This window comes from Peromyscus eremicus, chromosome 19, assembly GCF_949786415.1.
Source record: "Peromyscus eremicus chromosome 19, PerEre_H2_v1, whole genome shotgun sequence".
Classification (NCBI taxonomy): Eukaryota; Metazoa; Chordata; class Mammalia; order Rodentia; family Cricetidae; genus Peromyscus; species Peromyscus eremicus.
Genome location: NC_081435.1, coordinates 2,877,442 through 3,021,620, shown reverse-complemented (window position 1 = coordinate 3,021,620; position 144,179 = coordinate 2,877,442). Strand labels below are relative to the sequence as shown.

At 45.5% G+C, this 144,179-nt stretch overlaps 3 protein-coding genes across 3 annotated transcripts in view; 2 read left to right on the top strand and 1 right to left on the bottom strand.

Annotated features, from left to right (window-relative positions):
• The window catches only part of LOC131896105 (laminin subunit alpha-3-like), a 161,313-nt gene extending 122,259 nt beyond the window's left edge, over positions 1–39,054 (bottom strand). The window contains exons 1-2 of the mRNA XM_059246694.1: positions 38,790–39,054; positions 14,567–14,719 (exon numbers count right to left, since the gene is read on the bottom strand). Coding sequence (XP_059102677.1) covers positions 14,567–14,719; positions 38,790–38,999 — 363 coding nt within the window. The 5' untranslated portion in view covers positions 39,000–39,054. The remainder of the gene's footprint in view (positions 1–14,566; positions 14,720–38,789) is intronic.
• A 33,312-nt stretch (positions 39,055–72,366) lies between these two features.
• Ankrd29 (ankyrin repeat domain 29) lies at positions 72,367–129,277 on the top strand. The gene is made up of 10 exons (XM_059246432.1): positions 72,367–72,466; positions 92,453–92,563; positions 97,773–97,871; positions 102,996–103,094; positions 105,625–105,723; positions 109,641–109,739; positions 120,707–120,805; positions 122,013–122,108; positions 123,710–123,808; positions 128,782–129,277. The coding sequence occupies exons 1-10, from the start codon at positions 72,455–72,457 to the stop codon at positions 128,887–128,889; spliced, it is 921 nt and encodes a 306-aa protein (XP_059102415.1). The 5' UTR covers positions 72,367–72,454; the 3' UTR covers positions 128,890–129,277.
• An 11,297-nt stretch (positions 129,278–140,574) lies between these two features.
• Positions 140,575–144,179, top strand: part of Npc1 (NPC intracellular cholesterol transporter 1) — a 33,141-nt gene continuing 29,536 nt past the window's right edge. Inside the window, exon 1 of the mRNA XM_059246692.1 lies at positions 140,575–140,705. Within this exon, the coding sequence (XP_059102675.1) occupies positions 140,646–140,705 (60 nt within the window). The 5' untranslated portion in view covers positions 140,575–140,645. The remainder of the gene's footprint in view (positions 140,706–144,179) is intronic.

Sequence of the window (144,179 nt, the reverse complement as noted above, 5' to 3'; positions counted from 1 at the left end):
GTGTCCATGGTTCCACATCTGCAGATTCAATCAGCCGTTATTAAATCTATCAGATCTGGGGGGAACACCGCCTCTTCACTGAGCATGTGCAGATAATGCAACCTTTACACTGCACTGGGTATCACAGAGATGGCTCCAGGAAGACCATGCACAGGTTATATGCAAACAGTTCTCCATTTTTGGAAGGGACTTGAGCATCCGTAGGTTTGGGTATCCATGAGGATGCTGAACCACTAGACACCTTTAAGCCCAGTTCTGCCCAGGCCCTGAGCTGAGAGACAGTCGGGCCTGGCAATGTGGGCTCATGCCTTCCTCTGTGACACAGGAGTTCACAAAACAGCTGTCTTCCCCGAGTCCCTGCCTTCTCCTCCCTCTATAGCAACAAGGCTGGGCTCTGTGCTAGGTGTACCTACTTCACCTCAGCCCGGCATTGAGCTCGGCTTCCCTGTGCCTCTGCTCACTGTCCCAGCTACCCTGTCTCTCTCACCTGCCTCACAGCCTTTGCTAAAACCACAGTCTAGATTTCAGCTGCCCAGGCCCCCCTGGGGCTGGCCATTTAGACGGATCCCGAAAGGGAGTCTCCCAGCTCTGGCTCCCCTTGCCTTCTCCCTCTCTGGGAGCTCCTGAGAAAAAAACGTGGTAGCAGCAGGTGATGAGAGGGTGGTGAGAACCTGCTCTGCAAGGAGGATTGTGGGAGGCCAGGGAGAGAAGTGACCGCTCCAGCTGGCTGCTTTGTGATGGATGCTGCAGGTCAGTGAGGAAGCTGTACGTCTCACTCAGGGTGCTCAGCACACGCGGCACAGAGTGTGTCAACGGGACACTCCATCTGGAATGCCTAAAGTCTGGAACATTTGGACTGGGGTAGCACGGGGGCTCACTCCTCAGAAGGAGAGAGGTGGAACAGAAAACATCCTGGTGGTAAGGACTATGGCTGCTCATACTGAGGAAGAAGCAGGGTGTTTGGCTTGTTTTTCCTGGAAGAGGAAAGTGTAAAAGTGAGTGGGAAGTGAGAACTCAAAGAGAAGGGAATGACAGATGGGGACACAGGGAGAGAGGACAGTCTGCTGGCAGAGGGGCCCCAGGGTCCCCGGGGGTCAGGAACAAAGGCTATGTGCATGAGAGCAGGACCCGCGGAACACAGCTGGTAGAGGAGATGCCAGGGCCCGGCTACTCCCCACACATCAGACTTGGCTCAGGCTTTCACTAGAACCATCGTGAAGAGCTCCTGAACTTTGCCCTTTCTTTATATACGCTTGTTGTGAATAATAAGAAAACAGCCATGATTTAAAGCCAAAATGTATTTGGAATCTTGAAAGTTTCACAGGGAAAATATAGAAGCTAGTTTTCAAGATTTGCTAAGGGATAAAAATGCGCTTTTAAAAAACTCAGTTTCCATTTTCTGGATATTTTCTGACTCTGTTGGCATTTAAAGATCCCAGAAGGCCAAGCTCTCTCAGAGATGAAAAAATCAGGTCACAGGGGATTACGGAGGGGCACCAGGACAGCTGCAAGGTGCTTTTCTATCCATCCTTCAAGTCCTACTAGGAATCACTGTTCCTTTGTCCCATTTTCTGTGTGTGTGTGTATGTGTGTGTGTGTGTGTGGTGTGTGTAGTGTGTGTAGTGTGTGTGTGTGTTTGTGTGTGTGTGTATGTTTGTGTGTCTGGTGTGTGTGTGTGGTGTGTGTAGTGTGTGTGTGGTGTGTGTGGTGTGGTGTGTTTGTCTGGTGTGTGTGTGTTTGTGTGTCTTATTTTTCTTTGTAATACCCATGGTTATATTCAGAGCTTGGCTACGACCCTATGGCATCATTAGAATGTCTGTGTGTGAATGATTTTTATTACACATCAAGATTCTTCTCCATTTTCTACAATTATAAACAAAGCTTGGATAAATATCCTGGATTAAACACTTTAGTGTTTATCTTATTAATTTCTGCATGTGAAATTCCTGAAAATAGTCCTTCTGTACTAAGCATGGTAAGTTTCTTAAAGTATAGATCTTTGGGAAGATGTTCTATCAGCCCTGAGTCCCCAGAATGTGGGGTGAATGTGTTTATAGATACTTCGCTCACTTGGAAGAGATAAGCTTCTAAGCTGGTGGTTCTCAACTTGTGGGTCATGATCCCTTTGGGATTTGAATGACCTTTTCACAAGAGTCACCTAAAACCATCGGAAAACACAGATATTTACATTACAATTCATAACAGTAGCAAAATTAGTTATGAAGTAGCAATAAAAATAGTTTTATGGTTGGGGTCACCACAACATGAGGAACTGTATTAAAGGGTCTCAGCATTAGGAAGGTTGAGAACCATTGCTCTAAGCTGAAGCCTGGTGGAAAGCCAGGGTGGGGAGGATGGACATCAGTCATCTTTCCCTCAAGGAATATTGTTAGTGCTTTACAGTGCTCCAATGAGCACAAGAGTCTAACCATAGACAGTGAGTCCCCTCTCCTGACTGGAAACATCACTAGCCCCAGCCTATGCCTTTGTCTCCTTCCAGGCCTGACCTCCTCTCACAACCAAAGGTGAGTGCAGTGGCCTTGATGCTTCCCAAGAACACGGTAAGTTTCCCTTGCTAACACCAGCACTGGCGAGGCTGAGGCAAAGAGGATTGGAGTTCAAGGCCAGCCTGAGCTACACTGTGGGTTCTAGGCCAGCCTAGATATGACCCCATCTCAAAAGGAGGAGAGACAAGCCAGAAAAATGACTCAGTGGGGACAGCACTTGGCTCCAGTCCTAACGACCTGAGTCTGATCTCCAGGATCCATGTGGTAGAAAGAAAGAACCGCTGGGAATGTCTTTCTGTACACTGTGAATATGTGTTGCTCCCATTGGCTAATAAATAAGCTGCTTTGGCCTATGGCAAGGCAGCTTGGAGGCAGGTGGGAAATCCAAGGAGAGAGACAGGGAGGAGAAAGGAGGAGTGGAGGAGATGCCAGTCTGGCACCCAAGGAGCAACAAGATGCCAGCAGACTAGTAATGCCACAGCCATGTGGCAACATAAAGATCAATAGAAATGGGTTCATTTAAGATGAAAGAGCGAGCTAGCAAGAGGCCTGAGCCACAGGCCATACAGTTTGTAATTAATATAAGCCTCTGTGTGTTTACTTGGGACTGAGCAGCTGGACCAGGTGGGACACGGGAAAACTTCCATTTACAAAGAACACATATGCCCACACAAATACACACAAAAAAGTAGAAATATAATTAAAAGTATTTTTAAAGAGGAGAAGTGGTAAGAGGAGGGAAGGAGAGAAAAGGGAGGAGGGGAGGGAGGGGAGGGGAGCGGAGCAGGCAGTAACTTCTTCATAGGTGAGGGGAAAGGCCACCCTACAGAAAAGCTAAACAGATGGAATGTAGGCAAAAGGTCATATGAGTCATGAAAGAGGATATAGAACTATTATTTTGCCAGTTTCAACTCCATCATAGTCTTTGTTTGTTTGTTTGTTTGTTTTTGTCGTGGCAGAAAAGTGAATAAAAATGTAATTACTAGTGAAAGTGTAAAACCTGTTAACTGACGTTTCGCAGCTCCAGCATGGCCATTGTAACTGTGTGGAAATTCACTGAGATTTGGAACTGGGCAAATGTTTAAGTAGCTTCCTGACACCTGCTTTGTGATGTTTTTATTTGTGAGCTGATTAGAATAGAGTGATTTCATTTGCAAATAAAAATAATCTACATTTCCTTCCTTCCTTGCCAGTTCCCCGGCTGCTCGTACATGTCTTCTCAATTGTATAGAAATAGAATTAACCTTTTTTTAAATACACAAAGATGTAGTTTCTGTTTAGCTTTCTCTTCTCAGCATGAACCATGATCCTAGGTATTTGCTGCCCTGTAAGAGCCTGCAAGACCTGGGCTGACTCAGCAGCCGGGAGCTTCCTTCCCGATGCCACCACATCCTGGCTCTCACCTCTCCTGGACAGAAAAACCCGCTGACTTTACCATGGCCTTGTCCTGCAAGGTGACCAAAGGCAGAGTCCTAGCTGTGGGTGAGCCAGGGCTTTCTGGTAAGTCACCAAGTGTATCCCAGTGGTCCCCACTGATCACATTAATTTCCCTATGTAGAGACAGAGAAAATTCCAGAAGGAAGTGCTTCATCCCCCAGTGTTGCTCCTTCCTAGTCCAGCTTTTATCCCTGCGCGTGTTTCTGAGGCATATGCTGTCTGCTCACAGTCCCTGTTTGGACAGAAAACATATTTAGTGTATTTTCTGTTTTATCTGTTGTATTTGTGGGGCAAGTTAGAAGGAAAAGAAAATAAAAATGTTCTAGAGACCTTTCCAATCAAATAATCTGCAATTGCAGAAAAACATGTCATCAAATGGGAAATCAGAAAAGAAGTGTTGGAGTTTACAGTGGCATGATTCAACGTTTGCTGGGAAAATGGCACACACAGCCCAGGACTTCTCAGTCCTATGGATTAAAAAGACCGTTGCTTGCACAGCCCCTGGCCTTGAGCTCGGGGTTCACGTGGCCTTTGTAACACAGCACTGGGTGGAGGACTGCAGCAGGAACAGTGTTGAGCAGCGACACTGGGTATCTTGGGAAGAAGGCAGCCAGACCAGGCAGGAAGGGAAGGTATTGTGAGGACTGTGAACTGTACCAGAAAATGGCTCAGAGGCAAGAGACAACACAGGATGCTCAAGGAGCATGGCTAAGCCTCCACTGACGTGGAACGGTCTGCAGGAGGGGGCTCCACCAAGAAGCTGGCAGACAGACATTGTGGCTACCTACGATGTAAGTGCTTAGGAGGCTGAGGCAGGAGGACTGCATGTTTGTGATCAACCTGAGCTGCACCATCTCTAAAAAAGTAAAACTGCAGGGGGAGGGGGTGGTGGAGAAGAGGAGTTGGTAAACGGCTAGGCTCTGAAGGGCTCAGAAGTCCTGTCAGGAAAATGGCCGTTATTCTGAAACTGGAGGAAAGAAAGTGACTAGACGATGCTAACCAAGTGTGCCTGACTGGCCTGCTCTGGTCTTTACTTCTCCTTGGAAGCCATGAGAAGATGGTAGGTGGACCCTTGAAATATGGCCGATTTCTCATCTCACCTGGAGGATTCTGACCTTCAGCCAACTGCAAAACAAGGTGAGGTGAGAGCGGAAGCTGGAAATAAGTGAAGACTGATGAACCCACTGTGAAAGGAGTTGTCAAGAGCTGAGTCAGGATAGCAGAGCGAGAGTGGAGAGAAGCCAGGATCCAGAGAGCTTCAGAAGCAAGACATGGGGGAGGACGCGGCTCTCTGGTAGAGTGCTTGCTTACCACACACGAAGCTCTGGGCTCAATCTCTGGTCTCAATCCCCACACCGTACCTGTAACCCCAGTACTTGGGAGGTGGAGGCAGCCGGATCAGATGTAGGGGACTAGCCCCCATACTTATTTACCCCAAAACTCTTGAGGAATGAGGGATAAGAGACTTAGAGAGTTAAGAAGCAGAGAGAAAACACAGGATAGACTCGGGAGGGCCTGGATCCTTATCCACCAGCCCAGAGATTTATTCCAAAGGGCTATATATAACAATGGCAAGAGGTGGAGCAAAAGACCTCCCCCTTGCTAGTTATACCCTCACAAACACTGGTACCCAGGCCTGTGGTCATATCAACCTCCCATGCAGTCCTGCTAGGTACAGCCACTAGAAACCTAGTGGACTCCAACAATCAGAAGTTCAAACTCATTCTCAGCTACATAAAAAGCCCAAGATCAGCCAGGAAGGAAGATACCAAGATGTACTAAATGTCAAGGAGTAGGTGGTGGAGCATTTGCCTAGCATGTATGAGGTCCTACATTCCATTCCCAGACCCACAAATGTAAGAACAGTAAAGTGGGGTAAGGAGAGGGAACTAGAGAGACGTGGAAGGCACTGACCCATTCGGGTAAACTGCTTTCAGATGAAGAGAGATGTGGAAGGCACGGACCCATGTATGGGTTAACCCACCCTCAGATGAAGAGAGATGTGGAAGGCACTGACCCGTGTGTGGGTAAACCCACCCTCAGATGAAGCATCTACTCAACTCTGTGCTAGAAACACCCCGTGGCTGATTTCATAGTATGTTTATTAATAGCAAGTTGTTCCAAACATAATCCATGTTTTCTAATTGTGTTACTGCTACCGAATAGTTAAAGTCTGTTGCCTATGACCTGGTGTCAGAGGTGGAACCCGTCCTCTAACTGCGGAGCTAAAACAGGCCTACTCCATGCAGAGATTCCGACTCACGGCAACCTGCTTCCTCTCATTGTTTCTGTTCCCTGACAAAGGACAACTGATCCAGGTTCACCCTCTGTTCACTCTACACAAACTGCAAAACCTTTACTGAGCATCTGCTGCAGGCCAAACACTGTACAAGACGTTAGGTGAGAAAGGAACATCACAGGCGAATAGAAGACGACACTCCCGGCTTCCTGAAGCCACAGTCTGGACAGTCGCTAAGGAACCCTTTTGATTATGATGAGGTGAAAACCAGGTATTGTCCACCTTCAGGATGGTGCTGCATCCATGCAGGGGTCCAGTCCTTCTGAGGGCAGGGACAGGGTTTATTTCATTCTGTTTTGTCTTCACATAGTAGCAACAGCTTACATAACAGCTACAGAAAAGCCTTACGAGTCTTCTTGAGGTGAATTCCTGGACAACAGGTACAGCTTGCTCCCTCTGGTTCCTAGACACTCTCTCCATCCTGATGGACAGCCAATTCTTCACAACATTCAAGCTCCCCTTATTTCAGGGAGCATGGAGGAACCCCCACATGTACTCTCTATGTATCCTTAGACCTCAGCCTGAGGGAGCAGGCAAATGGGTGACAGGACTTCATAGTAAGACTCACTTGCAGGAAGCCCATGTGTATAACACCAAGACGCCCTCCTATCTCCCACAGACATGGCCACCAGGGCACCTGGAAGACACAAATGTCCCTGAGCCTCCAAGACTCTGCTTGTAACAGCCAAACACCGCATTTCACTTTAAACGTAAAAACAAACTGATTATCACTGGTCAGATGACCTAATGTTTCCCGTAAGACACAGAGTTCTCGCTGGATTTATGGCCCGAAACTCATGAATAACACACAAGGAGATGAACTTGCAAAACCCCAGGAAACACCACGACTTCAGCAGATCACAGACCTGCCCTCCACCATTGACCTGAAGATACTAACTTAGGAAAAACACAGTGAAAAGTCACCAACCAGCGGGGACAGTGGGAGGGAGACTTGAGTTGGACATAGTATGTTCTATACGTATAAGAAACTGTCAAAAGAATTCAAAGTATTGTTTTAAAGAAAACGTGCACACATGGCGGGGAGAGGATGGGTCACCGGCTGGTTCCGGAGGCGGCAGAGCGGTCTACCCACCCCTGACAACATAGGCTGTCAAACTGACTCCAGCTCTTCACAGACAAACTTCACTTTCAGCAAGTTGAGAAAAGGTGATTTGGGTGAGACAAGTCAGTGATCCATTTTATTTCCCAATCATGCATCAAAATTCACACTTCCCTAATTCTAAGACATTAATATGACTTTTAAATGGTGAAATCTGGCCTCTTGATGACATTTTTATGGTTAAGAAAATAGATCATATCAATGAGGCATAAAATATGAATTGTACATGACAGCACATGCTTCTTGACATACCACACTGTGCCAACATAAAAGAGAGAGAAAATGTGTTCAGTCTGGTGTAATTTATATTACTTTTCCAGATCTTAAATGAAGAGCATTTTTAGTTTTCTAAAGGCACAAAAGTTATGAGTCTATTCTTTTTAATAATGTGTGCATTGAAATTCACTTCATTTTGTGTGGAGACCCACAGAGGCTTCCTAGTGAGAACTTACTCAGGGTCAGAGAATCTGGGCTTGCTCTACCCAGCAGGGCTGCATAATGGGATGAGTTGACCATGGGGATGGTTACCAGGTGTTTGAAGGGTCTACACTTGGCTGTATGGTGTGCTTTGATCTTGCAAGGGGAGGTCTTTTGCCTCTTCCCTTGGCATTGATATAAAAAGCCCTTTTGAATAAACGCCTAGTGCAGCTGGGTATTGACCAGGCCCTCCCGAAGCTATCTGTGTCTCTGTCTTTCTCCTCGTTGTCTAGGTCAGTCTATCTTTCTACCTAATATTTCTTCATTCTCTCTCTTCTACCCAAGAACCCTTCAATAGGTCAGAGCAGGTCGGAGCGGGACTCCAGCAGACTCCCACAATTTTGTTAAATAAAAAAATGAATATTACACTACCCCAAAGAGGTCTGGAAATGAAGCCATTAACTCACTAAACCTCAACAGTCCTGTAGTTGCCTGGGCTTATAAACGAGGGACCTGAAGCACAGAACAGCTAGCTCATGTGTTGTAAAGGGCCACACAGCAAGTCAGCAGGATGTAGGTACAGGCTGGGGCAGGCTGATTGTAGACCACACAGCCACCCACTGTACAAAGCTGCTGCTGGCCAGCCAAGAGGTGGGTGGACAGAGAGCCTTCATGAATATGCATGTTGTGACTGATGTCTGTCAGACACCAGCAAATTACTAACTTGTTCCTATGTTGGTGTTTTCTGAATTTACTGTCTTAATTAGGGGTTCTTTAGCACATCAAAGGGGTGCTTTGAAAAGCAAGTCTTTTAAAGATGGCCTTTAAAAAAGCTGTAAGTATAACTGGTATGGTTAAGTTTGGTGAGAATCATTTTGATGGGTTAAAATTCCCTGTTATAGAAAGCCTCAGGTAAAAAGTGACGTAATAAAGGTTAGGCATGCCCAGCATGGGTCAGGCCCTGAGTTCAATTCCCAGTGCCTGGAAAAAAAAAGTGACATGATTTGTACTGGTATATATGCCTGTAGTCCTAGCATTTGGGAGGCTAAGGCAAGAAGATACTGAGTCCTAGGCTGAATGGACTACATAACTAGACCTTTTCTCATTTAAAAAAAAAAGTGACAATAGGTAAATCTTGGTCATTACTATTAAAACCTGAATTAAGCTTCAGGTTAGCTCTTTGGGAAAGAAAACTAATTCACAACTGAATCAGCATTCTACAGCCTTTGACCCATGATGGATCTCTGTGAATTAAATCACAGGCAAATGGATGGGGAGATACTGCCAGGAGTGGCCTGCTCATCACAACAGACAGTAAGGAGGCTGAGGGGCCTTCTGTCATAAAACTAGGCCCACCCTGAATGAAAATGACATTCTAAGAAACCTCAGTATCTCTCGATTGTCAGGGAACAGCGAACGTCTTTATCCATTTCTTTCTAGCAGTATTTTGTAGGTGAGCTGTGCTCTGCACACAACAGTGACAAGAACAGCGTGTTCGTCAGAGCAGCGCTGGCGTGTGTTTTACGTGAGTGTTGACAACATCTGACGGAGCCGCACTGGCAGCTGTGGTTCTTCCTCTCACGCACGGTGCTCACTATGCAGGAGCTACTGCTAAACGATGCTTGTTCTCACTAACCACATTTCTATTTTAGACCTATTAGCAGCCATTCTCCAACTTTCTCCAGAAGCCCTAGCCCAGAAGCAGGCACCAAGGTAAGGTTTCTCTCTCTAGTTCTGCCTCTCCACATTTCACACAAGCTGGAGCACATGGCCTCTTAACTGGCTTCCTTTACACACCATGATGTTTTCAAGATTTGCTCATGAAGCTTTCATGGAGACTTTACAACTCATATTGTTGGATAACAACCCACTGTGTGGACATGATGCATCTGGTTTACTCGTTCACCAGTTGGCAGACCGTCAAGTGGCTTCCACTTTTAGCTGTTATGAACAGTGCTACAGGGACGGCTGACGAGTGGGGTTCCTGTGGGTACATGTGCTCATTTCTCTTGGGCACAAATTACAAGTGAGACCACTGAGTCATATGCTCACTCTGTGCTTAACTTGGTGAGGAATTACCAAAGGTTTCCAAAGCAGCTACACCATGTTGTATTTCTACCAGCAATGTGTTCCAGTTTCTTCACAGCCTCATCAACACTTGTGACTACTAAAATTTTTATTATAACAATCTAAATCAATATCAAGGAGTATCTTATTACAATGATAGTTATATTTTTAGATTTGCTTTATCTTTAATTATGTGGGAGGAGGTACTTGCATACGAACACAAGCGTCCATGGAGGCAGGAAAAAGGGCTTCAGATCCCCTAAACTGGAGTTACAGGTCGTTGTGAGTCGCCTGACATGGGTGCTGGGAACTTCTCTAGAGGAGCAGTCCTTGTTTGTAACCGACATCTCATCTCTCCTGCCCCCCATTATGTTTTGATTTGTATTTTCCTGGTGACTGATGATGCTAAGCCTGCTTTTGAGGGCTTGATCGCACGTACATCTTTTTTGGAGTACTGATTATACTCGGATCTTTTGCCTGTGTTTTTTATTGCACTCGTTGTAGTGTTGACTTGCAAACCTCCTCCTTTCCCCACTCTTTCTCATGTTTGACTTCCTCCAGCATTTGTTGACCCAGGCCAATCTTCCTGACTGATTCCTCCCTTCTCTCCGACTTCTCAGTGTTGGTGAGTCGCAGGACTCAGCCCTTGATCCTCTTCTTTTCTGACTTTCATCCAATTACCCAGTTTAATTCCATCTTTATGTTCTCAGTTTCTCACCAGCAATCTCAGGCAGTGGTCTGGGAGAAGCAGCCTCTGCCCCCAAATGCCCAGTGCCTTGTGTCCTCTACTAAATGGGTAAGAGAAACCCATTCTGCTCCTAAAGACTTGGGTACCGGGTGAACAACACAGACGAACCGTACTGCAAGAACTGAAAACTATGACTGAAACCACAGCTCACAAAGGCACCAGGACCTATACCACAGTAAAGACAGTTGGCTAAGACAGAAGACTTAGAGCCACTTAGAGCCTAGAGTGGCCTTTTAACATCATTTTCAAAAGAACTAGAATCCAGCTGGAAGTATTCATCACAACAGGAAAAATCACAACTTGAAAAGACAATGAGACAATTAATCATATGATAGAATATGAGAAATTCTTTAAGTCAACAATCATAAAATGCTCCAATAAATGATCATAAGTACTCTGAAACAAAAAGTCCTCCGTGAATAAATAAAACATACAACAAAGAGCAAGTAGAAAAGGGAGCTGAAAAGCACAGGAGGCAAAGTTCAAATTTTCTCTGTGGGCCTGAGAATGTAATCGGGGCAAAATACAAAATAATTGTGGACTTGAAGTCAGGACAATACAAATTGTCCCAACTGGAAGAAAAAGAAAAAAGGAAAAAAATCAACTGGAAAATAAAGACGAGGACAGCACCAGGGAACTGGAGAACAGTAACGAAAGAGCTAACATGTGGGGGCTGGGGAGGCAGCTGGGCGGTTAGGAGGGCTTGCTGCTCTTCTAGAGGACTCACGTTTAGTTCCCAGCACCCATGTCCAGTGGCTCACAGCAGCCTGTGACTCCAGCTCCTGAGGGCGAGGATCTGACCTCTGCAGACACCTGCACACATGTGGTAAACACTCGCACCAACACACATACACACACACACACACACACACACACACACACACACACTTTTTAAAGCTAACATTTGTTGTCAGAATCCCAGAGAAAAGTACTGAGAATTATTCAATGAAATAATGGCTTGAAATGTTCAAAGCGGATGGAAAGCTTAAATCAACAGACTCGAGAAGCTGCTGGGAGAAGCCAGCATGGGCGAGACTAAAGGAATCTACATTCAACTTCTACTTCTCCCCCCAGACAGCCCTCCAGACCCACAGCACCAGATGTGCAGTCTTCCCACAGATGTTTCTGTCAACAGTGGTGCTCAAGGGTCTAGGGAGTCATCCCTAAGTCCTCCCTTTCTCTAACTCCACTGCAATCCACTATGACATCGCGGCAGCTTTATCATCCAATCACTCGCCTCCACGGCTGCTACCAGCATCTTCCTCATGGGTCATGCTTATCTTCCTCCCACTCAGCTCCTTATACGCCGCTACAGAACTCCCAAAGAGATGACTTTAAGATACACAGCGAGAGTGTCCATCCTAGACTCAAAACCCTCAACTGACTCTCGCTTCATTTTCCAGTCACCTGTGGCTTGTTCCTCCTCATCCTCTTCTCCTGATGCCACCTCCTCCTTGCTCATTCTGGCCTCTGTGCTGCTCCTTCTGCTTTTCATATAAACTCTGTTTTAGGGGTTTGGGAGAGCTGTTCCCTTTGTCTGGGTGACACGCATCTGTGGCGATATTTTGTTTGTGCTTTAACAAATAAAGCTTGCCTGAAGACCAAAGGGCAGAGCTAGCCACTAGATAACCATAGAGGCCAAACAGTGGTGGCACATGCCTTTAATCCCAGCACTGGGGAGGCAGAGGCAGACAGATCTCTGTGAGTTCAAGGCCAGCCTGGTCTACACAAGATTGATCCAGTCTAAATGAGAAACAAACACACCTTTAAACCCAGCACTAGGGAGGTGGAGACAGGAAGTGATATGGCTGGGTAGAGAGAGGAATATAAGGCAGGAGGAGACAGGAGCTCATTTCCCTTTCAGGCTGAGGATTTCATAGAGGTAAGAACTAGTGGCTGACTGCTCTGCTTCTCTGATCTTTCAGCTTTCACCCTGATATTAATAAAAACCCGGAGTCAGATAAGACCAATTAAGATCCGTGCTACAGGCATCTATGTACACGACAAAGCCCTTCACATGCTTCAGAACTCTGCTTCAGCTTTACGTTCCCAGTAACCTCTGCTCTGAAGAGCCAACCAAAAAGCTGCAGCTACAACTGTCCCTGATAGGCAGCACCTTAGCCTGCTTGGCTTTTTCAGTCCTCCATTGCCCTTTTCAGTTTCAAACACACTACACGAGTTTACTATGCATACATTTAGGATCTGTGATATATCCCAGGTGCCTACTGCAGTGTCTGGCACATGGAAGAAATGTAGTAAATACATGTTAAAAGGAAGAGTCTGAACTTCTCAGGGAGAGTGAGTCGTATTCACTTTCTGCTTGGGCATAACAAAGTACCTTAAGCTTAATGTCTTGAAATAACACATTTATTATCTCAAAGTACTGGCTAGGAGTCAGGCACGGCTTGGCCAAGTTCTCTGCTCAAGATCAGAAGTGCAATCAAGCTGTCAGCTGAATGATGCTCTGTCGGCTGTTGGCTGGGGCCACCTTCAGCTTTGGGAACCTACTTTCAGATCTTTGCCCCATGGTTGTCTCCAGGGGAAGTACACAACCTGACAGTGTTTGCCTTTCAGGCTAGTAGGGGAGTCTCTCAAGGGTCAAATGTCTCCCTCAGAAGGTGCAATCCCATTGGAAACTACTCATTAGAGAAAACCTCCCCATCTGAATCAACTGGCTTACGGGACCATAAATGCGTTCACAAAAATTCCTCATGCTTGTCATACAATGCCACCTGAGTATGGGAGTCACATCTATGACAGTCACAAGGCTGCCTGTGCTCAAGGGCAAGGGGATGGACTGCATGTTATATGCACCAGGGGCATCCATCTTGGGACCCTCATACCCTACACAGGATAGACCTCAAGCTTGCCTCCCTGTGGACCAGTTGGCCAAATAAGGCTCCAAATTATGGTATTCATTGTCCAGTGATTCAGAATTTCCAGGAAGAAGAATGCAATAAAAACATAATCACCACACCCATGTATTTGATGGCACTATTCACAATAGCCCAAAGCTGGAAGTAACCCAAGTGTCCATCAATGGGGACACAAAGGTGGATAGAAATACATGGACTGCTATTCATTCAGCCGGGAGGAGGAAGAAAATGTTGGCACATGGTACAAAAGCTTGAAAGCTTGGGTTAGCCACAAAAGGCAAGTTTTATATTTCACTTATGTGACAGTCCTAGAGATATCAGTCCCCAGAAAGTGGCTGCCTGGATTACAGGAGGGAGGGAGGAAGGACCAGGTGGGGAGTTTCAGCTTTACAAGACAGAGAGGTGCAGACCGTGGACGGTGATGATGTTTGTCCAGCAATGTCAGGGTAGTAAACGCCACTGAACAGTACGCTTAAACGGTGAAAATGATAACTTTATGTTTGCATTGTGACACAATTAAAATAATAATAAAGAATATTTTTGTAATATTCACAACTATATATTTATGTGTATGCATGTAGGTATATGTGTGAGGGTATGTACACACATATGTGCTCTTGTGTGTGGAGGCCAGAGGTCAACACTGAGTCTCTTCCTCAATCATTCCCCATCTTCTTTTTTGAGGCAGGGTCTCTCACTGAACCCAGAGCTCACTGATTTGACTAGGCTGGCTGGTCAGCAAACCCCAGGATTTTCCTGTCTCCACCTCCCCAGCACTGGGTTACAGCTGCCACCATGCCTGGCTTTTGTGTTGATCCTGAGGGACTGAACTCAGGTCCTCATCTCTGTGCAGCAGGCACTTTACTAACTGAGCCATATCTCTGATCCCTACCACTGTGTTTTAAACTTAATAATAGACAAGGTGACTCATGCTGGTCTGGGTTTTAAAGGAAGCAAATATCAATGTCATGGATTGAAAACAATGAATGGATTAAAACTAATGTTTATTTTTGACAATAATTTTTTCATGTCAGAAATCATCACAGAAACAGTGATCCAAACCAATATCCCATTCCACTCAAAAGCAAAACTCACCTGACCCAGATCCAAGGTGAGGTTGACTTCATTGTACTGTATGCCTGAAGAGAGAGGGGGACTTTGCCACCAACGTTCAGATCCATCAATCGCATGGGTGGCCGGATGTGCCTTCCTGGAATCCTCAGAATTACAATAGTCACAGAACTGGCCCTGAGGAGGAGAAAAGGTCTTTTTAAACATTTCAAGGAATGTTTTTGCATCAGTTTACCAAAAGAAATGGTCACACCAAGACTGCCATCTACTAGCTTACAGATGCTGTAGAGCTGCATGGCAATATGCATCTCTGAAGACCGCAATCAGACAGGTATTTTCTTTTTCACTTGGTGTGAAACCATGTTACCTGTAGCTCAGGTTGTTTCCTTCTGTCCATCATAGCTCTGTGTACCTCGACCCACACAAGGCTCCACAAAAAGCTTTCTGTGTTGGACATGCAAACATTTTTCTCCTTAACAACCCCCCTGGACTCTAAATCCCCATCCTAGCAGCTCTTTGTGAGGCACTGGTGTGAAGAGAATTCCCTTCGCAATCCCAGCAGAGGCGCTAAATGTACAAACTATCCGGGGAAGCCTGGGATCCAGCAGGCGCCTCTGCACAGTACTGGATGCCGAGGTCTCAGGCGGAGCACAGTCCACTGTCTGGAGAGAGTGGAGAAGAGGTCTCTGGTAAATGGTCTTTAGCCTCAGACAAGAAAGTGTTCCAAGTTGAACAGCCAACATGAGCAAAGACGGGGGCCAGCCAGTCCCTACTGACCTAAGCACTGAAGGAGACTTCAGAGATCAATGGTGAGATGAGGTTGCCAGTGCCAGAGTGGGAAGCAGCTCATTCAGTTGGTAAAGTGGGGTGTTTTTACCTGGGGCGACGTCTGGTGCTAGAACAGCCAGCCCCTAAATGAGCTGCTCTCTTTGGCAGGCAGATGGTTTTGATTTCTGTTTTGTTCTACTCTGTGGTTTTCAATGTAGAAGTTTACAGCTGTTTACCAGCCAAAAAGCTGAGCCTTGGTCTTCCCTGTGTTTGGAACACACATACAAACACACACACACACACACACACACACACACACACACACACACACACACACGTTGGTTTTTTGAGATGAGGTTTCTCTGTGTAGTCCTGGCTGTGCTGGAACTCACTTTGTAGACCAGGCTGGCCTTGAAGTCACAGAGATCCACCTGCCTCTGCCTCCCGACATTGCTCAGCTCAAAGAGTCCTGCTTCCTCACCAGGGATGGACCTCAGAGACTGAACTATTCCACTCCAAACTAAGTTATCCCAGAGTATAAGCAGCATGAAAGAGAGGGAAGGCAAAGGAGCGAAGTTACGCTCACCCCTCCTCAGAAGTACGCTGTAGCAAATGGGTAACGCTTCTGGCATTTTCAGTAATTCTCAAATGTTCAGAGATAAGCTTGGCTCTGGTGTGGAGACAAATGTACTCGTGTACAAAATGTTTTTGTGTAGTGTACAACTGCTCCTTCCCGTGTGCTGAGCTGTCTGTGTAGATGTTTATCTTTTGATATTACATAAAGACATTTCTAGGACTCAGAAGCAGCACTTTGGAGATCTGAGGCCCTGGATCAGTTCATGAGGCCACAGGTTGTGCTGGCTTGCTCTGCGCCCTGGCCCTTCGGCCAAGATGTCACACAGTGTAGAAGGTCAGTGGAACAATGATTCCATCAGCAACTTCTCAGGGATTTTAAAGGTTTCTAAAAATTATTATTACTGCTATTAATCGTGTGTGTGCATGTGTGTGAGTGTGCGTGCGTGTGTGTGTGTGTGTGTGTGTGTGTGTGTGTGTGTGTGTGTAGGCCAGAGGACAGCCCTAGACTGTTCTCCTTTCACCTTTACGTAGATTCCAGGAATCAAACTCAGGTTGCCAGGCTTGAGCAGCAAGGACTGTCCTCAGGGGAGGAAGTGTTTGCTATTGATTTAGAGTGTTTTGTTATTATTATTATTGTTGTTGTTGTTAATAACAATATGTTGTTGTTGTTATTATACTCAGAAGAATCGTAATTGAACAGAGAACAGAATAGTCCTAAATCTCTAAAACATACACCAAATCCTTTCACAGCATCAAAAGAACTACAAACAGTTCAAAAACGGGCAAAAATAAAAACAGGCCTCTCACAGAGGAGGCAGTAACGACTGGAGAATGTATCTCCCATCATCACATTAACAGTTCTAGCAGACCCCATGCAATAGGATCTCACACACACTCAGGCTGCCCAGATTTAAAGTGCAGTGCAGTATCAGAGAGGGTGTGCTGCGGGTGTGAATTGGTATATAAACTTGAGAAGCTGCTTTGGCATCACTCCTACAGTAGATTCACACTTAGAACACAGGAATACAACTCCTCAGCTCAGAACTCAGAAAGAATGGCTTGCATGTTTTTGATGGTATCAGCTGCAAGAATATTTATTGCAGCCTGTTCACAAGAGCAAACCCCTGAGACTAACCCAACTGCCTGGCTACAGGAAAGCCGGTCATTCAAGAATGGCACTGCCACTCCGTAAGTGGCTGTGGACAGCAGTAAATAAGTGAAGAGATTCAGCAGGATCTTAAAAATACATTAGTGAAAACAGCATTAAAATTAAAAGCAACCCACAATGAAAGCCTTTATTCTTTAGAAAATATATGGACATAATAAAAACTCTATTTCAAAGACTATTCCCTGTACACACAGCAAGCAGACTGTCGCGGACACTCTGCACCAGAAGTTCCCAACACGCAAAGATGAACGGGACAAAAGATTCACTCTCAGTTGTGCTGAGGCTGCCGTCAGTCTAGGAATGTAGCAAGCAGAAAATGCAGTGGAGGGGCTGGAAAGGGAACAAGGGCTGGAGACACGGTTCAGCAATTAAGGGGACTTGCTGCTCAGTCACGAGGCTAGACTTCAGATCCCAGCACCCACATCAGGAAGTTCACAAAACCTATAACTTCAGATCCAAGAGATCCAACACCCTCTTCTAGCCTCTTTGGGCATCTGCACATCCATGTGCATATACACTCACCCAGACAGACAGATAGACACACACACACACACACACACACACACACACACACACACACACTACAATAAATTTTTAAAAGAAAGGAAGGAAGGGAGAGATGAAGGGAGGGAGGGAAGGAGGGAGGGAGGGACTGGGGACTCTTTAAATAAACAGCCAGCGTAAGACTCCAGCATTGGTAATCCACAGGAGATAAGCCAGCATCCATCCAGTAGCTCAGCAGCAGCATCTTCTTCATACGGATGGACAGATGGACGTCTCATCTCTGCTAGCTCCCCACACTCTTGACAACATCTTAGGCTAAACAGCCTCTGACACGCCGTACTCTGCACTGAATTCACAATGCAAACACTGTATGGTTCTAATTATGTAGGCACTGGTTCCAACAGTACCCCTGAAAGAACTGTTGGTTTTCTGTTTGAACAGATTCCTTTGCTCAATTTATCCAAATTGCTCACAACCTAGAACGTCAGAACTGGGCTGAAATCAGAGAAATAACACTAATCGTTGAATCTGCCCTTGAAGAAAGTTGCTAAGAGACCAGAAAAGTCATTTGACCCTCACATATTCCTAGAAAGTGCTAGACTAGGGATGGCATGGACATGTGGGAGGCTGGGAGCATGAAGCTACAGTACAGTACTTGCTTGGTATCTACAACACTCTGGGGCTTATAACAAAGCCCATGAAACCTGAAGGTGGAGAAATGAAGTAAAAAAGAGTTAAAGTGCCTTGCCTGAGGCCACACAGCTAGGACATGCTGGAACCAGGACTGCACAGAGGTCTAGAGATGCTACCTACAACCCAAGACTGTACGTACTCTTCCCTGGCTGATCCACTCTGCAAGTTACATCAAAGAGCCCTGTCTCTGATTTGGATGGAATGTGAGGCTGAATTGGAATAGCAATTATGCTATTTTCCAAGTACCTGCCACCACCAGATGTGCCCAGAGGCCCAGCTCAGAAAGGAGTCCTGCCTGGCAACAGTTTACATGTTTGCCCTCATATCAGGTGCAGAAATCCTGGCAAGAGGAACATCTAACCACACTCCTCCGTCAACAGCCCCATCACGTGCCATGCATGCACATTGTCAGTGGCTCCACTCCTGGCATCATTTTCTAAGGCTCTCGAGGCTATGGTATCTCCAGTGCTCAAACCTAAGCCAGCCCTAAAGTGGAGAATTTCCTGCAGTGAGCCAACTCCACACCTAAGGCTGCTTCTTTGCAAAGATCCTGCTCCCTTTGAGAGGCACCAAAACACACAGGTGTGGTTACAGTCGTTAAAGCAAGCACTCTGTCATGTTCCTGAAAGTTTGCATGGTGTGGTGTGAGTGGTGATTCCACAGCACACAGAGTACACAGTTCTGTGGCTCCTGCACGATTCACAGCTCAGAGGCTGGGGCATTACCTCCCTATGTGCCAGGCTTCTGGTTATAAGATTTGAATGGGAGAGAAAACAAGGGACTCAAGATTGGTTCTAAGAATTTAAGGAAAACTTTACAAAAAATAAACAAGTATATGCAAATGAGTAATTCACAAACTGTGCACCCCTGGTCCAAACTCCAGGCAGGGTGGGTGTGTGGATCTTTCTAGCTCATTCTAGAGGTGTATATTTTGGAGTAGAACAGATGTGTCCATGAGCTTTCCTGTAGCTATGACAAGACACTTGAGAAATTCTTCTAAAAGGAGGAAAAGTTGTGGCTCATTGTTTGGGGGTCTCAGTCCTTGGTCACCTGGTCCCATCACTTTGGTCCTGAGACAAGGCAGAGTGGAGCCTGTGGTAGGAAGAAAAGCTGGTCACCTCATGGTGACTAGGAAGCCAGGAAAGAGGCAAGGGAAGAGAAATGGCTGGGAACAAGATGAATCCCTGTGGTGGTGAATATGGATTTTCAACTTGATAGGATCTGGAAAGACCTGGGAGACAAACCTCTGGGCATGTCTGTGATGGACTTTCTAGACTGGATTAACTAGGGGAAGGGTTACCCGTGCTGGGGTGGCCTGTCTGTGATGGACTTCCTAGACTAGATTAACTAGGGGAAGGCTTACCCGTGCTGGGGTGGCCTGTCTGTGATAGACTTCCTAGACTGGATTAACTAGGGGAAGGATTACCCGTGCTGGGGTGGCCTGTCTGTGATAGACTTCCTAGACTGGATTAACTAGGGGAAGGCTTACCCGTGCTGGGGTGGCCTGTCTGTGATGGACTCCCTAGACTGGATTAACTAGGGGAAGGCTTACCCTTGCTGGGGTGGCCTTTCTGTGATGGACTTCCTACACTGGATTAATTGGGGTGGTATTTGTAGCTCCCAGGAAGGGTTACCCATGCTGGGGTGGGCCTCAATAGTGCAGCTGCCCTCAAGGAGTCCCCGATCATGTAAGTTACCCTTCACCCACACTCCCGTAACTCAGCGAGCTCACTGGCTCATCAAATTGAACTTTGGTGATATGACTGCTGTGGTCAGTTCCTATCTGAGATGAGTAGACATTTGTATCCCATCTCCTCAGAAAAAGGATCATAACAGTAACATGATCATATACTAGCACTGCCCATGAGCTGGAGTCTTATAACAGTAACATAACCATATACTCTAAGCGTGGATAGCACCGTCCATGAGCTGGAGTCTTATAACAGTAACAATCATATACTGTAAGCGTAGATAGCACCGTCCATGAGCTGGAGTCTTAGAGTGGATAAAAAGGAGAGGGGCAAGCTGAGCACCAGCATTCCACCTCTCTCTGCTTCCTGACTGCTGAGGCAATGTGACATCATCTCACTTTGATGATGCACCCCCAAACTGTAAAGTCAAAATTAACCCTTCCTTCCTTCCTTCCTTCCTTCCTTCCTTCCTTCCTTCCTTCCTTCCTTCCTTCCTTCCTTCAGGTTTTGTTTGTTGTTTGGTTAGGTATTTTGTAACAGCAACAAGAAAAGTCACTAGTACACTCAATCCCTAAGAGCACAACCCCAGGGCCCCCTCCTTCAGCTGAGTCCCCTCTCAAGAACATCTATCACCTCCCAAAAGCCCATCCTGATCTACCCATTTCCCCATAATCCATCAGCCGGCAGCCAAGCCACTACCTCATGGCCTTCAGGAGGGATTTCAGATCAAACCACAGCAGGTACAGGTTCCAATTCCAGCCCTCACGATTACAGCTGTGGAACATTAGTGGCATTACTTACCCCCAAAGCTTTGTTTTCTTTTTAAGTGTGTTAATCCTGCCAATTTTATGCTGTTCTCATGAGGGTTAAATGTGATGTTCCACATGAAGTGCCCTGCTCTGGTACATGAGCACATTGCCACTGGGACTGAGTGCTTATTGAAAACACAGACTCGAGGATCCTGCTCTGGCCTTACCGAATCAACATCCCTGGAGAGAGCTGGACCAGAATTCCTTAAAGGCACGTCCCCATCCCCCCAATGATTTTTCTGCTTATGAGTCTGGAGAGTAAGAGGTAACAGCACTGATACACACAGGTGCACCACAGAGACCCCTGATGGCCACGGTCACAGAGCCACTGTGTGGGCAACAATGGAGACAAAAGGAGGCATCATAAGCCAGGTTTCACACCTTGGCTTGTGTGTGTTTTGTTTTCTAGATAAATCCTAGAGGTAGAGACAATCACCGGGGAGTCAGAGGCACAACGAGAAGCAACAGTCTGTCCAAGGCGGAGAGGAGAAAGGAACCCAGGAAGGGCTGAGTCAAGCTGGGCACTGGAGCAGGGGAGGGGAGAGGAGACTGGATAAAGGCATCTGGGGTTGGGACCGCAGCAGTCTGTCCTTGGCTGGAGGACGTCTATTCTGTGACAAGGGCACCACCTACCTGACACTCTGACTCAGCCAGCTGCACAAAGATGTGTTTAGCCTTTGTCTGTGAACAGTGGTAGCTCTCTACACCAAGGCGCTTCCTGCCCATCTTCCCTCTCGGTCTCCTTGGAGTTACTGCTGCATACATGCTCCCTGCTCGTCAATGCTCTTCTTTCCCTACCTTCTTGTCAAAGCAGGAACCCACTTTACTTGCTTTGGTCCTGATCCACAACCTCCCTGTGACTGCTGAGCGCAGTATGCTCGGCTTCCCTCCTGTGGCTCTGGAGAAGCATCTGTGCTCCAGGCACCCAGATCATCTCTCTGGCCTATTCAAAAACTTCACATGAACAACTATACCTCCCTTACCCCTCTCTCCAACACTGATGCTATTTCTCCAGTGGCTATGGCTGCCTTGGGCCCTATGCATGTTGTTCTTTCTCCAAGGAACACACTGAACCCAACTGCAGACCCTTTTCAGAGGTCCCCCCAACAAGGAGTAGGTGAGCTACACTCTCTTACCTATTTATATCCTACCCAATCACTAACCATTTAGATTCATGATAATTCCTGAACTGTAAACACCCTCTGATACATTGTTCACAACCGTAAACCTAGGATTGGGTACCTGGCACAAGGCAGGTATTCAATAGTCATTGATATGATCAGTAAGTTAAGGTGACATGCACTAACTACAAGTTATCTGTGGCTTAGCGATAGTTTCCACGGGGACAGACTGGACATTACAGATGTGCTGTGTCACTAAGGTCACCGTACAAACCTGCCTGTTCTGCCGCTTGGGCCTCCCCAAGTCGGCTCTCCTCTCCTCACTTCTCCGCTGGCTGCTCAGGCCAGGAAGTGCCTCTCACACTCAGCCGGATCTCCCTGGTCCCCAAGACCTCTCAGAAACTGACATTGTCCCTTGCTTATTAAGACCAAATCAGAAAGGTATTGTAACCCTGGTTACAGTATGCTTCTTCTGTGTGATTCTTTTCTATTCAAAAGGGGTTTCCTAGGTTTGTGCACTCACTGCCCCAAACCAGTCCTTCCTCGGTAGAGCTCAGTTGGAGGCCTGGGCTGACCACAATGGGTCTGCCTAGTAGACTATTCATTTGAACACCAACCATTGGCCTGCTAAGAGCTAGACATGGTCCTCGTCCTGGGGGTGGGGTGGGGTGGGGACACAGTCAGACCCTGGCCTGACTCATTTCCTCAAATCAGACTCTCCCCCTCAATCTCTAATTACTACGTTAATCTTATAATTAAACCCTTTCTGATTTATGTTCCCATTGTCTCAAATCCCTCAACACTTCCATTCATCCAGCTTTAGTTTTATTACTTAAATTCTTTCAAAGACCAGAAAGAATACAAATGCACACAGAGCCAGGGTGAGATGGTTGGAAATCCTAGAGAAGTTACACAATCTCACTCAGGATAATATTCAAAATACATCACATCTGGGGACTGTGAGGTTTTCTGAGTTCCTAGAATACATAGGACATGTTCCCACTTCATGGTCCCACCTCAGCTGTTCCTCTACCTGTAACTCACTTTCCCTGCCTCACACTTGGAGGAAGCAGAGATCACCTCAAAAGACACTTCACCAGCCCTGTCCACTTTCAGGTGTTAAGCTCGTCAGTCAGAGTAAGGAAGGCAACCACCACGAACATTCATTTTCTGAGACCAGAGGCCAAGAAGAAAAGAGGGTGCCGGTGCCCTAAGGTTCCACTGTACCCCCTGCCATGGAATATTACCATGCAAAGGTCATGTGGCAGGAGGAGTTTCCCCACCCCTGAAGATGCCCCCAAAAGGCATCCTTCAGCCCAGGAGGGAAATGGAAGGAAGTAGGAGTAGAGAGTAAAAAGTCAATTAGGGAAAAAAGGGGGGCCTCGCCCGAGACACTGGTGAACTAAACTGGGTCCCAAAATTCATATGCTAAAGACCTACTCTTTAGTAGCTCAGAATGTGACTGTATTTGGAGAAAGAGACTTCAAGGAAATAATTAAGGTAAAGTGAGACCGTGTGGGCGTCCCTAAGGCCAGTGTCCTTAGTAGGTGAGATTAGGACACAGACTTGTCCAGAGGGAATAGTGTGTAAAGGCCGGGGAGACAACAGCCCCCTGCATCCATGGATTGAGACCCAAGAAGAACTCACTGGGACAACAGCTTGATCTTGGACTTTCGGCCTCTAGAGCCATCCGAGTCCTGTCAGTGGATTCCTTTTGGCAGAGTCAGCCAACTAATTGAATCCCACACAAAGGGAGTCTTGACAGAGATGTGTATGAGGTGCCTCAGCCAAAGCCCCCAGTACGAAAGTCTCCAAACAGATCGCCCAGGCCGGTACACAGGTGTTTATGTGAGCTGGTCCAAACGGGCCTGAACCCTTACTCTGTGCCAGTCTGGTGAGCACCTCACATATAAAGAGGACTCCTAAGTCAATATTCCCTGCCATCTGCTCAGCCTCATTCTGTCTAAAGTAGTCTGGTTCAAATATCTCAAAAAAAAAAAAAAGTGGCCTTCATCCCACCCCTAGGGCCTCATCTTCTGCTCTCCCTTAAAGACAGACCCCTCCCACCCTGGTCAAAAGTACTGTGGGTAACTGATCTGAAGCTGCAGTTGCTGTATAGAAAGCACTTGTAGGCTGACCAAGAACAGCAGTGGGTGGTCTCACTCCAGGGGCGAGAAGCCCAAACTCAAGGTGTCTACAGGGCTGTGCTCCTCCTGAAACCCATCAGAAAAAGCTCCTTCTGCACCCCTCCAGCTTCCGGAAGCCCAGTTCCAGACATCCCTCTTAACTGATGTATCAAGGCCACGCCTGAGACATTACTATCTTCATGAGCAGCTGTGAGGATTCAGGAGGTCAGGCCTGGTGATGTTCTCACGGAAGCAGAACCTCATGTCAGATTCCTGCCATCTTTCTGCACGTGGTCTTAGGGCTCATGACTTCAGAAGGTATGACAGAGTGTAGAGGTGGGGGACTAACTGACGGGAGGGATCCATCTCCGCAGCTATGGGAAGTCGTCAGCTCCGCTGGGGTGTCTTTTCAGTGGGGTGTCTGCTTGGGGGTCACCCACTTGTGCTCCATACGCAGACCCCTAAACTCACTGGCTCGCCCAGCTGAACTTGGTGGAGTCATTACTTTGGTCTCTCATTGGTGCCCTATCTGGAGTGAGCAGATGTTCATCCACACCTCTCCAGGGAAAGTTCACAAAACCCAGCTTGCTGACACTCGGGTACTTTCCTTTCCAAGGCTTCCACCAGGGCATTTGTTGTCCTGGCAGGAAACTCCTAGGCTGGCATTGCCCTTTGAACATTGCGCCTAAGACAAGCTGCCACAAGAGAGACTGTCACACGCAGGAAGAGGCAGTTCCACCCTCAGGGAACCGGTGAGCTAACACAGAAGGAGATTGGAACAGAAATAGCTCCGGAGTGGTGTGGAATCAGAGATGGTTCCAGCAAAGCTCAGCTGGAGCTCTGAGGAAGGCATGGTTACCTGCACAGTGGTACCACAGAAGCGTGGCACAGTGAGTAGAGTGCAGACTCCACCCTGCGACCAGGGTTTGAATCTTGCTTACCACACACTGTGGTCTTAGACATGTCACTTACCTTCTCGATGCTTCGGAATCCTTTTGGTAAGATGAGTATGTCCAACAAAGCTCCTTCACGGATTCCTAAGTCACTGTGATGACTAAGAGGTCACAGAGACAAGTGGGGTGGCTCACTAGATAAAGACGCTTGCAGTGCAAGTCTGACAGCCCAAGTTCAATCCCCCAGGACGCATGTACAGGTGGAAGGACCAGACTTTGTTCTACACTATTACATTACGTGTGTGTGTGTGTGTGTGTGTGTGTGTGTGTGTGTGTGTGTGTGTTTTGCTGGCTTGCATGAACAGTTGAATGCTGACCACACATGCACAGTGGCACACATACACACATATGCATGCACGCACACACACACACATGCACAGTGACACACATGCATACACATGTGCGTGTGTACACACACACACACACACACGCAAAGTGGTATACACACACACACACACACACACACACACACACACACACACAAATCATTTTTTAAAGCAAGGAGTCAACATATGTAAGGTACATCCAGACAGTGCCTGGCATCCCTGAGTACGACATGAGTGTGTGTTAAATTACTATCTCACATTAAGCAGCGGTCCCTGATGATCTGCCTGCTTCTCCTTCTCCCCATTCTGCCCTTTGCTTGGTGCCTTCCTATAAAGTTTGCGCTGCGGAATGACAGCATGAGAGTCACGGGGAACCGGCTTCCCTCCCGTCTCATGGTGAAGACAGTCACGGAAAGCCCGTACTTCTGACCTCCATGTGTTAATCCCACATGTGTTTTCTGACAGTGGTGGAACCAGTGAGAGCTTGTAACGCTTACAAGGCTGAACACTGGGAGGACATGTGGGACTCAATGAGCTGGCTTCCCCTGGCCAGGCCCACCTTGTTGGCGTGAGAATTCCAATCGGTGCCCTGGAAGGTCTTTCTTGCAAAGCAGGTGAAGGCCCCACACAGAGGCAGCCCTGTCAAGCAGATTTCCAACTCTCCTCAGCCTTTACCCAGGAGTTCACGCGGACACCACAGCCCAGGCAGGCCCTTTCATTTAGACCACTGGTTTCAACTACTTAGGGACCATTAATAAGTCCTTTTCTCAGTGGGCAAATGGACCCAGAAATAGCTAAATGACAACCAGAAACAATTTGTGATCTGGAAAAAATATATTATTGCTACATAAATTAGCTTTAAAAATTAACCCCCCCAAATGTCATTGTATCCCATGCATTCATTAGTGTCTAAACTAGTCATTAACATGTTCCAAAACAATGTTACACTGCTATAAATAGAAGGCTTCAGAAGTGTTTGCTGCTGAGAATGAGTCAGCACACCAGATCTATCCAGTTCATAACACAGTGTGCATTGCCACAGAAAAAGGATGCTGTGGGCCAGCAGGATGGCTCAGTGAGTAAGGGCGCTTGTCACCAAACTTGGCCATCTGAATTTGACGTTTGGTCCCCAGGACCGACATGGTAGAAGAAGAGATTCCCACAACTGATCCTTTATCTCCAGTATGAGTACATGCGTGTACACACACAGTAATAAAAATCTGAATTAAAAAAGTAAAAGAATTTTACATAAATTTTACATGACCACTGTGACAAAAACTTTTTGTAAGCTTACCACTTTAGAAGTCTTATCTGGGAATAATCTCATTTCATAAAAGCCTTAATATCTATGAACATTATAAAAAAAAAAGTCAAGCTGGAACTGGGAAGATGGCTCATAGCTCAGAGCACTTGCTACTTAGGCACGAGAACCTGAGTTCAAATCCCCAGAACCCACATACAAAGCTGTGCATAGTCAGGCATGGCTGTGACACCAGGCTGAGGGGAGAGGGGACCACTGAGCACAGCCTGCTGGCTGCCAGCCTAGCTGCAGGTTCAGTGAGAGACCCTGTCTCTTGGGAATAAGGAAGACAGTGACAGAGGAAGACAACAGAGTCACATCTGACCTCCTCGGACACCAGTACATACAGGTGTGCATTCACCACCACACACACACCACACACACACACACACACACACACACACACACACACATGAGCTACAGTTATTAGTGTTGTTTTGGGTGTAAGGAAAATGAAGTGACATCGTTTTCCAGCATCAGGAAGCTGAGGGAGTTAGAATAAGACTCAAGTCTAAATTACTGCTGTCAGGTGTTTCAGCCACGAGAAGAGCTTCTTCAGAGACACAGATGACGTTACAAGCCACCGAAGGAGCTTCCCCCACAGTTTTGAGGAAATTAGGCCTTGCAAGCACAGTCATCTATAGGTAACTTTGTATCTGGGTGCTCTTTGCATCCTCAGAATGTAGAATAGTAAGCATTTCATAATTGTGAATGGATGGGTGGATGAACTAAAGGCATAAGGATTGGTGCTGTGGGATGTTCTGTATGGCAAATGTGTTGCTGATTGGTCAGTAAATAAATCACTGATTGGCCAGTGGCTAGGCAGGAAGTATAGGCAGGACAAGGAGGAGAATAAAGCTGGGAAGTGGAAGGCTGAGTCAGAGAGACACTGCCAGCCGCCAAGATGACAAACAGCATGTGAAGATGCCGGTAAGCCACGAGCCATGTGGCAAGGTATAGATTTATAGAAATGGATTAATTTAAGCTGTAAGAACAGTTAGCAAGAAGCCTGCCACGGCCATACAGTTTGTAACCAATATAAGTCTCTGTGTTTACTTGGTTGGGTCTGAGTGGCTGTGGGACTGGTGGGTGAGAGAGATTTGTCCTGACTGTGGGCCAGGCAGGAAAACTCTAGCTACAGATTGGAAAGGATGAAAAAAATACATCCAAATATCACCAAAGAATAATATCAAAGAGTCTATTAAAAAAAAACTATAGCAAGGTCATGGATGTAAAATCAATAATTAAAAATCAACTACATCTCTAATGCAGATGTGTATAAATATAGAGGAGAGCCAGCTAATATATTTATTCCCAAACCCTGGCCACTAAGAGGGCCTGGAAGCGAGGCACACTGGTAGTGACAAGGGACGAGGACCCCTTGGTTTCCAGATGTCATACTCAATAAAGCCAGGCTCCTTGAAGAATTAACTCCAGGGCTGGCAGAAAAATAAAAATTACCCTCCCTGAAGCATGTTGTGATACCAAAAACTAATAAAGCCTTAAAAATTGTGGGGGGTCATTAAAAATGATGAAGTGGAGAACCCCAGGCCCTGTTCCCCACCCCCTCTGAATTAACAAATAGACAACAATCCTGAAGTCAGCTTCCTTGGACTCATATCTGTTCAAAACCCTACAACAACCTACACATAAATGGAACTTGAAGACAAGTTATTTACATGATCCTGCCTAAAGAACTGTAATAGATACATTTTATAGAATTTAAACTGTGGTCACTAAAACTGTGGGGAAAGACTCAGGTTTCAAAAACTGGGAAAAGATGAAGAAATGACGTGGTTTTCACCTGTGGAGTAAGGAGACGCAGTGGGGAGAGCTGACACCCTGAACACCACCGTACAGGGGCTGGAACGAGTGCATCTTGGGCCTCTCCTCCTCTGGCTGTAGGTTTCTTTCTCTCAGATGAACTGATCCCGACTCTCAATGACAACAGTAATTCAGAGCACAAAGAGTCTGCTTATTCAAGGATCAGACACCTGTAGCTTCAGCAGCCCCAGAGGAGCATTAGCTCCATGGGATTTGCTTAAGAGCAAGCTGAAGTGGCTGCTGGTCTGGTGTGTGGAACTGCTTCTTCACTGGTAAGCCAAGTTGACTCACCAAGGAAAACCACTCTGTGTGTCCTCTCCGTGTGTGCTTTATACACGGCCTTTCATTGCTGACCCTGGTTGAGATCCACAAGCACGGACAAATATTACAAATATTCCTTTTAAATAAAGAGGGGCTGGAGAGATGGCTCTGCAGTTAAGAGAGCTGGCTGCTCTTCCAGAGGACTGGGGTTCAATTCCTAGGATCCCCATGGTGGCTCACAACCATCTGTAACTCCAGGTCCAGGGAATCACACACCCTCTTTTGGCTTCTGTGGACACCAAGCATACACATGGTGCATATGCATGCAGGCAAAACACTCACATAAAGCCAGGCGGTGGCGGCGCATGCCTTTAATCCCAGCACTTGGGAGGCAGAGCCAGGTGGATCTCTGTGAGTTCGAGGCCAGCCTGGTCTACAGAGCGAGATCCAGGACAGGCACCAAAACAACACAGAGAAACCCTGTCTTAAAAAAAAAAAACCCATTCATATAAAATAAATAAAGGTATTAGTCACCCTTAAGTGTATAGGACATTTGTCTGAATTTTCAAGATAACTTTTACCATTAGTAATTGTTACAAGTATGTCAATGAACACAGTAACTGTCTTCAATCTCCCAGCCCTCACTCACGGATCTTACATGAATGAAAGGAAAGGCCCTGTTAACAAACGATTCTCTTTCACATAGTTCTATAAACAGAGCTTTGGTGTGACTCAGTTTCCTGTTTATGACCATTGGTCCCAAGTTATACAAGCACACAGCTGAAACTGTTGTGGCTTATAGGAAGTAGCAAACACTCTCACACTTGTCCATGTGTGTATGTGTGCATCAGTGTCATCCGAGTCAAACACACGCTCTTTACACAAACCACAGTGGAGTGCAGGGATGAACGGAGGGTGGGCGGGCTTGTCACCGTACAAATTCAAGATCTCTACTGGCAAATATGTGCATTTCATCCCTGATAACTGTAGTGTTTACGCCAGGCTAGTCCAAACTCTTAGGTTATATTTTCTTTTTTTTTTTTAATAAAGATTTTCCTTTTGTTATTTTTAATTATGTGGAGGGTGTGTGCCTGAATGTGGTTATATGCACATGCATGCAGGCAGTGGCATCATTCACCTGGAGCTGGAGTTACAAACATTTGTGAGCCACGTAACTTGGTTGCTGGGAACTGAACCCAGGTCCTCCACAAGAACATCAAGTGCGTTAACCACTGAGCTATCTCAGCCCCTGAACTTGATGCTGTGTTTTCAACATAGCTGTCCATCCGTTTCTGTGTTACCATTGCTTTTGTCCAGTGTCCTGATATGTAACATCTCCAGTCTCCACAGGCAAGAGGACATTCTAACCAGCACATGGGATGTGGCATCCTCTTTGCTCCTCCTTCACATCTACCCATCAGGTTAACTGCTTTACAGCCTTTAATGCCTGCCCATCCACCACCCCGCAGCCAATCTTCTCTAAACTCCTGCTGCATTGCAGGCTTCGTGATAAAGCTGAGGACAGGGACAGGACCCTTGGATCACGGAAGTCTCTCAAAACAAAAACTCAAAAATCTGAGTAATAGTGAGAATACAAAACCTTCTTAAAGGGATCTTTAGGGCCAGAAACACCAGTGAACAATGTCCACATGCAAACAAAACTCAGACTCATAAATCACCCTGCCTGCTGACACAAGCTTCCATTAAAATACGGGCATTGTTATAGATGCACCACCAAAAATAAACCACTACCCTGGAACCAGAGTCTATTTTAAGAAATGACTTTTATTCATTTTGTAACTTTAATTTTTCTAGATCCTTTTGGCATGAGATTCTAAATCCTGGCTGGTCTCACAAATTTATTTTTAGAAAGTTCGAGGAAACAGAACTGCTTTAGTTAACTCCTCCGCTGCCAAGCACCAGTGATACATAAGGGGAGTGAAGTCCAGCCTCACTCAGATACAAACAAGGGATTAGTCATACTCTCTCTGTCCTTCTCTGCCTGTGCCCAAGCACTTCTCACGGCTCTGAAAGACAAATGCGTACCAACTCCTGCCCACACTGGTGACAGTGGCCACGAGGCCAGCTTCCAGAGCTCAGCTTTTTCTTCCTTCTCCAAACATGCTTCTTGCCAGTAACTAGTCCATTTTCTCAAGCCCCTCAACTGTTGGAACAGAAAGCAACTTCGGTTCATTCTTCCTTTTGGAGGAAAATATCACCAGACTGAAGAGTTACGCAGCTCCACCCTGACCCAGAGACACAGTCTGCTGAGTGAACCTGAGAAGCCACTTCCCACTCTGTCGGGGAGAGAGGCAGCCCCTGTGCTCGGCCTGTCCTACAGACCCAACAAAAGCTGGAAAGGTGACATCAGGGCCAACCTACCAATCAGTAAAACTGCAACTTGGGGAGCATGAGGTGGCCCTCGGTTGGCAAACCTGGGGAAACCACAGATATGGATCTCCGTGAGGCCTTTTCTCACTTCATACCTGCTCTACCCATACCTGGGACAACTCTCGCCAACACTGGCTGAGGTAAGCAACCCAGGGCACCCAGAATTAAATATCCAAGCTACAACTGATAGTTAAATGGGAAAAAAATCAGTTTTGCTAATATTTAATATACAGATTATCACAGGGGGCCTTCATCTAGTCTCCAAGTCAGGTGATCACTTGAGTGTCTGAGAGAGAAGGTAGGCCACCAGCCTAGCATGTGACCGTGGCACATGGTCAAATAAAATATGGATTCTCTTCCCATAAACAGCAGAACAAATACAACCCAAACTGAAAATGAGAAGTGAGTGTGAAATTCTTTTGAGTGTGCAGTGCTTACTAGTCATCTCGTGCTGAAGTATTTAAAGTGACTTGCAAGGGGGGGAGACAAGCGGCAGGTTTAGGCCGGCAGCACCTTCCGATTCTCACCGGTTCTGAAACAGCCAGGAACCTGCTTCTCAGCAAAACTTGAGACTAAAAGGACGCACTGAGGTTTAAACAGAGGGCATTGTTGAGAGACCAGAGACTGGTTGTCAGAGGGTGAGAAAGGGCACAACCGTTCACAGACCAGATGGCCCGGCTGCTTGGGGGACGGGGAGTGGGGGGGAGGGCGGGGTTGGGTGGGTGGGGACGTACAGCCTCCGAAAGAGAAGGATGGGAAGGTGGCCTGGAGAACCAGTGCAGAAACGAACCAGAAAAGAAAGTCTGACCACAGCTGATTTAGAAATTGCCCAGCACTGACCCTGGAGAATCCCTCTACTCTTCTCAGTTTCTCGGTGTAAAAGCGGAATGCTGTGACTGGGAGCCATCTTGAAGCTGCTACTTTGGGAAGTGTTAGTTCCTGTGGTGGTTAGAGCTAAGTGTCAACTCAACATGATCTAGAAACATCTGGAAGACAGGCTCATGAGGGACTGTCCAGAACAAGTTGGCCTGTGGGCGTGTCTGTGATGGGTATCTCGACTACGGTAATTGAGGTGGGAAAACCAAGCCTACTGGGGACAACACCTCTCCCTAGGGTCCATCCTGGACTGTGTAAGAGTGAGGAAAGTGAGCTGAGTGGTAAGCGCTCATGAATTCACCCTTTCTCTGCTCCTGACTGTGGAATGTGACTAGCTGCTTCAAATTCCTGCCTTGACTTCCCCACAACTAAGAACTGTAATAAGAATTAGGAAAAAATGAAATAGCATAAAAACAACAAAATGACAGAAAATAGCACATACATTTCCACTCTCACTCTGATTAGAAATGGCCTTAATTGCCAGGCAGTGGTGGCACACGCCTTTAATCCCAGCACTCAGGAGGCAGAGGTAGGTGGATCTTTGTGAGTTCAAGGCCAGACTGGTCTACAGAGTTCCAGGGCAGCCAGGGATACACAGAGAAACACCATATTAAACAAAACAAAACAAAGAATATTCACTGCTGATTGTACAATATCTAAAGAAGAACTGACATTATAATCTTCACTTTACTCCATAGAGAAGGAGTTTTTCTAATGTCAGCCATAAAGCCATTGTAATGGGTAGCTGTTCTCGCCATGCCCTGAAGCATCGCCATGCCCTGGAGCATCGCCATGCCCTGAAGCACCACCATGCCCTGAAGCACCGCCCTGAGTGAGGCAGCAGGTAACTGTTACACTTGCCTATGACCTTAGAGTACATGCTCCTGGGGTGTGGCCGCTGGGGGTGGAGGGATCCTTAGGATCTGGGATGTACTCAGGCTCGCTTTGCTACCAGGGGATATCTCACCAGAGAACAGCGTTGGACCACGCCTCGTCCTTCCAGGATCCTTCGACAAATTCCTTTATTCTGTCTTGTGAGTTAACCCCCAAATAAATTCCTTTGCTCATTAAACAGACTCCATGGATTGCTAGTGATATAATCCCATTAAGCCACTATTACCCAGATACCTAAGTCAAGTAAGGATAACAATTGGCAAAAGACCAATGCTCTTGGTGAACATTAATGCAAAAAAAAAGAAGAAAATGTTCAACAAAATATTTGCAGACTAAATTCAACAAACACTAAAAAGATCATGCACCATGAAAATGTTGTATTCTAGGAATGCGAAGATGATTCAACAAACGCAAACTGGTCAATAAGACAGCCCCAAACAGAATCAATAACAAACTCACATGATCATCTCAACAGATGCAGGAGGTCATTTGACAAAAATCAACAGCCCTTCATGATAACTGGTCAGAAGAAACTACATGCAGAAGCACTGTGACTCAACATGACAGATGCTGTAGATCGCTCACTTGCAGGTGACATCAGACTGAAGGGGGAAAACTCAAGTCATCTCTAGAATTAGGAAGGAGCTAAGAATGTCTACTGTTGTTTTTATTCAACACAGTACTTAAGTTTTAGCTACAGCAGTAAGACAAATAAATAAGTAAATAAGGTGTCCAGACGGAAGAGGAAGATGTCAAATTATCCTTATTTGCAAATGATATGATCCTATACTTAGAAGGCCCTAAAGATCTACCAACAACCTTCTAGACCTGACAAACAAGTTTAGCAAAGTAACAGTATAAAAAAAATCAACATATAAAACTCAGTAGCTTTTTATATACCAATAATGATTCTTCTGAGAAAGCAATTAGGAAAATAATCTCATTCATAAAGGTCTAAAAAAGTCCTGGGGATCAAAAAAAAAAAAAAAAGAACGCCGGGCGGTGGTGGCGCACGCCTTTAATCCCAGCACTCGGGAGGCAGAGCCAGGCGGATCTCTGTGAGTTCGAGGCCAGCCTGGACTACCAAGTGAGTTCCAGGAAAGGCGCAAAGCTACACAGAGAAACCCTGTCTCGAAAAACCAAAAAAAAAAAAAAAAAAAAAAAGTCCTGGGGATAAACCTACCAAAGAGGTGAGAGACTGTTACAGTGAAAACTGTACAACACTGAACAAAGAACCTGAAGAAGCCCCTCAGAGACGTGTTGGTTTGCATTCAGTGCAATGGCTGCCCCCCAAGTCACTGCTGTCTTAACCGGCAACTGCAACTCCGCAGCTACCAGCGGCCATTGGTTAGGCAGCGCTGGCCCAGCCAGGCAGAGTTCTAGTCCCTCAGGCACCGGCTCTGTCACAGCCACTAAAGGAGACTTCATCTGAATCTCTATCCTTCTGTAGAACTCAGGATTCAAAGGTTGAGGAGGAATTCTGCTCCCTCAGGGAGGCTGAATAGCAAGTAGCTAACCTCTCATTGCTCGTGTCTCTCAGAAAAAGGGGGTTGTCTTTCTGTTCAGCCCCCACTAAAGAACCCTCCAGCCCCTACTAAAGAATCCTCCATGCATTTAGTTCCTCCCTACCACTTCCTGTGAGCTACTTGCTGACTCAGCCTCCTGACCCCAGCTTAATTTTATTCAGTCAAACAAATGTAACACATCTTTGCATCGTTAACAAAAGCAGCAGAAACAAATGTAACACACCTTTACACAGTTAAAATTGTGTTCCACAACAAAGACAGAAAGAACTCCGGTGCTAATGAGTAAGCAGAATAAATACAATTAAGATGTAGGCTGGGTGGTGGGGGAGGCAGAGGCAGGCGGCTCTCTGAGTTCAAGGCCAGCCTGGTCTCCAAAGCGAGTTCCAGGAAAGGCACAAAGCTACACAGAGAAACCCTGTCTCAACCCTGTCTCGAAAAAAAAAAACAAAAATGTCTGTGTTACCAAAAGCCATCTACTGCTTCAGTGTGTGTGATCCCTATCAAAATCCCAGTGACTTTTTCACAGAACTAATTGAACGCACAAAAACACCCTGAGCAGCTGTAGCAATCCTAATCAAAAAGAGCAACGTTGGAGACGTCACAGCACCTTACTTCAAACTATACTGCAGAGCTATGGTAACTAAAACCTCATGGAATTGTCACAAGAACAAAAAAGACTAAAGGAATAGAGAACCTCCCAAACACACCCATGCAGATGCAGCCATCTGATTTTCAACACACATACCAAAAACATATGTTGGAGAAACTAGAGCTAGCCACTTTAACAAATTGTGCTGGGAAAGCTGGACGGTGGCATGTAGACCACTAAAGTAGATTCCTGCCTGTCACCAGATCAAAATCAAAACAAGGTGATTCAAGACCTTAGTGTGAAACGGGAAACAGGGGGACCCATCAAGCTACAGGGATAAGCCATGACATTCTAAACGTCATTCACGGGACTCCAAGGGGCCAGACAACAATAGCAAGACATGATGATGGTAGTGTATACCATTAAAAAGCTTCTACACATCACAGGAAACAACTAACAGAGTGAAGGGACATACAGAATGGGAGGAAATCTTCACCAGCGATTCAACTAGCAGAGGATTAATATTCAGGATATACAGAGAATTCAAAAAACTAATCCCCGGAACAAATAGACAAACTGATGTGATACTTTCCAAAAGAAATAGCAAACAGCGGTAAATACATGAAGAAGTGTTTGATATCTTTAGTCTGGAAATGCAAATTAAAACTACATTGAGAGTGCATCTCATCCCAGTCAACATGGTACCATAAAGAGAACAAGATGTGCTAGTGAAATTCATAGAAAGAAGTCCTTACACAGTGCTCGTGGGGATATACATTAGTGCAACACTATGGCATTCGGAATGGAGGTTCCTTAAAACATGAATAAATAAAACTACTATATAGTGCAATTACACTTTAAGTCCTGGGGCATACCCAAAAGAGTCAAAGCTAGCTTACAATAGAAATACCTGCATGTCTGTGTTGATTTCCACACTGCCTACAATAGCCAGGATATGGAATAGCCTAGGTGTCCATCAACAGATGACTGGATGAAGAAAGTATGGTGAATATACACAGCAGAGCAGTGGTTCTTAACCTGTGGGTCCGGACCCTTCAGCTCAAACAACCCTTTCACAGGGGTGGCCTAAAACCACCAGGAAACACAGATATTTACATCATGATTTATAACAGTAGCAAAATTACAGTTATGAAGTGGCCAAGAAAATAATTTTATGGGTGGGGGTCATAAACAAAATGAGCCAGACTGAGAAAGAAAATGTCCTGCTTCTCCTTCTTTGTGCAGAATGTAAATTTTAAGGAAAGTAGAAGCTGAACTATTAGGAAAGGGGTGGGGGAGGGAGAGAAGGGAAGGGAGGGATGGTGGTCGATGCGTGGATGCGATCGCAGGTGTGAAAATTGAAGCCCATTGTCTTGTATAATTAATATACAACATTAAAACACTTTTTTAAAGGAAGAATTACATGGATTTTTTCCCCAAACATTCCAAATTTGCTGACTGTCTGGGGTGACAACTGGCTGCCAGCAGGAATCTGTTGGACAAGGACCTGATATTTGCAGACTAATAAAGACAGACCCTCTGTTTTAGCAAAGCAGGGGTCTTGTGCCAAAAATGTGTGGGAAAGTAAACACTTTTCTAAGAAAATACATGCCTCATGGAGGAAAAAGCATTTTGAAAGGCAGGTGTTTGGGAATGTGTGCCTGTCTTCTTGTGGCAAAGCCAGAAATTCATTAACTTTAAAAGCTTCATATTTTCATTTATTTAAACGGAGAAATAAATTTTTCTAATGTATTTTTTTTTCCAAAAGAAAATTGTCAGTGCTTTTTGAACGGGTTGTCTGAAACATTAAAGCACATGATTTTCCTTAGCAGAGAATGATGAATTAGCATGAAATGAGAGCAATGACTCACCAAGTTTCTGTGGGAAAAAAAACCTGAGTGAATTCTGCGTAAGTGCGCACAGCATGAAACCTGTCACCCAGCGCAACTTGGTGGCTCCTCTGTCTGTCACCATCCAAAATTCTTTGAAGTGAAAAGCATGTTCTTTTGGTCTGTACTACAGTACTATAATTCAGTGCTTCCAAACACAATAGTAATTGACCCAGGACACTGTTCACACAGCCTACACTACAAAGAAAGGAAGAATCCAAAGTTGGAAGGAAAAGGAAATCAGAGATAAAAGAGGACAGTGAGTGGACAACAAAAGTGACAGGGCCCTGACCTTCACCCCACCCCCCATCAACAAAAGTGACATGGCCCTGACCTTCACCCCACCCCCTAACACTGTACATTCTTGAGCAAGGCCAGGTCACCACCTCATGCCATCTGCCACTCTGACTTCTCAGTCTGTGTTCTAAGTGTGCTAGAAAAGAGCATGTCAGGGACATACTGGAAGTGGCTAATGAGCTACTCATGTATCCTGAAACTAGTTCCAGCATCATAAAAATTTTAATGATTTTTTTCCCACACAGGGTCCTACTATATAGCTCAGGCTGGTCTTGAACTTGTCATATAGGCTGGGTCAACCTCAAATTCTCAGTCCTCCTGCCCCAGGCTCTCTAGTGTTGAAATTATAGGTATGTACCACCATGCTTTGCAGCATACAATGCTGTTTTGGTTTTCTGTTTGTTTTTAGTACTGGGATCAAACCTGGGGCCTCCTACATGCCAGACAAGAACTCTACCACTGGGCTATGTCCTCAGCATGTGCCTCCACCTTTTCAGGGATCATTCAGATGTACAACCTGTGAGACCAACTTGGAACCGTTGAGCGAAAAGTGCCAAACTAAATGGGTCACAATTACATTTGTAGACATGTCTAATTATCCACAATAACAAATAATTAAAGCAAAAATAATTGGCATCTGTTGGAGAAAATTAAAAGTGTCTTCATCATCATTACCTTCTATTCCCCTTTTTGCATATTTACACTCTATGGTTAAAAAAAACTTTATCTTTTCAATTTTTTTCTTTCCATGTAGTGTGAGATATGTACACATGCATTAATTTATACACAAATTCGCATCTACCGCATGGCACGTTCAAGTACCTATCATTTATGGTGAAACCCGTCAAGACTGTCCAACACACTAACCCAGACACTCTAAGCTCCAGAATTACTCCCTCTTCTGGTAATACTTCCTCTCCTCAGCAGCACTCCCAGGAGCAAAGATCTGGACTTAGGGCTGGATTCAAGCGCTCACACCCATCCCAGGGCAAAAGGCTGTTTCTTAGCCTCCTCCTTTGAGCACCTCCTAGCCCAAGGTGAGGCCCGGGTGTGAGGGCCTGGCACATCACCAGGTACGATTAAGCCGCACCGACCACAGGCATCCTCATCTCCACCAGGTGCTTGCCAGAGTGTGGCGTCTGCTTCTGCCCACTGAAGGTCTCCTTGGTCCCTGGGACTGCGGGTTGGCGCATCAGATGAAATGCATCTTTGCTGACAGTGAAGTAGTACTAGGGATATAACCGGAAATGCTACCCAAGTCTCCTAGGCATAAGGGTGCAAAACCTGAAAGTTTGGCAGACAGCCGCCTCTGAAGCCCAGGTCAGTCCCGGGCTGGCCGGGCGCCATCTGGGTGATGGACATTTGCTAGGAAGCCTCGAGCTTCCTCTACAAGCTGGAACCTGACGACAGCTTTCACTCACTCTGGCTTTGCCCACCCCACCTAGGATGGCATGCGGCCAGGGCGGCGCTCCCACTGGTTTGTACCAAGAGCACTGTGCCCAGGCCACAGGGTCCCCAGGCAGCTGGCCTTGGGACAGCCCGGTCCCCGGCACTTGTGGTCATTAGTAAGGAAAAGAAGACCCATCCTTTGGCCACGGTGACAGGCCCATGTAGAAAGCCAGTCACAACTCTCGACCCAATCCTCGCTACCCGTGGGGACCGTACCTGGATGGTGTGGCCGCTGCCCTGTGTGGTGGGGCCGCCCACCAGTTTGCAGTAAAGCTCTGGCCGGGGCCTTGCGACCTCCGGACCCCGCTCTCCGCAGGTAGCGGTGGCCCAGATCCTTGCCGCCTGGGCCAGGTTGAAGTAAGGCGGGTGCAGGCTGAGCGCGGCCGCCGGAGGGTCCTGAGCCACCATGCACCAGCAGGGCGACATCCTCAGCAGCAGCAGCAGCAATAGCGTGAGCAGCGGCGGTGAGGATCGCGGTGCCCACCCAGGAGCCACCGCCATCCCGTGGCGCTGGGTCTCCTGCCTGTGCGTGGCGTGGCACTGCGGAGCAGGCGGCTGCCACTCCCCGCGCTCCTGGGCAGCCCCGGGATGTGGGCGGCGCCCCGGGCCGCGCCCCTAGGTCCACGCGCTGAGCCCGCCTAGGTTGCGGAACCTACAGCACCCGAGCGATCAGGAACCAGCAGGAGTGGACTTTGTGGGCTGCAAACTACCCCCCCCCCCCAAAGCCCGGAGCACCAGCGAGGGTCCTCCGACTGTCCTAACAGCCAGGTCAGAAATCAAAGCGGTCTTCTCTCCAAATATTCAGGGTCTCCAGCTTCTGGGAGGCTTGCAGGAAACCGCCTCTGCCTGTAGAACTTTGTCAAAGACGTTTCCCGTTCCCAGGCGAGGGATTAAAGGATCTCCCTGAATTAGCAGTGGTGGAAAGTACACATATAAACCACAAACCAGTGCTGCACGCTGAGGTTAGCCGGCCTGGAAAGGCACCTCGGGGAATCTTTTAGAGGTCCAGGTGCTACTCCCTCAAGGCAACACTGAGTCCACAATAGGCTCTCTATTAGAGCAGGTGCCATTGCTGGGGAAACCAGCATGCTCAAGGGCTTTGAGTGTCCCAGACGAACAGGACTAAAGCTTTGAAGACTAGGGAAGGGGGAAAGAGGCAAGATGTGAAAACACTGCTCCGCCAGGATACAGAGTTGGGGACAAAATGGCACAGGTCTGTGGTCTGAATATCCCTGCCCCTCCCGCACAAATTCCTAGGCTGAACCCCTGCAGTTCCACTTGTACGGGTTTATATCCAGGAACACTCAAGTAAATACATCGTGGGATTGGTACTGGTGAACGGGATCAGTGTCCTTACAAATGAGCCCCAAGCTAGACATGGTGGCCCACACGTGCAATCCAACACTAAGGAAGGCTGAGGCAGGTGGATCGGGTGTTGAAGGTCAGCCTGAGCTACATAACAAAACCCCATCACAAAACAAACAAGCAAACAAACAACAACAACAAACAAACAAACCAAAATGAACGAAAAACAAGAGACCAGAGTGTGCAGGCTAGCACTTGCTGCGTGAGGGCACAGTAAAAAGATTGTTGTGTATAAACCAGGACGCAATCACAACCACCCCAAGACGTCTGTTCGTGAGGTCACGGTGTACGGCGACTGTGTTACTCTGCTGTAAAAGCTCAGGTAGACTGAGATGAAGGATTGAGCCAGTGGTATATTTATAAAATGCTGGGGTAGTTATGCGACCTACTTAATCTTCTGTTTGTTCTTCGTGAATATGGAGGGAACAGAATTCACGAGACTACCTAATACAAAGGAGAAACCGTGAGAACGGACTCAAAACTTAAATGTCAGACAGCACCTTAACCAACAAGAAGTGGAAAGCAAGGGCAGGAGAGACTGTTCATACGTGATGTTTGCCTAATCCTTTAATAATGCCGCTTCTACAAAACAAACACAGAAAAGTTGAACATCAGGGCTACGAGAGCAAACAGGCAACGCACATAAAAAGAAAATTTAAAGCAGATAAACATCGCTGGTTTAGAATTTTAATCTTCCTGGGAATAAGATGCGAACAAGACACCAACCGATAAGCCTCATCTTTCACTTATCAAACTGATAAAATGAATTAACTATAAAATTGAGGATTGAACAGAATTCATGAAATCAGCACACTCTTGGTAAAAGTGCAGAACCCTTCCATTTGAGGGGAGGAATTTGCAGCTTAGCCAAAAACTCCAATATATGGTTTGTCCTGCAGTTTCTCTTGTAGAGATTTATAGCCCTGAAATAATCAGGGATGTTTATTAAGATTTGATCCAATGTTTCCTTGAAGTTGTTTAGTTTGTTCGTTTTAAGTTTATAAGACCCTAAATGTTATTGCAAGGCTATAAGAACAACTTTAAAGAAATATATCTTGACATGTTTGCAATATTTAACAAAAAGGAAATGATATAAAAATGCACAATTTATCAATTCTCTCTCTAGCACTAGCAAAATGAAATTAAGAAAAAAAGTCCATTTATAACAGCATCAAAAAGAATAAAATTCTTAGGAATAAAGTAAACTAAAAAGTTCAACCTTGTCCTGTAAAAACTGAACATCTTTCAAAGATGTTTCAGAAGAACTTGATACAGATGTACGTTGACTTACAATGAAGCAAAATCCTATAAGCTCATCATAAAGTGACAATATTATGTCAAAAGATGAATTTCGGACACCTAACCTACTGACGACGTAGCTTAGCAACATGGGGCTTTATAGAGTTTTGTGTTTTCACCTTCTTGGGTGTGTGGGGAACCTGGGTCTTTCTACTGCTGCCAATGCCCACCATCAAAAAATATCTCATTACATTAGCACATGGAAAGATTTCTTAATTCAAGACATGAAGTAAAGTTTGTATGTCTTCATACAGTCAATAAATTGGGGGGGGGGGCGAGGAAGCCAGGTGTTCTAGTCCACTTTTTTTGTTTGTTTGTTTGTTTGTTTTTTCGAAACAAGGTTTCTCTGTGTAATTTTGGTGCCTGTCCTGGAACTCACTCTGTAGACCAGGCTGGCCTCGAACTCACAGAGATCCACCTGCCTCTGCCTCCCAAGTGCTGGGATTAAAGGTGTGAGCTACCACTGCCCAGCTTCTAGTCCACTTTCTGTTGCTGGGATAAACACTGTGACCAAAAGCAACTTGGAGGGGAAGGGTTTATTTCATCTGACAGCTCACAACCCACCAGGTGAAGCAAGCCAGGAACCCAAAACCAGGAACTAAAGAGCAGACCCTGGGGGACACTTCTTACAGGCTCATCTCCAGCTACCCTTTGGTACATTCATGCCCACCTTCTAGGGATGATCCCGACCACAGTGTGCTGAGCCCACCTACATCAATTAGCAAGAAAATGCCCCCCCCCCACACACAGGCCAATATGCTTGAGGCAGTTCTTCAGTTGAGGGTCTCTCTTCCAAGGTATGTCTGGGTGACAACCAAAGTAAGCATCACAATACATCATTGATGCGGGGAATATCTGTAAATGTAAAGTGTTACATTTACAGGTTGGTGTATAAAATGTTAAAATGACAATAGTCCACACAGCCATCTACAGAGTGAACGCAATACCTATCAAAATGTCAGTTTTCTTTGATTTTTTTGTTTTTGTTTTTCTTGCCTTTTTTCAGAAACTGACATGAAGATCCTAAAATCCTTATGAAATGCAGGCGACCCAGAATGGTCATAATGATCCTGAAAAACAACTAAGTACAGGATTCACTTCTTGACTCCAGAATTTAAGACAAAGTGACAGTGACCGAGACAGTGTGGTGCTGTCTGGAGGATAAACACACAGATCAATTAATTGAGAGTCCATAAACAAACCTTTAAGTCGTGGTCACTTGACTTTCAACAGGATACCAAGACCCTTCCCCTAGAAAAGAGTCCTTATATAAAAGGTGCTTGCCTAATTGGATGTCTACATCAAAAAGAGCCAAGGTGATTCCTACCTCATACCATGTACAACTCAAATGATGTAACTATGAAACTCTGAAAGGAAATAAAATGAAAAGTTTCTTAAATATATCAAAGTGCAAAACATGAACCGTATTAGATTTTAAAACCTCTGCATTCACAGGGCACCTCTACCCAAAGAGTGGTACAAGACATTCCAGAATCACCTGTCTCACAATGCACCCATATCCAGAGTAAAGAACTCTTACCACTCAAACATTTTTAAAAAGCTGTAGGTTTTGTTTGTGTTTTTTTTCCAAGACAGGGTTTCTGTGTGTAGTCCTGGCTATCCTGGATCTCACTCTGTAGACCAGGCTGGCCTCAAACTAAGAGATCCACCTGCCTCTGCCTTCCGAGTGTTAGGATTAAAGGCGTGAGCCACCACTGCCCTGCGTGTTACATTCATTTATGCTGTGGAACATTTGTTTAATGATGCAAAGATGTGTTACATTCTTTTATGTTGGATTTGTTTAACTCTGTAAAGCTGTGTAAACAGCTGATTGGTCTAATAAAGAGTGAACGGCCAATAGCTAGGCAGGAGAGGCATGGTGGGGCTGCCAGGCAGGGAATAAATTGAAGAATGAGAAGGAAGAGAGAAAAAAGGAGAAAGGACATTCAGGGAGAGACCCTGTCTCAGTAAATTAAATAAAGGGTGATAAAGGGAGACACCCAAAGATAACCTATAGTTTCCACATGCACACACAAAAGAAAACACACATACACACACACACACACACACACACACACACACACACAAGACACACACACATATGCCACACAACAAAACAAAACACCTTGTCAGACTGGAGATGTAGTTCAGTTGGTAGGTGTTTGCCTGGGTTCCTCCCCAGCACTGCACAGAATGGGGTGTGGTGGCGCATTCCTGTAAAACTAACACTCAGGAGGTGGAGCAGGAGATCAGAGGTTCAAGGTCATCTTCAGATAAACAGCAAATTCCAAACCAGCCTGGAATACGAAAGAGCCTGTCTCAAATGAAAAACTTGTGATGTTAAAGTGTCGTGTTTTCCCGGGGATGGCAGCTTTAAAAACAACCAGATAAAGGCTATGTGTCTAAAGGTAGGGCCTGTTTCTAAGGCCGTCTCTCTAAAGGTGATGTATTACAAACAACATCTACCTTCTACAAGCCTAGACACTGGAGGTGTTAGTATGAGTCATGAAAACGAGGCTTTGCAGGGGAGAGAAAGGCTGTTTTCAAGTTTCAGTTAATTCTGAGCAGGTGCTTTTGAAGACCAAGGCAGCAAACACGGCCACCCTCCTGTGTCTGAGGCCAGATGAAGCTGCTGTGTTTAAACCCAGAGAGATGATACTTCAAAAAATTAAATGACTTGCCAACGAGTGTGTTTGTTGCAGGAGATTGTTCGTAAGGCCATTCCACTGTGCCAAGAAAGCCACCTTGAGTCAAAGGACAGAGCCAGTGATTGGCGACTGGGATTAGCTGTAGAATTGTTGGAGGACTGAGCAGGTTAGCTGGAGAGGGTCAGGAAGAGAGAAGAGAGACTTGGGGAGGGGGCAGGGATTTTCTGGGCTGATGGATTGGGAAAACCGTAGGGAGAAGGTCAGCCAGTGGACTTTGCTGCTCCTTGCTTTATCAGATCTCTATCTCAATTTCTGACTCCCAAGTTTTTATTATACTGGAAAAATTTAGGTAATCAATTCATTTGTTTCTCTGAGTTTTGTTTGTTTGTTTTTTGGTTTGGGGAACTTTATTGGTTTCATTTTGGATGGGATTTTTTTTTGTTCATATTTTTAATGGAAATAATAAGACAAACTCAGGATTTATTTCTCTTTCTTTTCCCTTCCTTCCTTCCTTCCTTCCTTCCTTCCTTCTTTCCTTCCTTTCTCTTTTTCTTCCTTCCTTCCTTTTTCTTTCTTATTTGTGACGATATCTCATTATGTTGCCAGAATGATTTTGAACGTGTGGATTGAAGCGATCCTCCTGCCTCAGCCTACCTAGTAACTAGACATACAGTTGCTTGTCACCACTGTCAGCTGGACTCAGAACTTGGAATTCCTAATTTGTGTTCCCAGGAGGATTCTGAAAGGATGAAAGGAAAAGATGCCCAGATGTGGGACAAAGACTACAGACAGAGACTACAGACAAAGACTACAGACAGAGACTACAGACAAAGACTACAGACAGAGACTGCAGACAAAGACTACAGACAGAGACTGCAGACAAAGACTACAGACAGAGACTGCAGACAAAGACTACAGACAGAGACTACTTGGGTCCTGAGGACACAAGGGGGGCTCCTGAGCTACTCCTAGAGGAGAAGGCGGAGCAAAACATGCACGGTTGATGTCAACAACACAGGTGAGCTTGGGGCTTGGCTGGTAGCCTAATGCTTCAGAGATGATTCAGGCCCTTCTGAGTCCTTCAGAACCTAAGATGGAAATGAATTGTGTGTGCTATTGTTTTCAAGCATTTCCCTGGGGTCAAGAACCTAGATGTGCAAAGAGATTGACTCCCTGTGTCTTGCAAGGATGAAATCAAATGTTAATAACCCTTGCATATTAGTGTTTGGGCAACAGTAAACTCATAGCAGACGCTCTTTTAAATCAAACCTTGGGTTTCCTCTCTGTCTTTTCCACACCCTCCCCAGTATGGCAGCTTTTCAGAGTCCTCCTAGGAATCCGAACTGGTTTGGCTTCACTGAAGGAACAGGTTGTAAAAGCTGCCCTCCTTCCCCCTTTCCTGTCACTCACAGAGAAAGCAATGAATCTGCTGCAGACCGATAGCAGTGTGGGGGTCATAAGCAGCAATGAGAAGAATATAAACAAAAGAGGAAAACGAAAGGCTTGTTGATACCACACACTTGTAGCCTCCAGAGGGCAAAGTAAACCATGAAAAGCATAGTGAGCACATTCTGCTGCCCAGTGGTTAGTTACATTGTAAACCTGAAGGTGGAAAGCCTCTTTCAGGACTTCTTAAAAAAAGAAAGTGTTACAGCCGAGCATGCTGTAGGCTCACACACAGTCCCAGCGCTTGGGAGGATCAGAAAGTGTTACAGCCAAGCATGCTGTAGGCTCACAGTCCCAGCACTTGGTAGTTCAAGATCAGCCTGGGCTACATATTGAGACTACAGGCAAGAAGGCAAGTGAAACAGAGCGGGGGACCCAGAAATAAGCCCACAGCTATAGCAACCCAATCTTTGACAGTAGTGTCAACATACATATTGGGTAAAAGACAACCTCTTCAACAAACGGTGCCCAGAAAACCGGATATCTACATGCAAAAGAATGAAACCAGATCCATCTCTTTCACCCTGCACAAAATCAATTCAAAATGGATCAGACCTAAAAAAAAAAAAAAAAAAAAAAAAAAAAAAAAAAAAAAAACTGAAATTCAGAAAGTGCTAGAGAAAAACAGGCAAAGCATATTGAGATACAGGCACAGCAAGGACTTTTCAAAACGGACTCTAATAGCAGGGGAAAGGCCCGAGAATGGACAAATGGGCTTGCACAAAATGCAGCACCTCTGTGCCTGGAGATGTAGTTCAGTGTTAAAATGTTTGCCTAGAATGCACAAGGCTCTGGGTTCCATCCCTGGCAGTGCAGTCCAGGCCCCCCGAAGAGAAAGATACTTCAAGATCAGCAAAAAAGCTTCTGCACAGTGCAGGAACCATATGGGGAAATCTTGTCAACTACACTTTCAATAGGGAACTGAAATCTAGAATCTATAAGGAACTCTAAAAACCAAACACCTGAAGAATGTATGGAGTTAATAAATGAACAAATGAGCTGAAAAAACGGCTCTCAAGGGAAGAAATGCAAATGGTAATAAACACTTGACAAGATTTTCAACATCTTTAGCTGCTAAGGAATGCAAATTGTAATGACTTTGATATTCCATCTCAGCTCAGCTACGATCAAGAAACCAGGGCTGAGGGGAAGGCTCAACCAGTGAGTGCTTGTGTTTGCAAGTGTGAGGACATGAGTTTGACCCTCCCAGGACCCCTGTAACACAAGCCAGGCATGATGGCATGCACTTGTAATTCCAGCACTGGTGGGCGGAAGCAGACCGGTCCCTGGGGCTTCCTGGCCAGGAAGCCTTGCTGAGTTAGTGCTCCCCAGATTGTCGAGAGTCCATGTCTGAAAAAATTGACGTGGATGATTCCTGAGGAATGGCACTGAAGTTCACTCTGACTTGAACATCCCCCTTCTCCCACTGCCCCCACACACAGAGAGACTCAAGCAACAGTGAATGTTGCTGAAAATGTGGAAGGAGAGGAAAGCTGACACACTGCCCGTGGAAATGTAAGCTGATGCAGACACGCTGGAAATCTATTGCCTGTGATCCAACCTCATACAGCATTCCTGGGATGTTCATCCAACATTCTAAGGAGTATACCACAAAGATGCCTGTACATCCACACTCATTGCTGCACCGTTCATAATAACCAGGATGTGAAACCAGTCTAGATGTCCATTAATAGATAAGAGACAAAGAACTGTGTACATTTACACAGTGGAATCTTATTTAGTTGTGAAAGTGAATGAAGTTATGGCATTCTCAGGAAACCAAGATGGACCTGGATATTATGTTTAAAACAATCCAAAATCAGAAAGACAAGTGTCATATTTTCTCTCAGGTGCGGAATCTACCTTTAAGCACGCACTCATGCACGCACACGCGCACGCACACACACACACACACACACACACACACACACGCACACACATATTTATTTATGAGGGTGTGAAAAGAGAAAGGAGAGTATGAAAGTGGAGGAAGAGGTCTGAATGGGGAATAGAGTCAGGGATAGGAGAGGGTAAAGGAGTAGGTGGAGTGAGGGGACCAGTAGGGGGACAATGATGACAAAGGAGCATTTGGAAAGCAGTGGGAAGGAGGAATATGAGAATATATAATGACACATATGTATGAAAAGTCACACTCCAATCAATTTCTCTGTACAAAAACCAAAATCTAACTTAAAAAAGAAAAGTAGGAAGTATTGCTCTTCTCCTATAACCTGCTTTGAGAGAATTCCACCAAGTGAATTTCTTAGCAAACACTTTTCCAAGTTATTGCAGATCTAGGTAACCACAAGTGCAAACTTTTCATTAGCATGAAATAATTGCCATGACCATGCTGAGCCAAAATCATTCCTGATCAAGCAGAGAAGGTGAATATCCCATGGCTTGTGTGGCCATACCCTAAACAAAAGCAACACTGTTACTGGCCATTTTGAAAACTGAGGACTTCCCTTAGGTACTGGACATCAGGAAACACAAATCCAGCATCGCTTTTTTTCTTTATAGATATAGATATGGAAGTGTAAGTCAAGTCCTCATTACCATAAAACAGTGCCCAGAATCCAGTCTCGGGCTGCCTCCCTCTGCTCCCTCTCCAGTGTGGGCTTTTCTGCTCCAGGGCTCTGATCTAAGTGTTCCTTATAAAGTAGAAACACACTCATTTGACCTGTGACTCTGAGGACCAGAGCCTTCCGAGCTCAGAATCCTCAGTGCTAACCACACAGTGGAATTCTTGGCCTGGTTGGACCCAGAGTTCCTACTCACCGCAGGCAGATCCCAGCTTTGGCTGGAACCTTGACAGTGGTGCCTGGCGCTAGGGCACTCCCTGGTAGTTCTGCCAAAAACCCCGTGAAGAATTCACATTCCAATCACATGAGTTTCCTTCCAGCCCTTGCTCCACACTCTCTGGTTCAGCCTTTGTTCAAACTATGTGCTTGGGCAGAACAGGTAATTCACAGGTTTGCTGTTAGAAGAGGCTCCGTTTCCACCCTTGATGTGTGTTACTGCAAGAGCAGTTCTAAGATAAAAGAGAGCTTACACCTAGGTAACAGCAGCTCTTCTACAGGACCGTCTTCCTAGCAGCCTAGAGCGACCCTGCTGGGCAAGTGGGTAGAAGCCATTCTTCTCATTATGCAGATGAGTGAGAACAAGACAGTGAGTAAGGATACATCTTGCTCAGGCCTACTGGAGATGTTAAGGAATGGAGCTGACTCCTCTTGACAAGATGTCGGTAGTTAATCTGGCAAAGATTTTAAGTGAAAATTAGCAAATAGCTTCAAAATAATCTTATTACAGTGTTTTCACTTCCCCCTATTTGGTGACCCCAGATTTAAGGATTTGATTCCTCCCTGAACCGCCAACAGGGTGAAAATACTCGCCATTTCATGCCCAGCAATGCTATGCTGGTTTCTGGGTCTAAAATACATCATTTCAGAAGCAGGAATTTTGGTAAGAATCTTTCAAGCAGGCCCAAATAAAGAAATCATGCTCCAGTTTGTATCTGAAGGGCCCCCAGCGACTCCCTGTGGAAAAGGTTTGACCCCTGAGCAAACATTTAACTAGTTAGTGAGATACTGGAGCCTTCCAGAGACAGGGCCAGTGAAAGGAATTTGGGGGGAGGGGTGGAAAGGATTGCACTGTTGGCCCCCACTGAGCAGTGCCTCAGAATTTATGTCCATGTGTTTCTAGGCTGGACTGTGGGGCTTCGTGCAGCTAATGAGACACGAGAAAGCTCAGTGCCAACAGAAGTTTAAGAATCCCCTGTCTTCTAGAAGCTCTCCCTTTTGGAACTCAGATCCCAAGGTGTAAGTCTAAACCCCACTAGAGAATGAGGGGGTGGGCCAAGAGAGGTCCTGGATATGTGAGGTCACATGAACCGTGATGGAGCACAACCCGGAGGAGAGACCTCGACCAAAGCACAGAATTCCCAACTCATCTCATCCCAGATCACTGAATTATGAACATTTAGGAGGGTTCTGGGGATCCTCACACTTGCAACATTTTAACTGCTAAACCATCTCCCCACCCATGAGAGCCACTGGTTCTGATGGGGATTTATATGCATCATAGATAACCCAGATGCATGAAATCTTTTCCTTTTCCTAACCACAGACATGAATTGACCAAAGGTATGCTGTCCTTGTAGTTTTTGTTCTTAAATATCTGAGTTCTAAAGTATCAGAAGTGGCAGAGCACTTTCTGGAAGATTTTACTTCCAGACTGTACTGGGAAACTGAAAATCTCAGAATCCAATGTTTACATTTATAACTTTTTGCATATAGTGCATGTGAGAAGATAAAATTAAGTTTCTCTGTCATTATTTCTCTTTCTGTCTCTGGCCTTTGTTTCTGGGTAAGTATCTAGGGAAAAGGAAAATTTGATCTCTTGAGTCCCATGCCCTGTGTTTTGCTTGTGTCTAAATGTTCCGTTAATTCCATTCCAAGTTTTTTTTTTTAATCGTCTTGGGGCGGTGCTTTCTGCCAAGCCATCAAGAGCAGTGCCAGAAAGGACAATTCTTCAGAAACAAACTTCTTTCGCTGCTTCTGAGCTTCTTCAGCATCCACAGCAATCGTTGAGACGCGTGGTTTACTCTTCCTTTGAAGGCCAGCCTCGATCACTTCTGGCTATGGACCTGTGTGGTTCTATTTCAGATTCTTTGGTGCTCTGTTAGTCTGTGAAGGAGGCACTTCTCTATTGCGTTTACACTGAGCATCGGAGGTGAGTCTGAATAAAAAAATCCACGCGCACAATAAGTAAGACATAGCAAACCAGAAGAGAATCCAGTTTTCCAGTTGTGGTGATACGTTCAGTGTAGCCGTACCTCGGTAAACCCGTACTGTCCTGGCCGTGGGAATTGGTTGACTGTAGGAATGGAACTGTCACAGTGAGGAAGGTAAGAGCCTCACTGTGAACATCTGGAGCAGTTTGACGTTGCCATGCCATCCAGCTGTGTGGTCACTTTTCTCAAAACCAGTTGTTTATTGTATGTCATAAAACATTGGCACCAGCAACTTGGACCTTATTTTATTGGTTTTTCTCCCTGAGGAGTTAAAGACACACTGATCCAAATGACCTCAGTAAATGACCTTCCAGTTTTAGGACCAAGGCAGTGTGGGAACAGCACGGGCAGTTACAACCATCTGTCAACGGTTGGGTAGCACTTGGTAAATAATATCTAATTTAAACTTTCCCTATTCACTCACCTGTAGATACAACAAATATTTAAAAACTGGAGTTTGGTGACCCTACTAAAAGTGTGAAACAGCCTGCCCAGTTTCCTTGGCTCAAGATGAGTAATTGAACCTGAGTCTAGACAACTCAAAAGAAATGACACATTTGTTCAAGTTAACTCTGTTTTACCCACTCCATCTTAGCAACTGATTCAGCTGTCTACACAGACATGATAGAAGGAGGTTTTGATACGAATTTGGTAGAACTAAGCCCATGACTCATTCACATGAAGAACAAATGCATCACTGGGCTATTTTAGGTGACGTCCACACCCTACGTTTACCACTACAAGCCATGCTCCTCAAAGCTGTGTGTCTACAGACTTACTTGCAGTTCAGTGGGAAAGCGCTTCCTAGCAGGACCAAGACCCTGAGTTCAGTCCTCGTCACTGAAATAAAATGTGCTCTAACCTAGAACATTTTGTGTAGCTCCATTTTACACTGAGGAGGTCTCGGGGTGGGGTGGGGGGATGTGAACCACAGCTGTGGGTGTCTTCCTCTCTTTAGCACATCAGCCTTGGGACCATCTTGTTTCTGAGTTTTCTCCATTGTGTGCCGTAGCCCCAAATACTGGCTTGTTGCCTCAGTCCTGTGTGGTTTTAGGCGGTCATCCAGGCCTGTGTGCTTCAGGTGTCTTGCTGAAGTAGAAAATGAGGACAAGGGTATTGTGCAGGTTAAATGACCTAGTGTTTGTGACCGCTGTCCTGTTCCCCCTTCACCTTGCCCTCCCCACACCCCCACACACACCCTTCCCGGGACCAAGCTTCCACCTTGCAGTGTAATAAATAATAAAGCCCACGGCTGTAGAGTTCCACGTGTGAATCACAGTGCAAGCTTCCCGTCTCCTAGCATCGTTCCCTGTAACTTAGGGAAACCATGTGTGCTCTTTAAGCTTCAGTCTCTTTGAACTAAGCACGTGTTCATGGGTGGATGAATAAAGAAGATGTAGTGCAGGTAAATGCAAACGCATATTCACATGATGGTTGATTATTCAGCAACTAAAAGAATTGAAATGACATGGATGAGCCTGAAAACATCATTTAAGTAAAATAAATAAGACACAGCCTCGACTGTGTAAGTGAAATCATTACAATGCCAAATACACAGAATTGGTGGTTGTCAAGAGTTGAGAGGCATAAGTATGGGAAGGCGTTGGTCCCTATACTCATGGCTTTTCTGTCTAGAAAAGTCTAGAAGTCTAGAAGGCGTTAGTAAAGTCCCATGAGCTTTGCTGATGTTGCTCATCTCTTGGGTTTCTCACCTCCCACTGTTTGTTTATGAATGCTACCTCAGCCACATTCTCACAAAAGACATTGAAGTCGGCTGTGTCTGAGTTTAGCTCAGCTAGTACTTCTCTGAGAAGGAAGAGCAAGCAGGGTGGGTGTCTTAAATGATGCTAAACTCTGTTCTTCTGCTTAAGAATTCCAGAGCCCATACTCATCTCCCTAACACACATACACACGTAACAAAGATGGAGTCATGGCCTCTTAGCAATTCCAGCCCCCTCTTCCTGTTCCACGGTGTTGACTACTGTTGAGAGCTGAAGGCAAAAGGCTCTGCCTCTTGGAAGCTATGATAGACAGGCAGGAGTGTCACGCAGAAATAAGATGATATTCATGCCAGGAGTGATGGTGCATGCTTTTAATCTCAGCACTCAGGAGGCAGAGGCAGGCAGATCTCTGAGTTCTGAGTTCAAGGCCATCCTGGCCTACAGAGCAAGTTCCAGGACAGCCAGGGCTACAGAGAGAAACTCTGTCTCAAAAACAAAAAAAAAAGGAAGGAAGAAAAGAAATAGAAGGATATTCTTCTTTGTCGTCCACCCAGTGACCTCACATATCAGTAGTCACATGACTTAGATTGCTAAAGGAGAGAAGAGCCTGAAAACTAGAGGCTGTAAATCTCATTAGAGAAAAGAGCAGCAAGAGCTTTGATTCCATAATTGAGAAATTTATGGATTCGTGGATAACATGTGGACATTTGTTAATTCATTCAAAAACACCCAGTGAGCATGTACTGGGGGCTGGATTTAACGTTGTAACAACAGAGAAAACGACTCTGTTGGCCAGGGTCTAATGCTCACACTTACCAAGGTTCCCATAGCCTCAAGCGGCCATCTTGCTGCTGCCAGCGGCCAGGTGTGTCCAGCCTCTTGACAATGCAGCACAGTTTTCTATCTATAATGTTCATACTGGAGGGCCATCGAGACGGCTCAGTGGGTAAGCTCCGTTTCACCATGCCTGATGCCCTGAGTTTGACCCCTGGGACCCATAAGATGGATCCTGAGAGAGTTGACTCTTGAAAACTGTTCTCTGATCTCCACGTGCGTGCCATGGTCCATGAGTGACACCCCAAACACATGACAAATAAACAAGTAATAAAGAGTGTTTTGTTCTGGGATGATGTTTTTCTACACTGTGAAGATGTGTCTTTGCCAAGGTGCCTTCTGACTGGCTTAATAAAGAGCTGAATGGCCAATAGCTAGGCAGGAGAGAATAGGCAGGATTTCCAGGAAAAAGAGGAGGAGCAGATGAATCTAGGCACACGGAGATGCCAGCAAGACGTGGACCAAGTCGGACATACAGAATGGAGGAGAGGTAAAAAGAAAAAGCCACATGGCAGAACACAGATTAGTAGGAGTAGGTTAATTTAAGTTATAAAGCTAGTTGGGGACAAGCCTAAGCTAAAGGCCAAGCTTTCATAATTAATAAGAAGTTTCCTTGTTATTTGGGGGCTGGCAGTCTAAAGATAGTCTGACAAAAAAACTTGCTACAGTGTTTAAGTTCACAAAAATTAAAGAACACACACGGTGTTTTAAGCAAGTGTACAATTTTGTTTACATATCCTCAGCCACATGTCCTTCGTTCAGTTCCTGGGTTGCAGTTCGATATGTCTGTCTATAGAAAGCCCACCAAGGGACCATCACTGACAGAATGACTCTCCTCTCCACTTGAGATTTACACTATCCTTAGGACATAGTTCAGTGTATTAATGTATAATTATCAAGCAAAGACCCCCAAAGTTAATATCAGTAAGAATGTTACACTCTGCATTCTTACCATAAGATGAGATCTATTTTTCCCACAAACAAAATTAAATTCTATTCTTGCTTCCATGTACAGTGAGAGAAATTCCATAGCACGGGAGTCCCCCAGTCCTTTGTCCCTCAGGACAGACCTCAGCCTTTTCAGCTTCTCTTAAATCATTTTTGTTCAACACAAGACTAAACAAAACAAGTACTAACTTCTCAAGTAACTTCAAACCAAGTCTGCTGTGCATGCCTGCTACAGTTTTGTCCCTTGTGAGTTTAGCAACATGGTAAAATCTAGGGGCTGAGCTTTTCTGTTGGAGAACACCCAGGGTTCCCACCACATTAGAAGACAATGCCATTCTGTGGATACTTTGAGGCCTCAGCAGGATGCTGAAGGCAGCTTCACTCAGGAGCACCTCTGGGCACATTCATAACAGATGCTTTCATTCCCAAGGGCCAGATTAGTGATAGGACACTTTCCAACTCTTAACCCAGATTCTGATTAAACAACACTTAGAAGACAGGCGAGCTGAGAGTTACACAGCAATGCCCAGCGTCCAGATGAAAATCAAACACTCCAGGCACAATCTAGATGTCTGACTGCGACCCAAGGCTCCTCTGGCAGGCACCACATCTCAGTCCACTGGGTCACAGATGGTTCTCTTAGATTCCTGCCGTGTGTAGCCCATGATTCATCACATTTTAAACCTCCAGGCATATGTCAGAGCAGGGAGTGTCATTCATCTCATCACTGAAGTTAAGGGAACTGAGCATTGTACTAAATCAAAATTAATAGGCTACTAAAAACCACTGGACTAGAACAACATGAAAAGAGGCTTGGGAAATGGTCGAGCCATTTATGAGGCCCTTCTATGGAAAGGTGCTTTTCTTTTTTCCTGGAGGGATTTTCAGACACAGTCAAGCCAGAAAGAACACTTCATAAACCCAAGAACCTTGTCTGGGAGTGACATTCTGACGTCCCACTCAAGGAACAGAAACTGTTCAACAAGCAACAAAGGGTTTATAAACCGTTAATAACTGATCTCGTCCAGTAGATTCTCAGCAGAAGCACATTCATTTTCAATAATATAGCAGGGTTGAGGAGATGGTTCAGGAAAGTGCCAGCCACACAAGTGTGAGGACCTGGGTTCAGATTCCCAGTACCCACATGAAAGCTGGATGTGACATTTGTAATCTCAGCACTGGTACATGGGGTAGGAACCAGGCAGCTCTCTGGAGTTCATTGGCTGGCCAGCCAACCAATAGACTCCGAGTTCAGTGAGAGACCCCATCTCAAAAATAATGTGGAGAGCAACTGAAGAAGACACCAACTCCAACCTCTGACCTCCACATCTGCATGTACACATCTACATGCATATGTGCACACATCCACACAAACACACAAGTGCACCCCACACACAAAACCTATCAAGGCTATGATAGAGAAGAAAAGATTATTCAAGGGCAAATCTATTAAGAGACTGATTTAGTATCACAGGAAGCACAGCTAACTCACAAGTGACATTTCCAATGCTCAAAGATTACAATGAAAAGACACTACAAAGTAGATACAGGACAGCAATAGTTTCCAGGTCATCCTTTAATACCATACTCCAGTTTTCAAAAATTATTTTCATCAGAGTAAGAATGGGCATTAATATTAAATTATTGTCCATTCATGTATGCACTGATCTATCTGACTGACATTGTTGACATAAGAATAACAGCAATAACAAATGCCACATGTCAGGTACAATATAAGTCATGTGCTTCATGTGCATTTTGCTAATCAACATCATAACAACCCAATCTGCAATATCATTATCTCCATTTTACAGAGAAGGAAACCAAACTTTCAAAGAGAATAAATATTGGCTTAAATCATGATGTTGCTTATCAATAGCCATTTCATATGATTTTGGCCTGGAAAATTGTCAGTTTCACATCACCCTAGCTAAAAGGTATGGGAGCCACAAAGGTTCCAACATGTGGTTTATTTCCATTTTGACTTAAGGTCAGAGAGTCAAGGTTTATATTGCTCTCTAAGGCTGCATAATACGATGTTTGGGCCAAAGGCATGGTTACCAAGTGTCTTATGCTTTAAGGCCTAATTACTTGTTTGTGTTGTTCTGTTTTGTTTGTTTGTGAATGACAGGCTGGACACCCTGGAAAGGGTCAATGTCTCAGTTCAAGTTCAGAAACTCCTGATGGCAGAATCCTCTGCTCTCCTGGAAAGGCCGAGCTCTTTCTGTTCAGATGCTTATTGATTGATGAAGCCCACCATTATGGAGGTTCATCAGCATTACTCAAAAGTCTACTTATTTAAATGTTAATCTTATCTAAGATAGAGTTTTACAGAAACATCTAGAATTTTGTTTGACCAAATAGCTGGATATCATTACTGAGCTAAGTTTGTGGAATATTCCTTTATACTGTGTGAATATATGTCATTGTGATTGGTTTAATAAAGAAGCTGACTGGCCAGTAGCTGAACAGGATAAGGTTAGGTGGGAGACCCCAAACTGAGAATGCTGGGATGAGGAAGAGCAGAGTTGGAGGAGTCACTAGCCAGACACAGAGGAAGCAGGACATGTATGAAATGAAATAACAAGCCATGAACCATGTGGTAGAATTTAGATAAGCAATATGGGTTAATTTAAGTTGTAAGAGCTAGTGAGTAATAAGCCTGAGCTATCAGCTGAGCATTTATAATTAATATTATGACTGGGGGTGGTAATTTGGAAGTGGGCTTGTGGGACAGGAAAACTCTGTCTACACAAGTTGACACATAAAATCCAGCACCATAGCCTACTAATTCAGATTTGCTATTTCCTGTGTCTGCCAAACCATAGTCTGCATTTATATCAGAAGCACTTACAGACAAGGAAGGGATGGCCCTACAGCCATACCTAGGAGTGACAATACACAGACGTTAGCTTCCTCTGCTCTGTGACACCTCTCAAAGAATGTAGATTTTACTTATTAAAGAAAATTAAAATTTCTAAATTATTTTAAGCATCTCATTAAGACAAGATATGCTCTAGAGTATAAAAGTTATTTTGTTTTAACATTAAAAACCCTATAGTCATTTCTGTTTGAAATAAAACTTAAAGTATGTGGGTCTAGTACATAGGACTACACTTGAGATATTTGTCAAGTTTCTGAAGGAAGCTCTGGCAGGCCAGGTTCCCTGGCAAGCAGAGTCCAGGTCATATTTTAACATTGAGTCATTTATTAGGGCTGATGTTTTCACTTTGAGCTGTAGACAGATAGGATTGGGCACAGAGAGAAGCTGAAAAACAATGTAAGCCCAGCAACAGCCTTATGTGACCCTAGAGGAATATCTGTGACCAGAACGACCTTTCAGAGTGGGCTGAATCGACATTGATGGCTAATCTTGTCAACCGGGGAAGAAGGAACCTCAGCTACAGAATCGCCTCCATCAGATTGACTGGTGGGCATGTCTGAAGGACATTTTCTTGGTTGCTAGTTGCTATGGAAGACCCAGCCCATTGTAGGTGGTACCATCCCTAGGCAGATAAGCTTGAGCTGAATAAGAAAGAAGCTGAGTGTGCGCCCGCCTGAGAACAAGCCAGTAAGCCCACATTCTTCCACAGTTTCTCCTTCAAGCTCCTGCCTTGAGATCCTGCCTTGGCTTCCCTCCCTGGCGAGCTATTGCCTGTAAGCTGAAATAAGCCCTTTCTTTCTCCAAGCTGCTTCGGTCATGGCATTTATCATAGTGACAGAAAGGCAAACTAGAGCAGACACAAAGGCTGGGTTCTTACACTCCTGTGTCAGTCATCATTAGAACTGGGCCCGGAGAGACATCATGGCCTGGGAAGAGGTGGTTCCTTGCAGCCCAGGAAATCCCAGAAGGGGCTGACTGGTGACAGTTACCTGCCAACAACCCTCCTGTGGCTAAGTGGCAGGTTCTTCTGAAGGAGGATGCAATCAAAGTGCATGGTGATGGCTGATCTTTAGTCTCAGCCTGAAGAGGAGCAGATCTCGTGTCTGGATGTGTCGTGTCCAGGGAAGCTTTGCCCACACCCCTGGCCTAGTCAGCAGTTTCATCCTTTTGTAGATTCAAGGTTTGACTAGACTCTTGAGAAGTGCTCTAACTGCAGAGGTGGAGCCTAGTTGAAGGATGTGCTGGCCGGGGGCATACCTTTGAAGGATCTGTTTTGGTGGTGACCTTTTCCTGTTAGCTCTCTCTGCTACCTGGTGACCGTGAGGTAAGCAACTTGACTCCATCATGCCTTACCTACCATGATGTTCTTCCTCACCCCAGTCCAGGAAAAATGGAGCCAGCCAGCCATGGACTTACAACTCTGAAACAATGAACTTCCTTCTAATTGTTTCAGTATTTGCTATAGCAACAGAGAGAGTGTGACTCACGCTCCACAGCACACCCTCTACATACTCAAAACCATCTCATACACTAGCCAGGAGCAACTCCTTCATGACTTGGACAGAGCCCACTCCCATGGGGAACTAAGAAGAGGGAAGTTGCTTGGACACATTACTTCCTGCTACAGCTGATGTAGGACTGAAACTGTCCACCATGTTGTTCCCCAACAACTCTTCCCATCCTCAAGGCTTACCGGGAAGGTGGCTAGGGCCCTGCTCCTGAACACTGTGAACCCTAGCCACCCAGACACTCCTTAAATGAAGCCGCTTCTTTTTATTTAATATTTTCATGTGTATGTGGAGGGCAGAGGTTGAATGTCTTCCTCAATCATTTTTCATCTAATTTCTTCAGTCTCTCATGGAGCCTGGAGTTCTCCACTTGAGCTAGACTCACTGGCCAGGAAGCCTGAGGGATCCTCCTGTTGGACCCCAAAGTTTAGGGTCTCAAGTGGGCACCCCAAGATCCCAGACTCCAGTCCAGTTGATGCAACAGCACGAGGATTTATTAAGCTTCTATATAGAAGGGCTCCTCTGCTCCCAAGAGCAAGAGTCGCATCTTACTGCAGCCCCATAAGGGCTTTTAAAGGAAAAACCCACAAAAGCCGTAAGATTACAATTCCCATACAATTTCATTTCACAAGATCATGGTTTGATCACAGAGTGGATACAGTCATGTCAGCATGTACATTCTTCCTGAAACCTCAAGGGGGGTATCAGGGCGGGAGTGGAGTTTACAAAGGTCACAGTGGTCCTTTCTGGAACACCTGCAACTATCCCAGTCACAGTTGAGCACATCTCTTAACAGAAATCTTTTTACATTGTTATATTGTTACAGGGGTGACTGAGTAGTGGCTGAGTCAGGTGGCCCTTGGAACTAGATTTGTAGTTTCTCATTTCCTGGTGCTTGAAGTTTCTCTCTTCCTGAGGCTTGGGGGTGTAAGCCTGAAGGTCTTTCACTCCTATCACCACCTCCCCAGTACTGGGACCACGAGAATGTGCCACCACATCCCTGGCTCTTGTGTGGGTGCTGAAGATGGACCTCAGGTCCTCACGCTTGGGCAGCAGCAGTTCACTGACTCCCAGCTCCTGGGATGTCATCTTCTGTTCACTTACCGTTGAGTATGGTTGAGAGGCGATCGGGAAGCAAGCAGAGCTTTTAGGAGGACACACTCCTCACTGACACCGGAGGGCAACTACAGCCTCCTTCAATGACCATGATCATCAAGGTCAACACGGGGACTCAACTGCACCAGCTCGTTTTCCATGAAATAAAGGAAGCAAACTAAGTTATAAGGAAAGGAGATTTTAGTTTTCAATCTGGGATCACGAAAGTCTGAACATCGAGGGCAGGCTCTAGCAAGGGCCTTCTCAGCTTTGTTACCTCATGGTGAGTGAAGCGGCACAAGTGTGTGTGTGTGTGTGTGTGTGTGTGTGTGTGTAAGAGAGAGTGTGTGCATGTATGCTTGTGTGTGTGAAAGAAAGTGTGTGTGTGTGTGTGTGTGTGAAAGAGAGTGTGTGTGTGTGAAAGAGAGAGACAGAGAGAGACAAACACACAGAGAAAGAGAGAAAGAGAGAAAGAGAGAGAGAGAGAGAGAGGTGTTTAGTCTCTTACTCCTCTTATAAGGCCACCAAGATCCAATCACAGTGATTGTACAATAATGACCTCATGTAATCCTAATCATATCTCCGGATTAAGTTTTCACCCTTTCAGTATCTCATAATGGAGAATAAACTTCAGCGTGACTTTGGGTGTGGCAGGGAGCCACATTCAAACCACCCTACTTTCTTACCAGCTACACTTGATCACAAAAAGGCCCAAAGTAAGCAGACAATAGCCATACAGAGAAATTATTGCTGTATCCAGGGAGAGATGTGCCTCCTTTGACAACCAAGACTTCTGAACGGGCAGCATGTAAGGTGCAGTGCCGGAAAACACAAGTGGGTGGCTGGTAGGAATGGTGGGGGCAGCACCCCTGCTTCCTGCCCTCGGTCTTCAGACACGTGGACTCTTCTCCTGCTGGTGCAGCACCCCTAAGATTTCTCTCATAAACTCTGTACTAGGTCCTGGGAGATGTTGTCCCACATCTGTAAAGAGTCATCTCCATAGGGAGGCTTTAGGTACAACTTGAACAGGCTGTTCTGACACTTAAGTGATTGTCAGCTTTGGTGATGAGCTATGACATGTGACCGGTGAATACCAGGGTCATGAGCACACTGAACTTCCTCTGTTATAAAGTATATCTCTTGTTGGGGGCGGGGCATATGTGTGTGGGCACACATGTACATGTGTGTAGCTGAGTGTAAAGACCCAAGGTCAACCTCTGGTGTTATTCCTCAGGTACCGTCCATCTTGATTTTTTAAGATTGTCTTTCCTTGGCCTAGAGCTCACTGATTCAGCCAGGCTGGCTTCTCAGAGAGCCCCAGAGATCCACCTTTGTCTGCTCTGGGATTACAAGCACATGCCTCCATGACCAGCTTTTTTACATGAATTCTGGGCATTGAACTCAGCTCACTGCTTCTACAGTGATGGCCTAACCAGTGGAGCCATTGCCTCAGCCCTGCAGTGGTTCTCTTGATCTGACGTAGCTCTGGGTTCTATGCTACTGGAGCAAACTCTCCATTAGCTCCTGGATAATAGTGTTGTCTGAGGCCCCACAGGCAGTAACAGCAAACCCATACAGGAATATGTATCTATTCCTGTCAAAATAAATCACCAGCCTACTACTTTCCAGGAAAGTATTTAATATAGTCAACTTGGCACCAGTGAACAGGTGATACCCTTGAGTGGAGGTATCATACTGGAGACTTGGTACTGGTACTGTTGTGCAGGTTAGATCTTTAGTGTCCATAGTACCTGTATCAAATTTGGTTAGTGGGACCATGCTATTGGACCAGTCATGACCCTCTCTTGCTGCTGTGGCCACATCACTCACGTCCATCAGAGCACTGGGATGTCCGTGATAGAAGTTGGTTGTGTCAAATGGTTAAGTCACTTTGTTTATGGTACTTTGGCTCATCTCTTGTGGTAAGTGGTTTTCACTAAGCATTAATGTACAAGACAAGATCTCTGCACTGTGTACCTACTCCCATAAAAGTTCACTCCCAGAGTTCACACACTCTGCGCTAGAGCTGTTCTCCCCAGTCTCCAGACTCTCTCTTTCTAGGAATATGACCACAACTCCAGCCACTATCCTCTCCCCACTAGTCATATATAGCCTGATCTTGGTCCATTTCTCTTTCTGTACAAAGTCAATGACCTTTAACCAAAGTTCTGCTTTTCAATCCACCACCACCACCTCAAGGAAGAATTACAATGTATCCACTATCCAGCCTCTGCTTACACTGGCATAACTACCTATAGTCTAATAGGTGATCTATGAGCCAGATTTTTCCATCTTGTCCTAAGGGATTCCCTATATAATGGGCGTGAGCTGGGGGAAATTGTGGGTGGAATTGTAGAGAGCAACATGCTTGTGCAAGCTGGCTTGTGCTCTCTGATCCTGCTCCAGCTTGATCCCCGACTGACCATTCTATCATGTGATGGCTTGTGCTAAGCCACATAACCCATGACAGAACCTGTTCATATGGATGAGTTCTGGCCACATGAACACTTAACGTCCTATAGTCAGGCAGGGCTCATTAGCATGTGCTGCTCCTTGACTAGGAGGGTAGTTCCCACTTAGCTAAAACCTCTAAATTTCCTTTAAGACAGGAGTATCAATTCCCATTTCCTTCTACTTCTGGTTTGTATAAGCCATGCAGTGTAACCACACAAGCCAAATGTAATGATTTGATTCCTTGAAGGGAACTATTCATACATTTTGGCTGCTTGAGCAAATTACTATAAACCAGGTAGTTTATAAAAATCAAACCTGTATTTAGATTGTGGAAAGTCCAGAGTTTAGGGGCCAACAAATGCAGCTTCCAGTGAAGGTTCAGTTTCCAGACATGGATGAAGCCTGGTTGCTGTGTTCTCTTCCACGAGAGTCCCAATCCCACTCAGGAGAACTCCACCCTGTGATCTAATCAGTGGCGGTGTGGTAGAAGACACAGCCCAGAACTGCCACCAGCAGCCTGAGGGGTACCTTTCCCTTTGGGGGCCTCCACAGAGCGTCCTTGACAACGCCAGGAAAAAGAATTTCAGAGTGAGTGAGAGCAAAGGAAAGTCGGTGAATTTATTAAGATTAAGAGGGAGGGCTGGAAAGAAGGCTCACAGCTCGGGCAGCTGCCTGCTCTTCCAGAGGACCCGAGTTCAGCGACAGCACCTACATCGAGTAATTCACAACCTGTAACTCAAGGTCCCTGAGATCTGAGGCCTCTTCTGGCCTTCAAGGGTGCCTCCACACGTGTTACACACACACACACACACACATACACACACACACACACACACACACACACACATACACACACATGAACAAAAATAAGCCTTAAAAATAAGAGTAAAGGAGAGTACATGCTTCAGATAAAAGTGTAGGTGTTAAAGAAAGACACGTCCATCTTCACAATGATGGGAGAGAGACAGACACACACATATAGACATATATATATAAAATATCACATATTTGATGCTGTGATATTTCAAATTATATTACTCAAAGGATGTAAAGCTTGAAGACGAAGAAAAGTTTAAATTTTAAGTAGTGTTTACCAATTAAATAAAACTGCATGAGTTAGTTGGCTTATTTTTTCCTACCTTTAATTTTCTTCAGTAAATGCAATTGTAAGGTGGTTTCATACGGTGAAGCTTTAGCCTCAGGGATGAGACAGGGGTGTTGCTGAAGTAAAACACGAGGTTACAAACATCCCAGCCTCAGGTAAGCGTGGTTCATTTGGTGTTTAACACCTGTTCTTGAGTTGTCTTGGGAAACATGCACTTCCTGGGAAGACGTTTGTGGCTTTACCAGTAGTGTTGAAACTTCTGTCGTTATGAACGGCAAAGCACATCCCTGGTGGGGGCTTCTCTCTCTCCTCACCCCTCCTTCACATCTGCCTTTCTATCTTACCTTAGTATCATCTTTTTATTTTTATGTATGTGCGTGTGATATGTGTGGGATGTATGCATACATGTGCCCATGTGTGCAGACACATGTGTCCATGTACACACATGTGGAGGCCAGAAGAGGATTCTGATATCACTCTCTACTGGATTCCCTTGAGACAGTCTCTCACGGAAGCTGGAGCTAGGGAGGCAAACAGAAAAGCCCAGCAGTTAGTTGTTCTGTCTCTGCCTCACAAAGCCTTGGGGTTGCACACATGTGTGGCCACACCTAGCTTTTTTGTATGTGGGTGCTAAGGATTCGAACTCAGGTCCTCATGCTGGTGCAGCAAGCTCCGTCCTCCCAATCCGGCTCCACCTTTAAAACAATTGCACTGGGAATCGATTGCAACATAGGAATGGCGGAGTAACACAAGCGTTCAGACCACAGCGGGAACAGTTGTATCTAAGAATCAGTGGTCCACTGGAACTCCTCTAGAGCAGTGTCCAGGCAGCCAGCTGTCTGCCATTCCCTGCATTTTTATTTATTTATTTATTTATTTATTTATTTATTTATTTATTTATTTATTTATTTTTTGGAAATTGCTTGCTTGTACTTCTTGCTTACTCAGATAACATTATTTTCCTTCTCAGGTCTTTGATGGGGTTGAAGACTAGATAGATACAGTTATAATCCTTGAGTATTTTAGCTAAGAGCATTTCAGGTACAAGATTTAGATTCTTCAGAATAGGACAGCTGTTAGAGTAATCTCTGTAACTTGCCAGTCGCCTTTGTCCTGGACATTTGGTATGTGTCTCTTGCTTGATGTTGTTCTTGTTGGCTGTAATTCCATGTTTGTTTATGCTATTACCTTCTCTTTCGTCTAGACGATACTTGATAATTGTTCATAATGTGTACAACTTTGTATTAGGTTTAGAATAGAACATTCTTATAGACAAAAAGGGGGAAGTATTGTGGGAATTCATTTCATTCAATCAATGATTTTGGGGGTATCTGACCCAATGGGTGTGGTCTTGTCTGCATACGTGACCACTTAAGAGGAGAGAGATGGGGCCGTGCTCTCTCTTGGGTAGCAAGGACCAGGTCAGCCTGCATGGAGCAGCTTGCAGTGGAGTCTCATCACTCTTGGGCTGAGTGGGGGACAACAGCTGCACGGCACTGGTGTTTATTCCGTCTGTGTCTGTGAGTGTACTACCCCCATTTTATATCTTAAAACACTCCTGAGATCCTTCAACAGACGCCTGTGGGTTCTCATAACAGAGCAGTGGTTCTTAACCTGGGGGTTGTGACCCCTTTGAAGTCAAAGGACCCTTCCACAGGGGGTCCACCTAAGACCATAAGAAAGCATAGATATTTACATTACCGTTCATAACAGTAGCAAAATTACAGTTATGAAATAATTTTATGATTGGGGGTCACCACATCATGAGGAACTATCTTAAAGGGTCACAGCATTTGGAAGGTTGAGAATCACTGCTCTAGAGGCTAGCTCAATAGATACTGTACCTCAACTGCACTATTTTGAGTTTTCCTAATATTCCTTTGAGGTTAGTCTCTTGGCTAATACAAAGAAATGTTCCAAAACCAAGTTTTGTGAAACTGATGTGTTTGCCGTAAAGAGATTATTGAGGTGGCCTTGCATTATCTGCAGCAGCTCCATTCTGTCTGCAGTGGCTGAACCCTTTGTATACCACTGGAGAATGTCTGGTGCTCCTTTGCCCTGGCTGCTGCTGTGGAGCTCAGAGTCACGCTGGGCCGCCTACCTCCACTTTCTGCTCTCCCTCACTCCCGGGCGAATATTATTAGTTTTTTTCTATTTTCAATTTCTCTTTATCCCATTTTCTCTACCTCTTACTTTGTTTTTACCGTTTTTTTTTTCCTATGTGTTTACATAAAAAGGCATTCAATACTGTCTGGCAAGGATTAAAAAGCAAATGTAAATAGAACACAATGCAAGATGTCACGGGAAGCACTCAGAAAAGTTCCAAGCAGCTTCTTAAGCAGAGGAAAGAGTGGGAACCCAGCACACTGTCTGTGCTCAGCTGGTTCTTTTCAGTTCTGTTGTTTCAAGTGATTACTTATGTCATTCTATTATTAAATAAAATTCAGGACTCAAACAACTGCTATAACTATAGAAATGACAAAGACAGCTGCCTGCCCGGAGAGTCATCCAAAGTTCCTCTGCAACATTGGGGCATCCATCTTCGGCCTACAGGCCTAGAATATGTGACAGACTATTTTGTGAAGCAGGATTTTGAAGGACTGTCCTACCTTGTCTTGACAAAGTTTGCAAGTCACCTTCTTTTGTGTCCTGCTTGTCCAATTTGGACTGCATACTGTCAGCAGTGGAGGCAAGGGCAGTTTCTTGCCCAGTGGCTAACTTTGCCACAATGAAAGCAAACTCCATGTGAAGGTTCTTCGATGCCCATCATCTTCTTTGAAGTAAATTGGTGCTGCCACAAGCAGACATGTCTCACTGTCATGAAAAGCCTTATGTTATTACAACATCTTAAATGGCATATTCTGTAGAACTCTGAAGTGTTTGAAGACCATCTGTCTATCTAAAATATATCTCTGTTTGACATTGAAAACATACCTAACATGGCCACAAATTTGATTGTTAGTATGCTAACTACTAACCTGTATTTCTTAATTATCCTAAATAGTTTGTAATAATAACTTTCAAGGACAAGAAATTTATATTACATTTTTAAATGAGCTGATGCAGCCACTTAAGAATGGGTATTGACTCAACCACATGACTATCATGTCCCCCTCAAAGGTGTGCCAGACCTACCACCAGGACACACGGCTGCCCTCAACTGTCAGATAACCTGGAACTCTATATCTCCTGTGTCGATTTGTCCACATCTTGCTACTTTGACTGGAACAATGTGACTGACTCTGAGGAACTTTGCCAATTACTTTCTCCATCGATCTTGTGAGGAGAGGGAACATGCTGAGAAACTGATTTAAGTTGGGTACCTTGTTAGGTGGCCAAATCTTCCTGCAGGATATCAAGAATCCAGACCAAAGCCAGGTGGTGGTGTGTGCCTTTAATTCCTTCACTCAGGAACCAGAGGCAGGTGTATCTTTGAGTTCAAGGCCAGCCTGGTCTACAGAGTGACTTCCAGGACAAAGAAACCCTGTCTCAAAAAACCAAACAAACAAAAAACAAAAACAAACAAACAAACAAAGAATCCAGTTGTGTGGGAAAGCATGCTGAAACGGAGTATGCCTCACACTTGGAAAAGAGTGTGAACCAGTCACTCCTGGAACTGCACAGAGGCCACTGACAAAAATGTCTGCACTGAGATGCCTTACCAAACAAGCAGGTGAAATCCATCAAAGAACACAGTGACCCTGTAACCATCTTGTTGAAGATGGGAGCTCCCAAATCTGCCTTGGTGGAATAGCTTTTTGACAAACACACCCTGGAACACATCCAAAGCATCTACTTGAGTTCTTTAGTCTGTACTATACCTTCAAATGGAAAAATTTGGTACAAATTAAAAAAAAAAAAAGGAGACTGGGCATCTTCCTGGAACTTTACCTCACGGAGAACAGGCTGTGCCTGACTATCACCTGTCACGGGACACCTGTCTGTTTCAGACTCTGCATGTACCCTTTTGCTATACTTAAGTTTGTGCATCATATGACACCTGGCCAGACCCCACTACTGTGTCTGTCCCTTGAGTGGAGGGGACAGGGTCCTGCTGCTCCAGCATAGAGGCTTGGGTACACACCACTTCCCCTGCATTGGCTGTCAGGAGTAGCCCACTGGCCATGGAGAACCAAGTCCTCCCGTGAGTCTATCCTACTTTGTCTCTGAGTAAAATGGCATTCTTATGCAGAGATTGACTACATGGCTTTCCTAAGATGAGGTGGTAGATATTCAGTGACCCAGATGACAGGCAGCAGGTGACTCTTGCTGACTGGGTTTTATCTACAGTCTTAAGATTGTCAAGTGGAGAGCAAGTGAGTCCCTTCTGACACTGAGCCAGCACCTGCATATGAACTGGTGAGTTAACACAGTGGGAGAGCAGGGCTTTGCTATCCTGGGTTCAAATCCCTGCTATGATCACAAATTTCTCACCCACCAAGGGTTTCCATTTTTTCACCAGTAATAACTTTTGCCTAGGATAAGAAGGACAATTAAAGTCTGAGGCACATTCAAAATGTCAGCACCTGGTGGATCTTGGTTAGTGTGGGTTAGTTCCTGATCCTTTGTTCCTGCTTTTCCAATCTCACCATCTATCAGGAATCTTCCAATGGAAACAAAGACAGAAACCACTGCAAGTGATTTAAACAAGAAATCCAGGGGCAAGAAAGTCATGATTGGATAATACATGGCCTTGGTGACACTATTGTCTGTTCTGTCACCAAGATTTTCTTCCCATATTGCAAAGTGGTTGCACCAATCTTGGGTCTCATATCCATGTAAGACCATCTCTTCCTGCACAGATCTCCCCACATAGGCCCACACCACTACCACGACCCAGAACAGCTTCCCTCCTGTCTCAGAACTCAGAATCTGACACATGTCCACAATTAAACCATGTGTAATTACAAGACCAGAAAAGGCTTTGGACAGAACAAGAGTCATAGACCTACCTGTCTTAGTTAAGGTTTTTATTGCTTTGAAGAGACACCATGACCACGGAAACTCTTATAAAGAAAACATTTAATTGAAGTGACTCGATTACAGTTTCAGAGGTTTAGTTCATTATCATCATGATGGGGAAACATGGCAGCATGCAGGCAGATCTGGTGCTGGAGTTGAGGATACTACATCTGGCAGGCAACAGGAAGTTGAATGAAACACCGGACGGTATCCTGAGCATAGGAGGCCTCAAAGCCCGCCCCTATAGTGACATACTTCCTCTAACAAGGCCACACCCACTCTAACAAAGCCACACCTCCTATAGTGCAATTCCCTATGAGATTATGGGGGCCAATTACATTCAAACCACCACATTCCATTCGCTGGCCCCCATAAGCTTATAACAATATCATAATGCCAACTGCATTTAGTTCAACTTCAGAAATCCCCATAGTCAGTAACAGTTCTAAACTTGTTTCAAAGTCCAAAGTCTCTTCTGAGACTCATGCAATCTCTTAACTGCAATCCCCTATAAAATCAAGATCAAAAAGCAGATCACATACTTCCAACATATAATTGCACAGGATATACATTACCATTTCAAATGTAGGGAAGGGAGCATAGTGAGGAAATACTGGACCAAAGCAAGACTGAAAACCAGCTGAGCAAACTCCAAACTTTGAGTCTCCGTGTCTGATGTCAAAATGCTCTTCAGATCTCCGACTCTGTTCAAGTTTGACTGAAAGAATACTTCTTTTCCTTGGGCTGGTTCCACTCCCTGTTAGCAGCTCTCCTCAGCAGGTGTCCCACAGCTCTGGCATCTCTGATAGCTTGCTTTCTCCAAGACAATCTAGGCTTCAACTTCACAGCTTCACACAATGGCCTCCCTACTAGGCTTCCATTCAAGGACACCCCTGACACATGCCTGGCCTCTATGACTGTCTTTAGGCATGGAGGCAAATTCCACAACCCATTTCTTCTATCCTTAACTCTAAAGCCAGAACCACATAACCAAAGCTGCCAAGTTCTGCTGCTTGCTGGGGCTGGAACATCATCCTCTTGTTCAATTACATCTTCACCAGCTTTCTGTCCTTCACTACCTGAGCTTGTCTGTCCTGAAACTTGCTCTGTAGACCAGGTTGGCCTCAAGCTTTGAGATCCACCAGCCTCTGCCTTCCCAATGCTGGGATTAAAGGCGTGCTAATTACATTCAAACTACCACACTGCCTTTGCCTATTTCCTGTTGCTATAACAAAATACCTAAGACTGCGTACTTTATAAAGAGCTGAGATTTATTTGGTTTACAGTCCTGGAGTCTGCAAAGTCCAAGAACATGGTGCCTCCATCAGCCCAAAGTCTTGTGGTAAGGACCTTCCTGCTTCATCAGATCATGGTAGAGGGTGTCTGTTGGGTAGCCTGCCCTCCACTCACGCGCCCACACCTCCCCCCATGATTTGAAACATTCCATCCTAGAGGTGAGTTCTATAGGTCATGAAATTTTAAAGCATTCTCTTCAAGAGGGAGGTGTGAAGTTCACGAGACTCAGTAAATAAATAAACCTCGGAAAAAAACTAAAACAAGACTCACAAGGCCTCTCCACAAAGTTCTAAAAATAGTAAATGGTTACTAGGGACAAGAAGGGAAGAGCCTCATATGGATAAGGAAGTGGGAGGGTATGGACTTCCTTCCATGTCAGGCTCAGTGTGGGTCACCGATAAATTTTGGGGTGAGCTATTTTAGAAAAATTTGTCTGATGGTGACCCTGACAGTTTTGTTTTCTCTGGGGACTGTTTTATGAAGATGAACTTAGCCAGGTGTGTGGGACGGTGCATTAAGCACCCACAGAGACCAAAAATAATCCCATTAGCCAGGTGCAGGATTGCTGTGTGAGTCCCATTTTTCCAGAGACAAGAAAGGATCAGCACCCTGGCCAGAGGCTGCCAGAAAGCACTTCCACGGGCAGCCTGTGGTGGTAGAAGTGAAAAGATATTTATAGTCAAACAGGATTAACTGCAGGTCTAGCCCTATCGGTTATTAGCAAGTCACTCTCAGGGCCTCAGTCTTCTCTGCGGAGTGGGATGAGACCCCTCTCCCAGGATTTTCACAAGGGAGCCGACTAGCTCTAAGTACAAATATTAAGTGACTGCTCTTCCCTTTCTCCATGTGCCCATCCAACCTGCAGGCAGGGCTCTGCTGCTTGCCTTATGTCACAGTAACCACAGCAACGTGAAAGTTTGTGTTGTCCATAGAGGGATCTAAGACAAGGGGGAAAGGTTGAGTCTTTTTTTATTTAAAAAAATATATTAAAAAGTTGTCAAAGCAAAATGGATCAAAGGCCTGAAACTTTGAAATTGCTAGGAGAAAAACATCAGATACAGGCTAGGACTTCCTAAAAAGGACTCCATTAGCCTAACAGCTAATAGCAAGAATTGACAAATAGAAATTCACAGAAGAGTTACATTTCCATTTTCAGGATTCGCTTGTATTTGTACTTGTATTTTTAACAACTTTACAATGAAATATTCATCATAAATGTGGTTGAGAAGAGGGAGGGAGACACGGACAGGGCGATGGGAGAATGGAGGAGAGAGGGAGGGAGACACGGACAGGGCGATGGGAGAATGGGTGAGAGAGGGAGGGAGATATGGACAGGGCGATGGGAGAATGGAGGAGAGAGGGAGGGAGATATGGACAGGGCGATGGGAGAATGGATGAGAGAGGGAGGGAGACATGGACAGGGCGATGGGAGAATGGGTGAGAGAGGGAGGGAGATATGGACAGGGCGATGGGAGAATGGAGGAGAGAGGGAGGGAGATATGGACAGGGCGATGGGAGAATGGAGGAGAGAGGGAGGGAGATACAGACAGGGCGATGGGAGAATAGAGGAGAGAGGGAGGGAGACACGGACAGGGTGATGAGAGAATGGAGGAGAGAGGGAGGGAGATATGGACAGGGTGATGAGAGAATGAATGAGAGAGGGAGGGAGACATGGACAGGGCGATGGGAGAATGGGTGAGGGAGGGAGACATGGACAGGGCGATGGGAGAATGGGTGAGAGAGGGAGGGAGACATGGACAGGGTGATGGGAGAATGGGTGAGAGAGGGAGGGAGACATGGACAGGGCGATGGGAGAATGGGTGAGAGAGGGAGGGAGACATGGACAGGGTGATGAGAGAATGAATGAATGAGGGAGACACGGACAGGGTGATGAGAGAATGAATGAATGGCTCCCACCGGGCTGGAGGGTAAGACATCCACCTTTTTACCTTTACATTGGAATCTTCTAATATTTTTACTTTTATACACTGAAAACAATATTTTTAATTTAAAAATGGCCCTTCCACTGCTAATTACCCCAAGCCCAGTCCAAGAGGCAGCGGTCTGTGTGAGGAGTGGACAGCTGTGCATCACACGGACACGAAAAGGGCATTACTACAGTAATAAAACAGAATAAGGAGGCATGTCTGCTCCAAAAGGAAACCCACTGCTCATGTGATCAAAAGGTTCCTTTCAAAAACTTTCCCGTCAACACTACTAGAAAGGAGGGGGGAGACACTCACAAATTCTTGGAAAAGAACAAAAGAGAAAAGGAATGGGAAAAACAAAATAAAAATAGCTATTTGAAAGAGTGCTGGGATGGTGGACCAATTCCTCCATAACTTCGTTTTAAAATACCATGATATTTGTTCTGTACTGAAGGCTGAGCATCAGCTAGTACAAACAAGGCTCCTCCTGGGTCTGCGGGCTTAAACGTGTGGGTGTGAGTGAGGGGAATGTGTGTGCGACACTAAGAGCACGGTGTGTATGGAATTTGGAAAGTGTGTGTGTGGAGCACTTTGGAAAGATGGATGTACGACCTGAGGTGTGTGGTGTACGCAGGACATCAGTGCAGGGGCGTCCGGGGTGCAGACTCTGTGTGGAGAGCCTATGTGAATGGTGTGTGCCATGACATGGAGGATCTCACTGGTACAGTGTGGAGACCTGTATATGGAAGCTGTGTGTGTGAAGCGTGATGTGAACATGAGAACTCTTGGAAACTTACGTGAAGTGTGACATAAGTGTGAAGGGTGTCCTGAGTGAGTGATCTCCGTGTGTGGAAGCTGTGTGGGTGGTGTAAGATATCAGTGTGGAGGGCGTCCTGGGTGGGTGTGATCACTGTGTGTGGAAGCTGTGTGTGTGGTGCAGGGTATCAGTGTGGAGGGCGTCCTGGGTGGGTGTGATCACTGTGTGTGGAAGCTGTGTGTGTGGTGCAGGATATCAGTGTGGAGGGCGTCCTGGGTGGGTGTGATCACTGTGTGTGGAAGCTGTGTGTGTGGTGCAGGATATCAGTGTGGAGGGCGTCCTGGGTGGGTGTGATCACTGTGTGTGGAAGCTGTGTGTGTGGTGCAGGATATCAGTGTGGAGGGCGTCCTGGGTGGGTGTGATCACTGTGAGTGGAAGCTGTGTGTGTGGTGCAGGATATCGTGTGGAGGGCGTCCTGGGTGGGTGTGATCACTGTGAGTGGAAGCTGTGTGTGTGGTGCAGGGTATCGTGTGGAGGGCGTCCTAGCGTGGAGTATGGAGAACTGTGTGTGTGGAAGCTGTGTGTGGAGCGTGACGTGAGTGTGGAGAGCTCAGAGTGCACGCGGAATTCGGGGCTGTGCGCGTGTGCCCGCGGGGTGAGGCGTGTCAGCGCGGCCGGAGCCCAGTGCACGCGCGATCCCGGCGCCGCGCTGTCACTCGGCGGGAGCGCGCGGGGCGGCCCCTCTGCGGCAGGCGGCGGCGGGCGGGGAAGGCGGGCGGAGAGCCGGGAAGGCGGGCGGAGAGCGGGGAAGGCGGGCGGCGGCCGCGGACACGTGCAGGATGTCCTTCAAGGTGAGCGGCGCGGGGCCGGGACGGGAGGACTGGGGCGGCTCCGCTGCGCTCCAGCTGGGCGCACTTTCCGCGGGGGTCTGGTGAGCCCGGCGGGCGGCGGGGACTGTCGCCATGGTAACAGGCCGCGGCCACGAAGAAGCCTGCGGAGGTCAGGGCTTCCCCGCAGCATCCAGCCAGGCCCTCCGGGTCCTCCCGCACCCGCCTCCTCCTCAGAGCACTTATCTGCAGAGCGGAAGTGCTTTTGATCGCCAGGCTTCTGCGTCCAAAGGACTCTTGTCTTTTTTGAAGAGTTCATTCATTAAAGTCGTTCCATTTAATCCCCACACTTGAGGGTGAAAGTGAGAGCCATTGATTTGTCCTGGCTGGAAGGTTTTAATAAAAACAAGTCAAATGGATCGGATATTTAAAATGTGCCTTGGTGAACCAGTCTTCGGGGGTGATGCTCTAGAGGGATGATGCTCTAATTGGCTATTCTCGTTTTCTTCTTTTTTCTTTCTTTTCTTTTCTTTCTTTCTTTCTTTCTTTCTTTCTTTCTTTCTTTCTTTCTTTCTTTCTTTCTTTCTTTCTTTCTTTCTTTCTTTCTTCTTTCTGTTTTGTTTTTGAGACGCTAAATAACCCTCCCAGATTCGCAACTATAAAGCTAATGGTGTTAACACCATTAGACTGAAATCTGGGTGCGTCAAACTCCAAAGCCCCTACCGCCATCTCTTGTGATAACTTATTTGAGCAGAGGAATAACAGGACGAGATTTGCATGTCAGAAAGACACTGGCTACCGCTGGAGACAGGCAGGGTAGGGGGACACACCATCAGAACGACGTTATGGTTAGCGTTCTGACAATATGTCTCCCTACCCTGCCTTGTTCGGGTGTGTGTGTGATGTGATCAAAATACATTTTATGAAATTCTTAAGAATTAATAAAAATATAATTTAAACTTCTTTAAATTAAAAGAAATGGATTTGGGCTGGAATGTAGGCAGGGAGAATGGAAGGAATTAGACAAATGACAAGATTCGTTTGAAGTGGCAGAGTTTGTTAACTGGTGTTACTCACGAGTTGGGAAGGCAGGAGAGACAAAAGTGAAATGTTGGTTTGGAATAGTTTGAGCGTGAATGGGAACCCACACGAAGGTGCTGGTTAGACAGATACCCAGAGTGGCAGCTTAGCAGATGGAGATGAGATTTTTGCAGGGAGCAGAAATATGTGCTAACTGAACCCAAGGGTATTGCTCTGTGAAGAAGACCGAGATTTAACATGGGGAACTGGGGACGTGGCTCCCGGGTAAGGACCGGTTCAATGGCTTGTTCAGGCTGTAACTTCAGTGTTCAGGATAGGGGGGCAAAGACAGGCAGAGTCCAGTGGCATGCTGGCCAGCCAGCCTGGTTTCACTGAGAGACCCTTTCTCAAACAATAAAGTGGAGAGCAATGGAGGAAGACATCTGACCTTGATCTTTGACCTCTGAAACACACAATATGCACACCTGTGTGAACACACATCTGTGTGTCCTGGGGATCAAACTTTTATCATCCGACTTGTCAGCAGACATGTCCCACACATACACACAAGCTCAAAAACAAAACAAAAAGATTTAGAATAACAGAATAAGAAGCCCAGTGAGAAAAACTGAGAAAGAACAACCGGATACGGATGGAAAACAAACAAACAAACAACAACAGAATCATGTGCCAAGGAGCTCTAGTCTTTCAGTAAAAATGAACAGGGCCTTAATGTTAGATTCCACAGGGAACTGAACTAAGAATGAAAAAGACCACTGGATTGCGTAACACAACAGCCCCTGGTGGCTGGCCAAGGGCAGTTTTGCAAAGGATTAGGTTCGGGAGCCAGATTACAATAGCGAGTGGAACTTGTGGAACCCACAGCATCGGGAACTCCTTCAAGAGATTCTGGAAACTTGTTTTTGTTGTGGTGGTTGTTCGTTTTGTCTCAGGCCATGGCTGCAGCTGGGATCCACAGTTGTCAAAGGTTTATTTGCTTTATGATGGTTGAACTTGAGCATCCTTAGATGATCACCAGCAAATCACTAAGACGCATGGGTGGGTTAGCACTGAGGAGATGTTCATCATTTACTATCAGGGACATGCAAATCAAAACCGCACTGAGATACTGCTCCACTCCCACGAGGATGACCAATTAGCAAGACAGTGGCAGGTGTGGTGGCAGAGATGTGCAGGAATGGAACCCCATACATTGCTGGGGGGATTGTAATAGGATATTGCTGTGGGATGTTCTGTATGGCAAATGTGTTGCTGATTAGTCAATAAATAAAACACTGATTGGCCATTGGCTAGGCAGGAAGTGTAGGCGGGACAAGGAGGAGAATAAAGCTGGGAAGTGGAAGGCTGAGTCAGAGAGACACTGCCAGCCGCCACTATGACAAACAGCATGTGAAGATGCCGGTAAGCCACAAGCCATGTGGCAAGGTATAGATTAATGGAAATGGATTAATTTAAGCTGTAAGAACAGTTAGAAAGAAGCCTGCCATGGCCATACAGTTTGTAACCAATATAAGTCTCTGTGTTTACTTGGTCGGGTCTGAGGCTGTGGGACTGGCAGGTGATAGAGATTTGTCCTGACTGTGGGCCAGGCAGGAAAACTCTAGCAACAGGATATGGTCATTTTTACTCAATTTGTCCATGTTTTGTTGGTGTGTACATGTATGTGTATGCTTGTTTGTCTGGGGAGGGCATGTGTATGGGTGTGAGTGCACATGTATGCTGGTGTACAGGTGTACATGGAAGCCTGAGGTCAATGTCAAAAATCATACTTGCTTGCACTTCCGCCCTAGCCAATGAGACAAAGCCTCCCTGAAAGAGCTAGTCTTACTAGCCAGCTCGCTCTGGGGACCCTCTCCAAGGCTGTAATTATGGATGGGCAGTCATTTCTCACACTTGCAGAGCGAGCACATTAACCTCTGAGGCATCCTGCCCAACACAGATGTGAGTTTTCAAAAGTCTGGTCTGTCTTCAAAACCTTTAAAACACAAAATTATCACATGACCCAGGGAATGTGCTCCTAGATATGCGCATGTCAGAAATGAAAATATGTCCATACAAAAGCATGTGTACCCATTCATAGCAATAGTGTTTAAAATAGGCAAAAAAATGGAACCACTCCAAATGTCCATCAGCTGATGACACAGTTTGCTTTGTAAATAACAGGCTGGGAGACTTAAACAGCAGATGCTGTTTTTCTGAAGTTCTAAAGACTAGGAAGTCTGAGGTCGGGTGCTGGGTGCTGGCCAACTTGTGTCCAGTGAGGCTCTTTCCTTGGCTTGCAGCTTGCTACTTGATACCTGATTCCTTGCAGAATGGAAAGGAAAACCTCTGACCTCTCTTCTCTCTTTGTATTTTAACATTTACTGGTTTTTGTGTTGTGGACACATGCATGCCCATGGTGTTCTTGAAGAGGTCAGAGGACAGCATGCAGTTGGAGTTCTCTCCTTCCACCTTGTGGGTCATGGGGATCAAGATCAAGTCATCAGACTTAGCGGCATCTTCATCTGCTGAGCCATCCAGCTGGCCTTCTTCCTGTTCTTAAAAGGTCAAAATAAATCCCCCCTTAAGTTGTTTCCATCAGGTATTTTGTAACAGTGACACAAAATGTAACTATATAATACAACTGTTCAATCAAAAGAAATGAACCCTTAATACATGCTGCAGTGTGGGAACCTTGGACATCCACACAGTAAGTGAAACAAGTAATGTCTAGAAAGGTGAATCCGTAGAGACAGAAAGTAGATTAGTGTTGTAAGGGTGACACTTAATGTAATGTCTAGAATAGGTGAATCCGTAGAGACAGAAAGTAGATTAGTGTTGTAAGGGCGAGGAGGGGAAGGAACATTAATATGTAAATGGGTATGTTTCTTTGTGGAGAGTGATGGAATGTTCTGGAATGAATAGTAGCGATGGTTGTGGAACCAAAAGCCATAAGATTGCATTTTTGAGAGGATTATGTAGCATGTGAATTGTGTTTCAATACAAATGTGTTTTAAAGTGGCAATGGGGCATGTCTTGAATGCTTGGGAATAGAAGGGAGAATTGCAAGCAGGTGATCTTTGCAGGAGGCAGAGGGGAAGCAACCTGAGCAGAGGGGCTTCCACTAGCTAGAGAGATGAACTAGAAAAGTGGGGGTGACTCTCCCGTGGGGCTTAAAGGACAGGAGGAGAAGTTGAGCCTCCACTGAGAGGAAGCTGAACATTACTTGGTGTTTTCTAAAGTAAGACCTGTGAGGAGTTCTGGACTTGGTGAAATGAATGATAAGCAGTGCTGGTGGCAGTGCTGGTTACCACGTGGAAAGGTCACGGTCACGACAGAACCCAGTGTTAGTTTCAGAGTTTTATTAGGAGGAAGGGGTGGGGGAGCTCGTGCAGAGAGCAGAGGGAAAGATAGTGGGGTGCGGGGGAGAGAGAGCAGAGCAGAGAGGGTGGGGTCCGCATCCGGCGTTTTAAGGGCTCCTGGTGAAGGGGCCTTATGGAGCTACACCACGCATGCGCTGATTGCGTGACCACACCACGCACATCGTCGCCTGCGCACGCTGATGACGTAAGACCCTTTGCTTAACTCCTGAACTGCGCATGTGCAGTCATGTAGCTGGAGTGAGGGCAGAGTTCTAACACTTGGGGTAAGCGGTAAGGAAGCTTCCGGGCTGAGACGGTGGCTCAGTTGTCTGGCAAACGTGAGGACCTGGGTTCTAGCCCCCGGCCAGGCATGTGGCACATGCTGGTGATCCGGCACTGAGGAGGTAGGGACAGGACAGGCAGATCCCCGAGGCTTGCCGGTCAGCCGGCCTAGTGTACTTGCAGAGCTCCAGAGCAATGAAAGGCTCTGTCTCAAAGAGAAAGATGGCCAGCACCTAAGGAATGACGGTGAGGATTGTCCTCTGATATATATCATGAGTTAATGAAAAAAGAGGCCATGAATTTGAAAAGGAGCAAGGAGGAAGGGGGGGTGTGGGGAAGGGTTTAGAGGGAGGAAAGGGAAGGAGGAAATGATGTAATTATGTTATAATCTCAAAAAAGAAAATAATTTTGTTGTTTTTAGTTTTTTGATATGAGGTTCCACTGTGTTGTCCAGGCTGGACTGAAACTCACTCTGCAGACCAGGCTGTCCTCGAACTCACAGAGATCCACCTGCCTCTGTCACCTGAGTGCTGGGATTAAAGGTGTGCGCCACCACCACCTGGCAGAAATAATTTTTAATACCATCTTTGTAAGTGGCTAGCTTGTCTTGAAGGAGCGGAGATCTGTACGTCTGACTGAAGGGCAGTGGTCTAGAATCCAGATCTTGTGCTGCAGTGTGAGAAGACCCTGCCTCCACCAGGAAGGGGAAGTGGGGAGGCTGAAGCAGAGAGAGAAGGAGAAGTCTGCGCTGGCAAAGAAGACTTAGCCAGGAGCAGAGTGGAATGGTGTTCGGGGAAAGGCCCCAAGTTCCAGCCAGTCGTGACTTACGTTAGCAAGGCTCTTCATCCGCCTCCCATCGGTTCAAGCGTATTGAAACACACTCAGCCCACAGTAATTGTGGAGACTTTACTGTAAACTTTCGGGGAATTTTTATGACATTTGTGTTCTAAACTATTTACTTAGGTATGAGTAATTTTCCTTTCAACTATGCCTTTTGTTCTACAGCTGCTGCCTGTACTCAGTAACTGTGGTGAAAACAGCCAGGCTTGCACACTGTTTTCTCCTGGGATCAACGTTATTCCAAATTCAACAATTAACTAAGTTGACAAGATGTTGGGTTCTTTAACAATTTCTTGAATATTTATTAACTTTAACATGGGAGCCAGGAGTTAACCTTTTTATTTTCAGCCCAAGTGTTGGGGTCTTCCAACCCCATGAACAAAAAGTCAGCATTGTTGATGCATCCATGAGAGTCTGCAAGGCATCATACATCACAGTTTCTGCCATTTGTGTGTTGAGTTGGAATCACTGCATGTGGGCAGTGTGACTCTGAACCACGTGGGCCCCTTCAAAGCTGTTACGGCTTTTTTTCTGTTGTTACCAGTCCCCTCATTTCACACCCAGGGCCTTGCACAGGGTAATCAGACTCTCTACCACTGAGTTCCACCCCAGCCCTGCTAGCTCCCACTTCCCTCAGGCACCAGCTTGCCCCCAGAAATCTACTTTCCTAATTGGCAATTCCTAATTTGTTCTGGCCAAGGAAATAGGCATATATACAGTGTGTGCTGGCTGGTTTTATGTCAACCATGTACGAGCTGGAGTCATTTGGGATGAGGAGACCTCAACTGAGACAATGTCCCCACCAGACTGGCCTGTAGTCAAGCCTGTGGGGTGTTTTCTTAACTGATTATTGAGGTGGAAGGGTGCAGTCCATTGGGGGGTGTAGCATACCTGGGCAAGCGGTCCTGGATGGTATAAGAAAGCACGCTGAGCAAGCCGGTAAGCAGCACTCCTCCATGGCCCCTGCTTCAGTTCCTGCCCTGACGTCCCTCAGTAATGGACTGTTAACTGGAAGTATAAGATTAAATAAACAGTTTCCTCCTGAAGTTGCTTTTAGTCATGATGTTTTATCACAACAGTAGAAAGCTAAGTAAGACACAGTGGAAACTGAGGGCTTTTGTTCTTTGGTTGGTGGTGGTGGTGGTGGTGGTGGTGATGGGGTGTGTGTGTGTGTGTGTGTGTGTGTGTGTATAGTAAGGTCCATGGATTTCAGTACATTGGCTTTTGACTTTGTAACTGCTGTTCCAACCACTCAAGTCTTGGTGTTCAGGACTGAGGCTGCCAAGAGCCCTACTCATTTGGGGATGGGGGAAGTTTATGATCACAGAAAACATGACTGCGAGCTAAACAAAAGTTTCTAGAACTTTCTTGACCAAGTCTTAGCCAGGAAGATGAAGTATCTCACTATGGAGTTTTGTGGTCATCGTTGAAGCCAGCTGTGCCTCAGCTAGACAAATACAAAAGTCCCGTGTTTCATCCAAGTCCCCAAACATAAATGACCTCATGATGAACTCCAGTTCACCACGTACCTTAAAGTACTTGGAGAAGCCACAGGAAAATAAATTAACAAAATGAGGATGTTTTAACCTGGCATATAATTCACCCGAGTATCATCTTATTATTTCCTTTATTTTTCACAGAGACTTATAATGTATGTGTAGTATGGTGGGAAGTCCAGGAGGAAAAGGAGGAAGGCAGAGGAAGTGGGGGAGGGAGGGCAGAGACAGAGCATTGTCTGCATTAAAGCCTGCAGGCCTTGCCCAGCCTTCTCCATACCTTTTATGGTTCTCTACATAATGCACGCAGGGGAGATTTGGAAGTTACCCAGGATTGTGATTCTTGTAGACTCCCCATGGAAAGGAAAGTTGGGGGAACTTTCTGTCTTGGCAAGAGAGGAGATTGGAAGGGCGGGTGGAAAGGTCACCGGAGGTCATGGCAGCCTTATTCCTTGCTGTCTACTGAAGAGTTTGTGAGTGGCAGAACAGTGTGGTGTTCCCAAAAGGGGCAACCTGTGACGGGTGCCTGGTGCCTGACTTGCTGTTTCTCTCTTACCTTGTCTGAAATGACAGAACCCATCTCTCTGAGCTGTGCTGAGGAGTAAATGATGTCTATGGAGACAGCATACCATGCAACATTGAGCTTGAACTTCAAAAGTGTTAGCTCAAGATGCCTGGCCGTGTGTAGTCACAGTGCCAGAGAACACACACCCATTTCTTTGCTAGATATTTCTACCAGGATGCTCCCCTAGGCAGTTGAAACATGTTCAAAGTTGAGATCATTGTGGTGGTACACACCTTTAGTCCCAGCAGCAGACGGGTTTCTGTGAGTTCGAAGCCAGACTAGTCTACAGAGTGAGTTCCAGGACAGCCAGTTGTAGATGTAACCAACCGTCTTATTAAATAAGAAACACAGAACCAATGCAAAGAAGAAAGCCAAGAGATCAGAGCTAAGAGCCTTACCCACCTGCTGCAGCTAGCCTCTTAAGCCAAGAGACCTCTCCGAAAGAGAGCTACTTCCTGTCTGTTTGTCTTTATATACACTTTCTGTTCTGCCTTCTCCTTGGTTGTAAACCCAACCATGTGACTGCCTCGTCACTGCCTGTCTGTACAGACCTCCAGACACACATTGGAGCGTGTGTCTCCAATGCTGGCTGTATCCTTGAACACACAGAGATCTACCTAGCTCTGCCTACCAAGTGTTGGAATTAAAGGCGTGCACCATGAACGCCCAGCTCTGCTATGGCTTGCTATTAGCTCTGACCCCCGGGCAACTTTATTTATTAACATACAATTAAAATCACATTTCAGTACAAATAAAATACTACCATATTTCCCCTTCTCTATTTTAATAAAAAGAAAAAAGGAAAAAGGTTATAACTAACATAAGAAAAACTATATACAAAGTACAATAACTATATACAATATATACAAGTGATAAATACCTAAACAATGTCTAGTCCATTTGTATTTGACAAATTCAGAGAAAATAATTCCATTATCTATCCTATTTTGGTAAGTCCAAAATGTACCTAATTCACTTTCTATCCTAACTAGTCTTCAACTATAACTAACTAATCTTCAACTCCCTCAGAGATCCAAGAAGGAAAATAATATTACCTAACAAAAATAAAAGCAGGAAGTGCATGCAAGCAACTTCCAAAAAATTTGTGAGTTGACAGAAACAGCCAGCTGCCTGGACAGTTACCTGAGGTTTCTCCGCAGTGTTGGGGTATCATCTTCAGCCTATAGGCTTAGCGTATTTGACAGACTCATTTGTGAAGTAGGATGTACACAAGGTCAATAGTTCGACCTTACATTGGGTGAGAGCAGTCCATGTACCAGAAACACCTGAATTCCACTAGTGTCATGCCATGATTCAGGATTTTAAATTCTGGAAATTGTTGATGTTTTTTTTTAATTCAGCTGTCCATTCTTCTTGGCTGTGTATATGTGGCTTCATCTCAGCATCCCATTCTTCTTCACATCCCTCTATTAAATGCCAGTCTACTATTGAGAGGCGTGAGCTTAGTTACTCTTCAAGAATAACTGTTTCAGCTGCTGTTCCATTGCACATCAGAAGCCATCGGCCCACTGCCTGTTAAGCTGCCTTCGAAGAAAAGGGCACTTCAGGGATGGTGCCATATTGTCCTGGCCTCAGAAGATGCCTTTTGATAAAGCCATAACCACACTTGTTTTGGGAAGAATCAGTAGTCCTTTGTTTCATGTCCTGTCTGTCCTGTTTGTCAACAGTTGATTCAAGGATACTTTGTTGTCCAGTGGCTAACTTTTGCCACAATGAAAGTTAACTCCATATGCAGTTTCTTCAATGCCCATATTTTCTCTGAAGTAGATTAGTACTGCCAGGAGCCGACATGTCTTATAGTCATAACAAAAAGAAAAATTTTCTAAGTTATTAAAACATTTTAAATGCCATATTCTGTAGATCTCTGAAGGGTTTGAAGATGACCTATCTATCTAAAATATATCTGCTCAATTTTGAAAACATGCCTAATATGACTACAAGTTCTATTGTAATGTCTAACTACTAACTTTCATTTCTTTATATCCTAATAGTTGGTAATAATAACATTCAAGGATCAGAAAATTGTATTACATTGTTAAATGAACGGTATAAGTACAATTAGAAATATACATATAGAATTTTCTAACAATATCAATTTCAATATATATAATTTGTATCCAATATAAAACAATCCAATCCAATGTAAAGTATTTAAAACTAGTAATTGTCTTTTTCTTTTCTTTTTTTTCTTTTTTTTAAACAAGAACCTTAAATCTAATCTCCTTTGCTTAGCCTTTTTCCTAACCCTTGACAACAACTTGTAACCAACCCCCCTAAACAATGAAAATTATTCCAGACCCAAAACCCATTAAAAAGACCAAAAAACCACCTACCCCACACCACCTCTTTGGGAATGTGGGCATTGTATCCTTAAAATTGCTTCCTGCTGGTTATGGGCAAAGTTATCTTTATCCTGAAAGAAAAATTTTAGGTTAATTGTCAAATTCTAGGAAAGGTAACTATATCCTTTATTATCCAGTCTATGTATAATGCCAAAGTTCAGAGTTTATCTCAAGTCCTTATTCAAGTAGTCTTTGAGATTGGATCATCTCAGCTGGCCATCTCAAAATTGCTCTGAGCACTTAGTAGTCCAAAAAGTGATCTGTAGATGATGTTTGTCAGCTTAATGATATTATTATTGTCTACGTGGAATTGTTGTTGTTGTGGGGCCCCATCTTCTTCCTGGAGACTTCAGTTGATGTTAGGTCTGGCCATGAATTCCTGCAGAAAACTGATAAGAGACTCGAACACAAAGACATATATATGCAGCTAATTGAAGCCTTTTTTCTAGAATTAAAATAGAAAAGGGGAAATATGGTAGTATTTTATTTGTACTGAAATGTGATTTTAATTGTATGTTAATAAATAAAGTTGCCCGGGGGTCAGAGCTAATAGCAAGCCATAGCAGAGCTGGGCGTTCATGGTGCACGCCTTTAATTCCAACACTTGGTAGGCAGAGCTAGGTAGATCTCTGTGTGTTCAAGGATACAGCCAGCATTGGAGACACACGCTCCAATGTGTGTCTGGAGGTCTGTACAGACAGGCAGTGACGAGGCAGTCACGTGCTTGGGTTTACAACCAAGGAGAAGGCAGAACAGAAAGTGTATATAAAGACAAACAGACAGGAAGTAGCTCTCTTTTGGAGAGGTCTCTTGGCTTAAGAGGCTAGCTGCAGCAGGTGGGTAAGGCTCTTAGCTCTGATCTCTTGGCTTTCTTCTTTGCATTGGTTCTGTGTTTCTTATTTAATAAGAAGGTTGGTTACATCTACATTTGGCGCCCAACGTGACAAGAATCCATTAAAAACTGCTTGGCTTGGCTTGGCGGCAGGTCCGGTTTCTGGCCTGAGTGGCCCGGCTCCCTAGCTTGGGCCCAGCTCGGGCCCAGGTTGGCTTGGCCTCAGGCCAGACTGACTGTAGCTCCAAGCGGTTGCACGCAGTTGGAGCTACTTGCTTAAAGCTGGAGCTACAAACAACTCAGGCCTGCCCTGCTGAACAGGACCCCTGCCTGTAAAGCCAATGCATGCGGTTAGAGCTTAAGGAAGCCAGAGACAAGGCTTGACTCTGCTCAAGCGGAACACATGGCTGGATTTAAGCTCTTAGCCAGAATTTGTGGCCTCTCTCTCTCTCTCTCTCTCTCTCTCTCTCTCTCTCTCTCTGGATTCACACCTCAGACACTAGGTGGCTGTTTTGAAATTCCCTCGGATTTCTACTGTTCTACGCAGACTTGGTAAGTCACTTAATATATCAGATATTTTAAAGGAAACTATTTAAAAGAGAAATTTTTTCCACATTAAAAAAAATGGGTTTTATGTGTACATTGGAAGAAAATTGGGCTTTGTTTGAAATTTTAGGCAGTCTGACAATGGAACAACTATATGAGAAGATTAATGTTGATTGAATTATGCAGTTTATTACTATGCTTATCTTCATTTTACTATTTAAAAGGATAGTCAATTTAAGTGCCAGGATAACAGTTTTAGAAAAACTTGTTAAACCTGTAAAAATGAATCACAGAGAAATTCAAATTCAGACAGAAGAAATTAATAGTGAAGCTGTTTCAAGATTGGATCATAGGGTTACAGAAAGAAAGCCTGTTTTCACACAGTCACCCTTAGTTTGTCCAGTAACCGTACAGCAGTCGCCTGATCAAATGACTACACAAAATATTTGGGCTCCAATTGAAATGTTAGATTTACGAAGGTTTAAGGAGGCAATAGTATCTTATGGCATGCATTCCCCATCTGTAAAGCAAATGTTAAACTCTTGGTCAACATATAATAGGATTATACCACAGGACTGGCGGGAGCTGGCACAAGCTGTTCTTGAACCCAGTCAAAGGCTCCAGTGGCAAATGTGGTTCAGAGATGAGGCTAAAAACATAGAAAAACAATGGAGGGATAAAGGAATACAAGTCTGCCAGGATCAGCTTATTGGAGAAGGCCAATATGCTTCAGTACAAACACAATGTTTATATGATGTCCAAACCCTAATTCTATGTCGAACGGCAGCCTTGAATGCAAGAGACAGAGTTGAGGAACCAGGAAAAAAACTGAGTCATTTACAAAGGTTATACAAGGCCCAAAAGAATCTTTCACAGATTTTTTACAAAGACTGGCTTCAGAAGTAAAGAGAATGGCCCCAGATTCAGAAGCTAGTCAGATAATAATTGAATCTTTGGCCTTTGAGAATGCAAATGCAGCATGCAAAAGAATAATCAGGCCGTTAAAGGCAAGATCTACACCTTTGGAAGATTGGATTAGAGACATGGTTAATGTTGAGGCTCATGACCATGATGATATGTGGGTAAGAGAAGCAATTTCAAAAGGTTTGAGGAATGTTAGATGTTTTGGATGTGGAAAGCAAGGACATTTGAAAAGGGATTGCAAACAGGTCATTCCTAGAAACAATGTTTCTTCAAGGAACAATGGCAACAGAATGCCCCATCCTTCTGGAGTATGCAGAAGGTGTGGTAAGGGAAAACACTGGACCAATGAATGTAGATCAACAAGGGACAGGCAAGATAATCCTTTGCCTCAGTCTTTGGGAAACTCCCAGAGGGGCCTCATGCAGGCCCCCACAGTAAATCCAGTTCAAACCTTTCCTGCAGTCATAGAGGAAACCCCTACTCAGAGCAATTAAATAACCAAATGCCTATTGGAATAAATCATGCTGGTCAGGATGATGAAACAGAGAATAGAAAATTCAGGAGAAAACATAAAGAAAATTTTTTGGCAAACTTCTATTAATGAACAAAGACCAAAATTAACGATAAAAATAAATGGTGTTTTGTTGTCTGGTCTGGTAGACACAGGTGCGGACGTTACCATAACTGCACCAGAATTTTGGCATCCACCTTGGCCTCTTCAGGAGGTAAACGTTAGGAATTGGGACATTATCTCAAGTGAAACAGAGTGCAAGATGGCTCGAATGTATAGGTCCAGAAGGACAGAGAGGAAAATTAAAACCATATGTGGCTAACATAGCTATGAACCTGTGGGGTCGAGACTTGTTGCAACAATGGAATACTCAGATTAACATCCCTCCAATCTCAGAAACAAATCATAAACTAGCACATGTTTCTGAGAGAAATATTAAAAGATATTATTCTAATGAGTGGTCACCAGCCATCCATATTATACAAGAACAGGGCACAACAACTGATGATCTTCCAAAGACTCCAACAGCTCTACCTTTAAAATGGTTAACAGACAAGCCTGTATGGGTTCAGCAATGGCCTTTAACAACAGAGAAACTCCAGGCTTTAGAAGAGCTGGTAGAAGAACAGTTAAATGCTCAGCATATTGAAGAATCAACCAGCCCTTGGAATTCTCCTGTATTTGTTATTAAAAAGAAATCTGGTAAATGTAGAATGGTAACAGACCTTAGAGCAATTAACAAAGTAATTCAACCAATGGGCTCTCTACAATCTGGAATTCCTTTGCCTACTCTATTACCAAAAGGATGGCCTCTCATAGTTATTGATTTAAAAGACTGTTTCTTTTCAATACCCTTACAAGAAAAAGACAGAGAAAGATTTGCTTTCACAGTGCCTACTTATAATAACTCTCAACCGGTTAAAAGATTTCAATGGAGGGTCCTCCCACAGGGAATGTTGAATAGCCCAACTCTGTGCCAATATTTTGTACAACAGCCATTGGAAGTGGTACATAAAAAATTTCCTAAATCTATAAAATATCATAAGGAATCTGAAGAACACTGGGCAAATGAGACAACTGAAGAAAAGGGACAAATCATCTCTCCCAGGAAACAGAGTGAAATGGCGTATGGGTATGTCATCAAAAAAATTTTATGTCTTCCTAAATGTTTGTTTCTGCTCTTCTTTAAAGATCTAACACTATTTGTCTTCTAATAGTCCCAGTTCAATTAAAATTTAAAGCTGACTTTGGAGTTGGAAAATGGCTCTCTCCTTCTTTAAATTCAAGCATGTTGTTAAAAGGAAAATGCAAACTCCCTGTATCATGCCAGAAGAAAAGAGCCATCTTCTGCTATGGGACAGGAGAAAAGCCAAATTAATTAAGGGACTATTCTATTACTAATCTCAACTCTTTGATTCTATTCTGATTCTTTAAACTTTTCTTAAAGTATTAATTTTATATCAAAATTTACAAGATTTATATATATGTAGATATATATATACATTTTAAACTTTGTTAAGATATGAATGGTCATATAGAGTACTAACTAATTCTAGAAAGAAAAAAGGTTTTCTCTGGCTGCTCAGGCCTGTTCTGTTTTTTAGGATTCTCTCAGGCCCTGCACATCACCTCCACTGCCTTATGGGAGTGGGGCCCTCTTTCTCCTCTGTTGTGGTTTTTTTTTTTTTTGGTTTTTCAAGACAGGGTTTCTGGAACTCACTCTGTAGTCCAGTTGGGCCTCAAATACACAGAGATCTACCTAGCTCTGCCTACCAAGTGTTGGGATAAAAGGCGTGCACCACGAACGCCCAGCTCTGCTATGGCTTGCTATTAGCTCTGACCCCCGGACAATTTTATTAACATACAATTAAAATCACATTTCAGTACAAATGAAATACCACCATAGCCAGTCTCTCCCGCTCCTGTTCCCACAGCAGTCTGTGGCTCCAGCACCCAGAGCTCTGGCCTTCCATACACAGTGTCATTCTAGCCCTGCATCTTCCTTTCCTCTGTTACACAGTCACTGGGACTTTTCTTGTGTGCAAAACTGGTATTTCTCACCTTCAAACACCCCCTTCACTCCCCAGGATAAAGTCCAAGTTCATGGATCTGCTCTGCCCTGGGTCTCTGGTCCAGAAAGAAATCTCATTCCTTTTTTATCCTTCATGTCTTACACTCTGTCCTTCCAAGAGTGATACTGAGGTAGGCCTTGGGCAACAGTGACCATGATCTGTTTCTTATTCTCACCATTAGCAGCCACACTTCTCCACTGACCTACAAAAGTCAGGCCTGTTGATGGGGGTTATTTTCCTATGAGACTATAAAGCCACTGTAGGCAGAGGTCAAAGTTAACCTGCATTCCTAACCCTAACCACTCCTTTTGCCCCAGCACATGCTAGTGACCATGTTTACATATTGCTTGGAGAACCATATCAAGCTCTGGCTGTGCATTTGTAGACAGGATTTCTTGAGCATGTAAAATGCATGTTTGTGTGTTGTCTCATTTACTCCTCCAGCACAGAACAGAGGTGCTGTATTATTATTTCCCCCCATCTTACTTGGCTCAGGAGAATGTAAGTGATTCACTTAGGATATACAGCTAGAAAGTGGTTCAGACTTAAACCTGACTCTCTCTTACCCCAGATCAACTGTTCTGTCCAACCTTCCTCGGCCTCTCAGAAAGCCAAGATCTGGAGGGAGAATGAAATATTTACAGCTTTTTACTAAACTCATTGTCTAGCATCTTGGAAACTGGTCTGCCCAGCCTAACTGCAGAGGAACTTCCAAAACCATCCTAAAGAAAGAAGATGCCCTGGCTCCAAAGCTTGTTCTAACAGTAGATGCTTGCTGTTTGCAGGTGTTTTTCCCAGGTGTTTGAAGTTCAATTGAAAGTTCAGTGAAGTCATGGGCATGGTGACGCACGTCTTTAGTCCCCATACTCAGGAAGCAGAGGCAGGTGGATCTCTGTGAGTTTGAGGCCAGCCTGGTCTATAGAGCAAGTTCTAGGACATCCAGAGCTGCACAAAGAAACCCTGTCTTGAAAAACAAGAAAGAAAGAGAGAGAGAGAGAGAGAGAGAGAGAGAGAGAGAGAGAGAGAAAGGAGAGAAAGCAAAATCATTGAATAAAATGTTATCCCACTCCTGTTAGGATGTCTTAGGGTTTCTATTGCTGTGAAGAGACACCACGACCATGGCAACTTTTATAAAGGAAAATGTTTAATTGGGCTGGCTTACAATTTCAGATTATGGTGGGACATGGCAGTGTGCAGGCAGACATGGTGCTGGAGAAGGAGCTGAGATCCTACATCTTGATCCACAGGCAACAGGAAGTAAACTGTTTCACTGGGTGTAGCTTGAGCATAGGAGACCTTAAAGCCCGCCTCTACAGTAACACACTTCCTCTAACAAGGAACAACTAATCCAACAAGGCTACGCTTCCTAATAGTGCCACTCCCGTTGGGGCCATTTTCTTTCAAACTACCACACCCCACCCCACTCTGTTCTCATTTTAGGGAGAGCCTGCAGAGACACTCCATGTTGACACTGAAGCAACCCCTAAGTTCATCCTCCTAGACTCCATCCTGGCCTCATGCAGTCTCTATTAGAGGGCATTGTCTCATGACCTATTATTCACACCAACCCCACTTGCCATGGCTTCTACTAGTACTGGGGTACTAGTAACTGTAGCAAGTTAGACACAGCCTGGGGCAGAGGTGGGAGGCTCTGGTGTGAGCACCTTGACACAGGTTAGCTTGAAAACTCAGGAGAGTCAAGTTTATGCTTTCAGGGAAGGTAACTGGTTAATGTGGATTTGTGGTGCCCCCCAGTGAGCCAGGAAGCTGTTCAAAGCATGTTTGTGATCTGTCTGTCACTCTCCACCTTGCCTGGCTCTCGGGTTTGCACAGCAGCACTAGCTTGCTTGTGCTGAAAGACTCTGAAATGAAACCCTGCGCCAGCAGATGCTTTCATCATCTGCCAGCACTGCACACTCGCGGTGCCTGGCTTTCTTGAGTAGCTGAGGTTAATGGTACTGTGGTTTTAACTCAGCGAAGCACTGTATTTAATACAATTCGGTGCTCATGCCTTTATTCAAGACCCACCCCCTCAGGAAGTAACCACAGGAATTTACAAACCCTTGTGCTCTGTTTTTCTATACATACATACTTATGATAGTTTCTAAACTAGACACAGTAAAGAATAATGACAAACATTAATAAGGCAGAACAATTATAATGGAATACTGTAATAAAGTCCCTGTGGTTTGTTTTTGCCCTTTGGGGGGCCTGACACCTAGCTCCCAAATAAATCACACACAGAGGTTTATTCTTAATTATAAATGCCCAGCCTTAGCTTGGCTTGTTTCTTGCCACCTTTTCTAAACTTTAAATTATCTCATCTACCTTTTGCCTCTGGGCTTTTTCCTTTTCTTACTTCTGTATATCTTACTTTCACTCTTACTCTGTGGCTGACTGTGTGATTGGGTGGCTGGCCCCTAGCATCCTCCTCTCCTTGTTTTCTTGTTCTTTCTTCCTTTCCTCCCAGATTTCTCCTCCTATTTATTCTCTCTGCCTGCCAGCCCCGCCCATCCTTTTTCCTACCTTGCTATTGGCCATTCAGTTCTTTATTAGACCATCAGGTGTTTTAGATAGGCACAGTATCGCAGCTTCACTGAGTTAAACAGACACAACACATCTTTGCATCATTAAAACAAATGTTTCACAGCATAAACAAATGTAACACATCTTAAAACAAAATTCTACAGCAAATTCCCACATCGCTACTTTGTTCTTTGGGGCTGTGACCAAGTAAAGAGTTAGCTGGACACAAGCACAGTTGGTATCATCACCTAGGTGGCTAAGTGAGCAGAGGGTGGGTGGCAAAAGCAGTGTAAATACACTGTACAAAGGAGTGAGTCCATTCCTCCTCACAGGGATGCAGGAAAGAGAGTGCAAGATTTCATCACATTACTCAAAACCGTATTCAGTTTAACACTTATGCATTGTTCATTTCTGGAATTTCCCATTGAATATTTTCATGCCATAATTGACTGTGGGTAACTATAACTACAGGAAGTCAAACCACAGTTAAGAGGGACTGCTACATGATCATCATCCTTCACTTAACAGTAGATGTTTTGAGCCCAGCGGTGGTGATGCACGCTTTTAATCCCAGCACTCAGGAGGCAGAGGCAGGTGGATCTCTATGAGTTCAAGGCCAGCCTGGCCTACAGAGTGAGTTCCAGGACATCCGGGGCTACACAGAGAAATCCTGTCTTGAAAAACAAACAAAAAACAGTAGGTGTCTTGAGAAATGGTCTTGGATGGTTTCATAAAATGAACAGGCATAGAGTGTTTGCAGGGCAGATAAAACCTAAGACAGCTAGTGTCATTGGTTAATGTAATTCTAGAAGACCATCATGGTATATTCAGCCTGTCATTGACTAAAATGTTATTGGGCATGTAACTCTATTTAAAAGATGTTTAAAAACAGGCCTTTGCAGTCATAGAGATGTTTTTACACATTCCCCAAATTCTTTTATTAGATAACTTGAGTGCCATCAAATGTCCTGGGAGCAGCAACATTCTGTAATAGTACTATAGTTGGAACTTAATTGTCCCTATTACTGTAACCTCATGAAGGAAAGCATTTGGAGTGGAAGAAATGAGCATTGATGGTGTGCTGGTGTCTCACGCCTTTCCTGCATATGCTCACCCCGCACTGACACTGAGGACAGACCAAATAAACAGTTTTACCCAAGTCTGGCTTAGCGAGTCAGTGAGTTATTGGGATTCCTTACAAGAGCATGAGTGACTGAAAGGCAGCTTCATCCTTGAAAAGCCCACCCTCGCATGGGTGATGACCCTGGAAAGCTGCCCACCCCCAGCTCCTGGCATGCCTGGCATGGGTTCCACTGGCTAGAGAGCTTTCTCTCTTCAGCATCTGTTACAGCTTATAGCCTTGGGGAAGAAGCCATGTGAATCTTACAAGTTTTAGGAGCTTCCTGAGTCCTTCAAGTTTTGTTTACTTCTTGAACCTTCTGAGTCTCCTTCCAAGAAGGAGTGTTCAAGTTCAGGAAAAAAAAGAAAAAGAACCTGTGTTTTAGGCAATCAGTCTATCCTCAGCATCTCTCTCTCCATCCCTCCCCCTCCCTCCCTCTCCCTCCCTCCCTCCCTCCCTCCCTTTCTCTGTCTCTTCCCCCCTCTCCCTCTCCCTCTCCCTCCCCCTCCCTCCCTCCCTGTCCCTCTCTCCTTTCCCCCTCTCTCTCTCTCTCTCTCTCTCTGTCTCTCTCTCCCTCCCTCCCTCCCTTTCTCTCTCTCTCTCTTCCTCCCTCTCCCTCTCCCTCCTTCCCTCTCTCCCTCTCTCGCCCCCCCCCCCGCAAACTTCAGGACAGACATTTTGATCTCTTTCTAAAGCAAAAGACAATGATTCCCATGGACCAAGGCATTTTTGTGTGGCAGTCTGAATCTCAGAGCTGTCTAGTCCCTAGCCATTCTTCTTCTCAAGGATTCTTCTCTACAAATCCATACCAGTTTGTCTTAGCACAGGAAATTAAACCAGCTTATTTCTGCTGTTCCTTTTAGAGGCTTTATTTCCGGTCCCCCCACCCTCCATAAGTATGGCCCAATTCTAATTTAGCCACTTCAGAATGCCCCAGCAATGGAGGAAGCAGGGGACAAAGGAGCATTCTCTGCCCAAAGTCCCCAGTTCTCACCCAAAGCTTCTGGCAAGTTCCAATTGAAGGGAGAGATATTGGGTGGAGGGGAAGTAAGCTGCCTACCCCAGTAGCTGGAATCGGCTAGAAAATGTTGAAGACACAGAAAAGGTACCACTAAACTCCTTTAAAAGGTCAGAAGAGAGAGATTTTGCTCCACTTGCAAGGAAAGGGTTATTTGGCATGCTTCAGAGAGGAAATGGCATCTGGGCAGAACCTTGTCCTTCTAGGATGGGGAAAATTCATTTCAAGTTAAAAGGAAACTGTGAACAAAGACCTCACACAGGCAGGAAGGCAAGGCTTTGGTGGGAGGTGAGGCATTGGTTCTGGTGTATCAGAGTATTGCTCTGCAGACAACCTTGGGCCCAGAGATTGTAAATAAAACTCTTCTCATAGCCTGGAATTCTACGATCTCATATATCGAGAGGAGGGCATTTTTGCAAATGATCATCCCTCATCTCGAAGTTCTTCCTTTAGAAAGGTGTTATATGTGTGCATACAAGCAGCCATGATCATTGACTTCTCTTTTAAGAGCCTGTTTGTTTCCACTCTTGCAGAAAGAAACTCCACTTGCCAACGCTGCATTCTGGGCAGCGAGGAGGGGAAACCTGGCCCTGCTGAAACTGCTGTTGAACAGTGGTCGAGTGGATGTGGACTGCAGAGACAGTGTATGGACGGACGTGGTATCTGCATGCCCAGAGCACGCCTTTGCACTCTGCAGGCGTGAGCACCCCGTGAACATGCTTCCTTCACATGCTTATGCACTTGTTCTTGTGTTTGCTTGCTCCATCCTTTCCAAGAATCCTGAGGTGTAGTGGTGGAAGGTCGGGAGGCAAATGGTTGAACACGGAGAGCAGAAGGCCTCAGCATAGTGAATGGGGGCTTTCCTGGGGAAGGAGACTGGCAAGTTCCAAGAAAAAAGGGCTTTTAGAAAACAACTGTTAGAAAGAACGGGAGGGAGGGAGGATAATTTAGAGCACGTGTGGGCAGCCATGATTGTTGTGATTTTCATATATGAATGCAAAAACTGAGAGACTGAAGCTTCCACCAGCACCCCCTCCCCGTCTTTTCACTTTGGGAAAGGGGGAGTCACCAAGTGACAAGCTAGAAGGAAATTAAAATAGGTGACAGAGCCACTGGGAGGTCCCACTCAGAGCAGCCTCCCTTCCCCAGCTAGAAGCCATCAATTCTCTGTGTTTCACAAGACTTCTCTGCATCCTTGGGGACAAGGAGGACCTCAAATAAGGGGACGGTTTTGTGGTTTGAAACAAGTGTTTTCAGAGGAGCCTCGCCCTTCCTTGAGACCGGGTGTGCCATTTCAGCTTTGGCAGGATTTTCTCTAGCTTATTCACTGGGTCACCAAGAACATCCAGATCCATTCTGTACCTTCTTCTGGCGGGCCCTGGGCCCAGAATCTGAATCATAAGAAATGCCCCAGAAGCCTCCCTCTCTCGGTACTTCCGTTTAATTTGGCCAATAAAAGCATCTGCTGGAAGCAGAAGGTGGAGGAGTCAGAGGCCAGTGGTGCCTCACACTGGTGCTCACACTGGTGCTCACACTGGGGCTCACACTGGTGCTCACACTGGTGCTCACACTGGGGCTCACACTGGGGCTCACACTGGGGCTCACACTGGTGCTCACACTGGGGCTCACACTGGGGCTTACACTGGGGCTCACACTGGTACAGGGGCCATCATGTTACTTTCATACCTTCCAGCCTGGCCAGTCACAGAGCCCTGCTCTCATTAAGTCCCAGAACTCCACTGCCAGACCACTTCTTTATGAATAGTCTCTTTATTAAATTTCCCTCCAATTATCCCAATTTGAACATACCATCTGTTCTTTGTCAGAACCCAGGCTTAAAGGGGACTCTGGGCATCTGTGAACGGCCACCCTGGTCTTCCTTGGGTCTCAGTAGATGAGTTCCTGCCCCACACCAACCAACAAGAAGGGGTAGGAACCAACTGCCACCTGTGGCCTTCCTCTCTGGCCACGCTGGTGCCTACTCTTCCTCTTTTTTTTTTTTAAAGTCATCCCTCTTTGAACACCCCTGTGACATCCTCTGAGTTCTAGCTTCTGAAGGTCACTGTGCGTACCTCACAGACCCATCTCTTCTGGTACCCTGAGTCATCTGTGCTACACCCTGCCCACAGGGCTTACACTGTTTGGACAAGATCTTTCTCCCGGGAATAGATGTTTGACTAATAAATACGTTTGTAAATTGCCCCTCTTGGATTACCCTCGGGTGAGATGGCTCAGCAGGGAAGAGCGCTGGCCACAACCTGGAGAACTTATGTAGAGGCTGAAGGAGAGAACCGACTCCACAAGGCTGTCATCGACCTCCACATGTGTGCTGTAGTATGTACGCCCCAACAATGCACATCATACACATAAAGTAATAGTAAATAAAATAAAATTTTAAAGTAATCTTAACACTTAATCAGGAGGTTTCTGGAAAAGCAATTTCTTAACTAGGAGCACATCTTGCTGTTTTGAAAGGGCAGTTAGTGATACGGAAGAACAAGGAGATGTGTGGAGATAGTGCAGGACCTCGCTCTTCTTGGAATATCCTGGCTGGGCATCTGTCCCTCCATGTGGCACCCAGGCATGGAATCTGGGTTCTAGGCTTGTTGCCTATTGTGATGACTGACGTGTAGGCTGCCACTACCGGGGTCTATGAACTGAGGCGCAGCATCACCTAAAAAATCCATGGAGAACTTTCAGATGCCAAGAGTGCCCCGAAGGGGCTTTCTTGGAAACGGTTCTCAATCCAAGCAGCCATTGTCAGACTTTTCCAACGGATTGTAAAGAACAAATATTGTGTCTCTAGACCACATGCTGCACGCTCAAAGCTTTGATTTGCTGACATTGTTCACCTGAGATTTCTAGATTTTGTTTTAATTCTCAGAGACAGAGCCTCAGCACTCAGAGCCCAAGCTGCCCTGACACTCGCTGTGCTGGCTGGCCTAGTCCCATCTCCTGCTTCAGTGGAACTGTGGGCTTGTACTCCCACGCCTGGGGAGAGCCACAATTAATCCCATCTTTGCCTTTCTTTCTTTTTCTTTCTTTCTTTCTTTCCTTCTTTCTTTCTTTCTTTCTTTCTTTCTTTCTTTCTTTCTTTTTTTGCTTTGCTTGTCTATTTAACCACATCGATGTGAATTACAAGATTCTTGCAACTTTTTTTTAGATTTATTAATGTATGTATTTCAATGTCTTTTTGTTTTGGGCCTCACTACCTTTATATACATTTAGATATGCTTTGTTCAAAACTAGTTTGTTTTGAAATATACTTTAAACTTCAGTCAATAAAATGGAGTACTCTTAATATTTCAGGAATCAAAAATCTGTCAAGCTAATGGGTTTTTAAGAAAATGGAGATTGTATGTTGTACTTTTTATGTTCTTTCCCTATTGAACCAATCTTTGTTTCAAGTGATCATAGTATAGAATTGAAACAATCAATCTATAAAGGTATATTTTTATTATTTATTTTATTCATCTTTTCTTTCAAATGAATCAGCCTAAGGTATTTTTTTCATCTGTGGAAGATTAATTTTATTTTTAAGGCTATTTCTTCTTTTAAAAATTTCTTAAATTTTATGTATAGATGTCTGTGTGCATTTATGTCACATGAATGCAAGTGCCCGTGGATGCACAAGAAAGGCATGTGTCAGATCTCCTGAAATGGGAGCTACAGGCAGTTGTGAGCTGTCCAGTGTGAGTGCAGGGAACACAGCCCTCCTGTAATAGTGAGCTGTCCACTGGGAACACGGCCCTTCTGTAATAGTGAGCTGTCCAGTGTGAGTGCTGGGAACACGGCCCTTCTGTGATAGTGAGCTGTCCTGTGTGAGTGCTGAGAACACGGCCCTTCTGTGATAGTGAGCTGTCCAGTGTGAGTGCTGAGAACACGGCCCTTCTGTGATAGTGAGCTGTCCAGTGTGAGTCCTGGGAGCACGGCCCTTCTGTGATAGTGAGCTGTCCAGTGTGAGTGCTGAGAACATGGCCCTTCTGTGATAGTGAGCTGTCCAGTGTGAGTGCTGAGAACACGGCCCTCCTGTGACAGCAGTGTGCTTTCCTAACCCCCGAGCCAACTCTCCAGCCTCTTTTTCTCTCTTAAATATCCAAATTAATACTCGGATACTTTCTTCTGCTCGTGATTGGTTCTTACTTTGAAAAAAGTGTGACCTGTGAGATAAATATTTTTCTTACATCTCATGTAAAAGGATGTATTTATAGCTTGTTTAAACAAGTTGTCTTTAAGCCAAGAGTCCACTTGAGGTGCTGTAGTAAAACGCTTTGGACTAGATAGTTAATAAACAGCAGAAATGTATTGCCCACTGTCATGTAGGCTGGGAAACGAAGACCCAGGTGCCTGCAGATTTGGTGTCCGCTAAGAGCCCTCTCTGTAGAACAGGGCAGGAGTCCCCGCCTCAAGTTATTTCCAAGAGCACTAATCCCACTTGGAAGGCAAGTCTGTCGTGTCTTAAACCCATCCCTGCAGGCCTGTCTCTTAACACCACTGCAATGGGAATTAGATTTCAGCAGGAATTTTGGAGGGACACATTCAGACCACAGCACCAAGGATTCTCCTATTTCTTGTCTAAATAAAAATTGTTCACATTCAGGAAGAAGTTAGTGATATAAGATCGCCACTCTAGTCATGAAGACTCCAGAGGAAAGGAGTTCAGCTGAGTAAATAAACAGAGAAACCAGAACTCAAAGACATCATACGTGAAAGGGACCTAACAGATAGTTACAAACACTAAAGAATATCCGTTCTACTCAGCAGCTCATGGAAGTTTCTCTAAAACAGACCACATTCAACAAAACAGCTCTTAAAAATGCAATAACCCCATATCTACTCTCTGACCACACAATGCAATAAAAGTTCAAGTCAACAGCAGAAGACTCTAGTAGCTACAGGAACTCGTGGGAATTGAACAACACATTACTGAAGAAGTCAAGAAAGACTTTAAGATAAACATTGGTTGACTCTCTTAAGAAGCCCATGTCCATAGTTGAGAGCGTTTCGTCCTTTTCCTGAGATTCTCTCTCCTTCCCTTAATTCCATGCTAAATCTGAGCTAAAACTTTTTCTAAATAAACTCTCACTCTTCTTAGAGAAATAAATAAATATTTTTTAGACACATACCTGTTATGTAGTCCATGGTGGCTTTGAACTCACGATCCCTCTGCTCAGCCTCCCCACCTGGCTTAAAATGAAAGAAAACAATTTAGAAGACTTTTAAGTTCAAATGGTCCTCGGAACATGACACAGTCACTGCATTCATGAACTCACTGCAGCTGTGCTCACTGCACACACCCGCACACACCCGCACACACCTGCACAAGATCGAACCAACAGTCAACATTGTAGCAGGTGGCACTGATTAAATTCAGCGTTACGGAGAGGAGACAGGAGAGGACTTGAAGGTATGAAGGGAGAGAGAGAAAGGTGGAGGGGAAATGATCAACTTATACTGTAAACGCATATATAAAACAAGAACAAAAACCTTCCAAATCCAAAAAAACAGTTAAAAACGTTCAACTCACTTCTAAATTAGTAGCAGTGTTATGGATCAGGAATCATTTCGTGTGTGTGTCATAAAATGAGAACATTGTATCATTGCTGGCTTAAAATGTAATCTCCATGTTTCACTTGGACTGTATCTGAAGGAGATGGCTATAAGTAAACTTGTAACCTTCAAATTCCAACCTTGATGATTTACCCGTTTGCTTGCTCCCATCCAGTTGACATCCTAGTTACTCACGAGCTGTTCATCTTGTGTGCCTCATCTGGGTGAAGCTAACGTCTCTAGAGTGTCCTCTAGGCTCTCTCTGCTGTGAGAGCATAACTGTTCATCTTTCTCCTCCTGCAGCATGGCACCACACTCCTCATGGTCGCCTCCTACGCTGGCCACATAGACTGTGTGAGGGAGCTGGTTCTACAGGGAGCGGACATCAACCTCCAGAGAGAGGTAAGTCGGGTTGTGCATGCGAACAAAAGTGACCGGGTGAAAAGACCTCTGGTCTTTATGGCAGTAAAGTGCTTAAGAGGACAGAGTTACCACCGCTTTGCTCCCACACCAAAGCCCGCTGCAGAGCTTACAGTGCCTAAAATCAGCGCTGGGAATGAACCATCATCAACTGTATTCATTTGTGCTACTATAACGGGATAACTGGTGCTGGGTATTTTATTTTAAAAATAGAAGTTTGTTTACTTCACAGTTTTAGGGACTGAAAACCTCAGATTCGAAACTACATCTGTCTGGCATCCGGTAAGGGATTCCTTGGATGCCTCACAACATGATGAGGTTGAAGAAAGGAAAACGAAATGACCATATACAGAAGAGACCACCAAGCACAGAGTGTCTGATTTTTTAACAACCCATGCTTGTGAGAACTAACCCACTCCAGGAGATCAGCACTGATCTTTACTATAGCTCCACCCACCGATGACCTCACTGTTGCCTCCATCTTAAAGGTCCCACTTCCTCAGGATCATCACTCAGACACTCAGCTCCTAGCACTGAGTCTTTAGAAGACACATTCAAACCATATCTGCTCCGTCCCAGGCACCACCCTGCCTTATCACATTCCTTAACAGTCACATTTTGTCTCAGACACGAATCAGTACTTCTTCCTCTCTTGGGATGAGATACCATGGAATTTATAGGAATTTCCCAGATGTTACTGTATTTTTTGTCTGCAGCCTATTCATTATGAAACTTGATCCTCACAAAACCACATTTACAAATCTCTTTTCTGCCTGGCAGTGTATTAAGTAAGCTCTCCAAAAGAGTCACGTGGGGGGACTGTGAAGTAACATGTGATCACACTTGATCAATGTTGGGGTGCTTGGCTTTATCAGAGGCTCCAACTGTGGTTCAATCTAGAGCAGCAGCAAGATGACTGTGGCATTTTAACACACTTTGGAGGTCGGGTCTGAGGAGACCCCATCTATATCTCCAAGCTGATGTAGGACCTGGTTAGACAAAGCTTTGTGGAGATGTGTGCTCTGGTCACTCTAGGTGTAAATTTGACCTCTCAGTTCACACAGACCCAGGTATGAGATGGGCATCCTGGGACAGCTCCTAGCCATAGTGGGCCCTTGATTTTCTTCATTTGGCCTGATTCTACGATCTGCCTTACCTCTGACAGTCCTTCATCTACTGCTAAATGTTAGAGGCCTTGTCTGTAGACCGTGAAAAAACCACCTTTGTGAGGCTGGTCTACAGAGCAGCAGTGTGGACAGTGCCGTCAATTCTATCCATCTTCTCTCACACAGGTTCTTCTGGGGCAATCTCCACAACGCTAGATCCTTGTTTCAGGCCGTTTTCACATCAGCTGCTGAAACAAAATTTCTCTCTGGGATAAAGATGTTTAAGCCCATTTAGAAATATATTTTTAAATTACCCTCATCTTTTTCTCTCTCTACTTTATAGTCTTTGTTTGTTATAACTTTAAAACACAAAGCAGATTTTCTCTAATAAAAACATTGCAGTCCAGAAATATCCTTATTCAAAAAGTTGATCCCAAAGGGCAGGTACACAGTGTACAAAAACCTCTCGAGAACCCCGAGAAGAGCAGAGGAAAGAGAAACAGGGACTTCTAGCCAGTGTGTGGCTTTGTGGTTTTGTTTATTCATTCATCTGGTCACAATGGTCAACTAAACTAGCAGATGGAAACCTCTGTGCCCTGAGGACTTCACTGACGCACACTCGGTCCAGAGGTAAATCGTGACCCAGGTGATGATGCTGTGGAAGTTTCCAGTAGTCCCTCTAATTCCCTGAGCCCATGGCAGCCTCAGGCAATACAAATACTAAACCAGGGGAAGGCCCCAAAGTGCTGACTCCATGAGGGATCTTTGGAGTGTATTTTTGCAGCAGGCCTAAACCATGCCCCACTGTTAGTCTGTTTGCAGCATCAGAGTGTGTCCTTAGAACTTCCCTAACCTGCTTTCCTAGGTCCGTAGAGCTTTCTAGACCAGCTGGAGACCAGCGGTCCTGAAGGGCAGTCGCTGGAGAGACCCAGCAGTGGTGACTGAAAGCAACAGGAATTGGCCTGGAGTCCTGGGCTTCAGGAGGAAAGAATGTGCACTGAAAACTTAATTCAACTTTCAGAATGAACTCTAAATCCTGTTGGCTAGGGATTACTGTATCCGAATACATGCCTGATTTTATATATAAAAATTACCTCAAGCTGCTATAATCATCATTTTAGTTTATTTATCAAAAAATTACTGAAAAATAAATATCTTCTCTTAATAAAGAAAACACCAGAAAGAATCCCGGATACTCTCTAAACTTTATTTCAGAAGCAAGTGTTTTCATCAAAACCTCTTTACAGACATTCTGGAACTTAGCATCCTTTGCTGTCAGAGAGCAAAGGACAGGTGCTGCAGGTTCACGTCTGTGGGAACTGTGGGAACCACTCATGGCACTCACGGCAAGCAGCCGGGCTCTGGGAATGGTCAGGTTGCCTTTCCCCTCGGGGCACAGCTGGACGCAGAGGATTAAATTCACAAAGGTGTTCGATGTTCTGCCTCGGTGTCCTGCCCCCTTAGGAATGAATTTTAGAGTGATGAGCACAGTCCACGCGACTTGATACCTCCCCCGGCCCCTCAGGACTGAGTCAGAATCAATACCCACAGGTTCCAGGTGAGCTGTGGAAAGAGGGGTTTTTCACGGAGGCTGGAGAAGTGAAGTACGTTGGTTTTACCAAAAGCGCAGACTGTGAATGTGATGGACATTTTTTCCTTTATTTTCTTTGCAATTCCTTGTACATGCACAGTGTGTTGTGATCATGTTCACTCCCATTACCCCCCCACCCCCTCCATCCCTGCTGCTGATCCCCCTCTTCCCAGATAGTCCCCCATGATGAGCATTTTCATAGAAATGATACACATTGGCCACTGCTGTGCTCTAGTGGTTTTGTTCATGGGACACTATGATTTGGGCACCAGTCTTTGAGTAGGCTTATGAAAGTGACTTCAAAGGAAACATGCTAAAAATACCATGTTTGGGTTGACTGAAAATGTGAATTTAGACTGTTAGTGGTTAATATGTCCAGTTTTGAAAAATATTTTAAGCCCGCTTCTGCTCTGACCTCCAGTTAAAGAATTTACAAGCAAATTATTTAGATTCTTCCCCCCACCCCCTTCTTTCTTTTTTCTTCGCATTGATTGTTTTCTGCTTTGGAGTACTAAACTGTGGCACCACAATTCTGCCACCAGAGTTCTTCCGAGTTTTAATTTATTCTCCTTTCCCCAGACACTACACCGAGTATATTTGTTGCCTCTTACAGCAGATCACCATGAACTGGGTGGCTTAAAACAACAGGAATTAATTATCTTGTAGATCTGGAGGCCAGAAATCTAAATCCAGGATGTGGGCTGGGCCTCATTCCCGCTCTAGGCATCCAACCCATGGCCTCCAGACCACATGCACTCCAGGATAATCATGAGTGGGGCCCAACACAAAACTTACTGAAAATACTAGGAGGCTTTTGGTGAATTATTTATGACTCATTTACACAGTTCCCAAACAGGAACTTGGAAGATGACAGCGTTGAGTTACGATATCAAGATTGGACATGCCTGCTAGAGGCCGCCGGGGGCCTCCGTTCTCTGCTGCCTCCAGAGCTGCTGTGACACCATCCGGTGCCTGTGGCTACCGCATCCCAGTCGCCGTGCCTGGGTCTCTTTGCGGCTCCTGTCAAACACCCCTCTTCATCCGTCTTCCTTTAATCACGTTTTTACTGTAGTACGTCTCCCTAAAGCTCACCATCTTACCCATTTTCACCTCAGCCGTTTCAGAATATGCGGTTATGGCACCATGGATACGTCCACAGTGCCGTGTAGCCACAGCTTCTCTGTGGCTCTTTCCCAGCGCTGTGCCCACCGGAAGATGGCTGCCCTTCCCCTCCTCCCTCCGCCGCACCATCTCCCTGATCTGTCCCCATGCGTTCTTCAGACACCACAGCAGAATCTGACGGAGTTTGTGCTTGTGGAACAGGCCTACTCCATGTGACAAATCTTTATGTTCCAACCCTGTTGTGCTGTCTGCCTTGATTTCCCTCCTTTTGAAGCTAAGTAATATTCTGCCATTGTGGGCCACGCCACGTGACTCCCCCATTTGTCCACAGATGCGCCGCTCCACTGCTTCCACGCCGTAGTTCCTGCAAACAAGATTTCTTCCTCACTCTTTTTTGTTTTCTGCTTTGTTTTCTTTCGTTTGGGATTGGTTTAAGTTTTTTGAGATAGGGTACACTATTGTAGCCCAGGCTGGCCTCAAACTTCCAGTCCTGCTGCCTCAGCCTTCTTACTGCTGGGATTACAGGCCTGTGACACTGTGAGCAGTTCACAGAGCTGAGCGAGTTCAGTTCTTTTTGCACTTACAAGGACACTCATCATTGTCCGGGCAACGCGGAATGAGCACCTCCTCTCCAGCTCCTCAGACGCATCCTTCACTATATAAAGTAATAGCACATCCTGGAATCAGGACGGAGTCTGGCCCTCCGGGGAGGACCACCCACTCTAGTACAAGAACGAAGTCTCCCTTTCATGATATTTCTCTCATCAAGAACTGGCCACAGGGGCTAGAGATGTTGCTCAGTGATAAGGGCACTGGCTGCTCTTCCAGAGGACCCAGGCTCAGTTCCCAGCACCCACGTGACAGCTCACAACTGTCTGTAACTCCAGTCTCAGAGGGTCCAGTGCACTCTTCTGGCCTCCACGGGCACTGCACACACATGTTGCACTGACATGTGTACAGACAAAACATCCCACATCAAAAAAGTAAAACTATAAAAAAGAAAATCACGCCGGGCGTTGGTGGCGCACGCCTTTAATCCCAGCACTCGGGAGGCAGAGCCAGGCAGATCTCTGTGAGTTCGAGGCCAGCCTAGGCTACCAAGTGAGTTCCAGGAAAAGGCGCAAAGCTACACAGAGAAACCCTGTCTTGAGAAAAAAAAAAAGACAATCACAATAAATCAAACATGGCCCTCTTGGAGCTAGGAAATCTGTGCAAAGATTCTGCTCTGCTTTATTTGCAAACTAATTTGGTTAACGTCTCTTTAAAGCCATCCCCTCTCTCTCCCAGTCAGGTACAACTGCCCTGTTCTTTGCTGCCCAGCAAGGCCACAATGATGTCGTGAGATTTCTCTTCGGATTTGGAGCATCCACTGAACATAGGACCAAAGTAAGAGAATTCAGGTCTTGATTTTTCACACCCTGCTGAAGACCTTCCACATCCCTGCATCCATTTTCTCCTTATCTGCAGCACAAATATGTGCTGCTCTTGCTGGAAGATTCTGTAGCCAAAGGAAGTGGGTTTCGGGAGGTTACAAGTGGTTCAGGGTTAGCCAGTCTTTGGGATTCCTTCTAAGTTTTACACTTGGAAAATTTCACGGAGAATTACTTTTACTAAGCTTTATCACCAGGTGTCTCTCTAACAGTCCCTAGTTCTGTGTTTTATTCTATTTCTATATTAGTTCCAATACAGTAGTAGGAGCTATTGGAAGTATGACTTGGTCCTGTAGAGCCAGGCACTGTGGCATGCATCTTTAACTTCAGCCCTGATGGTGATGGGCAAGAGAGACACGAGGATCCTGAAGGCAACTAGTGTAGACAAAATGATAGGCTCCAGGTTCAGTAACAGACACCATCTCAAAATCACAAAATGGAACAGCAATTGAGGAAGCAACCCTGATGTCAACCTCTGGCCTACACATGCACCACATGGGTGCACCTGTGCACGTGCATGCACACAAGCACGTGTGTGCTCACTCACACACGTTACAACTAAAGTAGCAAGTTCACTGAACCCAAATCTCAACCCTAGAACTAAGTCAGAATGATCATACACGACCACATGTCTACTCCAGTCATCTTCTTGCTCACCAAGCTAATGTTGGCTTAGAGTCTTTATGCAGAAGCCAATTTGTGCTCCCACAAATCCATAGAACGCAGAGCCCAGGATGAACAATTCCATGATTCCATGAGGTCAACTGCAGGTGTTTTAAGAGCTTTCCATGGGCAGAAGTAAGTGTCACGGGGCTGTGAGTTTCAATATGAGCCTGTCATCAAAACTGACTTGGTTTTAATAATCACCCTCTTTGTTACTAACTGCATGCAATTTGTAGCCTGAAAATTCTTTTAATAAAAGATTGGTGCTCTGTCAGCGCCACTGTATCTTACTATTCTCTTACTTCATCGGAAGAGAGAAGAGAAAGTTGACAGGAGAGAGCTGGAAAGAGCAATCGTCATTGCTGCTACTAAGCAATGTCTTGATGTCCCCATCTTGCTGCCAGCCTCAGCCTTCCACCACTGTCCCCTCCATTCCCCGCCCTTCGAGGCCGGCTCAGCCCTACTCCTTAACAGACAGTCCCTCGCTCCGCGGTGCCACCTGTGGCTGCTGTCATGCACCAGAATGTCACTTTGACTGTGAACACAAGACCTCTATAGCAGACATTTTACAGGTGAGGCCACCTGCCCCTGACTGTCACAGCCGCACCCCACATGACTAGTTAAAAGGCTTATTTTTCTGGGCCACACCCAAGACCTTATGAATCAGAACCTCTGAGGGTAGAATTTGCTTTGAATAAATTTTTTTAAAAATCCTATGCCCAAGTTTAGGAACTACACTATCATATGTATAATTAGTATTTTTAGTGAAGTCACGTGTACTGAATTCCTCATAATTAGCCTAAGTCTCCACATCACAGTTCACAGAACCGAGCATCCCTCTGAGGTGGGACCTGAGGAAAGCCATTAGTGGTTCATCGACCGCAGACTCTGTGAGTCCGTAGTGCGATGTGGTTGGCTAAGTGCTCGTTCTAATTTCGGCTGCAGAGATGAAAGTCGGGTTGGTGGAGCAGAGGGATGCCCGCTCCACATTAGAGCACGGGTACTCTACAGCACTCTGCTTCATCTCAGGGCCCGTGCTTTAGAAGAGACCCAGACAAACTGGCACATGTTCAAAGGACGTAGACCGTGATGTCATCATCGGCTCTTTTAATGGAGGCCTATCTTGTCCCATGAAAACATCTTAAACTCAGTGGCTTATAACCAAATAGCACCACAAGGAGAAGCCAAAGCTTGCCAAAGGAGCCGCTGGGCAGCAGCTGTGGAAGGCATTTCTGGTGACTCCAGGAGGGCCTGACAACACCTGGAAGTGTGCTGTGCTCCCCACACTGAGAGGCAGAGCTGTGGCTCCTCCCTTGGTACAAGATACTTTGCAATGATAATAACTCGGCGAGATAACTGCATCGAGTCCCTGGCAGGTCATACGAGGGTACACCATGTGCAGGTCATACGAGGGTACAACGTGTGCAGGTCCTTATGGCGAAAGCTTTCGTGAGAGGCTGGAGAAATGGCTCCGTGGTTAAGAGCACCGGATGCTCTTCCAGAGGACCAGAGTTCAGTGTCCAGCACCATGCTGGGTAGCTCACAGTCTTCTGTAACTCCACTTCAGGGAATCCAACATTCTCTTCTGACCTCTGTGGGAACCCCCCACATTCACAGGGCATCCACTCACACAGACACACAGACGTGCACATACATACAAATAAAAAATAAAATAAGTCTTTACAAAATAAAGACCAGGTGGAGAGATGACAGAAGGGAATTGAACTTATTATCTCGGGACATTTTCTTCCAGTTCTGTGAAGAGTATGCTTGGTGAAATGCAAGTTGCACCAGATACAACGCAGTGTCCTTTCCTTCCACAGGACGGGGGCACTGCCCTGTTGGCTGCCAGTCAGTATGGGCACATGCCAGTGGTGGAGACCTTGCTGAAGCACGGGGCCAACATCCATGACCAACTGTATGTGAGTATCACCCTTGACCACATCTAACATCCAATCTAAATCCCAACGTCAGAACTGCCAACTTAAGTAATTTTTAGTGCACAGTGGGGTTTTCTCTTTTTTTGAATATTTATTTTTATTATTTTAATTGTGTGCACAGAGGTGTGTGTGTGTGTGTGTGTGTGTGTGTGTCTATGTGTGTGCGTGCACATGAATGCAAGTGCCCGCAGAGGTCCGAGGTGTCAGATCTGCTGGAGCTGGGTTTACAGGCGGTTGTAAGCCACCAGATGTGGGTTCTGGGAATTGTGTAATGATAAGGCGGCCCACGGGAGGCCTTGGCGGGTTGGGCCAAGGTGCACAGCGGCGGGTTAGACATGCCACGCAGGCGCAGCGGACACAGCAAGTTACTCACACAGCAGACACGTCATTCACGTGGCAAGTTTATTTGGGGGTGAGGGTAGAGGGAATGGAGGGAAGGAGAAAGGAGAGGGAGAGAGAGAGAGAACGAGAGATGGCGAGAGGTGGGAGAGGGAGGGGAGAGGTTTTCTCCTCTTAAGGGGGCTTTAACGTGTAAGATGACGTCAGGACGCTGGGCGGGTCTTCAAGGGGCGGGTCAGAATACTAACAAATTGAACTCAGGTCCTGAGCAGAGCAATATGTGCTCTTAACCACTGAGCCATCCCTTCAGCCCTGCACAGTGGGATTTTCATCTGAGACATCAAGGGGAAATCAGCTAACGAGTTGAGCTTTCCCTGTCATGGAAACCATGTCCCTTTTAAATCTGCGGTTCATCTGGCACATTTCACTCATGCACTTCAGCTGCCCCAGAGTCCTGGGATACATATTTACTCCGGCCATGACAAGCCATATGGTCCAGTGCATGGACTGCAGCCTCCCGTTGTAAAGACACTAGAAGAGAAAGGCATCAGGGAGAGAAACCAGGTTGTTCCAAGAGAAATGAGAGGTGAAAGCTTGGAGATGGATGCACAAGGTAGGGCTGTGAGGGGATCTGCTGCCTCTGTGAGTCTGTTTGCAGCTAATTGGCAATTAGTACGTAGCCCAGGGGCCTTTTTAATTGTCACTGTGATTCCGTAGGTTCCATGACAACTGTTATTGTCCTGGTTTTGTAGGAAAAATAAAATACGGAAAGATGAGGTGACTTGACGGAGTCTCAGGGGGAGGGAGAGAGTCGTGCTTCCAATTATCCAGGAACTGTATTTAGGTATTCCTCAAGCACACGGGAGTGCTTACGACACAGGCACTAGGTTTTCGTAGCCTGTAATGGGCTGTGTGGGTGTGCAGGCTTCCATCTGAATACCCAGAGCTCCCCTCGTTAACTCTTTGAAGTCCACAGCAGCTCGCCTTGCCCTCTGGCACTTCAGAGTTTGTAGGGCTTGGGGCCCAAGATTCTTGATAACTCTAACGAAGAGCTTCTCAACCTGGCTGCCCATGAGACGCATCTGTGACACATCTGTGGAGCGTTCCAAACCACCAGTCCTGGCCACCCCCGCAGAGCAGCAGAGCCAGCCTCTGTGGACACAGCTGTGGCATGAGGAGGTTCTGACGTGTAACACAGGCAGGGCTGGGGAGAGGGCTCAGTGGTTTGCTGCGCAGACTGGAGAACCGAAAAGATGGAGACGGGAGGGGTCTGGGGCTTGCTGGCCAGCCAGTCTAGCCAAATTGGTGGTGAGTTGTGGGTTCAGTGAGACTCTTTCTCCAAAAATAAGGTGGAGAGCAACTGAGGACTCCTACTATTGACCTTTAGCCTATACACTTGAGTGCACATACATGTACGCATGTATCCATGCATACGCACATACATAAACACATACATATACCACACACCAAAAAAAGAAGAAAAAGAAGGAGGAGGAGGAGGAGGAGGAGGAAAAACGAGTGTACATCTAAAGCTTTGGATACCTCTCTATGGGTGGATGTCAGAAAAGAATGACTGAGAGTCTAGGTTTCTGTACTGTGGGGTTGTATAGAAACAGCTTCCAGAAACTTCGGAAATGGAAAGGCAATTCTTATTTTCACAACATGACCCAGAGTTAGCAGTCCGAATTGAGGATGGATGTAAAATTTATACTCATCAGACAATATCCTTCCAGAAGGCTCTTGGAAATATAGACTTCAGCTGAGCCCTTATTCATAGTAAATTCCTCCCTGTTATAAGGTGAATTAAGAAATTTCATGTCCTGTAAATTCATTTTTACTTTTAGTAAAGTTGGTCCAAATATTTCTATTAAAAAACAATTGACCTGGGTGTGGTGACGCACACCTTTGATCCCAGTACTAGGGGAGGCAGAGGCAGGTGGATCTCTGTGAGTTCAAGGACAGCCTGGTTCACATAGTGAGTTCCAATCTAGCCAGGGCTGCAGAGTGAGGCCTGTATCAAAAAATAAAATAAAAAATGATGGGGGTGGGGTACATGTCAAAGATCTCTGAAAACAAGTGGGAACTAAATGCCGTGATGCACAGTGAGAGACCCTGTGCGTAGACAGTCAGTCTCAGAAAAGACCAGAGTCAGCCGCAGCTAAGGGCGTGGGGAACGTTCTGTGCCAATACACCACAGAGCAGCTAAAATTTGCAACCGTAATCAAACATCTGCCTGAAAATCTGTACAGGCTGGTTTGTTTTTAATGATTGCTTCGAGGGTAATCTAGCAGCTCAGCAGACACCCAGTGGAAATCCAGCCCCATCCAGGTGACTCGCCTGGTTGGGTTTGTGCCAAGAAAGGTGTTTGGGGTTCCAGCTTGCCATTAGCACTTCCAGCACAAGGTGATTACCTGGTGTTGACGCCACAATGGAACGTCCAGGTTTTCTACTGTGGAGCAGAAACAATAGCGTTTGCCCCATATGCACATACTCTGACGTGAGGATCTGGACAAACGCAACCCATGAATTTGCTGAAATCAGGAAGACATGATTCTGAGAAAGAAAAGGAGAAGTTCCCCCCACACACATAGAAAAGCTCATGGAGACTGGGGCTGTCACTTTGGGCTTGTTGCAAATTGCCTTGTGTTTATAGGTGTTGCTGGCGTCCACTGGGCTGGCAGGAAGCAGCCAGGTGGGGTCTTTCTACGGCAGGTTTTCTGAAGTCACGTGTCTGTGCTAGTGCTAGACTGCCGCTCTGCCGCTGAGCCACCATGCCCTTCAATACTCAGAGAAACTGCATGTTGAGGGGCGTGGAGAGGCCGAGGGAAAGACACTAACTCCCAGTTCATAAAGTCACAGAAAGTGGATTCTGGGGAGATAGGGAGTTAGTAAGGTGCTTGCTTCCTGATGTGAAGACCTGAATTTCATTCCCAGAACTCATGTTAAAAAATAAAAAGCTGGGTCTGCTGGAGAGATAGCTCAGCAGTTAAAAGCATGTGTTGCTCTTGCAAAGGACCCAAGTTTCATCCCACACAGCAGCTCTGTAACTCCAGTTGTAGGGGATCTTTTCAAAGCCCACATCTGGCCTTGCAGGGTGCCCGGCACGCACTGTACACACACATATATATGAGCAGACAAAACATTAATACACATGAATAAAATAAAAATATGTCTTAAAAAGCTGGGTGTGGTGGCTTATGCACGCAGTCCCAGCACCTGGGAGGCAGAGACAGGGAGAGCCACTGACCAGGCAACCTGGTGTGAGCCCCAGGTCAGTGAGAGATCTCAACAAAGTAGACAATACTTTCCTGAGGAATGATGCTGGAGGTTGTCCTCTGGCCTCCATGGGTGTGCACACACGCACGCACACACACACACACACACACACACACACACACACACACACATCTGCACCATTTACTTACCTAATAGCTCATAGCTGTTGATTGGCAAAAAGAATAGAAACAGAAAAGAGAATGAGCTTTAATTAAGTATATGTACCTTTAATTTTCTTTTAAAATAAATATGAAGCCTGAATCTGAACACTTGCTCTCTCTCAGGATGGAGCCACTGCCCTCTTCCTCGCTGCCCAAGGTGGTTACTTGGATGTTATTCGACTACTGCTGTCTTCAGGAGCAAAAGTCAACCAGCCAAGGCAGGTAATGTCATTGCCAAAGTCTGTGGAGCATGCAGCAGGGAATGCCAGGGGTCTGAAGCAGCGAAAGCCTGGCATGCGCAGGCACCATAGACATCCCTCAGCCCCTGCCTCTGTGATGAGAAGTTAACCTTTCACTAAGATGGTTCCTGTTCTGTGCTTTGAGCTCAGCAGGATGCCTCTGAACTGAAGCTGACATCACGATTCAGAACTTTGAAAACTTGAGTGTTTAATGTCTGAGGTCAAGTACACACTCTGCCACCTCCTGTTCAAATAAATTATGACTGTGCTGAAGTTAAGTGTGTTGGCTGACCTGAGCCATAGGTAAACAGGGGCAAGTCCTTGCCTGGCCTCTCCTTATACGCTGCTGTATCTCCTGCCCAACACTTTCCAACAAACCAAGAGAAGCCCGTGACATTGAAATCATAGGTAGGTCCTGTGCCTTCATCGCTCACAAGCATTGAGACTTCATTTACCAGTACCTGACATCTGTCCTCTGCTAATATCTGGCAAATCAATTAGCTGATACTTAAAGCTCTGGAATGCAAGATAACACTGGAGCCATTTTATATACGATAAATGTAAGGTGGTACAGCTCTCCATTTTATATATGATAAATGTAAGGTGGTACAGCTCTCCATTTTATATATGATAAATGTAAGGTGGTACAGCTCTCCATTTTATAGACGATAAATGTAAGGTGGTACAGCTCTCCATTTTGCAGGAACCAGCTGTGCTCTGTTTAATTCATTGCGTCTGAGGTTAAGGAAACATTGCTGGGAAGGTTTCGTTTGTTTAGAAAAGTCAAACTGATTTCTTAAGCAGTAATACCCCCAAGGCAGGTTTCTACTAGAACTGATGTGGCATGGGAATGCCTGGGTCTCTACATAACATATAGCTCTGGGGACCCTCTAGATGGTCTGTGTTCCTGGACGTAGACTTCTTGGGTCTTCATTAGCCTGAGTGCATAATGAATGAAAAGAGCCTGGGTATAGTAGGTTTGCTGTCAGCAATCTAGACTTCTAGACCAGCTCTGCCAATATCTGTGGTTTGGTTCCTGCGGGTGGGTTTTGTTTTTGAGATAGGGTCTCACTATGTTGCTAGGCTTCCTCCTCCTTCCCCCCACCAACACTCATGATTCAGCCTCTTTAGTGCTGGGATTACAGGCGTGCACCACTGTGCCTGCTTAGCTCGACGGAGATTTTAAATTAAATGTAGTGTGTGTGTGTGTGTGTGTGTTACAGAATACACGTGGAAATCAAAGCACAGCTTTGGGAGTCCCCTATCTCCTTCCACCTTGGACTGTAGGGTTGAATTCAGACCATCAGGCTCTGCCACAAGCAGTTTTACCCACCAAGCCACCTTGTGGCCCAGCTGTGTGAGTCTGACAAGCAAGTCAAGGCCTCTGGGCCTTCACCTGGACCAGGAGGCTTGGAAGGATGTGCCTGACAAGGCCTTCAAGCTCCCAGAGCTTTGATAATGGTTTTTATCAACGTTCAGTCAGTATCCCCAGAGCAGTTACCATAGACCAGGTAAATCTAGAAATGTGAAATTACGTGTTTTAAGCTTTTAAAGATTTGCTTAGCTTTGATGGCCTTAGAAGTGCTCTTGGGAAGAAAGCAGTTTAGAAAAGTTGCACATCAGTAAGACAAGCGTGACAACCCTGTAAAAATGCCAAACACGATGGCATGCGTTTGTTAATCCCAGCACTGGAAAAGCTGAAACAGACAGGCAGTTCCTAATAGGTGAGCCACAGGCCAGTGAGAGACCCTGTCTCAAAAAACAAGGCCAACTACTCCTAAAGAGCTATACCCGTGGGCGACTTCTGACCTCCACATAAACAGACACATATGTGCATGTAACGCGCGCGCGCGCGCGCGCGCGCGCGCGCACACACACACACACACACACCCCTACACATACATAAACACATACACACACAAAGAAAAAGAAAAAAATTGCACATCAGGCCTGCTAAAGCTCTCATTTGGAATTTGGAGTTTACTATTTTGTTAACCAGTCTTATTTTGACTTAAAAGCTTCATTCTGTCATAACCGATGGGAGGAGGTGGTGGGATCTAGGTGGCCGTGGATTTGATTTGGAGGTCATTGTCACCACAGGTACCCTGTGACCTTGGATGCCAGAGGTTATTGAGAGTGCCAAGTTTCTTTCATTATATCTTTGCAAAGTAATTTGTCACTTCAACAAGCCTGTGTGTAAAATGTATTTCATTATTCTTATTCCTACAGCCATGTTTGCTTAAAAAATGATACCCAAGTTGGTATGAGTTGATATTTCAAAGACTGCATGGGTGCGTGTGCACTTGAACCTGAGCTGAGTCACTTGTTATCACTGAGGCCAGGAGGTTAAAAAGTAACTCCGCATGGCAGCAGTAACCACAACACATCATGGCTGTTTGCATTCCTCAAGCGTGAGGTTCACCTGGTCAGCGGATACCCTAGCCCGTGAGGACGAGGGCCTGCCCTGCAGTTACAGAGCAAGGGACACACCCTTCCAAAGACTGTTCCTAACAAAGTGCTTTGTGACTATAGGAGTCCAGGTCTGAAAAGATTGTTATTCAGGAAAAGTGTGTTGTAAAAATAAGAATTGCTTGGGGTGGGGGAGCGGTGGAATGTTTCCTCTGCACGCACTCACTCCACAGCGCTCTCACACAGTAACCGGGTCCGTTGCCTGCCAGGCGCCTGCAATCCTCCAGTTGGAGACTTAGCTATCTAGGTCAATGATTCCGTGTCCTGCCTTCTCTGACAGGAGAACCTCTGCTGACTCCATTCTGTCTAAGAAAACAAACATCATAAGCATGGTGAACGTCGTACAAGCGTGGCTGCTTGGGTACAAGGTATTTAGAGGTTTAAGAAAAGTGTGGTTTAGCGTTCTCATTAAAATGGCTCGCACAGGATAGAACATTCCAGGCAGGGTGTCCGGAGCTGGTGTTTTCTTCTGAAATCCCTGCCGGCTCATTAAATCTTCATCAGAAAATTCTTGAATGTGTAAAGTAAGGACAAACAAGGATGTGTGCCTGATTTCCCAATCCTTAATATTTTTTAGAAAAACTTGATGTGCATGTGTATGTGTGCACACACGTGTGCATGTGTGCAGGTGCAGCACATGTGTGTGGAAGCCAGAGGTCAGTCTCAGGTGTCCCTCCTTAGGAGAGACTGTTTTGAGACAGTCTCTCCCTGGAACCTGGCACTTTCAATTAGATTATCTGTTCAGCGAGTCCCAGGGATTCCCTTCCCTTCTCTCCCCAGCCCTAGGTTCAGAAGCACATGCCACCACACCCAGCTTATGTGGTGCTGAAGGTCAAACTCAGATTATCACGCTTGTCACACACAGACACAGACACACCCACGCACGTGCACGCACGCTCGCGCGCACACACACACACCCACCCCATTTGGCAGAGTCCTGCCATTAGCATCTGTGACAAGATGCTAATGAAGTCACTCTAAAGTCACCCGGCTGACATTTGACATGAGCTTCGGGAGATCCCTGAGAACTAAGCAGAGACCTCTTCTGTGGTTTGTGTTGAGGAAGTATGATCACAGAGCATGATGCTGGGTGGTGCGCAGCTCGAGATCCTTCCATATTGTCCTACTTCATATGTTGGGAGTCCCGGGGATCACTGAATCCCACTGTCACTTGGGAAACTCACTTTGGTTTCTTCCATGTGTCCTTTGAAAGGAGAACCTGCCAGGAGGCAAAGCTTTTTAATCACAGTAAAGATGTCTACTTAACCCACTGTTCTCTCAACCACATGCCCTGACACACACTTTTCCTAGCTCAACCCACCCACGTTACTAGAGCAACATTTTCTAGAGCGGCCACGTCTGGTCTTGTTTACCCAGCATCAGGCTGGCCCGTCATCACTCCTCGATAACTATCCTCCTTCTCTGTTTGTCAGTGTTCTGTGAGGTCTGATGGGAAGACCATCTAATGAATGCATTCCCTAACACAGCGGTTCTCAACCTGTGGGTCGTGATCCCTTTGGGGCCCAATGGCCCTTTCACAGGGGTCACCTAAGACCATTGGAAAACACAGATATTTCCATTAAGATTCATAACAGTAGCAAAATTATAATTATGAAGTAGCAACGAAAATAATTCAATGGTTGGGGGTCACCACAGCATGAGGACAGTATTGAAAGGTCGCAGCATTAGGAAGGTTGAGAACCATTGTTCTAACAAAAGCCTCTGGCTGGACAGAGAATTGCAGGGACCCAGAAGGTGACTATTCTCTTGGGTTACAAGTTTGAAAGCACATGGGAAATGGGAGAAACAAGAGCTTCCAGATTGCTATCGGATTCCAAGCATGTGGATACTAGACCAGACCACCACAGAAACGCTTGTGGGGGGGGGGGGGTACTGGCTGTCTTCAGCCCTCTGCACATGGTATAGGCATTTGGAAAAGGCCTATTGGCCACCAAGAGATACTGTGACTTGGGCAAACACCAGGGCGGTATGATGGTACAGAATGATCCATGATTGGAAACTAGAGGAATCTGGATGTAGAGCCCATGCTCGCGGGCAACACAGACGCTCTAGAAAGCTGGTAAACAGCTGTGGAGCCAGCACGGGTCTCCAGGTGGAGAGGAGCTGACAGTCGTAAGGATATGCATGTTTAGGAAATGAATCACAGTCCAGTTTTCCATGACCTTGAGCAAGTGGTTTCCTTTCCCTGGACCTTGATCGTTTCATCTATAAACCCAAGACAGTAATGGTAACTTCGCTCTAGAATTGCTATGAAAATGATATAAAATATTCCCAGTAAAATTCTTATTGCAGTGGCTCTGGGTTGGACTAACTCTGGTAGCAAAGTTGTCTTGTTACTGGCCCTCATCACTACTGGTAAAGTTCCTTGTATCTTGAGAAACCCCAACTATCAATAGAATTGATCCCAGAGACTATCAGGCCTGAAACCTACAGATGAAAGCAGTCCGTGCCTGGGGACTAGAAGGCCATAGAAGCAGAGAGCATATAGCATTTCATATATGTGTTCCTGTGGAATTGAATGGGTTGGTTTCTTTTTCCAAGTAGATTTTATAAACCTAGATCAGATTATAGAAGATAAGTTTCTAACGTGAGTGGTATTATAGATCCTCTATCTGTAAAATAGATATAGCCTGAAAATAGCAACAGATGTGATAGGAAATGCCAAAGTCACCCTATTAACCATCCATTTGGTACTTGAGTTCTTTCTGGAATTATCAGCCAGTGTTGAACACCTTCAGATGTTGCTATTTATTGGATTGCTAGTCTTATTCAGCCTTCATGTTTCCTGTTCTTTCCTTGACCTCCAGTCCCCATGTGCCCATCATCTATTAATCCTCTTTCACTGACCTACAAAGTAAATCTAAATCTCCTTTCACTTGGTGTGAACCCAATGCTAAATGCCAGCTACTACCTGTGAGTCTTTCTTTTTCTTTTTAAAGCGGTTTGGGTGCTGGAGAAATGGTTTAGGCAGTAAAGTGCAGCCACGTGAGCATGAAGTCCTGAGAGTAGAACCCCTAAACACATACACAAACCAAGGTGGAGCTGTGCTCTTCTATGACTCCATGCCAAGAGGGCAGGGAGGCAGTTCCTGGGGCCCACTGACCAGCCAGCCTGTGCAAACCAATGAGTTCAGTGAGAGGTGCTGTCTCAAAAGCTAAGGTGAACTGTGATCAAGGAAGACACCTGACGCCAACCCCTGGCCTCCATGTGCACATACACACACATGCATGTGCACCCTCATGCTATGAGCATATACCCATATACACACACACACACACACACACACACACACACACACACACGAAAGAGAGGGAGAGAGAGAGAGACAGAGAGAGAGAGAGAGCTGTGGAGTGTATAACTTTTATGTCACAGTAATTTGTTCTGCTTAATATATTTTTTAACTATTTTTTGTTCAGAAGTATCTAAAAGTATTTAAAAGTTTTTAAATCTTTTTTGCCCATTCCAATTCACTCCAAAACCTCAGAAAAGAGAAAGGAATTGATTTGTATTCCATCATTTTTATGATGAAAAAGAAGGCGTGGTATGGTGGTGCATGCCTTTAATCCCAGCACTCAAGAGGCAAAAGCAAGTGAATCTCTGTGAGTTCAAGAGCAGCCTGGTTTAGAGTTCCAGGACAGCCAGGACTACATAATTAGAGACTTTGTCTTTAAAAAAAAAAAGAAAAGAAAAAAAAGTAAAAATAAAAAAGAGGAAGGCACAGACTATTTCGCAGAAATGATGGTGTAAAGAGTAATCTACTACTCAACCAGATAATAAATAGTTGGACTTGACAGTTGTGCTCTGAGTCACAAGCCCTGGGTTCCAACATCAAAGCTGGAGAAGTGATCATCAGCAGATACGCTGGCGACCCCATGTGTCCTGTACCATCAGTAGGACCTCGCTGCCCCCTATCCAGTTGTTGTAGAGGGTCACCTGGAGACTTGGTAGAAGAAATCAAGTGGAAGAGCTTAAGGAACCAGAAGTACAAGGCTTTTTGCCATTCATGGTAAACAGCACTCGGATCCAGTAAGCATTTTCTGCCTTTACATGTCCTGTTCATCAGTAGGTCTCTACAAGGTTGACATGTTTGCAGAAGGTACTGCAGGAATTGCTGGCTGGTTTTTTTTTCCAGTTAATGTGATAGATCTGAGCATTGCTATGACTGTTATAAGTAGTGATGATTTTTTTCAGTGGGGATGTTTCAGCACTTTCCACAGGCAATTTTGCTAAAACAGCCAAACCTTTGAGAGGCCCATTCACGAGGCAGCCCATCTCCCTTCCCTGGCTGCCCTCTGGTGGAGACATCCACAAAGAACAAAGTAGACCCAGAGCAGGCAAGGAACAAGCACACTTGCTACCTCAAACCTGACAGACCCGTGGAACCCAGAGCTCTTGTTGTCTCTCAGGGTCCCACCTGCACCCACGTGCCAAAGCAATGGGATTATTCACTCCACCTGCCACGCCATGCCTGTCCAAGTCACTGTAAATGTACACTTGCCCTGTTACCTGACAGAACCCTGGCCTTCCTTCAAGACCCAACTCAACTATGAGCCCGTCTATGGAGCTTGACCCCAAGCCCCACAGCAGTGAGAGGGACCCTCTCCTAGTTCACTGGGCACATTTTTCTCACTTACTATCATTTGCAATTGCACAGAAATTTTAATATTATCTCCTTCTCTAGACTTTCCTTTGAAAACAGAGACATATTTCAGTATTCTACCTGAGACATAGAAGGGGTTTCATAGTTAATTGCTGATTGGGTGAATACTAAATTAAATCCTCGATTGGGAGAATCAAATGAAAATTGTGGACGTTCTTTTATTGTAAACAATAAGCTATTCTTTAGTTTGTACTTTTAGTTTGTGCTTTTAGTACAAATTATAATTTGTTAGTGATAATATTCACATCCAAGAATAGTTCCAAGAGACAGAGAAGTGTGAAGGAGGTGTGAAGCAGGCTCTTTCAGCCCTCCTCTATCCTTCAGCTCCTCCTTCCTCACCCCTCCCAAGACTCAGGACCGATGCTCTCTCAGCACCTGCAGATTCCACTCCCCTCACCCCGCACCCCCACCTTTCAATCTGTCATCTGTAACCACCCGACTCAAAAGTCCATCCTCTAGCCCTTTGTCAGGATGGCAGTCTCCAGTGACTGTGTGCCAGCATTAGCTGGTATGCTTGGATTGAAACTGCACACTGCAGCAGAAGCTGTAACTTCATGATCTAACAGTGTATCATCTTGCTCTGTAGCCCCCATTGCCGTGGATAGGTAGGTAATCCAGATCTTGGGATAGATTACCATGATGATGTCAGCAGTTACATTTCGCCAATTCTGGATCCAGTGCCCTCTTCCTGCTCTTCTTTCTGAAGTGAACTGGTTCTCAGAGATCAGGCTACCACTGAGGAGGGGTTGGGGAGACTCCTGGCTGAATCTGTGCTGGCCTCTCTGGTCCTCAGGTGTCTGCACTGGTTCCTAGAGGTCCCTATGGTCCTTCCTAGATACTGGCTCCGCAGTGACGCTACTGAGTGAAGTCATTTCTGTGTCCTTGTCTTCTCAACCTCAAACGTACTTCAAGCCTCTCTTCCCTCAGCACTTCCAATTTCTTGAATAACCAGATGCTAGGTGGCTATGGATCGTAGTTGTTGGGGGGAATCCTCAGGTACCCTGTGGCCCAGACAGCTCCCATCAGCAATCCTCTCCTCACTTCCGGGCACTAGCCTAGAACAGAACTTCCTTAAGGCATTTTCCGTTTTCTTGAGTTCTGCTCTATGAAAATGAGAAAATTCCCTTTCCACCTGAAGCTCCCAGTGTTCTGTCTAGGTGTTTGTATCACCTAGCTACCTGCCCCTGTGCCCTCCACACACCAGAGTCAAGCCAGGAAGGAGGAAACATGAGTCCCTTCCCTGTCCTGCTTCTTCCTGACCTACAAAGGCTTCCTGCTCTCCAGTTGACAGCCTTGGGGTCAAATTCTTCCCCTTCCTCCCTTTCTATTATCTCACCTCCTTCTCAGCCTTGGGAAAATCTTGTATAATATTAGAAGGACCAGCCTTAATATTATACATCCCAGGGCCTCAGGAGAGAGAACTACTAATGGCGAGGACTATTTTCAGGAAATAGAATCTCAGCACACTGAGTTCTATAGTCCACTTGCTTTAATTCCTCTGGCATAACATCCTTTATACACAGCTTCAGTTCTGTTCTCATGCCTAGCTCCTTTCTTGCCTGATTTCTCTCTACACTTATCTAAGTTCTATCTTAATTCTCTCATCTTAATTCTGCCCCATCTAGGTCCTTTTCATCTTGTTCTTACCCAGCTAGTACTTCCCCATCTGGCTCTTCTTCATCTTCCATCTCATTCCTCTAGTCCTCTCTTCTAGCCCTTCAATCTAGTTCTTCCTCATCTCAGTTCATTCCTCGCAAGTTCTTACCCGTCTAGTTCTTCCATACTCTTTTCTCTTCTCCGTCCTCATGCCCTGGAAGTCCTGATATATAAAGCCAGGATTCCAGGGTCAAAGGGAGGGGTGATAAGAATCACATTGAGAGGCAATAACCGTTAATTATCATTTGCAATCCCAAAGAGAGGTGACCAATGGGGAAATGAATTAACTAAAGGCTAAATTTGGATAATATTTAAGAAGAGGGAATCTTATGTGCTCAACTATAGTCTTAAACGTGATTAGTAGAAAATGTTAAGAATCTAAAAGTTGCTAGGTCAATGGCAGAAAATAAAACTGTCTTCTTTATTCCTGTGGCTCATATCTGTCCAAGCTATCTGCCGTTTTTCTGCAGGGTGGGGGAAAGTGTGCTCAGTCGCTAGGCAACCTGTGTACAACTAGATGCCTCTGGTGATAGTTAAAGGGAGATCTGGAACCAGAGGTAAGGTTTGGGAAAGGAGGAAGTAAAGCTTAATTGGCACATCTGCCAGGCCTTCTCAAATGGGTAGCCTGGATGCTTAAGTCTGTTCTTAGAGAGTACAGAGGTATCTCTGATAAAGTACTTTCCTCCATCTGGGGATGGACCTGGCCGGATGCTGCCAATGATGATAATTACAGGGAGGCTTGAACTGGGGTTCTGGCTGAGCATAGCTGTCAGCACAGAAGGTTATCTAAATATTCCTAGAAGTGGTTAGGTAAGGAGTTAGCAGTCTATAAAGTTAGTAAGGCTGTAAGAAAGGAGGGTCCGTGCTGAATTGTGTAAAGCTATTACTTAACGTCCACCTGACCTAGGAGGTGTCTCCTTGTGGAATTCACCTTAAATCAGGAGACTTGCATGTGGACTGTTTTTACTGCTAGTCCTTGAAAGTGGCCAAGGGAGATATATGATTCCAGAGAAAGCCTTTCCTGAGGCTGTTCTCCAAATACCTGGAATGTGTATGTCCAGAGAGTGATCAGTCCACACTGTTAGCCCTTCTTAGGGAAAAGTAAATTGGGAAAACTATGAAGGCACACATGATTTTCATAACTGAATACAGCTGATATATAACAAGCCAAGTAACACCAAAAGCTCCTTGGAATTTGTCTTCCTCTAGAGGAAATCCTTGATCCCTCCAGGTAGTGGCTCTGCCATAACCAGCTGAGTTCTTACAATATATTCCTGTGGCCCGCAGCAGGAAAAAGGGTGTCACCCGGCAAATACTGTACAGGAAATGTTACCCTAATGTCCTGTTACACTAGTTTGGGCGTCCATTCCTAGGAAAAGCATTCTATATAAATCTATGCTTCCTTAAAGCATGGGAGATTTGGGGTACCAAATATGAAAGTAAATGAAATGACCCACCTCAAAAGAAGCTGCTCACTCTTCCATGCTGGACATGTGCTGGCAGGATGCACTGCCTCGTCCTAACACAGAAAACAGAGAAGTAGATCCTCTGAGGGGAAAGAGACAGCTGCCTCATTGCTAGGGGAGTTCAGAAGGTGGTGCACCTCGGCTGTTCTTGAATAAGGGTCCCACAGAACCTTCCCCAGCCTGTTTTATGCCCTGGCATCAAAGGCCAGACCTATGGGGATGTGTCTTGGTTGGTAAAGTGCTTATTTAGCACGCAGAAAGTCTTGGATTCAATAGAGTACTACATAAAATGGTATGGTGGCACATGTGTGATCCCAGCATTCAGTAGGTAGAGGCAGGGGCTCAGAGGACCCTGGTCATCCTCAGCTATACGGCGAATTTTCATCCAACCTAAAATGCACAACATCCTGTCGCTAAAGAGAAAAGGAAAGACTGTATAAGACAAAAGTTTGTCATGAACAGTTGCTGGGTCCTGCCTGCCCAACGCCATTCTGTGGCCTGTGTTAACTGGACCTTCTTCTCTTTGCATTCCTCTAAGGTGCATAGAACAGCTGGAGAGGGGATCTTCTCCGGGGGTTGTTTTTTTTTTTTTTTTAACTCAGAGAGATCTGGTGTTCCTGAGGTTCTGGGATGAGTGAGTGGAACCCCTGTCACACTAGGTTCCTCCTTTTCCCACAGGATGGAACTGCGCCGCTGTGGATCGCATCCCAGATGGGCCACAGCGAGGTGGTGCGCGTGATGCTGCTGAGGGGAGCTGACCGTGACGCTGCACGCAATGTGAGTAGACAGCCCACCTCCCTCCAGCCCCGACTGGGCTCAGATGTGACCCCCGAGTGTGTTATTTACCACTCAACTGGGCTTCCAACCTCTACCTGCTCTTTAGCAGGAAAACAGTCAAAGTCCAATTAAGTGGAGACTTCACAAGACTTCACAAGTGTTGTGCCTCCCCCCTCCTCCATCTGAGATGACTTGCGGGGAGGGGTACGGTTTACTTGACCTCGTGCATGCAGGGGACACGCAGGATCTATGGAGTGAGCCCACTGTTGGCTGCTGCCCTCGCCGCTGCTGCAAACCCCCGTGCTACATCCCTCAAGCACCTGCTCCACACACTCGGCTTCTGAGGGTTGCCCTGAATCCTGCCTGCCTGCGCCAGCTGCAGACCCATAGGAAGGAGAGCGACTTGGAGAGATTCTCTCGGCATTAGGTTGCAAGCCGTGTGTTGTGTGTCTGATATACCTTGTGCCTTCTCTTGTGCCTCTCCTGGTTGCCTATCAAATCTCAGAAAAGGGAAACCTGGAGGCCCTGTTCCTGGCCTCCCCCCTCATCATCGTCTTCCTGTCGTCTCGGAAATTAGAAGAGAGAAATCCCCCATCACACCCTCCTCCTCCTTCCCATTCCAGATGAGCTCTACGGGCAGACAGAAGACAGCTCAGAAGTGGTCCTCCAGACACAGTCATTGATACAAGCAGGGAACGCTAATGATTTGGAAACGGCTCTCTTTGAGCCAAAAATGATCACTAAAGATGGATTTTTAAGTTTGTCTATAAATCTTTTAAAAGATTAATCAGATATGACCCATTCCTCCTGCAACCCCACCAGCATGCATAGGCAATAATGCACAGGGCGGGTAAAGTCAAGACTGCGTGTATTTTTAAGGCAGTAAATGTGGTTCAATAACATGAATCTTTAAAGGCAGATAAGCAATTTCCACTGTCATGAACAGCAGAGAAGGGCTCTTGGGTCCATGATAACCTTAAAATATGGTCTTGAACCCCCCCTTGTCCCTGATGCAGTGTTCTCAGGGACTGGAGAAGCATCTGACTCACCAAACACAGGCTCCTAAGGCAGCACAGTCACCCACTGTGGATGATATCCTCGCATGCAGAGTTACCGCCTAATGTGCCCTAACCTGCCCTAGATGGAGACATGGCTGATTAGCCAACACAACGTATGTTAGTAATTAACTCCCATGACCCTCCCTCAGGACGGCACTACAGCCTTGCTGAAGGCGGCCAACAAAGGGTACAATGATGTCATAGAGGAGCTGCTCAAATTCTCACCTACTCTTGGTATTTTGAAGGTAAGACCTAAAAAGAAGTTATGCCATTCTGTCAAAAAGAGACACAAGTTAGCCAAGACATTGGTGACTGAGGTAGAATTGGATTGCCATTAGCTCAGGATCCCTGGATCCAGTGGAAATGGGAAGGTGGGAAAGAGAACACTCTCCTAATAACTAGTTTTTCGGGGGAAAAAAATAGTATCATTGACACTAAAACAGGCAAATGAACTATTGATATCATTTGGAAGATTTGTACGATCAAAGGAGGACATGTCTTTCTTTTCATCCCCGAGGGAAGACCCACTCTTCATGGTGAGCTTCAGTGTAAAATTCAAACATCTGGGAGCCTCAGAAAGTGGGTCTTCCTGGAGACTAGAGACGCTTTGTTAAGTGGGAATCATTTGGGATGGAAATATGTCTGTGCTGCGGTGGATGTAGCATAGTCAGCAAAGCGTCCCTGTGAGGCACCAGATGCACCTGGGCTGAGGGACCCACAGTTGCTGTACAGGTTCTCAATTCGGCCATCTCAGAGGAGCCAAGAAAGTGACAGAAGCAAATGAATGTGGCTGCCATCCAGAGTTTTAATTCATGGGTATACAGTGATGAAATTTCACATCTGGGCATGTTACAAAATGTTCTTAGTTTTCAGGACATATGAGAAAAGAGGCAGTGGACTAGGCTCAACCTGTAGGGGGCAGTTTGCTGACTGGAGGAAGCATTTACTCTCCTGTTTTGTTAAATAAAGGACACCAAGTCTTTTCTAAGTTGACGCTGTGGCTTAGCAGTTCGAAGGCCGTGTCCTCAGGACCCATCAAGACATGCAAACTCTTTGCCCTGGAATGACCCCGTAACTACCATGTCCACACTGGAAACATTCTGTCTGCCCTTCATACTTTAGACCCCATTCTTGCTAATGCCTAATCAAGAATGTCAATGCTCAGTATGTCAGTCCCCGTCTCCTCCTACTGAGATACCTCCAGTCTTCCGCGAACTTGGGAATCGGGAAGTAACTTCTTACAATCATTTGGAAACAAGGATTTATCTATGAAAGTGAAACAGCTTTCAAGTGAGCTTGGCAGTGTCTACTCATGCTTCACACACTTCTTTCTGCCTCCTTGTTAGCTATTCCATGCATGTTGCCTAAGACTTAGACGTTTGAGCTAGTGCCGGCTTAATGAATTAGCGTTCGAAGTGTGGGAGCAACCAGAGAAAGGGTGCTTTGCTACAGTTTTTTCCAGGTTTTTTTTTTTTTATTTTTACCAAATCATGGTGATTATGAGTCATCAAATAGGAAGCCTAGCTTGCATTGTAGTGCTGTTTATAGATATTTGTGCGCTCTGGAGCCAATGGCTGCACCCCATTCTTCTGTAAATTTGGTTATAATCTCTTCCCTTCCCCTCCCTGTATAGTATATGGCTATACATCTAGCCATATACCACATAGCTGTGTATCTGAGGACACTGTAGTAGGTACAGATGTGACTTTGAAAAGTATGAGGAAAGATACAGAGGTGTAAAACTGTGCTATTCCCATCGCATCCTCAGATGGATTGTGATGAAAGCCAGGCAGAGCACTGAGGGCTGTGAGCTCAACTCTTGACACACATTCTCATTTTCTCTTAGAATGGGACGTCGGCTCTGCATGCAGCAGTGCTCAGCGGAAACACTAAAACAGTTGCGCTGCTCCTGGAAGCCGGGGCAGATCCGGCCTTGAGAAACAAGGTACCCACTCAACCCATCCTTTAACTACACTGGGCCCCTGTGCAAAGAGACTATCTCTTCATAAGGCAAGACAAGCATCTCTCAGGCTCCTGTCTCTATTTTTATAGTTATACACAGTAAGGGCAGGACTACAATTACAAATTATTCCTAGCCAATGCATTTAGACCCAGGGAATCAATCCTATATCATCCATGGCTTTCTCTAACCATTTACTCATATAAAATGTGCAAACATTAGGGGCAGCGATGTGTCTTAGTTGGCAGAGTACATGCCTAGCATGCAGGGTCCCCCAGTCACATCAACCGGCAATGGTAGTGCATGGCTCTAATACCAGCATCCAGGAGCTGGAGGCAGGGGATCAGAAGCTTGCAACGGTGTGGCTTCCTGATAGGAGGAAGGAGGTAGTCATTATGGGGAGTATGTACTCTAAAAATGTCATTGTTGGAAGCCTATGGCCTTCCCTGTAAGTCAGATGTTTATATCTTGAGAATTAGTAATGTATGCTTCATGGCTTGGTCAGGAAAATGTGATTTATTTTATCAGCAGGATTGCATGTCTGTTCCAACACCAATCCATATTTTTATTATCCTAAATCCTTGGATTAGACCAAATTTGAAAGTCAGCGTCTACAACCACAGCAGAAAGGTTTGTCTTGTACTTCCTCTTACTTGATGTCTGCTGGAGTCATCTTTGTGTTAATTGGAAGTTAAAAAGAAACCCATTAGGATTGGTGTTGTATTTTGATTGTTGTTGTTGTGATAAAAAATTAACCCAACAAAAGGCAATCTAGGGAAGAAAGGTTCATTTTAGCCCTGGATCCCCTCACAGCGGAGAAGTCAGGGCGGCAGGACAAAAGGTCCAGTGACATCACACCCACGCCAAGAACACACACAATGAGTGCAGTCCTATGTCGCATCCAGCTCCCTTTCTCTGCTCTGACACGGTCCAGGACCCAAACCTAGTGGGTGGGTCTTCTCACCTCAGTTAATCCAGTTAAAGAGAAGTCTGCGACAGGCTACCCATAGTCCAACCCGATTTAGCAATCTCTTGTTGCAACTCTCTTCATGGGTGACTCTAGGTTGTGCAAGGTTCACAATTAGAACTAACCATCAAAGCTGGAAAGGTGACTTGGTTATTAAGAGAACTTGCTGCAGAACTGTCCGAACATGAGTCTGGAGCCCAAAACCCATGCAATGAGCTGTCATGGTGTTGCGTTTGCCTGTAACCCCAGCCCTGAGGGAAATGGAGACAGAGGACTGCCGGGTTTTGCTGGCTGCCAGCTTAGCTGAAAACCACAAGCTCCAGTTTCAGGGAGAGACCCTGTCTTAAAGGAATAAGGTGGAAAGTGATAAAGGACAACAGCCTCCTCTGACCTCCATGTACATACTAGTGCATGCACCAGTACGCGCGCGCGCGTGGGCACACACACACACACACACACACACACACACACACACACACCATTAAGAAGGGCCAGAGAAACAATGTGCCAGGTCGAGGCTCCCACTCATTTTACCTAGCACACAGAAGAGCTGTTTCCTCCTTCCTGGAGAGTCAAGCTGCTTGCAGAAAGCTTTTCTGTTATCATCTCTGCCTGTCTTTTCCAGATACCTGGATTTGTTTTCCATTAGCTGGCCTGGCTGGTTGATAAGCCAGCTCAAGTCACAACTGCCTCTCTTTTGAATCTTATCTCTAGACTTTGTACATGGAACTCTTAAAGAAATCAAACTTTGGTGGTGAGCTATCCAGGACTGAGTTAAGACTAGGAACACTGCTAATACCCTGATATAGAAACTGCAAAAACAAAACAAAACAAAACAAAAACAAAAAAACCCAAAAACCATTTCCCACTGTGCCACTGTGTCCCCTTAATGGGCTAACCGCAGCATAATGGTCAAGAGTGACTTCCAGAGGACAAAATGCTGAGCTTTCACCCTCCCTGAAGGACTTGAACTTATGTGTGGAGGCTCATACTGCAGAAAGCCTCATGGTCCTGGGAATTGCTGTCAGGGAAACCGTCCCTGTCCACCAACCACCACGAGAAGCCAGCCTCTTTAATCACAGCCCCAGAAGCAAGACAGTAGGAGTCTAGCAGCAACCCGGAAGTCTTCAAAGAGATTTTGCTGTTGTCTGTCTCCTGCATCCAGGGATTTCCTTGAATCCCTGAACGGTCGCTTTTCTAATCAATCTTCATTTTTATTTGAATTTTTTGTTTTGTGCATATGTGTGAGAGAGTGTAGACACATGTACTGCAGTGTGTGTGGAGGTCAGAGGTCAACCCTCTGGATCCATTCTCTCCTGCTACTTTGTGGAACCCAGGGATTGGTCCAGGGATTGAACTTAACGGGAAGCCACACACAGTTCTTCTGCTGGCTAGCCACTCGCTGGCCCCAGTTGTTTTATTTGGAAGAACGGCACTTGGGACATGAGAGCTTACCAGTCCAGAAAGTCTTTTCTGATGAATTAGGAGCAATTTTAACGAACGCAACTTTTTGATATGGCATGAAGAAATGTGCCAAAATTTGCACAACCTGTGTGGCTCAGTAAGCTAACGCATTCCAAATGTTGTGACTAATGCTAGAACCTGTAGATTTCCATGTAACAAAGTACAAAACCATTCGTGATACATTTCTGGATCCTACATGGCTGTTAATGAGAAATTTGGCATGGTGGCACACACCTGTAAATCTCAGTACTCAGGAGACTAAGGCAGGAGGATTGTGGATTCTATGCCATCCTCGGCTACATAGCAAGACCTTTTCATCAAAAAAAGAAAAAAAAAACCCACAGGAAGAGAGAGAGGAGAGGATTGAAAGGGGAGAAAAAGAGAGGGGAGCAGGGAGGGGAGGAGAGGGGAGGGGAGGGGAGGGGAGGGGTCCTTTGACACTAATCCTAGAGAGACCTGAAAAATGTCTACTCACCCCAGAGAAGAAACTGACAACGGACAGAAGTAATGATGCCACAAAAGTCCAACCTGGTGAGCCAGAGTCTACTGGGTATAGGTGAGGGTTGTCTACAGGGTGGGGAAGACTGTGTTACCCAAAGCCCGCCCTAGCATGGGGGAAGGCTCAGAAGGCCAGAGCCCTGGCGCCCTCCGCTTGGCTGGCAGCTGTCCTGGGGGCTGGAGGATCTCTTCCCTTCAGAGTCCTTGGTGGAGAGAGGGGCCTCCTGTCAGTTTCAGGGACTCGCTGAGACTTTGTTTACTTCCTGCTTTAGGGAGCTTCCTCTTAGAAATTCGTGAGTCTTAGTGAACTTTCTTCCAGCATGGTAACTGCTACAGAACTGGAGGAGAGAGGAGAAAGGGCAGAAAGGGCAGGGAGGGAGAGGCAGAGGAAGGGTAGAGAAGAGCAGAAGGAGCCTGGCCAGCGCTGGCGTCCTATCGAAGATGTCTGCCCTGGTCTGTGGGGATGTTAGGACACTCCTCCCTTCCCAACCACCCATCAGTGTGCAGCTGAATTTCCGTCCCGTGCTCCATCCAAGACATCACCATAGCCTGCGTGTAGAGGCAGACAGAAGAGTCCAGCTATCCTCTGTCGAGCTCCATACTAAAGAAATGTGTAAGGCCGGCAAGCAGTTCTACATTCCTAAGGCTTTTGTTTTTGAAAATGCAGTTGTTGTTTTTCAGAAATATATTTTATATACCAACCTGTAGTGGATTTATCAACTAAGAAATGTATTTTTCAGCTTTCATATCTAGGTTAAAAACATACTAGAGTGTTCCATAATATTTAAGAGTATAAAATGGTCCTGAAGTCATGGAAGTTCAAGAATTATTTTCTTTGTGACACATGCTGCCTGTGGGAGAAACTAGCTCCCGAAATGCTTGATGATGTGTCTCAGCAGGTGACACAGTGATCAGCAGACTGATAACTTGCAGGGAGGGTCCCGTAGGAAGTTATAGTCACAGACACTGTGCCTTCCTGGCTGTGTGGTAGGCTCGGAGTGCTTCCTGACTGTTTTCTCTTCGGACGACACCTGTCTTATTGCAACATGCTCTTCCTGCATATGAAAACCAGGAAGTTGATTTATTTCATAGAGGCAGAGAATAAAGATGATTTAGACAGAGCTCAGAGAAAGGAGGAGGGTGAGGGTCCAGGCAGGTCAGATACCAGATACTAAAATACAGTTAGTGGAAGGAAGGAATTGTAGTCACACAGCAGGTGATGTCGTTTATAATGATTTATTGTGTATTTTATAAAGAACTAAAAAATGTTCAAAGCTTCCCTAACAAAGTAACAACGGATATCTAAGGAAATGGAGATGCCAACCACCCTGATTCAATCAACATGTTTCACATCTATGTATCAATTATCACACTGTACCCCATAAATATATAAATATGTACAAACAAAAATAATAAATGAGGGGCCAGAGAGGCAATTAGGCAGGTAAAGGTGCTTGTCAACAAGTCTGATGACCTGAGTTCAATGCCTGGAACTCAAGTGGTGGAAGGAGAGAACTGACTCACCCACAACCCACTGTGGCATGCACTTGAGCAAGCAAACACATACACACCATGTCACTTTTAAAATTAGAAAAAAAGTTATAAAAAGTAACAAATAAATTGGAATGTGGCCAGAAAAAAAATCCCTGTCTTGAGTCCTCCCTATCAGACAAACCACCTCATTTAATAGACTGAGTATAAAAAAATCAAATACCTGATTCATTCAACAAGGATTAGATGTGCTGGGCATTGTACTGAGAGTGGAGACACAATGATTTGTAAGACATAGGCCCTGGCCCTGGGAGACTCTGTATAGTAAAGATTTGCTAAGTGCAAAGTTAATGTTGAGGTGAGGAATAGCAGGTACCACTTCTCCATTAAGAGGGGGCCCCAGCTGCCTACTAGAAAACAGTAAGTAATAGAGCTTTTTCACTTCTAAAGGGCAAAGTGTGGGGTCACCTGCCCCCCTTGAACCCCTAGAACCACACCAGTGAGCGAATTCACTCATGGCCATCTCATCTTCTTTCAGGCCAATGAGCTTCCAGCAGAGCTGACCAAAAATGAGCGCATACTGCACCTCCTGAGAAGCAAAGAAGGACCTGGGAAGAACGAATTTGGATCCATCTTAGATAGATAGAAATTTAAGCCATGTTGTCGGGAAAGAAATGTTTCTTAACAAGGTTGGAAATTCTTGAAGAAAGAATGTCCACCCTGTGGGTTTGTGCATTGTGCACTAAATCAAGGAAGGGCTTGGGGTCCACTTCCCCTTACTTACAGTGGGCTTCTCACACTGCCTTGTAACTTGGCCCCCGAGGACATGGATATTCACAGATTTCACAGAAACTTATTACGAATATGCTAGTGTGAGTCTCTCAGTTAAACTTGGTGTTTGCCATGGTTTTAGTGCTAAAAAGTGGAGACAAAGGCTTTGTTCTTTAAGAGTCAAAGATTGACCATCAATAAATCAATGCATTTTTGCTTTTGTGTTAAATGTAGCTATGCTAAAATACATTGCATCCATCAAAGTTGTGTATGTCCCTTCAGTATAAAATATTTTCTATCAACTGAAGATCATAGCCATGATTATTGTGACCCGATGACACCTAAGCATTCATTAATTAAGATCCACTTCTGACATCCCACTATGTGCCACTCAAAGGTGAGCCATTGACACATAGAAAAGATAAACTATAGTTGTTGACAAAACCTCATCTTATGTGTGACATATAAGGTCACAGTCTCTTAGTCGACATTGTCGGTGTATGAGGAAACCAATGGAAACCTGGAAACCCCAAAGCTGCAAACCACAAGTCTCCTTGAGCTTGGATTTTGGTTGTTTTGTCTGGAGTCCATCTCTCGAGCCACAAGTGAGTCCATAATATGCTGTGGAATTTTGTTTCTAGCAGCAGTCTCTAACACACTGACTTAGAGCTCACTGGACAAAACATGATATACATAAGTACTGTTGCTGTTACTGTTACTACTTGGGAAGGAGTATCCATAGTAAAAGGCATTGTTAGTATTTACCAAGTGCTCATAATGCATACTCATGGGTGAATTGGTTCCAAAAAAGAACCCCAAGTTTATTGAGAGTTTCTTTGAGGGGCTCTAAAGTTGATGTCCAATGCCCTTCAATGGTGTCTAACTGCCTCTGTGGGTGCCTAGCTGCACACACAGACATCAAGCTGTCTTCTACGATGCACCATATGAAACAGTGTTCGTACTTCTCATGTTTAAACACATATCCAATGTCCTTGCTCATGTTATGCTCCAGTTTCCAACCAGTAGTCTCTACGTAGAGTCATGTTAAGATGGAGGGAAAAGTAGTCCTAAATTAGTTTTGCTTAATTAACATGCAGTGGTACCAGATGCATTACCTTTAAGTCAGTAAATGCCAGAAGGAAACTTCTGAAATTAGAAGATAGTCTCTTAAAATTGTTTATGATAATGAATGAGGAGATATTGATAAACGTTGCTAACAAAGCCAGTAACAAACAGTGCACACAGCTCACAGAAAAGTGTAGAGCCTGATGGGCTGTGCAAAAATCCCCAGGCTAATTGAGATAAACGATAAGAAAGCTGTGTGTTGCCAGAACACCAGACACAAATATTTTGGTAGCTAAAGATCAGTGCCAACTTCTTCAGTGACAGCTTCTTATTCAGCAAAGTTATACAAATACACATTTCCCCCTTTGGATTTTTTTTTTTTTTTTTTTTTTTTTGGTTTTTCGAGACAGGGTTTCTCTGTATAGCTTTGTGCCTTTCCTGGAACTCGCTTTGGAGACCAGGCTGGCCTCGAACTCACAGAGATCCACCTGCCTCTGCCTCTCGAGTGCTGGGATTAAAGGCATGCGCCACCACCGCCCGGCTCCCCTTTGGAATTTTGAAATGCTGTGTTTGACTTGAAGAAGAAAATGATGTGGACTTAAATTCTTTGCACTTTATTTAGCCCAGAACCAGTTGTTCATCACTGAGCAAGACAAAGGAGAAGTGTAGGTACCAACATTAAAACGCCAGAAGATAGTGTCAGGAACTGCAGGTTTTCACTAAAACATGTTGGCATTGGCCTGTCCCTTGTATGAACTATTTTAGGGCCATGGAATTAATTCAGTATCTTTAGCAATACTTAATAAAGACCTTTGTACTGTAGGAGACAGGTATCTGGATTAGCATTTGATCTAGATGCAATTATGATGTTATTATCCATGGCAGGGAAGCTGATCAAGAACTTACCAAAGACTGAACGAAATGTCTGTTATTTCAGGAACCATGCTTCAGTTTGCACACGTGTAAAGGACTCTTACTTTATATTAGTCTCATTAACAATTCACTGTTCATCCAAAGACTCAACATGAGCAGTTCCTATGCAAATAACCTGTTTAACTGCACTACGAAAGTTCGCAGCTACATGCATCTGTCTGACAACACATTCCATGTTATACTTCCAATAAAGTTAATGCACTTCCCAGTTCCTCTTTGCTGCTTTTTCCTTTATTTAAACAATTCACATGTTATTTCTGTGGTCTTTAAACCCTCTTTTATGTTTACTGTTTGTGGAAACAGCAGTGCTCTTGGAAGTCAGGGAACAACGTGCAAGAGTATTCTCTTCTTCCATTGTGCAGGCTCTGGGAATCGAACTCAGGTCCTCAAGCTTGGCAGAAGGTACCTTTACCACTGAGCCATTTAACTGACCCCTGTGTGATTTTAAAAAGACTAAAATTTCAGAGTGAGTAATTGAACTCTGCTAGTAAGTAGATTAAAGTTTGGGATCCCAAATAGATCTTTAAGTGTCGTTTCACTAAAGGACTTATGCTATTTATTATTATTTCTACTGTGAAGGAACACTTGTGAGCAATTGCCAACATTTTCAATTTAAACAAAACTTCCTGGGGTAGTCACTGAAGACACTGAAAATACAAAGTTCCTAGTTCCTATTGTTATTGTTGGTGCTGCTCCTGGCCCGTCAGCTCTCTGCCAGCTAACTTTCTCTTGTGAAACAGCTGATCAGTTTGCAGAACTTGTACATGAAACATTTGTAGCAGGGACATAAGGAATAAGGCTTTCCTCTGTCCCATCTTCTGTGACAAGAAGCTACATGTCATTACTAACCCTCCCTAGGAGGAAAGGCATGGAGGAAGGAAAGGACCGCCCAAAGGCATGGTTGCTTGGAGGGAGGGAGGTGGCTGCAAATTTGAGATGGGCCTGCACATGGTAGGGATAAGATGTGGAATTCCTAACTGCTTAAGAAGGTGGCTGTAGTGCTGGAACTGGCTGAGTGCCCATGTGGTAACTAGGGGATGCATCACAGGTTAATAAAAAGCTACCATTTGTTACAGGGCACTTTGGTGGTAAGCACTTGATACAGACGATCTCATTTGCCCCCAACGACAACCCTATGAAATAGGTGCTGTTGAAATGATTGGCATTTTAAGGTCAGAGCCTGGGCTCTCACCCCGAACAAGCCCGACTCAGCCATCCATCCCCAACAAGCCAACTAAAGAAACAGGACAGTGATGTAAGAAAGGATGCTTATTCAGTGGGCCACATGGGGAAGAGGAACACATAAACTGTGATCCCCCAAGTACATTTGGGGAGTACTGACATGAGGTTTAGGTTTAGACAGAGGCCAGGAGATGTGTATAACTAAACAGTCCTGGCTAAGGTGGAGCCCTGCCCATCACTGATCACCACAGAGTTGTGTGGAGTCACTTCCTGGAGACATCAGAGCTGCAGTCTTTCCCTCCCCCAGCATGGGTTTCCCAAGAAATTCCAGTTCCTTGGGGACCGTTGTTTTAATAGTTTGGTAACCAAACTATTAAAGGGACACAAGGGCCTCTCTTTAGAACACCTTTCAGTCCTGCTAGGATAGTTACATCGTCACCGTCTTACAACTGAGAAAGCTGACATCGCGAGAGGATTTTCTTGCCAGGCTGTGGTTTTTCATGCCATTGTCACACATCAGCTCATGCTCTATGGCACTTGTGCCTCAACACGTTATAAAAAGCCAGCAAACAGAAACAGCTGTGCCGTTCTATGTTTTGAATGTGGTCTGCTGCTGCCAAAACTCATATTGAGGCTTAATCCCTCAACACATCTGTGTTGAGTCTGTGGGATGCCTTAGGGGCTAGAGCGTACGCAGGAGGAGGTGACGGGCTCGTGAACACCCTCATGGAACCTTTAGTGTTGGTCTCACGTGTGAGTTGGACCTCCAAGGAGTGGATTAATTTTCCAGAGAAAACGTCGTTAGAGTGAGGCTACCTCCTTCCAGTCTCTCTTCCTGTCTTGTGATCTCTTTAGCACACACTGTGACACACTGGCATGCATTCTCTCTACGTGATGCCACCTGCCATGTTGATATAACCAGAAAGCTCTCACTGTGACCTGAACAGATGAGACTGCCAGTCTGCAACTTTGAGTCTCCAAACACTAACTGAATAAGGCCTCTTTTCTTTACAAACTCCAGCAGAGGCTAGCTTCAACCTTGGACAGCCTTAACTCTGGGTCCTTCTGACTGTCCTTTTAGTACTGTGGTTACAAACATGAACCATGATGACCACATACCATGAGCATTCCTGAACATGTCTATGTTCAACATACACTCTCAATTCTTTGGGGTTCTGCAGTAAGACTTTTTTAGATTTAAAAAAATTATTATACATGTACGAGTGTTTTGCCTACATGTGTATATATGCACCACATGCCTGCCCGGTGCATACAGAGACCAGAAGAGGTTGTTAGCTCCCCTGGAACTGGAGTTTTCCAGGTGGGTGCTGGGAAACGAACAGGGTGCTCAGAAGAGCAACAAGTGTTCTTAACTGCTGAGCCTCTCCAGCCACTGGTTCGTCAATACGACTTTTAAAGCTCCCTACTTAAGCAAGCTGAATTTTATAGACATCTCACCCAAAACAGTTTACAGCTTTAACACACGACCTCAGTGTCAGTAGTTATGACTGACCCAGAAACGGGGCGTTGCTGATCAGACAGGGTAAATTTTTATTTACCTTGTTAAGGATGCTGAAGTCTGGTTAATCCAGTCATGGACTGTGGTATAACTTCCACTCAAATAGGACCCTCCCGGTGTGAGGGAAGCTTACATTGGCACTGCGTTCTCCCAGGGTTCCACCAACCACACAACACATTCTCCTTTGCCTGGAGTGGAAGCAGGCAGGCACAGGGAAAAGTTTAGTCACCTGGGACTATATTTAGTTTGTGTTATGAATGCTCACATGTGCGTGTATACACACACACACACACACACACACACACACACCTTTTAATAAATGCACTGGACAGCCTAGTTCCTTTACCTTTGCTATGTGTACACACTCCTCCCTAAACAGTGCACCTAGCAACCTGAAAACCCCCTCAGATCCCTACCTGTGTCATGGTGTTCAGATCCACTGGGAGAAACCAAAGACTTAGGCACAATTCAAATTTAGATGAAATGAATTCATTTTTACTGCTAGCAGATGGAGTCCATACATACGTCATGCAGAAGGAGGATTGTCTGAGTTAGGGTTTCTATTGCTGGGAAGAAACACCATAATCATGGCAACTCTTAGAAAAGAAACACACTTAATTGGGGCTGGCTTACAGTTTCAGAGGTTTAGTCCATTTCATCAAGGCGCTCCATGCTGGTGTACATGGTACTGGAGAAGTAGCCAGGGGTCCTGTATCTTGACTTGCAGACAACAGAAGTGGTCTGTCTCACTGGGTGTGGCTTGAGCATGTAAGACCTCAAACCACCACAGGGATTAAGGTGAGATTTTTCAGACAGACATCAGAAAGGTGTGTATTACAACTATCCATAGAATCCACAGCTGGGCAGGAAAATTATTTTATTTCCCTCAGTTGTTTCATTTTTTTCCCCAATATATAGTAATAAAAAGACCATTTCATCCCCTTCCCATAGAGATAATCAGGTTTTAAGAAGCAAAGGCAGCTGTTAATACCTCACAGCCTACTGTCCTGTTCTTCCCGTGGCTGCAGACCACTACAGTCTCCCAGGCATTCCACAGCAAAGGTCAACAGCCCTCAAGGGATGCCTGGCTCCATATTAAGTTTCTTTGGTCATCACAGATTAAAAGCATAAATTATTACTCAGGTCTGAACACTCTAATGACTAGGATTGAGTAGTTGATTCTGGGCAGGCCAAACTATAGTTCCAGCAGGTTAGGGCTGGCTGTCATGTCTCCATACCTGCATTGCTCTGCTACACGCGTCTCCCACCTCTGCGCAACAGCGTAAGACTCTCCTGCCCTCACAACAATCTAATCTGGACAACTCCTATCCAAATTTATTACCAATGTATTTAAGTACAAAGAAGAGAAGTCCAAGAGGGTCAGCCTGGCCTGACCTGGCTTGAAATGTGTGTATGGCAATAATACATGCTGTGTCCTTGAAGTGGACTTTTAGTGAGAATGTCCTATTCACTGTCTTAAACGTATGCATAATTGGGCGTGCATATGATTAAACCAGGCACATATGGGAAGGGACATGCATAGAAAAATGAATCGATGATCTAACCAATCAAACCAGTCCTCCTAGTACCCAGCCCCTCCATTTAGAGCCATAAAAAGGGTCCCCGGCTGCAGCCTGAGCTCTTGAGTACTCCCACCTAAGTCAGTTCTGATACGTATTCTTCTTACTTCCAATAAAGTGATCTCACTACTCAGCCTTAAACACAATGGTGAGTGAAAGAAACTGCATAAAAGAGCTACAGTTATATTTACCTGACATTCAAGGAAAGTAAAGCCAACGTGTAGTGGTAGAAGTCAGTTGGGGTTACGTCTTTAGTGGTAATGGGTCATGAGAGTTTGGGGAAAGGTATAAACAAAGCTTCTGGAATTTAAGAGCCTCCCATTCTCTGTGGATGGCGACGGTTGGTCTTCATTGTCAACCTGATGGGGTTAGAAACACATGGAGACACATTTGTGAGTGTGTCTGTGAGGGTGTTCCCAGAGAGACTTGGCTAAGAAGGGAAAACCCACCCTGAATGTGAGAAACCTCATCCCATGGGATGGGGTCCCAGACGGAGTTAAAGAGTGTGGTATTTGAATGTCATTGGCCCCCATCAGCTCACAGGGAGTGGCACGATTAGGAGGCATGGCTTAGACAAATAAGTAGCCCAGGAGAGGAAGCGTTGTGGAGAATATGGTTTACAAGGACAGTGTGCTCAACTGTGTTGAACGCTACTAGGAAATCAAGGGAGATGAAAGCATAAGAGAACTGCACATAAGCAATAACGGCCTTTAGGAGAGCGGGGAACTACGGGATTTCTTTGGCTTGAGAGAAAGGAGGGAAGCTGGATCTTTGTATGTGTATATGAAAGCATATATATGAGTGTATGTTATGAGTGTGTGTGTATGAGAGTGCATGTATATGTGTATAAATGTGTGAGAGTATGTGTATGACTGTGTGTTAGTGTGTGTGAGCGTATGTGTATGAGTGTGTATGTGAGTATATATGTATGAATGTGGGTGTATGAGAGTGTGTGTATACATGTGTGTGGATGTGTGTGTGAGAGTATTGTATGAGTATGTTTGGGTGTGTGAATGTATATATATGGGTGTGTGTGTGTATGTGTATGAGTGTGTGTTAGTATATGTGTGTTTATCAGCAACACATATCATAGGATAATTTTCTTTTTTTTTAAATTCCAACATGCATTTTATTCAAGATATAAGGCCGATTGAGAGACTCTCTGCAGAGCCCTCTGCTCCTCCTCTTTCAGATGTAGAATTCTGCTGCTGGGCCTCCTGCCCTACACATCTCCTGGGACCAAGGCTAGATGGGAACTGAGCTGCTGGTTGCTGGCCAGCTGCTCTTCCATTTCACAGACGGACTTGCTGAGGCAAAGAGGCGGGGCTTAGACATGAGAAAAGTCCTGGGGCACGCAGAGGTCAGGATTGTCCTTGCTGTCTGTCTTTGGGTATTATGCGTGACAGTGTGTATCTATACACCTTGAAATGACAAGTAAGTCAGGATGCATGCTGGCGAGGGCTGTGGAAACCTCGTTTTGTCCGTCAGTGTCATTTCATCAGCATCCGGGAGCTTGGAAGAGGCTTCAGAGCAGAGCTAGAGTACCAGTCCACGCAGTGATGCTTCGCCCGCGTGACCCAGGCCCTCCTCAGCAGACCCACATGCCAGGGGTCTTCAGGCTGCTTCTAGCCGCCTGCTTTCTACAGCAGTAAAGCTTTCCATGACATCACAACGAAGATGGCAGTCCATCAAAAGTCACCGGCACTAGGAAGCGATCTGGTGGTGCGGGTGGTGAAGTAGGGACGGCTCACCTCTGGATTTTCTTACTAACAACCTTTTGCAGGGGACTGGAGAGAGAACTCAGTCAACCCAGTGCTGGCCTTGCAAGCATGGAGACGTGAGTTCAGTTCCCAGAACCCAGGTAAAAAGTCAGATACGGAGGCATGTGCTTGTAATCCCACTGCTGGGGAGGGAAAGACAGCGGCCAGGCAGCCTAGCCTAATGGGGAGCCCTAGGCCCCCAGCCCCAGGTGAGAAACTCTGTCCAAAAAAACAGGATGGGGGCTGTAGAGCACTTGCTGTTCTCGCTTGAGCCTTGACGTTCAGCCCCCAGCACCTTCTTTGGGCAGTTCACAACCACCTGCATCTCCAGCCCCAGGGGATCGGATAGCTCCTTCTGGCCCCTATAGGCATCTGTATTCATGTGCACATACCCAAACACTGACTTATAAGCATACATATTTTTAAAATAATCTTTAAAAGCAGAGGGGATGGCTCAGTGGTTAAGGGCACTGGCCGCTCTTCCAGAGGACCTGGGTTTGGTTCCCAGCAACCACATGGTGGCTTACAGGTGTCTATAACTCCAGTTCTAGGGGATCTAATGTCCTCTTGTGACTTCCGTGGGCACCAGGCACTCACAAAGGGCACAGATATACATGCAGGCAAAACACCCATACACAGAAAATAAAAATTAATTAGTCTTAAAACACACACACACAGACAAGACAAATTCCACCTGAGCAACACCTCTGGCCTCCATACACACATATGTGCATAAACACAAGAACATACAAGTATGTATATATATGTGTGTGTGTGTATTCATATGTATACATACATATATAAGCTTTTACAAAACAATGTGAAAAATAAATATATCTAATAAAAGTATATAAAAGTCACTTACAAATAAGTAGACATTTATTCTTATAAGTAAAAGAATATAAATTAAATCATGTGAACATTTTAAAAACAAGAAATAAATTATAGATTCTATATTTCACCGATCAGAATAGAGGTTGTGGTGAAGGAGGAGGAACTCAGTAATTTCCGTGTGTTGCTGACAAAGGCTTAGCCTGAAACCTCTTTGAAAGGCAGCTGAACAACATTCAAAATGTAAATGTAGATTTCCTTTGATTAAAATACATAAAATTATCTGTAAGGCACGTTGCTGTGTGCCTGTAATCTCATCTATTAGGAGGCTGAGGCAGGAGGATTATAAGCTTGAGGGCCAGCCGGACAATTTAGTGAGAGCCTGCCTCAAAATTAAATAAACAGGGGCTGGGAATGTAGCCCCGGGGCAGAGCACTGGCTTGCCATGGCCAAAGCTCTGGGTTCAACCCCCAGCACAGGGAAAACTACCATTTTCTTCAGAAGATTACAAAAATTTGATTGCGTCATTGTTTGCTACAGCAAATGCCAATAGGCACTTCAGTGGGAGGTGTTTGATTAAGTTACCTCACGGATCAAAGACACTGGCACAGGCATTGGAGGCTTTGCCTTCATCTGCCGGCTAAACACACACACACACACACACACACACACACATACACACACACATACACACACACACACACATACGCACACACACACACATACACACGCACGCGCGCACACACACACACGCACGCGCACACACACACGCACACACACACACGCACGCGCACACACACACACACACGCACGCGCACACACACACGCACGCGCGCGCGCACACACACACACACACACACACACGAAAACAGGTTCAGGTGCCCCAAATACCACGTGCCAATGTGGTAGCTGTTTCACGGAGTTTTTATAGTTACAGAACAAAGAAAATAATAAAGGCACATTTTACAGAGGTTGGTGCAAGGATCAGGTAGACAAATCACAGCAAGGCCAGGAAACCTCTGTGTATCTGCCTCAGACGTTATCTCTTGACATTTTTAGCCTTTGGGTTGGTAGAAGATAGGGGTCTCATTGTACATTTCAAAGGGATTTCCCTGATAGTCCCAAGGACATTAGGTCAAACACAGAGGTGGGTGATACATGGCTAGAGAGCCTGAAGGAACTTGACTCTGGATCTGCAACATTCTAGCTCTCCATAAACACGGAAGCTCTAACCAGTCAATCCGCCTTGCAGAATGTCTGAAATGGGTGAGGCCTCTTTCTGGGAACTCCTGTTCGCTTCTCTCTCCCTCTCTCTCTCTCCATAAGGAAAATCATCAATAGCTTTTAGTACCAAGAGGAAACAGAGTGCAGAAGGAGTAGAGGCTTTGTGGGATCCAGACAAGTTGGGGAATGTAAGGACCTTTAGGGAGGGAAAGCGGAGGTGGAGGTGGGGGTGGGGGTGGGGGGGTGGGGGGTGGGGGGTGGTATTGTTCAAGCTAAAAGCCTCTGTTTGGGTCTCATCCACGTTAAAATAATTTTCACAAAGAGAAAAAAACTCATAAAAAGAGAAAATGCAGCACAGTGTAACATAGACTGTCCGTCATGGGGAAGTATAAGTGATTATTTTTTTAATTCTTGTCTCTAGATTTTTGTGTATTTTTTTTTATTTCCACGTTAGCATGGGTTGCTGCTAGACCCTCCTCGGCCGGTAGGTGGTGCTGTTTAGTGCTTTCTCAAACCCGGTCCGAGTTAACAGAAAACAGATCTGGTGTCGGAAGCGCTGCCACACTGAGCTGTCAGATCCCAATAGGGTCAGGCCACCGCTGTCACCGCCCCAGCTGGCTAGAAGGTGCGCCAGTACCAATCCCTTTTGGGTAAGTGGGATTGGGAGAGTTGATCAGAGTACTTGTCACGGCCCAAAGAAACAGAGGTTGAAGGCTGTTATACAGAGAAATCATGTCCCGAAAAACCATAAATAAATAGATAGATAGATAGATAGATAGATAGATAGATAGATAGATGATAGATAGATAAATAAATAATAAGCAAATAATAAATAAATAAATAAATAAATAAATAAATAAATAAATAAATAAATAAATAAATAAATAAATAAATAAAACAGAGGTCGAAACGTCTCAGCGATCCGAAGAATGGGTTCTTAATTAGGAAAATTGTCGCGAAGTACTGGTGCTAAAATTTTGTCCAACCTCTCCAACCCAGAAGAGGGGGAGAGGGGGAGCACTAAGTTAAAAACATCAGTCAGATGTTGGAGTAAGTCCAGAGTACCACCCCAGGACGGATTTTAAAAGCGCAGCTTCCCAGATGTGAGAGATCCCATCCCCAAGGGGCGCGCAGGGATGGCGAGGCACCAAAAAGCTGGACTAGTTCCCGGGGAGGTCTCCGGCCTGCGTGGCTTTGGCGAGGGGTCCTGAGACCTGCGCTCCAGGACGTGTCTCCAAGGAGCGGGGCTGCGAAGACTCCCGGAGGAGGGAGCGGAGCTCGGCAGAGAGCGCGGGCGGGCTCCGCTCGGCGAAGCTCGCCGGGCTCTGCGCCCTAAGCCCCGCCCAGAGCTCCTAGCCCCGCCCCCTGGGGTCCGAGCCCGGCCCCGCCTCCGCCCTTCCTGACTTGCGCGCGCAGCCTGCGCCTGCCCCTTAGTCGGTCAGGCGCCGGTCCCGAATCCGCCCGCCCAGTGTCGCGGCGCTCGGGTCGCGGTGCACGGCGAGTCCTCCCGAGGTCCGCAGCCCCGCGCGGCCCCAGCATGAGCGCGCGCCACCCGGCCCTCGGCCTGCTGCTGCTGCTGCTGCTGTGCCCTGCGCAGGTGAGCGGCTTCCAGAGCCCCGGGCGGGCTGGGCGGGACGCGGCGGGGCCGTGCGGCGGCTCCGGAGACCCCGGGCGCGGGAGCTGGGGGCGCGGGCGTGGGGAAGTCGGTCTGCGGGTGCAGCCGCGGAGGTCGCCTTCTCCTATGTCTGTCCACCCTCGTGCTGTCCTGTGGTCTGGAGAGGTGACAGCGGGGGCCGCTATTTGGCCGGCTTTGCGCTCATTCCAGCTGTGGTCACCTGATTTAGGATGTGGGGTTGGAGGGACAATGGGTGCAGAGGATACTACGTGCACACGAACTCTTAAGTTTACTTAGCTCCGACTGCATTATTGCTCCTTGTCTCCAGACGGCGGAGGAGAACAAAACTCAGGCACCAAATTGAACCAGTCTTGAGTACTTGAAGTGAATCAGCCCGATCTAAAGTGTGGGTTGCCTCTTATCACGTTCATTTTAACGTTTCAGGAAACAGAGGCTCACCAATACAATAGGCCCACAATTAGCTAGGGACAGAACAACACCTGGAACAGTGTAGTGACTTCCCTCTTCTGGCTTTTCGTTGCTGTGGCCAACTTGGGCACGGGTGTGTCACTACTGTTGGTGTGTCTACGGTTGTCTCATTGGAAACAATGGGTGTGTTTGGGGATGCCTACAGAGGGGTACTAATTAAACCAAATCAGGATGACTGAGTCACTGGAATTCTGTGCCCCTGTGTCCACTAACTCTCCTCTGATGGACTTATGGGTTATGACAAGGTGGTGAATCAGAAGTGAGAGCAGATGAAGGGCTTACCCGGTCTTTAAATGTCTGTGCAGTGCTCAGAGGGACATCCAGTGCTGGCCCAGTAGGGCCCGGGAGCCAGGAAAAGCACACGTGCACAGGCTGAACCAAAGGGGCTGTTTGGGACGGGCCAACCCTTGCCGTCTCTGGTTTTAGCTGTTTGACTCAGCCTTGATTTTTTTTGAGATGATAAATACCTCATCATTACTGAAATAAATTAGTGTGTGGAGAAGCCGTTTCTCTGCCTAATGTAGTGCCTTAGAGAAAGCGTCAGCAATTTCTTTTCCCCAGAGTTTTAGGTCAGGACCTAATCAGCAGACTTCACATTATAAGTGGTTTAAACTTAACTCTGCTTCTACCTCAAGGTAGCCTTCAAGGTTGATAAGCAATCAGCTTCTCTTTTAGTACATTTGAAGTAGACCAGAAGTTGATTCTCTTGCAAAATGCCTGAGAGTCTTTCCAAAGTCCTCTCAACTAGAAACGTTCCCATTGTTTTAAAATCGGCTTCCTGCTATCTGGGGGCTCCCAGGGCAGCTGAACTGATGGGGGTGGGGTCTCTGGTTTTAGAACTCACACTGGTCTGTGGCTGCAACTCATCAGGTTTCAGTCTGAGCAACAATCAAGTTGCTTGGGGACTAGAGGCAGTTGTCCTTTGGAAAATCTAAAATGCATTTGGAGAGATTTTGGGTTTTTTTCCTTTAAATTTTTCCTCTTACAGATGATGGAATAACATTGCCAAGTTGAGTGTTCTGTTTTCCTGTTTGTTTTGGCTTTTTTGTGTGTGTCAGAGTTTATCTCTAAGGGCCCAGGTTCCAATGCTCACTATATTGCCCAAGTGTGCCTTGAATTCACTGTGAACCTGCTTCAGCCCCCTAAGTGCTAGAATTATAGGCATGAACTACTGCACCGGCTTAGACAACTTGTTTTTAATGCCTGTGTTTGCTAATCGTCATGGTGTGCATGCCTTTAATCTGAGCCCTGGGGAGGAAGAGTCAGGCAGATCTCTGTAAATTTGAGGCCAACCTGTTCTACCTAGCAAGTTCTAAGCCAGTCAGGTAAATATTGAGACCCTGTCTCAAACATACAAACAACAACCCACCTGTGTTCATCCAGGTATGAAGACAATTTGGGGAAATAAACGTGTCTCTCCTGATCTTTCTTTCTTTCTTTCTTTCTTTCTTTCTTTCTTTCTTTCTTTCTTTCTTTCTTTCTTTCTTTCTTTTTTTCCTTGAGGAACTTGAAATGTGTTGAGGTCTGAGTACTCATTAAACATATAAGTGGCTTTTTCAGAGATGATCTGGAATGGGTTAATCTTTTAGCCTGGAGGAAGGATGAATAACTTTGTGAAATTGGAGTTGGGTATGTGTAATCCCTAGCTTTGGTCCATCAGTCAGATTGATGGAGTAAGATTTGATAACATAAATTACCAACTTGCTGAATAGAACTTTGTATTTCTCTGAATTTATTATATTACCCAGAACAAAGAGTCCTTCTGTTGAGGGAGGCACAGGCACCCTCTCCTGGCTAAGCCTCCTCAGGCCACTGTTCAAGAGGCCACTGTTTCAGGCATGGCGCATCACCTACTGGGAAGTCTGGACTAGGCCATCTCAGGTGCCCTTTCACTCTGTCACCTGGGGCCTGCAGAGGGTGTCTGCTGCCCAGACACATGAGACCATTTGCTATCAAACCTACACAAAGTCTTTGCCAGACTGCCAAGGTCCCTGTGGCCTGGAGCTTTCTTGGTGACGCTGTGATGTTGTTCCCCAGCCGGGAGGCCTTCCCATGGAAGTTCTTAATTTTTGCTTCAACTGCTGCAGTGGCTTTTTCTGTTTACAAAGTCTTTGAACTCAAAGACCTGAGTGTGGGGAGGGGGCCCTAACCCCATCTCTCCCCACTAGAACTCCAGCCCCCCCCCAATAAAGTCATATTAACTGTGCCTACTTTCCAGGATATTTGTTGGTTGTTTTGTAACTGAAATGCCAAATTACAGGCCCCTTGAGGGCAAGAACTATATTTTATCTCCAAGTGGGGCCAGGACTCTTGATATGTGGCTCTTTTTCATCATTATGTCTCCCAGGCCCAAAGTGGATCTTGAAAAGGGACTTAAATATTAGTTGTGATCAAAAATGTATTTGCTGGGGCTGGAGAGGTGGCTCAGCATTTGGGAGCACTGGCTGCCCTTCCAGAGGACCTGGGTTCAATTCCCGTCACCCACATGGAAGCTCACACCTGTCTGTAACTCAAGTTCCAGGGCTTCTGACACCCTCACACAGATATACATGACATAACACCAATGAGCATAAAATAGCAATAAGTTGTATATATATGTAATGTATTTGCAGTTGATTTCTGGTGATGACAGTGACTGACTGTTTTCCTGGCTTGTGCCTGTGTGTGGTGGGGGAGGTGAGGGTGGTTATGTGCACATGGAGGGCAGAGGTCAAGTGTCTTCCTCAATCACTGTTCACGTTTTTTTGACACCGGGTCTTTCACTCAACCCGGGGCTAACCTACTCAGCAGACTAGCTAGTCAGTAAACCCTAAGGATCCATCCTCCTGTCTCTGCCTCCTCAGCTCTGGGTTATAAGCATGCACCACAGTGCCTGACTTTTGACGTTGGTGTTGGAGAGCCAGACTCTGATCCTCTCAGGCTTGTGTGGCAAGCACTGATTGACCAACTGAGCCACCTCTGGCAGCC

Bases quoted from the DNA above. Each gene is read 5' to 3' on its own strand.
- Ankrd29 (XM_059246432.1), top strand. The intron at 105,724-109,640 runs GTGAGTATCACC...GCTCTCTCTCAG, and splicing joins ACATCCATGACCAACTGTAT to GATGGAGCCACTGCCCTCTT. The intron at 109,740-120,706 runs GTAATGTCATTG...CTTTTCCCACAG, and splicing joins AAGTCAACCAGCCAAGGCAG to GATGGAACTGCGCCGCTGTG.